General features: G+C 35.0%; 6 protein-coding genes, 2 long non-coding RNA genes and 3 pseudogenes across 8 annotated transcripts; 9 read left to right on the top strand and 2 right to left on the bottom strand.

Annotated features, from left to right (window-relative positions):
- Positions 1 to 7750: 7750 nt before the first annotated feature.
- LOC118030152 (disease resistance protein RPM1-like) lies at positions 7751 to 10971 on the bottom strand (annotated as a pseudogene).
- A 6515-nt stretch (positions 10972 to 17486) lies between these two features.
- LOC118030156 (uncharacterized protein At1g32220, chloroplastic-like) lies at positions 17487 to 21306 on the top strand (annotated as a pseudogene).
- Positions 21307 to 22459: 1153 nt separating this feature from the next.
- LOC118030146 (uncharacterized) lies at positions 22460 to 23385 on the top strand. Its single transcript, XR_012168708.1, has 3 exons — positions 22460 to 22593; positions 22781 to 22843; positions 23326 to 23385. It is a non-coding gene; the product is annotated as an uncharacterized lncRNA (long non-coding RNA).
- A 13795-nt stretch (positions 23386 to 37180) lies between these two features.
- Positions 37181 to 41115, top strand: LOC118030147 (glutamate receptor 2.8-like; annotated as a pseudogene).
- Positions 41116 to 44044: 2929 nt separating this feature from the next.
- Positions 44045 to 58382, top strand: LOC118030150 (glutamate receptor 2.1-like). Its single transcript, XM_035034150.2, has 10 exons — positions 44045 to 44240; positions 45819 to 47167; positions 47247 to 47559; positions 47657 to 48063; positions 48175 to 48624; positions 54043 to 54144; positions 54800 to 54973; positions 56271 to 57122; positions 57547 to 57567; positions 57684 to 58382. Exons 1-10 carry the CDS (start codon positions 44045 to 44047, stop codon positions 58380 to 58382), a joined length of 4563 nt encoding a protein of 1520 aa, XP_034890041.2.
- Positions 58383 to 67718: 9336 nt separating this feature from the next.
- On the top strand, positions 67719 to 74000 carry LOC118030154 (glutamate receptor 2.8-like). Its single transcript, XM_073406055.1, has 6 exons — positions 67719 to 68035; positions 70848 to 71902; positions 71966 to 72062; positions 72348 to 72638; positions 72754 to 73163; positions 73266 to 74000. Exons 1-6 carry the CDS (start codon positions 67750 to 67752, stop codon positions 73854 to 73856), a joined length of 2730 nt encoding a protein of 909 aa, XP_073262156.1. The 5' UTR covers positions 67719 to 67749; the 3' UTR covers positions 73857 to 74000.
- Positions 74001 to 78386: 4386 nt separating this feature from the next.
- LOC118030149 (uncharacterized) lies at positions 78387 to 80576 on the bottom strand. Its single transcript, XR_004684286.2, has 3 exons — positions 80155 to 80576; positions 79285 to 79407; positions 78387 to 79101 (listed from the first exon to the last, which is right to left on the bottom strand). It is a non-coding gene; the product is annotated as an uncharacterized lncRNA (long non-coding RNA).
- A 4200-nt stretch (positions 80577 to 84776) lies between these two features.
- On the top strand, positions 84777 to 90846 carry LOC118030153 (glutamate receptor 2.8). The gene is made up of 5 exons (XM_073406370.1): positions 84777 to 84978; positions 87225 to 88558; positions 88691 to 89003; positions 89131 to 90152; positions 90691 to 90846. The coding sequence occupies exons 1-5, from the start codon at positions 84777 to 84779 to the stop codon at positions 90844 to 90846; spliced, it is 3027 nt and encodes a 1008-aa protein (XP_073262471.1).
- Positions 90847 to 102980: 12134 nt separating this feature from the next.
- LOC118030155 (glutamate receptor 2.1) lies at positions 102981 to 107388 on the top strand. The gene is made up of 5 exons (XM_035034154.2): positions 102981 to 103404; positions 104177 to 105516; positions 105656 to 105968; positions 106046 to 106446; positions 106539 to 107388. Exons 1-5 carry the CDS (start codon positions 103137 to 103139, stop codon positions 107112 to 107114), a joined length of 2898 nt encoding a protein of 965 aa, XP_034890045.1. The 5' UTR covers positions 102981 to 103136; the 3' UTR covers positions 107115 to 107388.
- A 10072-nt stretch (positions 107389 to 117460) lies between these two features.
- On the top strand, positions 117461 to 123389 carry LOC118030148 (glutamate receptor 2.8). Its single transcript, XM_035034149.2, has 5 exons — positions 117461 to 117563; positions 120357 to 121702; positions 121835 to 122147; positions 122257 to 122663; positions 122766 to 123389. The coding sequence occupies exons 1-5, from the start codon at positions 117461 to 117463 to the stop codon at positions 123354 to 123356; spliced, it is 2760 nt and encodes a 919-aa protein (XP_034890040.2). The 3' UTR covers positions 123357 to 123389.
- An 8801-nt stretch (positions 123390 to 132190) lies between these two features.
- Positions 132191 to 137682, top strand: LOC118030157 (glutamate receptor 2.8). Its single transcript, XM_035034155.2, has 6 exons — positions 132191 to 132386; positions 134128 to 135467; positions 135598 to 135910; positions 135986 to 136386; positions 136487 to 137109; positions 137584 to 137682. The coding sequence occupies exons 1-6, from the start codon at positions 132191 to 132193 to the stop codon at positions 137624 to 137626; spliced, it is 2916 nt and encodes a 971-aa protein (XP_034890046.2). The 3' UTR covers positions 137627 to 137682.
- The last annotated feature ends 3311 nt before the right edge of the window (positions 137683 to 140993 follow it).

The raw sequence follows: 140993 nt of genomic DNA, 5'->3' as shown, positions 1-140993 counted from the left end.
ACACTTACACTTTCGGTGATCAGGGGGTTTAAGCAAATCCTAAACAACAGTACTGATTTCTTAATCTTCTTTATTAAATAATAGATAATTTAATAAGGTTGTGCTTCAATCCTCCACTACCTGATGCCAGAATATATATATATATATATATAACTAACCCTTCTGGCTATATATAGGTCCAGAATATATTATTATATATATATAACCCTATATATAGCCAGAAGGGTTATATAGCTTGCAATAATGCTACCATCCTCCTAAAATTTAGCCATATCAGGAGAGCAAATTTCGTGCTACCTAGATCCAATATCTTTAGCGATGCCAGCTCGGCTGCGTACGTGCCAATAATTAAGAATAAAAAATTAATTAAAAGAAAAAGAATATTTTTAATTTAAAATCTTACCATTTATATTCTTAAACTCATATATAAATATGCGATGAACTAGAGATTTTAAATTAGTGGGCTCTCTTGTCATCTGATTTCTTAAAAAAATAATTATTCAGCCGTTAAAGAATGTTTATATTCATTATAAAAAATAAAATAAAATAAAAAAAGCACTTAAACTTTCGAGGCGATGAGATGTGTGCACCTATGGGGAGACCATAATCATTTCGCAAGAGATAAAATGGAATAAGCATTGTGGGTAAAGTGGCAACCATCTACTGTGAGTTTTCTCTCTGAAAAAGATACGCCATGCTCGGAAAATATCTGCCCCATCCTAAATTCGCTCAGATAAAAGGATGCACTTTTACATTCTTTTTGAGTACTTTTAACGTGTGTGGAAGGTAAAACCCCTGGTAGGCTAGCTAGGGTTTGATTTGGCCTCGACTTTTCTATAAAGTGATGATATTGGGATAGATATATGCGATGTATAGTTGTTGATGCAATGCAACAGGCAAAATCAGCTGATCATGCGAAGAATTTGCCACAGATCTTCAGGTGATTATGGCTCGTGCAAGAACTTGTACAATCATTATTCATATCATATCACTATAAATATGTACAAATTCTCATCTTTCTATTTATATAAATCATCAACAAGGCTCGCAAATCTTATTTTCGCATTAAATTGTCAACATATCCTCTAAATCTATCAGAACGTTGATGACTAAATGGTTATAAGTTCAAATCTCACCATCTCTATTTATTTGATAAAAATTAAGCACAAGATAAAATAGACCCATGTAAATTTCAAGTCCAAAAGAGTTTGACTTGAATGGATGTGTTAGAAAATAATATAAATTATATTCTGAAACCTTACCTAACACTTGTTGCAGTGTGTTGTAGTTGCTTTTCAAATAGTTTTTTTGTGCCAAAATGCATGTCAATGATTTTTTTTTTTATTTTTTTTAAAAATTATTTTTGACATCAGCACATCAAATAATTTGAAAACACTAAAAATATATTAATTTGAAGTTAATAAAAATATAAAAAAATTTAAATTTTTTCAAAAAGCGCTTTTGAAACGCAGAAGAAACAAACATTTCTGAGTTAAGATAGTTCTTTGACGGCTAGCACTAGAAGGTACAAATCCAAATTCTTTGTCATTAAAAATAAAATAAATAAAACAAAATTAATTTTCGTGTATTCATTTTCAAGTAATGGGTTTTTGATTTCAGATTAATTAGTTAATCTTAACATCACATTTCATCTTATTGAGTCTTAAATACATGATTTATTTAAATATTCGCTAGATAAAAAATTTATGAGGTTAAAAATATATATTTATGATATATGTAAAAATAGAATAGCCTATTAATATTTATCTCATATGGGTTTCACAATTATAAAGGAATTTGCTTTATAAGCAATATGAGATTCAGAAACCATTTTACAAAAAATATCTCCTGATTTATTTTTTGTTAGTAGAATATGTCTTGTTTATATTGATGAAATGGACGGATGGCTACCCGTAACAATAAAAATATTCATGATGTTTCGTATCTTATCATTATATACTAACTTTTATTTATTCATTATCTATGTTACAGCTAGATGTTATATGAATACAAGTTGTTTAATGCTATAAATTCCTTTTTTTTTTTTTTTCATGCTGGACCACAAGAATTATTTATTTTGATTGGTATCATCTTGTCAATAATTAGTTTTGGTATTTGTCTGGATTTCATTTTCTCAATATCAATTGACAAGGTAGGAATTATTCCATCTAATTATTTCTATCGCTATCTTTTTTATAAACAATCATGTGATTTGATTTTTAAACAATCATGTGATTTGATTTTTAAACAAGAAGGATCTCTCTCACCCATCAAAGAGACGCTAGTAGAACACCACAACTAGATCAACAAGCTATGGTTTCATGCAACATGGATGAATTAAGATCTCTAACGTGGTCTCCCATGTAAAGAGATACATGGCCATGGTTTAATTAGGGATATATATCGACTGATGACATGCATCGAAAATCACACGCAGTATCTGATCATGTGGGAGGCTAGCTCGGTCCCTCCTCGGGGCATTTAGTTTTGGCGTGCTGCACACATAAAATTAAGTCCTAAAAGTTCAGTATTTTCCGAGAAGATGTAAAACAGCTTAAAAGGCTGCATAAAGTTGATAAATTTTGTGTACAAAAGTCCCTCGGTGGGTTGGACTTTGGAGGATCTCCAGCTATGGTGGAGCCATAACAATGGGAAGTGTTGAAATTCGCTTATGATCGGTAGTTTCAGTACAGACACCCATGTTTCTTCTTCGTTGTGATTGGAATCGGATTCTAACTCGGTGAAAATGAACCGAATAAATTGGATACTCTGATGAAAATGCAAACACAATGAAGTGATCTTCGAACCTGATGAAATATAGGTTTCGAGATTATAATCTTTTTTCGATTGGTATCTACAATGAAACAATACATAACATATATATATAATATATATATATATATATATATTTTCTATATTCTAAATTCAAAACATGACTAATAACACAGAAAATAAATAAAATTAAGCTACTATGAATTATATATATTTATAATTTTGAAACACTGCTCGTCTCGAGATATTAATTCAAATTTTTATCTAATTAAGATATAAATTCAACTACGCTTATTTTTTGAATTACTCATATAATTGATTTAATCAAATTCAAGTGATTTAGTTAGCGAATTCATCTCTCAGATGATTATAATGAATGTCAATTCAGGGAGGCAAGACTCACCGAATCATATTTCTTTTTCCTCTTTGATATTTTCTCTTAAGTCTGCTCATCATGGAGGACATGCTCCATCGATGAATTGGAGAAAAAAGACAGGTTTCCATACATGGACATGAGCTTTTAATGCCCGAGGGATTTCTCTCGAGAAGGAAAAAAAAATCAAGAGTGGGAATTCACCTTCACGGCATGCTTGGAATGCGGTAAATGTTATATTTTAAAATATTTTTTATTTAAAAAATATATTAAGTTAGATTTTATATTTATTTTTTAAAATTTATTTTTCACATTATTATACCAAAAGATATAAAAATATAAAATAAATAAATTAAAAAAAAACTCAAACATGATTCGACCGCACTTTTCTAATCCACCCTCGGACTTTTATAGCTGAATCACGTAGGGTTAAATCCACGTCTGGTCCCAATACTCTTTCTATTTTTCTGATTTTAGACCCTATACCTACAACCATGTAGGGTTTAATCCATGGTTTAAGCGACGTAGTAGGGCTTAACGATGGGCGGCAACCTAAACCATGCATGTAACTCAGCAATCTTTGAGGGTTAGTGGTAAATTACAGAAGAACAATTCTGATTACATTATTAATGTTTTATCTTGAAATTAAAAGGGAAAGTATATAATATATCCAAGAGGGAAAAAGAGCAAGGCAGGCAGGAAACAAATAAGGTGGGAAATTGCTGAGGTATATATCAAGCTTGTCCCCAATCACCATTACTTTATGCTCTGCTTGCCACCTTCCCTCAGGGGTCCATAGCCACTCCTCTCGCTTCTTCTACCTTGGCTCTCGGTCCTTGGCCTCTCTCTGTGTTCTGAGATTTTTTTTTAAGTTTTATTGAAGTAACAAATCATGCAAGGATCGTACAAAGAGTGATGGAGCAAGCACTTCCGACGAGTAAATGGTGGGGCATTGAAAGATCAAATGTTATCCAAATTGTACAAGTGTATAGCTCCCGCATCTCTCATGGTGCTGATTATTTATTTGATTTTGGTCTGTGGGTACCCATATTCCATCACCTTCCACCATGTTAAACGTAACAATTGCAAGGACTGAGAAAATATCTGAAAATCCAATTTAACCTGTGTTTTAAAAAAAATTAAATTTTTTTATGTTAAAAATTAATATTTTTTATATTTTGAATTATTTTGATATGTTGATTTTAAAAATAAAAAAAATATCATTTTAAATATATTTCTAAACAAAAATTATTTTAAAATTAATTATAACTACACTCTCAAACACTCAAGTGCTTGTATTATTACTAAAATTTTATAATATTTTTAAAAGATCAGTGCACAAAGAGGAGCAATGCTTGGTAGTTTTTCCAGTTTCGTGGAATGAATACTGAGATGCCTTTAAGGGCCCGGGTATCCACCATGAAAATTATTTAATCAGCCAATTTCATATAAATTAATCAAAGAAATTTGATACTATTATGTCTTTGATTTCTCAATTGTTTTATGATGAAATTTAATTAGTAGAAGAAAACATATTATTATTTTTATATAGAAAAGAGAGAACGCTATCTATCTTCGTTAAACGGTATCTCACTTTCTCCTGGCATCACTTCTACTATATTAAATCTTCTTCTTCTTTTTTTTGAAAAAAAGTGTCCAAGTATGTTTTTCGGGAGAGCCCTCAACATTTTTCAGATTTTTGAGAGGATTTTTTTTTTTTTTACATAGCTCATTCCCGTAATGTTTTATGCTCATCTTGATGCTTGATTCGTAGCTCTAATTAATTTTCATTTTTAATGTCAAATATGTACTGATGATATTCTTCTCTCCTTCCACTTGAAGCAACTTGGAGTTGAAATTGGCATGCCCCAAACTTTTATTCTTCAACTTAAATAGTGTATATATCACCTTTACTTGATCCACAAAGTACAAACGTTAGAGATCGTCAGATTCCACATACACTTTTCCTTCTCCTAATCATCATGGTTTATGTCCTAATAAGGGTTTCCTCATCATTAATGACATGTCTATATTTACCCACAAGGTTCAACATTAAGTGATTAAGATTTGTGAAGAAAACAAAAGTGATTAAGTTTTAAGAACCGATGATTTCATGTCCCATATTTGAATTACATGAGATACATAGCTTGTGAATTTCTGGTCTTTATGCACCATAAAAAAATGGAGCTTCTTCCATTTGATAGGGTAGACCGTTAATGACCACCTGATATAATATATAGCAGACGTGCCTTGGCATGGCTAGTTCTAAGCTAAGAGAGACTAGTTGTGGTGCTTCCACAAAGAGATTCACAAAAATCTTACTCTCCACAATCAATACATGCTAGCTATTCTAGAAAATTAAGGGGGATTTTTATTGAATCTTGCTTGCATCCGATGAGACTACTAATTATTAGGTCAAGATAATTCCCTCTATTTTTTTACCCTAATAATCATTTTCTAAAACACATATTGGATGTGCTAGAAGTAGTGGTAATAAAGTGACATCCTTCTTATGTCGGGCCCTCCATGATTTCAAGTTAATCATCAGTGGCTTGATCAAGTTCATAGCTCCTCTATTTGTTTATACTGCAACAATTATTTGAAGTCACTAAAACCTAAGAGAAGAGATCTTCTAATAATATCATTTTCCCATCATGACAAGAATTGTAATTGTTACTATTATATTGATATTTAGACAACATTGAATTAAGCTAGCTATTAGTAGTGGACGAGGCACTTGAATTGGGCCAAATTCACTGCATTACAGTCTCTAATCAAAAAGATTTTTGCCACCAAACTAATCTCATACTTAACGAAAAGAGGCTCCATCAAAAGACTTGCTGCTGGAATCTTCTGTCACAACACATAAAATGGAGAACAAGCACTTATTCCCCCACTTGGGGTGGATCTATGACGTATTTAGAGCTCCATTTATTTACACATTAAATTATCTTTTCTATGTTCTCTGCAGATAAGGGTACTGCCCAGATAGTGTCCCACCCATATATCCACTTGAAGATATGTCTATATACGTGCCTTCATATATAGGTGGATACGCACATACTCTTGTAGGCCAAATCTTTGATTGGCAATAAGTCCCGTCTTTTTTTATTTTCAGTATTCCCGTTGGAGTGATGAGCAATGACATTAACATGACAGTATTGTTTGATTCATGCATGTGCCTCACTATAGTTCATAACCCATATAGATGAATATTGAAGAGGAATAGTTAGGTAAATATTTTGGACTTTTATTCTCATTAATTGAAATGAACTTTAATTAGGCATTAGAGCCTTCAAACCAGAGATAACAGCTTCAGATTTGGTGGATTTTTTAGATAATTTATTCACTGATTAGTGGGTATTAAACAAACTATCCATATTTGGATGGATATGTTCATAATAAAATATTATTATGTAATATACTTGTACAAAATTCACTACCCGTGCATAGTATAGCAGCATTTTAAACTGAAGTAGTTGAGATTGATTGTGGAATCGACATGAACCTAGCTAGAATGATCATAGGGACTTATCCATACTGCGTGAGATTGTTTCCATACGTACAAATGGCTAAAGAACAATGGCATCAAATCTTTAGACATAAACGTAAGTTATTCCCGTATTCATACAACAAAAAGTGCAGCTTATAGAGTGCCCCCCCCCCCCCCCCCCCCCACACACACACACACAAACACTTATAGGTGGCTATGTTGCAAGCCTTTATACATCACGGACCCTACTGTGCTATTGCTATCCGAACAAAGCTTCTCCCCACTTCCCCATGCTAGAAGCTAGAAGCTAGAGCTAGTGGATCGAGCATTTCCACATTTTACCTTCCCCTACGTTTAAATTAAGAATATTTTTTTGTATGGGGATAAAGGGATAGAAAATCACTCTTTGATTATGTTCTATAGAACTTTTGGAAGAGGGAGAAGTTTTAAGGGGGTTAGCATTAAGAAAAAAAAAAAAAAAAACGTTAAAACTAACTTGTGAGATGGTGGGTAAAGGTTTTTCAAGGAGAAAAAAATGTTGGACTTGGGCTTGTTTTTCCTCTGTCGACATGAGTGGTTTTGTTTTTCAATTTTATCTTGAGAAAACGCTTGACAATTGATTTGTAGTAAAATTATACTCATAAACTAGGGTTTTTTTCTATCTACGAAAGAAAACTAGATGATATCTTGGAGACCAACCAATTCACAAGTAGCTGCCGAAGCATCATGGTGGTTTGGGGGTTAAAAAAGAGATGGAAACTTGGTTGGAACCTTGCCTTGTGAAAAGTACGCTAAAGGGTGGGGTTTCCTTGAATCTAAAAAAAAAAAAAAAAGAAGTTATTTGATATAGTATTCAGTGTTAAATGATTCAGCATCAAATACAGATTTTTTGATACAAACCCATTTCCCAGATCACCAAATAACATCCGAACAAGACGAAGACAAGCCCAGTTCCAGTCTTAGTCAATCTTACTATATATATATATATATATATATATAATATATATATATATTTTCCAGAGCACAAAGCATTTTAAGCCCAAACCCAGTCCCAGTCAGTCTTATTACATTCCCTATTTCCTAAGCCAAACGCAAAATTTCACATGCCTTGGTCGATATCTAATATCTTTTGATGGTCGAATTAGATCACGGGTCAATCATATTACAGATAATTTTGATATAATGATATCAAAAATAAAAAATATAAAAAACATCATAAGTGTATATTTAATACCATAGAAACTTGTACAGATGCGGGCTTGAAGCTGTCAACTTTCCCTGGATTGGTTATGTTTGACGCTGTCCAAAATATAGTGGTGACAAACGTGGGCAAGATAGCAGGTTGGAAGATTCAACAACAGAAAAACAGAGACGAAGGAGAAGAGAAGAGGAGGGAAGAGCAGCAGTTTTCTGTTTTCTGAGGCTCAGCATTACATGATGAAACGTCTGTACAGTCGTACAGACCTGAGGAACTTGGCAGAGATCATGATTTTCCGGAAACTGTAGTCCTCTCCGTAGTTTACTCTAATCACAGGTGATTGTTGTGATATGTTTAACTCTCCGGAAATCTTCACCACGGTATCTCTCTATTGTCTTGATGAACGTTGAAGGCATAGACCACAGAACCAGGTCTTCTATATTTTTCAGGTTTTCAATCCCATCCGGCACGGTTTCTAGCACCGTGCATGCTGTAATGTCTAGCCTCTCTAACCCAGGCATCGATCCTTCTGCTATTCTGATGCGCCGCAATCTGTCCAGTTCATGGAGACCTAGCTTCTTCAGCTTTGAAAATCCACTAGGATCACAACACAGTTCTTCCCCTGCATAAGCTTGACGGAGTTCAAGCACCACCAAACTAGGCAATTTCTGGAGGGCCTTGAGAGGATCACTTTTCAGATTAGAATATTGAAGCACTAGCTTGGAAATATACTGGAGTGAAGCTATCCATCCTGGTAAAGCTGGAAGACTACATTTGAGATATAGTCGTTGGAGATATTTTGGAGGAGATGAAAGAGAGTCAAATTGTAAGGATTCAGTTTTGTTTAGTGAAACGAGATACAATGCAGTAAGGTGTTTCAACCTGTCCAAAGTATAACACAGATCCATTCCCTGCTCTTCTCTTAGCTTTAAAATGCCCAGCCTTCTCAACGAAGTTAGCTTTCCTAACTCCCTGACTAATTCATAATCTTCATTCACTTCGACGCTTCCCAATTTCTGCAGCTCGTCAATCTTCCAATTTCCTGAAGGAAACTCTCATTCCATGAGTGTCTGGGAAGAACAATGATGACTGGAAACTGTGTCGATAGTTACGGAGCTGGCAAAGACATGTCAATTGTGTGATCCCAGCAGGCAAAGAAGATACAAAAGTCCTTTTCAAATCAAGTATTTCCAAGTACTTGAGCTTCCTTATGGACTCTGGAAGCTCCCTTATCATGGTCCATCTCAAACTCAAGTATCTCAAATGAATCAGTTCAATCAATTCAGGTAGGAAGCTGTAAAGGGGAGCTCCATCTAAATTCAATACTCTCAGCAGCTTGTAATTGCGAAAACCATGCTCAAAAGAATGATGTGAAGAGAAAGACAACAAAGACCACAGATAAGGAAATCTCATATCTGATTGTACTTCCCCAGAGTTTTCATGGATTGATAGACGCCGAACTTTCTCATTATTGCTGATTCTTGTTCCGTTTGCTATCATAACAAAAGATTCTTCCCTGGATTTCATTTGAATGATTTCTCGCATTAGATCATGAACACGACATGTCTTGACCCTATTAAAATAACTCATCTCCACCACCTGGATCAAATTCCTATTCACGAGTTCATTAAGGTATTCCTCTGCTACTTCCTCCATTGTAAAGCCTGGCTTCTCTTCCACAAACCTTTCAACTATCCATAACCGGATCATCTTCATTCTTTTTATCAAATAGTCCTCTGGAAATACACTTAAATACAAATAACACTGCTTGAGGTAGTAAGGAAGATCATCATAACTTAGTTGAAGTATTCTACGTAGACTCTCAAGGTCGTTGTTACTTTTCAATTCTGTAGCTAGGCAGTCATGGACTTTCTTCCATTCCAAACCTTCATTTTTCTTCTTCGACAGTAGGCCTCCTATTGCCACGATTGCAAGTGGCAGTCCCTCACACTTCTTTAAGATATTTCGAGACATCTCTTCCAGTTCTGGAGGGCAAACTGCCTTATGTTCCCCTCTAAAGGCTTTCATACAAAAGAGGGTCCAAGCTTCATTTTCTGGTAAAGCTTGGAGTTCATAAACATGACTAGTGTTCTCTATAGATTCAGCAAAGTTACTTAAACGTGTAGTGAAGATAATTCTACTACCACAGTTACAATCAGGAAATGCATACCTTATTGTTTCCCAAGCGTTTACATTCCATACATCATCCAAAACAATGACATACCTCCTTCTCCGTAGATAATTTCTTAGAAAATCAATTAATTGGAGGTCAGTCATTGATTGCAAATTATCCGGAACAGGTTCGTTTGCTGTCACCAGAAACCCCTGCAGAGCAACTCGTAGTAGCTCCGTGGCTGCAAATGATTTGGAAACTGTAACCCAAGAATGGGCATCAAAGCTTCTTCTGATGGGGTGGCTGTCATAGACTTTCTTTACGAGGGTTGTTTTTCCCAACCCACCCATTCCAACCACAGAGATACTGGAGAGCTTTTCTTCTCCTTCTACAAGCCACGAAACCAGTAGATGTTTTGGGTTCTCAATTCCCACGACATCAGCTTCATCTAAGTAAAGAGCAGCTATACGGGGAGCTTGCCAATTCTCTACGGTAGCACTGGAGGTTGATTGGCATGTCTATCCTATTCAAAGAAAATGCATTCTCTTCTCTCTGAAATGGCTCTTACCCTTGCTTTAATGCTTTGTAACTGGACTGCCAGCCGGTGCCGCGCACTTAATTTACGGATGGAACGATATGAATTGCGAAGATAATGGGTAAAACCACTCCCGGGAGATGGAGCAAACCGGAGCATGAACTCTTCAAGAATGTCCTCAGCATCATAAGCCACATCTCTCACTTGTTTGACCCAGGCTCTCAGTCCTTGATCACTCTCACTCCTTTCTTCCGCATCCTGAAGGAAAGATTTCATGCTGTACAAATCATCCTGTAGTTCAACGATGCCCCCTCTCACTCCTCCCAAGAACCGTGTTTCTTCTGCTACAAAGGAAGCCAGTTTCTCGAGCACCACCTGCACTGCGATCATAGCCATGGCTTCTTGCTCCAGAATCACCAATCCTGATCTATTTTCTCTTGCCAAAAATTTAGGGCTCCCATATGTGGCTGTTTTGTACTGTAGTTGTGGATGTGGTTTAACTACAGCCACAATTTTTAACATTTTCCTCCCACAATTTGTAGACACCGTTTGTTTATGTGTTTTAACCTGTATTTTGTCAAATTTTTTAAAAAAATTTTGTTAAAATTGAGTTCGATTTATACTTTTTGGATTGTTTTGATGTGCTAATATCAAAAATGATTTTTAAAAAATGAAAAAACATCATTGGTATATATTTTGACACGAAAAGTTATTTGAAAAGCAACCACTACCACACTGTCAAACACGCTTTTAGTAACGGATCCCATCATTAAATTTTTTAGTAGTGGATCCCATCATTAATTGTGTTATAACAACAGTGATAAGAAGCTAGCTACTTCTTGTGATAAGAAAATAAATGAATAGTGGAGTCATGCTCCACTGTTTATTCCATTTTTTTCACTGAAATGCTCCAACTGTTTTGGCCGGATTATTTCGGTTTAAAGTTAAAAATATATTAAATCAAGTTTGATTCAACAAAATAAAATAAAACAAAATTATTTTTAATTATGTTTTATTTAAAAAATTAGTGTTTAAACAATATTCAATGACTACATAAATTAGACGGAGATCACTTGATGACGCTTGCATTTACAAAATTTGATCTCAATCTCAATTTTATTCCTGATTATATTTTACCTAATGTTGTGCTCTTAAGAAATTTTTGAAAAACTGTAGTCCTTGTCGAATATATTTCATACGTGATGGAATTGTTAATAGTTTAATGGAACAAAAAAAAAATATTTATATAAAGTATTATTTATTTTATGATGTAATAGCAATAGTTAAAATCTACAATATTTAAATTAAAACCATATATATATATATATATATATAAATTATTTTATAACCTCAATTTCAAAAAGCATTTTTAACCAAACACATTAAACTACTTTATTCAACTTAAATTTTAATCACAGTTTTAACTAAATACCTATTTTTTCAAAACCAATCTCAACTAAAAGTACTTTTTATAAAATATTTATAAAGTATTATTTATTTTATGATGTAATAGCAATAGTTAAATCTACCAATATTTAAATTAAAAAACCATATATATATATATATATATATATAAATTATTTTATAACCTCAATTTCAAAAGCATTTTTAACCAAACACATTAAACTACTTTTTATTCAACTTAAATTTTAATCACAGTTTTAACTAAATACCTATTTTTCAAACCAATCTCAACTAAAAAGTACTTTTTATAAAATATTTTTTTTCAAAATTACAATCACAATAATTACCATAATTACCAAAACACACCCGAGATCGATCAAATGTTGTATTTCGTACGTGTTTCACATCGGAAGGAAAGCCACTAGGAACTCAATTTTGACAGGGAAAACCCCACCTAACAAACATCTCTAATGGGAAATGCTATATTAAAAAAGCCAAATGGAGAAAATGGCTTTTTTAAATAGTGTAAAATATAACTTTTTTGATTATATGCATTCCAATAGTAAAAAGCTATTTACAAAAGCTAATTATATTTTTAATATATTTCATGTTAAAATTAATTTTAATATAATATTATATAACTAATTTAGATATTTTATATATAATATAATATTATGATATTATTAATTATATAATTAATATGAGAAATTTATAAAAGTTAATAAAAAATTAATGAAGTAATATGAAAGTTAAAAGATATAATTTAAAATTAAATTTAAAAAATTATTTTACATGAATATTTTTAATTTTAAGTTTTATATGTTATTGTTAAAAATTTAATTTTTTAATAGTAAATTTCAAATTCAAACTTTAAAAAAAACCCGCCAACATTTTAAATTTTGATTTTCATTTAAAAAAAAAATTCAAGTTTTGAAAAAAATAACCGCCAACATTTTAAAATTTAAAATTTAAAATTTTGAAAAAATTACCGCCAACATTCTAAGATTTTACAATTTGAAAAAATAATCAATCCTATAAAATATTCTTATATACCTTAACATTTTTTCCTCGTCATTTTCTTCTCTCCAATCTTTGTTATATTTCATTAAAATTCATCATGAATCATTCTAATTTTAATTTTTATGATGCTTTTGATTTTGATGATGACACTTATGTGTTTGCTTTTCAAGTTGCTACTGCTGTGGTTGCTGAAGAAGAATTGAATAATCAAAGGCGGAGAACAGGGTATCGTGGCTCTAGTCCTGGTCACAATATTATCAATCGTAATAGAAAGAAAGGTGAGTTAAGGTTATATAATGATTATTTTGCTGAAAATCCTAATTTCACTAAAAATCAATTTCGAAGAAGATTTATGATGAGTCGTCATCTTTTTTTTTTTTCGGATCGCAAATGCAATGAAAAGCTCTTAATCCATATTTCAAAACAAAAAGATAGATGTTTCTTAGTGTTTTTTCTTGTTTATCTTGCCTTCAAAAAGATAACTGCAGCTCACAAAAAAAATACTTTCATATGGTATTCTTGCAGATCTTACTGATGAATATATTCGAATTGGAGAAACCACTATGATAGAAAGTCCTAGAGATTTCATTAAAGCAATCATATAATTTTTTGGTGATTGGTATCTAAGGGCACTAAACAAGGTCGATATTTATCGATTATTATCAATTGAAGAGTAGCGTGGATTTCCAGGGATGTTAGGGAGCATTGATTGTGTGCATTGAAAATGAGAGAAATGCCTAATTACATGGCATGTGATGTATACTTGTCATTTTCGTGAACCAACTATAATTCTAGAGGCGGTGGCTTCACAAGATCTTTGGATATGACATGCCTTTTTTAAAATGCCTACATCATTAAATGATATTAATGTTCTTGATCGGTCACCTATCTTTGCTGCACTTGCCTGAAAGGTTATACTACTCTCCTGTCAATTATACAATTAATGGACATGAATATACAATGAGATACTATTTAGCAGATGAGATTTATCCTAATTAGTCAACCTTTGTTAAGACAATCCCAAGACCACTAGAAACAAAGAGAAAATATTTTACAAGCAAGCAAGAGTCTGCAAGAAAAGATATAGAGCAGGCATTTGGGGTGCTCCAATCTCGTTTTGTAATTGTACGTAGACCTGTTCGATACTGGGATGAAAAAACGCTTGCATATATTATAAAAGCTTGCATAATATGATTATTAAGGATGAAGGAGCAATTAACATTGGATTTGACCATGAACATGAAATCAATTCCTTTATATCAATGTCACATGGTGAAATACCAAAATTACATGATTTTCTTCAAACTCATAATCAAATTAGGGATAGAGCAACTAGCTCTCAACTACAAGAAGATTTGATTGAACATTTGTGGAAACAATATGGCAACGAGTAGAATCTTTAGATTTGAACTTCTTATGTTATCATAATTTTCAAGTTTTTTATGTTTTTTTTTTTTCCATTATGGTTGTTATCTTTTAAGTTAATTAATCCTACTTATTATTGTTAAGTGTTAGAGGAACTTCAAAAAAATATTATGAATTAATATCAATTTCATAACAATATATTTAAAATAACTAAGAAATTTTCTGCATATTTAATTGAAAATACATTACATTACAATAAATTAATCAAGATTAATTAAAAATTAAAACCCCTCTTTTGCATAATTTCTAACTTTCTATTTTCAAAATACGCTGCAGAAATTGGATCAAAATTAGAAATATCCATTTTTATAATTTGTTCTTCTTTCTCAATTTTTGTCCAATTATTATTCTCTTGACTTTATTGAATTCATCATGGCTTGTTGCTCTAACATAATTTCCTATCTTGTTTTTTCTGATCCTCAATTTCAACTAGAGTATCCCTGAATTGTTGTAAGAGATTTGTTACAATTACCTCCTCAACTTTATCTTTTCCTTGTATACGTTTAAATCATTCCTTTGCAGTCTTCCGATCGATTGGTCTATCTTGATAAATCAATGGTTCACTATCTTCCCCTAAACTAACAGAATCAGGGTAGATGGAGTTGATGGAGCCGGACTTGCATTTGACATGACCTTTTGTTTCTTGTTTTTTACCTTTTGATATTGACTTGCACGCTCAAATTGCCATTTGGTTCTTTTTTCTTAAGATAACCTAACAATGTTTCTAGTTGAAAATATATTTTACCAACGCAAGAAGCATACCATTTGTCGAGCATCATTAATTTAGTAAATAAATAAATAAATAAAATAATGTTAAAATATGTGTTAAATTAATTTAACATGAAATGAATATTAAAATTATCTTTGATTCTTCGATCATTTCCACTTTGCTGATGATTTTCAATTTGAGTAACAAATCCAACAAATTTAACGACTTTTCTATTTATTTCTTGCCATCTACTTGAGATGCTTATTTGAGAATGATTATTCAAGTTTCCTCCATTCTTTACAAAGTAAGCATGTACACGAGCCCAAAACTATTTTGTTTGTTGTTCAACTCCTGTAATTGGATCCTTGCTTGTATTTAGCCATGCAAATACAAGTAAACAATCTTACTCTAGTGAGAATTTTTTATTTCTTTGTGATTTTTTTGCCGAATGGACATTTAAATTCGAGTATGTTAAGTCATCAATTAATTGATTAGAATCACTTGGTTGAGAAAGAATATTCTTCTGAACTCACTCATAAGAAAGTTGGTAAAAGAGCTTGGAAAATTTGAATCCATCTACATTAAAAAAAAACTCAAGTTAAAAAACCTTATAAGAAAGTATAAAAAAAAGCTCACATTCAATGTCTAGCAATTTTATAGTTTCCATACATGTGAATTAATAATAAGCATTGCCTCCTACTTGTTTTAACATAACAAATTTGTCTATTTTTTGAAACTAAAAAGAGAATTGATATACTGGTTTAAATTATATTTTCAACAAGACAAAATATAAATTGACCTCAAATTAAAACAAATAATCAAAAATAAAATTTAAATATGTCACTCTATAATTTTATCAATATCAATTACCATTAATTAATTACTCTCAATTTTATCAAAGATAAACAACATAAATAAAATATGTCTTCCTTAACCCATATTAAAACATAAAATAATAAAGAAATAAAAAATCATCACAAATATTAAATTAATAACAAAAGGTCTTAAAAAAGAAAATCAAGGTATATTAAAGAGAAAATAGAAAAAAGCTTTTAAACAAGTATACTTTTCAATTTCAGCTAATTAACATAATCAAATTGTTATTAATTAACCGGAAGAAATAAATGATTCTTGTTTTTCTAAATTTTGAGAGAAGGGTGGGCACAATACAAAATTTTAAAATTTACGAAGTTCTTTCCTCCTAAATTTGAAGAAAATTCCTCTTGCATTTAAAGAAAAAAAAAAAAAAAGAGATGTTGGCGAACAACTATAAAAATAGCTGTTGGCCAAAAGTTATTTATTTTTTCCATTGCTATAAGGAAATATAGATATGACTTGTCACCTAAACAAATGACTAAAATAACTATTTGTTTACTTCATGCGTTGAAGTTAGGAAATGAAAAAAAAAAAATATTTATTAATATTTTAGTTTTTTAATTTTAGTTCTTCCCATTGGAAATGATGTAAACCTTTTGAGGGACTCCTTATAAAATGATCAAAGTCTTTATCAAGAAAACACAATAGGTTTTTTTTTTTTTTTTTCACAGAATAATAACTAATATATCTTTTGAGGCAAAAAAAATAATGCACGGTAGGTAGGAACATTTTTTTACCTATTTCTTTTAAGAGAATGGTAATATAACCCCAAAAATACTATTTGAAATTCAGATATAGGAAATTAACTCTGCTGTATTAATCACTTCACACCTGTCAGTAACAAAAAGTATAGTTTTGATTTATTTTTTAAAATATTTTTTATTTAAAAATATTTAAAATAATTTTTTTTATATTTTTAAAAATCAACACATCAAAATAATATTAAAAAATATTAAAAAAAAAAATTTTCAAATTTTTTTTAAAAATATTTTTTGAAAACGCAAAAACAAATAGAGTAATTTCATTTTTTGTATCATGTGAATATTTATTGTTAAAAGTATATTTTAAATTATATTTTTTTACTTGAAAAAATATAAAAATTAGTATTTTAGATGTTTTAAATAATTTTAAATATGATAATATTAAAAATAAAAAATATTATTTTAATACTAAATGTATATTTAATACCATAGAAATATTACAGTACTAATATCATACTCTATAATACTACATTGCTAAATATTAGTACTACTATGGTTTGGAAAGATATATTTTTTTAAAAAAATTATAAATTTATAGTTTTGATTGAAATTCAAGATTTAAACTATAATTTAAATGAAAAAAAAAATAGAAAATCGAATAACTTTTAAAATTTATAATCACTGTTAAAACAGCTCCGATCACATTTTCATCACAATGCCAAATGACGCAGGCAGACATGTTGTCGTTTGTCCTTGATTTTTCAATCAAACTACCGATTCTCGTAAAAAAAAAAAAAAGGACATAAAATTGAAAAAAGGTTGACGTCAAGCCACATATGCACCAAGACCTGCCTCCATCAAGCGCCATGTGTTCTCTTTCGCCTTGGAAAGTTGGACCGTGTTCTGTTTTTGGTAGCGAAGGAAGAAGGAAGAAAACTGAAGCCGATCCTTCAAGAACCCAAAACTCTCTTATGATCAAATCACCAAAATGACTCCCCTTGCTTCACGTTTGATCCAATCAAGAACTTCCCTCTCCAAATTATAAGTACGTTTCGTTTCCTTTCTTGGGTAATTTTTTTCTTCTCCTGTTATGTCAAGAATATTATTTATATTGATAAGTACGGAAAATTTATTTTTGTGATTTATTTTCTCTCTTAGGGAAAAAATGGGTTCTTTCTTTAATATTGCGTTGACATTGATTTCTTGTAAGATTACATTGTGTTATTTACCTTGTCTCTTGAAGGGAATTTTAAGAGTTAGTGATTTCCTTAAAGACATGGCTGGTGCTTTTGATTTGAGAATTGTATGATTGTGAGTGTTTAGAAGCTTCTCTTTTTATTGGAAAAATGCCAAAAAATGAAAAAAAAAAGGGGACGTTTTGGAATTGGCAATGATTCCTTGGGGCTTTTCTTCTTTTTATTGCATGCATATATTTTGCGCAATGGAATATTTGATGGCAACATGAATGTATGATTTTGTTGTGTTACCAAATGTGAGGTGTTGCATTTTCTGATTAGTTTTTTTTTTTTGAATAAGTACAATTGCTGCCATCAAGAAATGGGAGATATCTATCAACAGATTCTAATAAGGTTGATGAAACCCTTTAAAGTTGAGGAGGCTGAGACAGTGAATGTACCTCCACCCTCGACAGAGAAGGTATGCTGGATAATGAACCATAGTTGGCGCTTTTGATATCTTCTAGTTTTTATTGTTTTTTGCATGTTTTGACCTGATATGCTAACCCAATGCAGTTTGCTTTGTATTGGGTGGAAATGGATTTTGTTGGTTTCTCATATCTGCAAAGAAGCTGTAGACCGTGGCTTAACTGTTGCTAGCCTGAGCAGGTATTGTGATCCTCTAAAGCTGTAATTTTTTTATTGATAGTTGGTTATTCTCAAGTTGATGTCTAATTGTTCATGTTCCTTTCAGGTCTGGCAGGCCATTGATACATGATTCATGGGTTAGCAATGTGATTTGGCATCAAGGTTTGCATTGTTCTATGGTGCTTTCTTTTTCTCTCCATGGCTTTTGATGTCTTGATGCCTGTAAACTTGTTTTCTGTTTCTAACAGTCTTCTTTATCTAGGAAGCCTACTCTCATCTTATTCATGGACGGAAGCTCTAAATGGGGTCACCTCTGTATTGTATGTGATCTCCTCACCTTTTCCACCAAAATAACATTTTTTTTCACGTGCGCGCGCACATGTGCTGCAACGTGGTTTTGCTACACAGGATGTGATTCTTCTTCTTCTCTTTTTAATGAGTGATTGCTCTTTTCTGCTAATTTGCATTTTGCTTTCTAGAATTTCTTGTGTAGGTGGTTTTGGCTCACAGTCTTATATGTATAAGATTAATGGAACTGCAAATATTAATGCAATTAGAGTCTGCTTCAGAAAAAGGTATACTCTAAAGGAAGCTAAGTTTTTTTTCTGCTGTTTATTTATATAGTTTGTTCTTGCGGCCTTGTGGTGATTCATAACTGATGACTTTTGCATAAGTGTTGTGGAAAAAAGCTGTTTCCAAATAGAAGCCCATAGAGGCTTAAAATCTGGTTTCACAGTTGTTGTAAGAGGGAATCCTAGTGTTCACTTGAAGTTGCTCCACCCATTGTTAGATTTTTCTCTGAGAATGGATCTTTTATGATGAATTTCTCATATTTTGGAGTTACGAATAAATTAGGTATTCTAATGGTCATATAGATTGTCAATATTGCAAAGTTGTGGTTGTGTGGATATTGAATATAGCGAAGGAGAGAATTTTAGGCAACTGTGTTTCTTTTCTCAATTTCTTATTGTTATTATTTCTTCAATCATCAAGGAAAAAGCAAATTCTAGAAGGCATTTTGATCTAGCATGGTCTTTGGTTTTTCATTTCATAGTACATCTGCAATCTAACAGCCATGCTGTGTTACACTGATAGCAAAAGAAAACTTTTTCAAGTTTTGTGAATTTTTATATCCTTTTACATGATTTTGGTCCCACCAATAAAGTAAACTGTTAGAGAGTAGCTGGTTCCATTTCTACCATTAACCTTGTTCTTTTTGGTTTCGGTGAGGGGATGTTGTTGAAACTCATAAATACCCTGGGAACTTGCGTGTGGCCTACCAGCTGAGGCTACCCCCAATTTTTATTTATTTTAGTGGATTGGATTTGATAGTTGATTGCTTATTTGCTATAGGTGTTAAAAGATTTGTTTACATCTCTTCTGCCGACTTTGGCTTGGCCAATTACTTGCTGCAAGGATATTACGAGGGAAAGGTACTATTTTCATTACTTGCTGTCGAATCATGTCACTTTAATGTGAATGTCTGGCATGGCACATCTACATCTTCTGTTTTTGGAAACAAAGACTGTTTTCTTAAAAGCTTCAAAAAAAAAAAAAAAAAAACCTAGTTTGTATTATACATAGATTCAGTTTGAAATTCTGTAACACATATTTTTGATACTAAATAGTTATATCACAAGAAGAATCAAAACTTTCAAGTGTTGTCATGATATTTACTTTTTCCCCTTTTCTTATCAGTCTTTACCTCATTAAGAATTTTACTTGTGGTTGTTTTGAAGTAGAAAAGCTGCTGAAACAGAGTTATTGACCAAAGTTTGCATACGGAGGTAAAATTTTTCCTTTTCATTCTTGTTACTTGTACTCTTTCTATTCCTGTCATAGAGCTGTCCTAAAACTTTTGGATCTGGAAGGTTGGTAAAATTTCCTTCAGGTGAAATGCTATTATGATTTATTTGATTTTCATCCTTCATATCTTGGTACTCTTTTTTGTGTGTATTTGATTTTCAAAAAATCTTTGTAGTTTATATTCTACCAGTGTTTGTATTGAATTAGTAATGTAGATATATGTCTCCCTTGTATCTGACAGCATATTAAATATTGTATGTTATGGATTATAGTAACTCCAAATCTGATGAAATGTTTCATGTTTCCTTGTTTAGGAGTGATTCTCAGGCCTGGGTTTTATTTACGGAACTCGCAATGTTGGAAGTGTTAAGTTACCTCTAGGTGTGATTGGTTCTCCATTGGAGATGGTAAATTCTGGTGCTTCCTTCTCGTATATTTATCTAGATTACTAGGTTATCCCAAACTACACTTGAATGATATTTATCCATGCTGCAGCTTTTGGCAGCTTAGGTTTGCCGAAACACAGCATACCCTGCAATTGAATTTTCAAATTCTCATTATTATTGGTCCCTCAAATCTATGCAATCTTGCAATTTGTTTCCTAGTTTTAGGTCTTTAAGCACCTATGCAGACTAGTTCTTAGAACTCTTAAAGGGAATAAAAGGAGGTCGCAACTTTGTCTTTTAGGAGCATTCTAAGATTGCAGTCACCAGAAATTAAGTTTCAAGGAGTGTTATGTGGGCCATTTTATCATTTACATGGGAGAAATGCTTGAAAATGTGATATGGAGATTTGTAAGCTACCGTATTCAATCCTGTTATTTGGAGGTTCATTGTAATTTATGGAATTGCCAATCCCGCTGCAGGTTCTTCAACATCAAAACCACTCAAAAACAGCTTCCCCTTTGTTGGCCCTTGTTCACCCCCCCCTGTCAATGTTACTGCTTTTTTCTAGTTGCTAAAGTTGCAGTAAAGGGCAGCAACCGATCCAGTTTTCCCTCGCAGGCATCGTAGACGTTTACGGAAATACAGCGGTATAGCCAGCAAGGGGCAGCATAGATTTGTTGATCTCTCTCTCCCCTCCCCGCTCGTGTTTACCCACCAAATATAGGAGCCCGTTCATGATATCATGAGAAGTTTTCATTTGTTTTCTTCTTTGTAAATTCTCAAGAAGATGTTAGCTTTTGGACTTGTAATATTTGGTGAACTGGAAAACGAAGCAAGCATTAACGATGAAATAAAATTCTGAAATCACAGGAATAATGTCATCAAATTCCCTAGTGCAAGATGAATCAGTTCTTGGATGAATCGCTTTGTATTATCACCCTTTGCTGATGCTCTCTTCTCTAAAAAGTGCTCAGGGCTGCATTCCTTTTTGAAAATTCTGCAAGTTTCTTTGATTTGCTATGTGCCTCCATTCCATTTAAATTTATCTATTAAAACTATACTGTTCGTATTAATTAATAGTTCTATTAAATTATTAATGTAGTGATTTATAAAAAAAAATAAGTAGAACTGAAAAGTCATATGGATTTTAATATTGATATGTGATGTAATTTAAAATTGATGAAGTACGAGTGAAAAAAAACAATATTGCCTTGAATATTTCCAATTCATTTTTACTTATAATTATGAAATATTTTGAAAAACTATATATGAGGGTAATGGATTGGGTGGTTACCTTGGCTTCACATTTCAAGATTTTTTTAAAATATTAAAATAATATATATTTTTTTTTTAAAAGTTAAATTGAATTTTTTAAAAGCATAGGGTAAAGTTCAGCCCGTTTTAATTATAAAATCTAGCTTGTCAACTTCCTGTGTTAGCATGTAACCGGTTGACTCCTCAGCCCCGGTACCCCGGACTCATATTTGCCACTGTAAGAAATAAATAATTCGGCTGTTAAGGGAGAAAAAAAGTCAATATTTGGATTCTTATAAGAGGCCAAAAGGCCCAAGAACAGATAAATTTGCGAAATTTTACCGGCAATATGACAGAGAGGCTCGAATTCGAGCATACAAAATCAAAGAAGCAAAAGAAATCGGGAATCAAGAGAGAAACAATGAACAACACGAGCAGCAGTAACAGTCAGCAACAGCAGCCAATCAAGTGAAGGCAAGGCACGAATGATGATTGCCGCTCTCACTGAATTTCCTCGCTTCTTTAATGGATTTTACACTCCCCACTGTGAACGCTCCGCCTCTAGAAATTCCATCTTTTTTTAGCTTAAATTTCTTTTTTTTCTTAATTATTTTTGACACTCTGATGATTTTGGTGGTTCAGTTCCTGATGAATTAGTGGAGCATTACTTGGCTAAAAGTGGTTTCAATGTCCTGATGTCAGATTGTAGTACCCCTTTTCTTTTGGTACCAAAAAAAAGCATAAAATTAAATTGGTTATTGTTGCAGCTGAAATGGGTTTGTTTTTTGAATTTGAAATAATGGGTTGTGTTTTAATTAATGTGGTTTGTTTTAGGGATTTGGAATTTTTTTTTGACGTTTATGGGGTTTTTTGTTTCCTAATTTTTTTGCAGGGTTAGATTAGTAGCTGTTGCGACACAGAAGTTTGTTGCAGATGTTGCAACTGATGCTCTTCAGTATGTATCTGTTCACTGTTTTTGGTTTTGATTTTAATGGATTTTAGCATTTTTATTGATTTTGATGTGTGTGTGTGGGTGGTGGAATGGGGGAGGGGGTTAGGGTTTTTGAAAGTGGAGAGATCATGCCTAGGGTTCGAGCTGAAGATGGTGGAAACTTTATAGAACTATTATCTTTTTTGGGGAAATGTTAAGTAAATTATCTTGTTGCATGCTGGGATTCTGGACTTGACCCAACTTGCTAGTTCGTGGTTAAATTTGTGGTTAGAAGCTCTTGTAAAATATGATCTGTGGTATAAAAAGCATGGAATGGAAATGGTTAATTTTTTTTTTTCTGAGTGCTGACAGCTGATTCAACATCTGAACTAGGAGTTAATTGAATTGTAAAGTTTCTCTGTGTTCACCAAAGGGATTGTTTAAAAGATTTCAATGTCCAAGTGATAGTGTCGTAATGTCGTTAACGTTATGCATCGGTGCTGTAGGCAATGCAAGGCACGGCCGGCACCAGTAGTTAAAGACAAAAGGGACAAAGCAGCAAAAGGTGCTAACAGTAGTCCCCATTGCAATCTTATGTTTGTTTATATAGACTGTTTTGCACTGGTCTTAACTTTTTGTGATTACAGGAAAAGCGCCTAATTTTGACAATGGAGGATCTGTCGAAGGCACTGAGTGAGGTAAGCCCAAAAAATTGTTCTTTCTCACTCTTTGTTTAGGTGGGCTTAGTTTCTATGTTATCCCTTGCCATAATCATATTGTATTTTCTAAGATCTCAGGATGCATGATTCCTGCCTGCGATTTAGAATTTCAGTTAACTTCAACCTGAAAATAGATGAGCATTGTCATTGATTGTTTGGAAAGTCATGAGAGCTGGAAGATTTGAAAATAATTTTATTGAAATGACTCAGTATGATATCAATCTCATGAGATTCTTTTACCTGCCAACAAAGGACAAGTATCTTCTTCTCTCATTGCTCATTAATGCATGCCCGCCGCTTTGAAGCAATGCTGTTTTTATTTTCCACTTCGACTTGAAGTAGAATAATGGATGCTATTCAACGTATTGATTTTCTTTAACTTTAACTTGACTTATTGGGGTGATTATTTTAGTGGGCAGATAAGAATCCCTTGATTTGCTGTATAATTTATTTCACAGAACTTGTGCATGATAGAGCATAAGAAATGAAAAATGATTTTGAAAAATGCAACATAATGTTGAATGTTAATAGGACATGCATGTAATAAACTGTGCAAGGGATAGTCATGTAATTGGCTTCATCTGCTTGAGAAAATTGGGACACTAACTACTAAGGTCTGCACTTAAAATCAGTTCCCACTTCCCATTTCAGTTTTTCTTTGTTCTTATCAAATAATGTTGATTCTTTGTTATCATTTGAATGAGCAGTATGGTGTAAACGTTGAAGCACCAGAGAGTATTTTGCCTGATAGCCATCGACTGGGATGGATCCTGCTTCAAGAGAAGAGTGATTTGGGCTAAATTTTTATAATAAGATTGTGAACTTAGTTTTGTATGTCAAGTCATATACATGTCTGTATCTTAATGATAGCATCACTGCTGGTGCTAGTTTATTATCTCTTTACCTCCGGATTTTCTGTTTCTTCGTAGCTGGTATGATGCTATTTACATCTTTGATCTTTGTCCATCTTCAAAAGTAATTTGAGGGCAAATCCAGACTTTGCCAACGTTATTCTGGAATTACAAGCTCCTTCCATAAGTTTTTATGTTTGACAGAAACCCCCTCATGTTTTCAACCCTACCGAGGTTTTTGTCAAATTTATATGGTACAGGGTTGGAAACATGAGGGGGTAGCTGTCAAGCATAAAAGCATTTGGATGATGCTTGTAATTCTGCAAATACTTTAGAGAAGCATTTGTAAATTCACCTCACCTCTATTACTAAAATTGTGGTTTTTAATCAGCTCTCTATAAGTTTTTAGCCTTAAAGTTGCTACCAAAATATGCTGTCCCAAGTCGTTTCCCATTACCCTAGCCAACTAGAAACTCTCCAAATTGAGTAGATTCTGATATTTCTATCATGGATGGTGATTAAAATCATAGTTGGACATGGCCTGACAGGCTGACTTGAGACCTATCCATTTAGGAGCTAGACTGATTCAGGTCAAACAAAAAGAAAAAAAATCAAGAAAAAACCGGTCTTTAATCTAATGACATTTTTTTTGATTTTTCTTTGAATTTCAAAAGAAAATATGTTAAACTTGGGATGTTGAAAAGAATAATGCAATGGCATTTTACAAAAAAGTTGCTATTTCCATCTCCCAAAAAATTTCCCGTAAACAGTTAAACAGTTGGGACCATAATTTTTATCTCTGGATAACTGCTCAAACCGTGGATGTAAATCAATAATTTTTTTCTTACGTTTCTTCTACTTAGCTTCTAGACTCTTATATCTTCCTTGCAATCACGGGCTCCAGCTCGTTTGATTGCCATATCTTGAGAGAAAATTCTGGCCCTTGACAAAATGAAAGAATCAAACCCTAGAGAACAACTGGCCTCCGTCAAAATGCTGGAAGGTGAACTTGAGATAGTGATGTTTCTAGAAAACAAAGGATGCTTCCTCTAGAGAGCCTTGTTAAATATATAGATTTGCTTATCCTAATCTTAGCAAGCAGCTTGTCTTGAGTAGTAGACGATAACGCATGCAAGGTTTGATGACTGTTTACCAAGAAGAGAGTTTGAAAGGAAGAGTCTGAGCCATGAACGTGTTTTTTTCTTCATTTGCGAACTCTAATGGTCTTAATCATGCAAACAAGATGAATGACTGACACAAACCTTGTCTTGAATAGTTGACAATAATACGTACAACTTTTTAAGACTGTTTACCAAGAACAAGATTGAAAAGGAAAAACTCGAAGCCATGAACGTGTCCTGAAATTTAATTTGTTGACCAATCAATGATCATTAATAAGACGGTATTAAGACTTAACTGAATATTAGCTGAAATTGAATTTGGGTTACGTAGGGTAAGATTTTTTTTTTGGTTCCAATAAGCAATCTATCTTTATGTAAAAGCTGTTCTTTTGGCTGTAATAGCAAATGTGATTGCCAATGTAGTTACAAGCTTGAGTAATTCCATGGTCATTAACTACATTTAGTTTGATTCAGTCAAGGTAAAACGATGATGAAAACGTTTGTATCTTTATAGAGCTGTGCCCTTATAAGTAAGAGTCCTTCCTTTCTAGATTAATCCACGTTGTATCTTAGTTTTCTCATGCTCCTGTTCTTTCCCTGTGTTCATCTGCTCTAGTCATTTTGCTTTTGAACTTGTCTGTTGGTTTTTCTAATGCAACATATTTTCCATTAGATCCTTTGTTAGCCTCCCTTTTTATCTAAAACATATAAGAAAAAGCTAAAATTGTCTTTTAGGCACACAACAAGATGAGAAAAAAGCTTTCAAATCCTGTTCCATCTTTCTTTTTCTTTCTTTCTTTGAAGTTTTTCTTCATAGCCATGGGGGTGGCCCAAGACACAACATCTATCCCTGTGAATGTCGGTGTGGTTCTTGACTTGGATGATGTTTTGTATGGAAATATCGGGTTGAGTTGCATCAACATGGCCCTTTCAGACTTCTATGCCAGTCACAGTGACTACAAAACCAGACTGGTCCTCACCACCATAGACTCCAAGAGAGATGTTGTTGGTGCAGCTGCAGCAGGTTCTCTCTGCCCCCTCTCAATTTCATCAGCAGCATGCTCTAATTCTGAATCACTGTTTAATATTTTAGACCTATGATTAACCTTCTTGTGCAACAATCTAGTGATGGATATTGTATATCTGCTTTACTTAAATGAGGTGATCAACCTGCAAGGCTGCAACCTCTCTTTGTCTGTTCATAGGAATCCACCTAGAAACCCAGGTCTTCACAAGCCACGGCTAGTTGCTTTTAAAAGTCACCTATGTAGGCTGTGTTCTCTCTGTGTTATGATATTGTAGACTAGATATATTCTACTTCACAATGGAGGCGTTAGAACTGGTCCACTTGGTACTTCATCACTCTGCTGCACAAAGATCATTGACTTCACAGAAGTATTAAAAGTTCAAAAGGAAAAGACATGCTACAAAATCTTTGTTTGGGAACTTGTGGTTAGTGTATATAATTCAGTACCACTATATTCTTGACATCAAAATTCTTATCTTATATAAAGCACCACATGCTTTCACTAGAATTTTCCCAGCAGTCTTTGTTGATTATGATAGCAAGATATCAATTATAATTGTTCTTTCTTATCCCCTTTTAAAACACAGCCCTGGATTTGATAAAAAATGTGGAAGTGCAAGCAATCATAGGGCCAACTTCATCAATGCAAGCCAGATTTGTTATTGAACTTGGAGAAAAAAAAAGCTCAGGTGCCCATCATATCATTTTCGGCATCATGTCCATCTCTTACTTCAATCAGGAAGTCCATATTTTTTTCGAGCTACACAAAATGACTCGACTCAAGTGAATGCCATAGCTGCATTAGTTCAAGCCTTTGGATGGAGAGCAGCAGTTCCCATCTACGTTGACAACGAGTATGGAGAGGGAATCATTCCTTATTTGACTGATGCCTTGCAAGCAGTTGATGCTCGTGTCCCTTACCAGAGTGTCATTTCTCCATCAGCCACTGACGATCAAATTGTCAAGGAGCTTTACAAGTTGATGACAATGCAAACTAGAGTTTTCATTGTGCACATGAATCAATATCTTGGCACTCGGCTTTTTGCCAAAGCGAAAGAGATTGGAATGATGAGTGAAGGATATGTTTGGATCATGACTGATGGTCTGACTGCTGATTTATTGAGTGGCACCTAATCCTTCTGTCACTGATACAATGCAAGGGGTACTGGGTATTAAACCTCATGTTCCAAGTACAAAAGAGCTCAAAGATTTTCGAGTTCGGTGGAAAAGGAAATTCCAACAAGATAATCCTGACATCATTGATGCTGAGTTGAACATATATGGACTATGGGCATATGATGCTGCAACGGCGTTGGCCTTTGCAGTTGAGAAAATGGAAAATTTTGGCTTCCAAAAGGTAAATGTTTCTAGCAATTCACCAACAGATCTTGCCACTCTTGGAGTCTCTTTAAATGGTCCAAACCTTCTTCAAGCTTTATCAAACACTAGCTTCAAAGGCCTTTCGAGAGATTACCTTTTTGTTGATGGGAAGTTACAAGCATCAGCCTTCCGGATAGTTAATGTGAATGGCAATGGAGGAAGAAAGGTTGGATTCTGGACACCAACGAAAGGACTTGTGCAAACATTGAATTCAACAACAACTAAAAGTATGAATTCGTCTTCTGTGTCTAGTATTTCAAATGTAATATGGCCTGGTGATAACATTGCTGCTCCCAAGGGTTGGGAGATTCCATCAAACGGGAAGAAGTTGAAAATTGGAGTGCCAGTGAAGGATGGCTTCAGTCAGTTTGTGTCAGTGACAAGAGATCCCAGCTCTAACACCACAACAGTCAAGGGATACAGCATAGATGTTTTTGAAGCTGTAGTGGGATCATTGCCTTACGCTCTGCCTTATGAGTACATCCCCTTTGCAAATCCTGATGGAGGAACTGCTGGAAATTATGATAGTCTGGTATATCAAGTGTACTTGCAGGTAAACGTTCTTCATCACCTTGTCTAATTACACTGCAATACATTTAACATAAAATCTGAATCTTGCTTAGGCAGAAAATGGTGAATATCTAATTTCATGGCTACTACCAACAGAATTATGATGCTGTGGTGGGAGATACAACCATCGTCTTCAACAGGTCCTTGTATGTTGATTTTACCTTGCCTTACACGGAAAGTGGTGTCTCCATGATCGTTCCTATCATAGAAAACAAGAACAAAAATGCATGGGTTTTCTTGAGGCCTTTGACATGGGACCTTTGGGTCACAAGTTTTTGTTTCTTCATTTTCATTGGATTTTGTTAGAATTATGAGATTTTGCCTTTAGAAAGATAGAATTAAGATCAGTTTTTCATATTTGAATTCTGTAACAGTTTATCTCCTTCAGGATTTGCAGCAGAAATATTCTGCTTAGTCTAGGATTTCAATTCCAATAATCTCTCAAGTTTGTTGAGAGTTCTAATGCATTTCAAGTTCTATGTAAGCCTATATATAGGCATTTGAAGTTAATGAAATTTATTGATCTTTCTACTCAACTCTGCCATCTTAAATCTGTTTCCTTTTTCTTTACGTAAACTGTATTGTTTAAGTTTAATTCATTTCCATTAGTGGTATCAGAGCAAATAGATCCTACGGGCTGTGGGGCAAACAAATTTTTCTTTCTTTTGAGTGATAACAATAAGAGAAGGTGAGGCAAACACAGAGAGGGTGAGCGAAACACTTGAGAGTTATTTTCTTTCTGTTTTTTGTCAATGTCTTCTTCAAACAATATTGTATCTGCAATTCCAATTTTTAGTGGAGAACTCTATCATATTTGGGCTGTCAAAATGAGATTTTATCTAAGATCTCATGGCTTATGGAATGTTGTGGCAACCGATTCTGATCCTCCACCATTGAATGCAAATCCTACAATTGCTCAAATGAAAGCACATGAAGAAGAAAAACTCAAGAAGGACAAAGCCATTACCTGTCTTCATTCTGGTCTTGCAGATCATATTTTCACAAAAATTATGAATCTGGAAACACCAAAACAGGTATGGGATAAGCTTCAAGTTGAATTTGAAGGCAGCAGCAAAGTCAAAGCAGTTAAACTTCTTGCATTTAAGAGGGAATTTGAGTTGATGAAGATGAAAGACAATGAATCTGTCAAAGATTATTCTGGCAGATTAATGGATGTTGTAAATCAAATGAGGCTTCTTGGAAACACATTTGAAGATCATAAGGTAGTAGAAAAACTTATGATGTCTGTTCCTCAAAAGTTTGAAGCTAAAATCTCAGCAATAGAAGAATCTTGCGATCTGCAAAGTCTGACTATTGCTGAGTTAATTAGCAAACTTCATATTCAGGAGCAAAGAGTTCATATGAGAGATGATGAGGCAGTTGAAGGGGCTTTCCAAGCAAACAACAGGGAAAGGAGTGCTGGTAATCTACCAAGAAACAAACCTGTCAAGTATGCTAAAAAGGAAATCAAGTATACCTTCAAAAAGACAGACTTTCTCACCATGTTCTTATTGCAGAAGAACTAACCATACTGAGAAAGATTGCTGGTTTAAGGGGAAAGCTTCTCTTCAATGTTTATTCTGTAATAATCTCGGTCACAGTGAGAAATATTGCAGAATCAAGAAGAAGCAACCTCAGCAACAAATACAACAACAAGCAAATGTTTCTGAAGAAAGCAAAGATGAGGAGGAGCATTTGTTTGTTGCAACACAAGCTAGCAATACCTCTGAACAGAATACATGGCTTATAGACAGTGGCTGCACAAGTCACATGTCCAAATTTCTGTCAATTTTCTCCTCTATTGACAGATCAGTTCAACCGAAGATTAAGCTGGGAAATGGAGATATTGTGCAAGCTAAGGGGAAAGGAACTATTGCAGTCAGCACAAATAGAGGTATTAAAACCATCACAAATGTTCTTTACATTCCTGAACTAGATCAGAATCTCCTTAGTGTTGCACAAATGCTTAAGAATGGTTATGAAGTCTCTTTTAAAGAGAAATTTTGTTTTATCACTGATACACATAATTCAGAGATAGCAAAAATCAAGATGGATGGTAATAGCTTCTATTTGAAGCTTGATGCTGTTAATGGACATGTGTTTAGTGCAAAGATTGATGAAAGCATTCTTTGGCACAAAAGATTCGGTCATTACAATCTTAATTCATTAAAGTTGCTGTATGATACTGGAATGGTAGAAAACATGTCTGCAATACATGTTACTGCTCATACATGTGGAAGTTGTGAACTGGGAAAGCAGCATCGACAACCATTTCCTAAAGGTATATCCAAAAGGGCAACACACATGCTGGAGCTGGTTCACTCAGACATATGTGGACCTATGAGCACAGCTTCTTTGAATAATAATGTGTATTTTATATTATTCATTGATGACTATAGCAGAATGACTTGGGTTTATTTTCTGGAAAACAAGTCACAAGCTTTATCTATGTTCAAAAACTTCAAAAGCATGGCTGAAACTCAAAGTGGTCAGAAGATCAAAGTGTTGAGAACTGATAATGGTGGAGAGTATATTTCGAAGGAGTTTAATGCCTTTTGTTCAGAAGCTGGAATTGTGCACCAGCTGACGACTCCTTACTCTCCACAGCAGAATGGAGTTTCTGAAAGGAAGAATAGAACAGTGATGGAGATGTCCAGATGTATATTGTTTGAAAAGAAGTTGCCAAGGTTTCTATGGGCTGAAGCAGTAAATACTTCAGTATACCTGCTTAATAGACTTCCAACCAAGTCTGTTCAAAACAAAACACCATTGGAGGCATGGTCTGGAGTCCGGCCTACTGCCAAACATTTAAAAGTGTTTGGATCATTGTGCTATTTTCATGTTCCATCTGCCAAAAGAGGAAAACTGGATGCTAGAGCAGAAAAAGGGATTCTTGTGGGATATGCAACAGAATCAAAAGGTTACAGAGTTTTCAATCTGAATTCAGCCAAAATTCAGGTCAGCAGAGATGTGCAATTTGATGAAAATGCCTGCTGGAATTGGGACTTAAAAGAAGTTCAACAGACTATCACAGCTGCCCTTGAATCACCAGTACAAAGTATTGATGATGAAGATCAACAAGCCATTGAAGCAACTTCAGATACAACAGTACTTAAGGTTAGACAACTGTCTGATGTGTATGAAAGATGTAACCTTGTACATGCTGAGCCTACAAATTACTCTGAAGCTGCAGGAGATCCAGCTTGGATTGAAGCAATGAAATCAGAAAATTGATTCCATTGAAAGAAATGGGACTTGGAGATTGACTGAAATTCCTGGAGATAAAAAGGCAATTGGAGTGAAGTGGGTTTTCAGAACCAAATTCAATCCAGATGGTTCAATCTTCAAACACAAGGCTAGATTGGTTGTTAAAGGTTTTGCTCAAGTTGCTGGAGTGGATTATGGAGATACTTTTGCACCAGTAGCTAGGCATGACACTATAAGACTCCTACTTGCTCTTGCGGGACAAAAAGGATGGAAAGTTTATCATTTAGATGTGAAGTCTGCTTTTCTAAATGGTATACTACTTGAGGAAATTTATGTTCAGCAACCAGAAGGCTTTGTTGTTGCTGGTGATGAACACAAAGTTTACAAACTACACAAAGCTCTTTATGGTTTGAAACAAGCACCAAGGGCTTGGTACAGCAGGATTGATACTCATTTGATTCAACTAGGATTCAAAAGAAGTGAAAATGAAGCTACCCTATATCTGAAACAAGATGAAGATGGTTTGCAGCTGGTGATATCACTCTATGTAGATGACATGCTAGTTACTGGAAGCAATGCAAAGTTGCTGGAAGAGTTCAAAACTGAAATGCAAGATGTTTTTGAAATGTCTGATCTTGGCATTATGAACTACTTTCTTGGAATGGAAATACATCAATGTAGTTCGGGTATTTTTGTTTCACAAAGGAAGTATGCTGTTGATTTACTCAAGAAGTTCAAGCTTGAGTCATGCAAAGAAGTAGCAACTCCTTTAGCACAAAATGAGAAAGTTTCAAAGAATGATGGTGAGAAACTTGAAGATCCCTCTGGATTTAGAAGCCTAGTGGGCAGTTTGCTATACTTGACAGCAACTAGACCTGACTTAATGTTTCCAGCTGGTTTGCTGTCAAGGTTTATGAACTCACCTAGCAACATTCACATGGGAATTGCTAAAAGAGTGTTGAAGTACATCAGAGGAACAACTGATCTTGGCATCTGGTATTTGAAGACAGAAGGAGTAAATCTGATTGGTTATGCAGACAGTGACTGGGCAGGGAGTGTTGATGACATGAAGAGCACCTCTGGATATGTTTTTAATATTGGTTCAGGTGCAATCTGTTGGAATGCAAAGAAGCAAGAGGTGGTGGCACAATCAACAGCTGAAGCAGAGTATATCTCCATGGCAGCTGCTGCAAATCAAGCAATTTGGTTGAACAAATTGCTTGCTGATTTGGGTCAAGAACAAAGCTCACAAACTGAGCTTCATTGTGACAATAAATCTGCCATTGCTATTGCTCTAAATCCGGTTCAACATGGCAGAACCAAGCACATCAATGTGAAGTTTCATTCTATAAGAGAAGCTGAGAAGAACAAGCTTATAAAGCTACACTACTGTCCAACAGATGTTCAACTTGCTGATATAATGACTAAAGCTCTTCCTAGATCAAGACTGGAATTTCTAAGGATGAAACTTGGTTTGTCTAAGGCAAGTCTCAAGGAGGAGTGTTAGAATTATGAGATTTTGCCTTTAGAAAGATAGAATTAAGATCAGTTTTTCATATTTGAATTCTGTAACAGTTTATCTCCTTCAGGATTTGCAGCAGAAATATTCTGCTTAGTCTAGGATTTCAATTCCAATAATCTCTCAAGTTTGTTGAGAGTTCTAATGCATTTCAAGTTCTATGTAAGCCTATATATAGGCATTTGAAGTTAATGAAATTTATTGATCTTTCTACTCAACTCTGCCATCTTAAATCTGTTTCCTTTTTCTTTACGTAAACTGTATTGTTTAAGTTTAATTCATTTCCATCAGATTTGTGGTCTGGGTTCTTGAACACAGAATAAATGAAGATTTTCGAGGCCCTCCTTCACATCACATTGGCACTAGCTTTTGGTTTTCCTTCTCAACCATGATTTTCGCTCAACGTAATTTCCTCTCCTCTTTTAAATTTATTGTCTCCTTCTCTAACATATACGTTACTGATATCTCGAAGTTATACTGCAGGGGAGAGAGTGGTTAGCAACCTGTCTAGAGTAGTGCTTATCATATGGTGTTTCGTTGTGCTGATCTTAACACAAAGTTATACTGCCAGTTTAACAAGCCTACTCACCGTCCAGCGGCTACAGCCTAAAGTTACTGATGTAAATGAGCTCATTAAGAAGGGGGAGTATGTTGGCTACCAGGAAGGTTCTTTTGTTCCGGGAATCTTGTTAGAGTTGGGTTTTGACAAGTCAAAGCTCGTGATGTATAATTCAGCTGAAGAATGTGATGAACTTTTCTCCAAAGGAAGTGGAAATGGTGGTATTGCAGCTGCTTTTGATGAAGCACCATATATGAAGCTCTTTCTGTCGAAGTATTGCTCCAAATATACCATGATTGATCCCACATTTAAAACGGCTGGTTTTGCCTTTGTAAGTTCGCTTCTCTATCTCCATTTTTCTCAGTGGCTCATGTAAGTGCATAGTTTCATATGTCCATATACTTTCAGGTCTTCCCTAAAGGTTCTCCTCTAGTACCTGATGTATCAAGGGCAATTCTAAATGTGACTGAAGAAGATAAAATGAAGCAAATCGCGGATGCATGGTTTGGAAAAGAAACCAGTTGTCCAGATTCCAGCACCTTAATTTCATCAAATAGCCTTAGCCTGAAGAGTTTCGGAGGATTATTTTTAATTGCTGGAATAGCTTCACTTTCAGCTCTCTTAATCTTCACAGTCAAGTTTGTTTACCAGGAAAGGAGAGTCTTGAGTCCTGATGATCCCAGAGATTCAATGTGGCGCAGAATACAAAATTTGTTCATAATTTTCAACGAAAGGGACCTAACAGCTCATACATTCAGAAAAAATGAAGTGAATGACAGAAGTGGTATTAATCCGCCTTATGCGGGCGAGCCAAGTCCATTAGCCAATTCAGTCCACACAGAATTTCCTGGAGATCCACCCTCTTCAGAGTGTGATTCAACTCCCAATAGGCAAGAATCTCAAGAGTTCGTAATAGATATCGATCAGTTTAACAACCCATTTGAAGAGAGACGAACAGCTTTTGACATGGCCTGTAGATTACAAAATTGATTGCTTCAAACTTGTGACACGAGTAGGTATAGTGCTTGCAGCGTTGAAAAGTAAATGTGCTTGGGGTAAATACTAGAGTGCTGATGATTTGAGTTTGAACATCGGTGCAATGCAGATGGCTTTCAGAACAAATGGATTCGATGACATAGCGAATCCCATGTAATTAGAATGATATCTAGTCTCATCTTACTCTATATTTTATATTTAGATCAAACAATCTTACCTTTGCTTGAACTAGAATAGTCTGCCATTAGCATTATATCTTGATCTTTCTTTTGCATCCATTCCTCTTGAAAGATGTTTCTCATTCCCAACTATCAACTTAAGCAGAAGGCCTCGCCATTCATGGTCGATAATTTGCAGTCTGTAACTATATGCCAAAGACAGAATCTGGCACTCTGACAAAAACTGAAACAATCGTTCTATGAGAACAGTGGATATCTATCTGATGCAGGAATCAAGCTTAGAGTGTGTTTGTGAGTGTTTTTCAAAAGTGTTTCTGAAAAATTTTGATTTTTTTTTGCTTTGAATGAATATATTTTTGATGTTCTAATATTAAAAAATGATTTAAAAAAAATTATTAATATACTTTTTAAAATAAAAAATACTTTAAAAAATAATCACAACCACATTTCTAATCACATTCTTAATCAGTCAAGCTGGCTACAGGAAATGGGAACCGGACCCTGCATTAAGGACACCCCCCCTGCTGATTATCCTCGTAGGACTATCGTCTTAGTTGTTTCAACGGTAAGGACATCGTCAATCAGGCCATAGGTCGTGCAGCGAGACCTGTTGATATTGGAGCAAAAGGTAGACACAGCAACATCAATATCAGGCAACCTTAATATAAACGCAGCGAGATATAAGGGAGGCTGATCACTGATTTTGTCATAGATTATTAAGGGCTTTTTTGTTTTATTTTTGATGGTTTGTCTATAATATTTTTGATTTTTGTATCATAATATTCAATTATAAATATTTTTAATTTAATATTAATAAATATTATATAGTAAAACAAATGTATGATATTCCTGATTATGGTGCCAATAAATAAATCAATAAACTAAATTTAAAACAAAATGTATATATATTTTTTAAAATATATTTAATGCTAAATTTATATTTCCCAATAAAAATTCACAGATAAAATAATATATAGTGAAGTACCTTATAAAAACTTTAGGACTTATAAAATAAATTCAAAAGGTCGTTAAATGTTTTAGAATTTTCTAATATGAAAAAGGAATTCAGTTGATCAAATATTAAACTAAAAAAAATATGGAGCCAGCTGGGCTCAGGCACAGCCCAACTTTGTTTTTCTTTTTTAATTTTTTTTTATCTTTAAACTGGGTTTAGCCCCGTCACCGGTCAAGCCAGCTACCCGATTGGCTGAGGCATAAAGCATGCGTGAATTTTATTTCACGCGTGCATGAGTGCGAAGGTAATTAAATTACCTTCGCACAGTGTCAATGATGGCAATTCTCGTTCTTCTGTTCCTTTGCTCCTGGGTTTCTCTTTCTCCTGTTCCCCTGTTTTTTGTTTTTGTTCCCTCCTCTCCGTTCTGTTCTTCTTCTGTGTAAGCCCCTTGTGTTTGTTCCCTGTTATTTGTTCGTTCTTCTCTCTGAGAAAAAGCCCCGGTTCCCTCTGTTTTTGTTTTCAGCCTCTCTGTTTGTTTCGTCTGTCTGTCCTCCTTCACCGTTTTTCGTGTTTTTTTGCCTCCCTGGTTAGTGGCCTTTCTCTGGGTTTTATAAGGCCAGAGAATGCCTCGAAGCTTGGTAACGGCATGCATCTTGAGAGCGAGTGATTGCAGCCGTGAGACGTGCCCCATGACTGAAACAGTTTTAGTGACTTTACTGCTGAAACGGTTTCTGAGGAAGAAGGCAATGAATATTTTTTTTCTTCCTGAAACGGCTCCGTTTTCCCAATTCAAATGGCTATTTTTGATTTGGTCATTGGAGTTTTACAATATTGAAATCAAGCCCCTGGATAAATTATAAATGGACCCCTGAAGTTTAGCTGTATTTACAAGACAATCCTTGTTTTGTCTAAATTATTCAGCTGGCTCTAAACTTTGATATTTCTTTAATTAAGCCTCTAATTTCATTAATTAAACTAATTTTAAATTTAATTAAGTCTTTAAACTTATTAATTTTTTAATTAAACTTTTGATTTGATTAATCAAACTAATTTAAAATTTAATTAAATTCTAAAAACTTTCAATTCATACTATCTTGATCAAGATTTCAATTTATTTTCATTTATTTCAATTTATTTTCATTTTTCATATATATATATTTTTTTTACTTTTTCTTCATATTTTTTTATTTCTCATTTATTATTATTATTATAAAAATAAAATAAGATAAAATAAAAAAAAATAAAATAAAAAGAGTAAAAAATTAGGTTATGATAGGGATGACGAGTGAAGGCTATGTGTGGATCGTCCCTAAGGGGTGTAGCGTGGTGGCAAAGGGCTTGAGATCTGCACAGCAGGTCTTGAGTTCGAGTCAGGACATGCACTTCTTATAAGAGCTTGGGACAGCCGGGGTTTTACTTACTTATCTGGGCCCACAAAGTGCGCTTTCCGGAGGGTGGGATTTCCTCGAATCCTAAAAAAAAAAAGCTATGTGTGGATCGCGAATGATTGGCTGACTGCATCTCTCCCAAGTTCACCAGATCCTTCTGTCATCGATGCATGCAAGGAGTGTTGGGTGTCAAACCTTATGTTCCAAAAACAAAGGAGCAAGAAAATTTTCAGTTTCGGTGGAAAAGGAACTTCCAACAAGATAATTCAGACATTGTTGATAAACATTTATCGACTACAAGCCTACGATGCTACTACAGCATTGGCCATGGCAATAGAGAAAACTAGAACTGCAAACTTAGGCTTTCAAAAGGAAAATGGTTTCTAATACTTCAGCAACTGATCTTGAAAATCTTTGGGTCTCTCAAAATGGTCCAAACCTTGTCCGAGCATAATCAAACACTAGTTTTATAGGTCTGACAGGAGATTTCCGGTTCATTAATGGGCAGCTACAATCATTGGCTTTCCAAATAGTTAATATGAATGAAAATGAATCAAGGAGGGTTGGATTTTGGACGCCGAGAAAGGGAATCACATAAACCCTTAACTCGACAACAAATACCACTAGTACATATTCTACTTCCAAGTCCAGTCTTGCGCCTGCTATATGGGCAGGGGATTTAACTTCTACTCCCAATGGCTGGGAGATTCCTACAAATTGGAAGAAGTTGCAAATTGGAGTACCTGTAAATGGTTTCGATCAATTTGTGAAGGTGATGAGAGATTTCAGTTGCAATATGACAACAGTCACGGGATACTGCGTAGATATTTTTTATGCTGCAGTTGAAGCATTGCCTTATGCCATGACTTATCAGTACATCCCCTTTGCTAAGCCTGACGGCAAGTCTGCTGGAACTTACAATGATCTTGTCTATCAAGTGTACTTTAAGGTAAAACTGATCTTCTCTCATCTTTTTTCCATACACCGTAACACTATGTTATGCCCCACCATATTAGCCTCATACCTGTACATAATGATGGCGTGGTCGGAGATACAACTATTATTGCAAACAGGTCTAAGCATGTCGATTTTACGGTTGCTTTACACGGAAAGTGGTGTCTCAGTGATCGTTCCAATCAAAGACAACAGAAACAAAAATGCTTGGGTTTTCTTGAAGTCCTTGACTTGGGACCTATGGGCGACAGCCTTTTGTTTCATTGTTTTCATTGGATTTGTGGTCTGGGTTATTGAACACAGAATAAATGGAGATTTTCGAGGCCCTCCTTCACATCAAGCAGGCACTAGCTTTTGGTTTTCTTTCTCAACCATGGTTTTTGAACATAGTAATTTCTTTCACCTTTTGATTCATAGTACTTGAAAGCTGCAAGCTCTTTAAGTCGTGTTAGTTTATGCATTTAAAAGTGTTTTTGAAAAAATTAATTTTTTTTTTATATTTTTATTAACTTTAAATTAATATGTTTTTAAATTATTTTGATATACTAATGTAAAAAATAATTTTTTTAAATATATATTTTATTATAAAAAATTATTTAAAAAACAATTACAATCACACTACCAAATAAGCTCTTAATCTCAAAGAGAGACTTGCTGCTTATGATACAGGGGAGAGAGTGGTTAGCAACTTGGCTAGACTAGTTGTAACCATATGGTGTTTTGATGTACGCATCTCACTCAAAGCTACACTGCTAGCTTAAGCGGCCTGCTTACTGTTCAGCAGCTTCATCATACAGTTACGAACGTAAACGAGCTCATTAGGAAAGGAGAGTACGTAGGTTACCAGGAGAATTCTTTTGTCTCAGGCATCCTGAAACACATAGGTTTCGATGAATCGAAGCTTTTGGTGTATAATTCTCCTGAAGAACGTGATGAGCTTTTTTCCAAAGGTAGTTGATCAATGGTGGCATTACTGAAGAACGTTTGATGAAGTTCCATAAATGAAGCTCTTTCTATCTAAGTACTGCTCCAAATATACCATGGTTGAACCAACATTTAAAACAGGAGGTTTTGGCTTCGTAAGTTCACTTCTCTACCTCTATCTTCTCTTCTCGTCTCCATCTATATTATTCATGTATGAGCTCGTATATTTTCTCATGCTGGTGTTTTATGTTCGGTGAGTTTCAGGTCTTCCCGAAAGGTTCTCCTCTTGTAGCTGATGTATTAGGATCAGTTCTAAGTGAAGGAAATCGAGGATGCTTGGTTCGGCACGCAAAGCAGTTGTCCAGACTCCAGCACCTCGGTTTCAACTAATAGCCTTAGTCTCAAGTGTTTTTGGGGATTATTTCTAATCATTGGCATAGTTTCTTTTTTATCTCTTATGATCTTCTCAGCCAACTTTGTTTATGAGCACAGAACACTACTTTTGCAGCCTTCTGATTCAGAATCTTCAACGCAGAGCAGAATTCTTGATTTGTTAAACATTTTCTTTCCAAAGGACTTAAAATCCCATACTTTCTGTAGAAGTAGAAGTGAACTTGATGCAAGCGAAGCTAAATACACCATCAAAGAAAGAAAGATCACATGGATTTTAATGAGTAAAAGGAGTGCAAATGTAAATTCTAAGTTAACAGGTTTTATTTTCTACAGAATAACAATTCTCTAGTCCCTTTTTAAAAGGTTTACAAAACCTTAAATAGGCTAAAAACCCTATTTCAACTAATAAATAAAATAAAAATATGAAATTATAAAAGAAAGACATGAAATCCAAAATTAATAAGAAAAAATCACAAAAAACAACCAAAATTAGAACCCTAAGATGATATTTTTAAAATCTAAAGATCTGATAGTCAGATCAAAAGTTATAGTCCTTTGGAGTTGTTATTTTGGTCTTGCATGACCAAACTTCCTTTTAGGTCTAGACTTGTCCTGTTGGTTGTTTATAAATACATCTGCTAGGCCATCCATGTAATCTGTTTGGGGCAAATCCTCATCTAGTTATAATAAACCTATACTTGGCTGCTTAGAATCATCCGTTATTGTAAGTTCAACTGCATCATAACTGAATCCAAATCACATAGCTATCCTAGGAGATCCTTTCCTTGGAGACTATAATGATGATCCAAATTCGAATGCACAGCCACCTGATCAAGAGGAAGTACAAAATATTGATCAGCTTATCATCCCGAATCAAGAAAGACTAGCAGCTATTGAAGTAAATCATGAAAACAATATTTGAGTTGTAGATTATCACATTGATTGTATGATACTTCTGTACTAATGTAAATAAGCTCACATTATTGGAAGAAAAATAGGTGTGGTATAAGATAAAAAAAAAACAATAATGCAAAATAAAAAACTCAAGAACAAAAAGAAAATTGAGAGGAGGGTATACTTTTATCAAGTGTTTTTCTCTAGGTTTTCTTAGCTATTCTCTATCTTTTGTACTACTTAATAATACTGAATTACAAGCCTTTTTATGATAAAGTTTTAGACAATGAAGGAATTAAAATAATACAAATTTTTTTAAATTTGAACAGGAATTATATTTCACCAATTGAACCGATTGACCGTTTCTTAACCGGTTAACTGCTTCAACTTACTCCACTTGATTGCTCAGTTTCAACTGATGAACTTGTTTTCAACTGGTCAATCGGTTCAACTAATTTCTAGAAATCAGTTTATTTTCAACACACATTTGCTTGAGAAAATGCAATAATATACTTAACATACAAATATTTAATTTGCTTATCTAACAGGGACTCCTTCCTGCAACTAAATGAGCAGTATAAGGTGAAAATAAAGCACCAAGAGAAATTTGATGATATGCTATCAACTGGGATGGATCCAGCTTCAAGGTTCAAAGACTGATATGGGTTAATTTGACCATTGTTTTGCATGTCAAGTGCTCAGTTGACAGGTGTGGAAATCAACAAAGAAAGACAATATAAAATTTTGAAATTTTATTACTTGATATATTTTTTGAATAGTTTTTTTTTTTAAAGATTTATAACTCCTTAAATAATCTAAAAAACTAACTCTAACCAATTAAAAACCTGAAAAATAAAAGAAAACAATAAAAGTTTTAAACAAAATAGGAAATTTGAAAAAGCAAATCCCAACATGATTCTTTAAGTCTAATTTAAAGGTTTTTAGATGGTGGTTATTAAGTACGTTGGATCAAAATTGATGACCTTTTCATCAAGCCAATCACTTCTCCCAACCCACGCCTTTTCTTTTCTCGAGCTCAATCCTATTGGTCCAAAAACATCCTTGCAAGGCTATTCAATTATACAAGTTATGACAACCGATAATTAAGAACCAACTGCACCATCAAGTGGATCATAACATATATATGATAGTGACAATGTACAATTACAAATTCCCAGTAGTGAGAAGTTATCCCATGGACCTGTTCATAACCAAACCAGTTACATTAGACATCCATTACAGGGTTCATTTTACAAACCATTCAGATATTTCTGTACTAGATGAACCTTGTCTTTGTGGTAATGTTTTCCAGTTGTTTTTCTCTCCTACCATCTATCAACGTAAGCAGATGGGCTAACCATTCAAAGCCGATCATTTCCAGCCTATAGCTACATGCTGAATGAGACAAAATCTGACACTCTAACCAAAATGAAAGAATCAGTACTCCCTCCCCAAGAACAGTGAAAATCTTTATGCAGGAACTCAGATTAATTAGTTAGTCAGTGCACCTGGCTGCAGAAAAAGATGAGAACTGAAACCCGGCATTAGGTAAACCAAACCCTTGTCAATTAGCTTCACATGATCACCCTTTTATTTTAGTATCTACAGTAAGGATATCCTTTAAACCTAAACTTTCACGCATCGAGACCGAATCTGAATCTTATGTTGACATTGCAAGTATTGGACCGAGAATGAGACGCAGCAACCTCAATATTGGGCGTTGACTTCGCAATTTTTTTTGGGTCTACAACAACAGGACATGCAGGATGTTTCCTGGAAAGAGAGATATGGTGTCATGCTGTCATTTGCGGACTACAATTATTAGAGACGCATAGATTTACAGCGATTATCTTTGAATTTCATTCTTCTTTGCCACGGTCTTTCGAGGTTATTCAATGGATGACCAACATACACAAACCTTGACTTGCATTGTAGGCACAGCATATGCACTCTTTCATAATAGTCAACCTTGACTAATTAAATTGACACTGCACTGCATTGCTTAACATGGGACTCAAGTTATAACCCTATAAAAATATTTCAATTAGATATTTAAATTTAATGCAGAAACCAACCGTGTATACTTCTTGGGTTATAGAGAAATACCTCTGCTTTTATTTTCAGGGTGCAACGTACGAGAACGATCTTGGTATCTTACAATTATTTTTGAAAAAATAAAATCTGAAAACTTTATTGGTTACAAAGGTGAACTACAGATCTCTCGAGGAAATAAAGACACTGCTGTCACTTAAATTGTAGCTTTATTAGCCTCAAAATTTTAGGAGTTGTTTGGTAATGTATTCATTTTTATTTTTATTTTTGATACATAAAAACTGACAAAAAGTTTTCAAAACTATATATTTTTTTTAAATTAAAACTTGTTTAACCTATGATTTACGACTTTGTTCGTGATTAGGCTAAAACCAAATTTGGAGCTCTCGTGTTGGTTAAAGATTGAATCCAGAGCGCCCTTGAGGCTTAGGTCAATACTGGATACCCCGGGGGTTGGATTGAGCCAAAACTAGGTCCAAGACGCCCCAAGGGCTGTGTAGGGTCTAGCCACAATGGTTCTTTGATGCCCTAGTGGTTGAGTTGGGATCGATCCCGAGCGCAAGTGGTCCTAGACCAAGTATCAAGTGTTGGCAGGGTCAGGCCCGAATCAGCTTCAGGGGATGCAGGTCGGGGCTGAGACTAGGTGTGAACATTATTGGCTACACTAGGATCGGTTTCAATTAAAATAAAGGCAACTAGGAATCGAGATCACATCTAAGAATAATACTAGAATGTTTGGAGTTGTGAAATTATCTTAATCCAATAATTTAAATTGATAGATGAGGTTTTAAGATATAATTTATATTATTTTTTAAAAACACACTCTCAAGTAAAAACTATTTAAATTTGAAACTTGTACAGATTTATATTATTTTTTTATAAATTTGACAAACAATTTTTTTTTATAACTGTGTTATCCAAAGGTTTAAATAGATAAATCTTTTCAAAAATAAATAAAATAAATAGAAGGAAAAGCATCAATTGGAGCTAATTGAGTCCATTATACAACTGTAAAAAGAAAATTCCATTTAGACCTAATAGATCAACCTTTTATCCATCTTTGGGACTTGGGGATCGATTCCTTCTTTTTGTCGGTTATGGTGGGGGCACTTAAAACCAGATTTCTTGCAGGCAGGCTTCCTTCGGGGTAATCTTTCGCAAACAATGAACGGAATGTAACACAAAGATGGTAAAAATCGTAATTAGAATTAAAAAGAAATAAAATAAAGAGTGTCAACTGTTGACTAAACGAGCTCATAATTTAGAAGTGATTGTTTGGATTATCACAATTTTTTTTTCCCACTACTTCAAACAATACAGCTGGCCGTTGATCTCCATGAACACTGTTCTAAATTCTTCAGTTTTTAATGTCAAAATGTCAAATGCCACGATCTTATAAATGCTTAGTTAACCCGTAAATCGAGAAATACTAACCAACATCTCAATGGAATCAAATATGAGGGGAAACCCACCATCAAATCAAGTTCTCCCATTCCTTTCTTTCCTTTCTGTCCATATTTTCTTCATAGAATTGGCAATGGCTCAAAACACAACGTTTATTCCAGTGACTGTAGGTGTGGTTCTTGACTTGGATTATTTGGAAGCAAATATTGCATTGAGTTGCATCAACATGGCCCTCTCAGACTTCTATGCCACTCATGGAGACTACAAAACCAGGATGGTTTTGACGACCAGGGACTCCAAGAAAGATGTTGTTGCTGCAGCTGCTGCAGGTTCTCTCCATTTCATCTCTGACCTTAATTTTCAAATAACTAGTATCTGTTTGCTCTATTTTCGGTCATATATTGCTTATAATTCCTTTGTACTGATTATTAAAAAAGCTTTGACAGAAAAATTCAGGCCTTAAATATGTTTCATAGTTATAAGACTCGCTTTGACAGAAAAAATCAGGCCTTAACTATGTTTCATAGTTATAAGACTCGGTTTAAGTTTTGACCCAATGCAAGGCTTGAGTAGTGGGTTGGCCGAGTCAACTCACTCAAGGTTTATTTTTTTTAAGAATGATGTTGTTTTCTTTTTATTAAAATGAAATAATATGGTTTTGGTAAAAAAAATCTAGTTTAAAATAAAATCTAGTTTATACTGAATTTTGGATCAACAAGTCACCGGGTTGAGACTCTCTAGACGGGCAATGTTTTATAACTATTATGATTTGCAGTGTTATTATATTCTGCTGGGAATGCAGTCCCTAGGGGTCATGAACGCATAATATATGATTAGTCTTGGTATTATAATGATTATGTCATCTGCCAAATATATGTATTCTCTGGGCGCATAAGAAATTGTTTTTCTATTTTTTTTTTATAATTTGGGGTGTTCGGGTCAACTTACACACACCACAATAAATTCCCAAATTCACTGAACATCTTGCAAGCCTAATAAGTAGGTAAAACACCATGAGGGTGACAAGCGTGTACACTAAAGCTTGAACCTAGGATGCAGAGGCAAGGAAATCCTTGCCAGGACCGCTAGGCTACAAGCCTTGGTGCTGTTTTTCTATTTTTTTATAACTGAAAAAGGTAGCACTTTTTAATATACATGAACTTACATGCATAAAATAGATAAAAAAAAAAAATTAGAGTTTCACTAGATGTCTGAAGTTGAAGAATTTTTTTTACTACATGTACCGAGCTGTTCAAAGCCGAGACAGATGATAAAGAGATATAAGAATTTAGAGAGAGAGCTACAATTTGCATATACAGAGTAATTAGGCCATTAGGACTCCCATCAGATTTGCCAAAAACTCCAGTACTCCTAGCCCTGAGCCAGATTGAGTTTTTGATTTGATCATCAGGTTATTTAGCTTATCTAACTTAGTTGAGTTTTTTTTTTTTTAATAATCAAGATATTATTGATGAAACTAGTTTACTACATTAAAGCAATCGTAAAACTAGAATTCAAAAAATATGTCGCCTAGTGTCACATGCAAAGAGGCAAAATATATAGTCATGATCTGCCCATCTTTACAAGTCAACCGCATAAATCTAGCTACCAGCTGGAGATAAAAAAAAGAGAGGCAGAAACAAGAGAAATTTTAATGATTGCTTGCTATGATTTACTGTTAGTAGGGTACTCAATCTGTCTACTTGTTAGTGATGAGTTACTTCTTTAGAGAACCTTGATTTCGATTTTTCTCTAGTCTTTTTCATATAAAAGATATGATTTATTGGTTGGATTACCAACATATTCTTGATATGAGTATGCATAAATCTATTCCATTAATCTCTAATCATTAAAAATAAAAATGCTAAGTCGATCCTTTTGTTCTTGATCACCTTTGTAAATCGCAGCCTTGGACTTGATAAAGAATGTGGAAGTGCAAGCAATCTTGGGGCCGACAACATCAATGCAAGCTAATTTTGTTATTGGTCTAGGAGAAAAAGCTCAAGTGCCCATCATTTCATTTTCTGCATCAAGTGATTCTCTTACTTCCACCAGGAGTCCCTATTTTTTTCGAGCTACACAAAATGACTCAAGTCAAGTCAATGGCATTGGAGCATTAGTTCAAGCCTTTGGATGGAAAGAAGCAGTACCTATCTACATGGACAACGAATATGGAGAGGGAGTTATACCTTATTTAACTGATGCTTTGCAAGCAGTTGAGGCTCATGTACCCTACCGGAGTGTCATTTCTCCATCGGCCACTGATGATCAAATTGCTGAGGAGCTTTACAAGTTGATGACAATGCAAACGAGAGTTTTCATTGTGCACATGTTTGCCTCTCTTGGCGCTCGGCTTTTTGTCAAAGCTAAAGAGATTGGGATGATGAGTAAAGGCTACGTTTGGATCATGACCGATGGACCGACTGTAGGTCTCTCAACCTCACCAGATCCTTCTGTCATTGATTCTATGCATGGGGTATTGGGTATTAAACCTTATATTCCAAAAACAACGGACCTAGGAAATTTTCGGTTACGGTGGAAAAGGAAATTCCAACAAGATAATGCAGACATGGTTGATGCTGAGTTAAACATTTATGCACTACAAGCCTACGATTCTACTGTAGCATTGGCCATGGCAATTGAGAAAGCTGGTACAACAAACTTAGGCTTTCGGGAGGCAAATATTAATAACACTTCAGTGACTGATCTAGAAAATCTGGGAATCTCTCAAAATGGTCCAAACCTCCTCCGAGCATTATCAAACACTAGTTTTAAAGGCCTAACTGGAGATTTCTTCTTCATTAATGGACAGTTACAACCATCAGCTTTTGAAATAGTTAATATGAATGGAAATGGAGAAAGGAGGATAGGATTTTGGATGCCGAGAAAGGGACTCGCAAAAACCCTTAACTTGATAGCAAATACCACTGGTACTTATTCTACTTCCAAGTCCAGTTTGGCACCTGTTATATGGGCAGGGGATTCAACTTCTATTCCCAAGGGCTGGGAGATTCCGACAAATGGGAAGAAGTTGCGGATAGGAGTACCGAGTTCAAGCAATTTCGGTCAATTTGTGAAGGATACAACAGATCTCAATTCCAATATGACAACAGTCACTGGATACTGCATAGCTATATTCGAAGCTGCAGTTGACGCATTACCTTATGCCATAACTTATGAGTACATCCCCTTTGTCAAGCCTGATGGGAAGTCTGCTGGAACTTACAATGATCTGGTCTATCAAGTGTATTTAAAGGTAAAACCCCTCTCATGTTTCTATATTATGCTTCATCACGTTAGCACCATTCCTATAGGTAACGCATTACTGTAAACAGAGCTACGACGCTGTGGTCGGAGATACAACTATCATAGCCAACAGGTCCAAGTACGTCGATTTTACATTGCCTTATACGGGAAGTGGCGTCTCCATTATCGTTCCAATCAAAGACAGCAGAAACAAAAATGCTTGGGTTTTCTTGAAGCCTTTGACTTGGGACCTTTGGGTCACAAGCTTTTGTTTCTTTGTTTTCATTGGACTTGTCGTCTGGGTTCTTGAACACGGAATAAATGAAGATTTTCAAGGGCCACTTTCGCATCAAATAGGCACTAGCTTCTGGTTTTCTTTCTCAACCATGGTTTTTGCTCACAGTAATTTCGCTTCACCTTCTGAGTTTATAGTTCTCAAAGCACTTCAATCTCAAACACTGACTTGATGTTTATGATACCTATGTTCTTTATGTTACAGGGGAGAGGGTGGTTAGCAACTTGGCTAGAATAGTTGTAACCATATGGTGTTTTGTTGTACTCATTCTTACTCAAAGCTACACTGCCAGCCTAAGTAGCTTGCTTACCGTTCAGCAGCTCCAGCCTACAGTTACTAGTGTTCATGAGCTCATTAAAAAGGGGGAGTTTGTGGGATACCAGCAGAACTCTTTTGTGTTGGGAATCCTGAAAAACTTGGGTTTTGATGACTCGAGGCTTGTGGCTTATAATACTCCAGAAGAATGCGACGAGCTTTTTTCCAGAGGTAGTGGAAATGGTGGTATTGCTGCCGCATTTGATGAAGTGCCATATATGAAATTCTTTCTATCTATGTATTGCTCGAAATATACAATAATTGAACCTACATTTAAAACAGGCGGTTTCGGGTTTGTAAGATCACTTCTCTTCCTTCCTCCTGCTCTTCTTGTTTCTGTCTGATATATCATTCGTGTATGAGCACACAAAATTTCTCATGTGGGATCATTCTTTTTTGCGTTTCAGGTCTTCCCTAAAGGTTCTCCTCTTGTAGCTGATGTATCAAGGGCAGTTCTAAATGTGACCGAAGGAGATAAGATGAAGGAAATTGAGGATGCATGGCTTGGCACACAAAGCAGTTGTCAAGAATCCAGCACCTCAGTTTCATCTAATAGCCTTAGTCTCAAGAGTTTTTGGGGATTATTTCTTATTACTGGCATTGCTTCAATTTCAGCTCTCATGATCTTCACAACCATATTTGTTTACGAGCACAGAGCAGTACTCTTGCAGCCCTCTTATTTAAGAGCAACAACATGGAGCAGAGTTCTTGTTTTGTTCAGAATCTTCATTCACATGGACTTAACATCCAGTAGAACTGAACTGAATCCGATCCACATAGCTATCCCTGGAGATCTTCCACCGGCAGACAATGATGATGATCAAGATCCAAATGCACAACAACCCGATCAAGAGGAAGTACAAAATATCAATCAGCTTGTCGTCCCAAATCAAGAATGATCTGTTTGAAGAAGGAGTGATAGAAGATAATCTTAAAAAAGCAAAACTTAAGAACAAGAAAAATATGAGAGAAAGGATGTTTTTGCATTAAGTGTTTTCTCGAAGATACATTCTTATTCTCTTTTGTATTACATCTCTTATGTTCTAATTACAAAATTATTTATAGGCATAAAATTTTAGACAATCAAGGAATTAATTTAACAAAAGAAAAACCTAAACTAATAAGGAAAAATATTCTGCCGACTTAACCGATTGACAATTTCTAAACTGATCGATCGATTTATTTAATTCAACCGGCTGACCGGTTCCTTTGTTTTTCAAAAAAATCAAAATTTAGTTTACTTTTAACATCCCTTCTTAAACTTAATTTCTTTATAACTCCCAACATATCTCTTGTCTTGGCAAAAACATCATGTTTGAGTGACTTAGTGAAAATGTTTGCGACTTGATCTTGGATCTTCACATACTTGACTTCAACTTTCTTGTTTGTTATGTAATCTCGTAGTAATGAAATCTTTTGTCAATATGCATACTTTTATCATGAAACATAGGATTCTTTACTAAAGCAATGGTTGATGAGTTGTCCACATAAATTTTCATAGGCTTCTCTCATGGCATTCACAACTTTTTCAACAATTTTCTTAGCCGTATGAAATGACAAACACATGCTGTAATAGCTATATATTCAGCTTTACAAGTTGATAATATGACTATAGGTTGCTTCTTTGAACTCTATGTAAATGTTGTGTCTCCTATGTAGAAAACAGAACCTGTAGTGCTTTTTCTATCATACATATCTCCAGTCTAATCACTATCTCTATAACCTATAAGTTCAAAATTGTTAGAATATCCATAGAACAAGCCAATAAACAGTACCTTTGATATACCGAAGGATTCACTTTAATGCTTTTGAAATGTGTTATAGTTGGTCTCTCCATAAATCTGCTCACAAATCCTACTCCAAAGAGAATATCTGGATGAGTGCAAATCAAGTATCTCAAACTCCTAACTAGACTCTTAAATGTTGTAAAGTTTATCTTCTTTTATTTATAATTCTTTGACATCTTCACTCCACACTCAACTAGAGTATTCACTTTTAGACAATTCTTCATTTTAATTTTTTTGAGAATCTCTTTTGTGAACTTCTCTTGATCACAAAAATTCCATCTTCTCCTTACTTGATCTCAATCCCTAAGTAGTATGTCATAAGACCACTATCCATCATCTCAAACTCCTTGATCATTGCTTGCTTGAAGTCTCCAAATATCTATGGATTATTTCCTATAAAGATCATGTCATCCATATACAAGCATATAATAAGAGTATCATCACTCTCTTTTATCTTTACATAGATGACATATTTATGGGGACATTTACAAATCCATTCTTTAAGAAATAACCATCAATGCATGTTACAGTAAACTCAAGCTCCACTATAGAAGGACAAGGATGGCTGCCACCAATCGTAGCCGCCAGCCGCCTTCACACTACCACCAACCATTTGTGTTCACACTTGAAATATGATTTTTCATAATTTTATTTTGTGTATAAATAAGCAACTAAGTTTTTGCTATTGAGTGTGAGAAATAAAAGAGAGAAAGAGAAGATGAGTGTTTGAGAGCTTGTAATTTATGTAAGCTTTTTGTTTATGATATAAAACATTATTGTTTTATATTTCCTGAGTGTTTTAAAACCATCACCAACGGTTTCTCCCACCAATAATTGGTATTAGAGCTTTGTTCGTAAAAAATAGAGGAGTTTTTGAGATGCATCCAAATTTTCAAAGTTGTCAAAACACATTTTGATCATTCCATAATGTAGGGTTCTTCAATACGAACACAATGGTGCAAAAATCAGCCTTATTGGAGCAAGGGGTAAACTATATGCGCTGCCTAAAGCACTACCTTTGTCAACCACCACCAGCCCATGCGCCTAGAGGAAGAAGACGATTGAGCTACATGCGCGCCATATTTGAGCCAAGGCGAGCCGAGCTTGTAACAACCATGATTTCCCACATCCTTTTTCGCGATACATTGGAAATTTTCGGGTAATTTTTTTTTTATATATATATACCAGTTCCACCAAATTTCTACCAAAATTTCGGCAGAGTCTCCCCTATAATAGGAGGTCTCAATTTATCGACAAAACCATATTACACTTCCAATTTTAATTCACATCCTGATCCAATCATCCTGGACCTCAACCCAACTCAACATCATCAACACAACACATGTTATTCAATAACGTCATATAATGTAATTCAAGTTAAAGATTCGATTTCCAACTCTAAACATGCATGGTTAAATAGGTACTTAAAGTTACAAACATTAAATTACAGTCATACATTCAAATTTACAAATTAATATTACATTTCAAGTTTTAGGATATAAGACTCTTAATTTACAAATAATTACATGGTCAAAAGCAAAAGGTAACTAAACCAATATCATTCCGGACGCGACCTTAATGGACCTGAAAATAGAAATTAACATGTACATATAAATATAAAAAGGTGGTAACAAACAATAACAATGATAGGTAATAATCTTCATAGAATTTCTTTTGAGACATAAAATTAGGCATAAACCTCTTTTACAACATGCATTTTCAATCTATTACCAATATCCATCTAATATCCTTTCCCATTTGTTGAGAATAATTTCATCTTGGAAATCTCAACACAACTAAACGATTTTCAAACACCATCTCCTTATAAATCAATTCTCTCTCTCTTGATATCATTAGCTTATCTCATTCCTTTGGAATAACTAATTAATATTTTCCCTTTTATTTTCTAGAAAGTAATCGCCAACACTAATAAATCTCATTAGTATCATTAGTCTTTTAATATTGGGATAGACTAATCACTTACATTCACGTACCGATATTAACAAAACCGATTAGTGTCATTAACTATTCTTATCTGGAGTATCAAATCTTATTCATATCTGATTCACCATCAAAGTTGCCGATGTCAAGAACCCTTGACACTATCAGCCTCTTTGCTTGGAGTAGCTAATCACACCAAAAATGGTTGCCGATACCAATGTGACCCATTGATATCATTAACTATTCTCGACCCAGAATAGTTAATAAACCTATCTTTTTCACTGAACCAGGAGTAACCATGCCGATGTTAGTAATCTTTACTAAAATCATTAGTCACCCAATTGCTCGGGATCGACTAATCAATTTAAGAAATGCCGGCACCAATGAAACCTCATTGATACCATTAGCAATCCAAACCCGAATTGCTAATCAATGTCGTCTGAAATGCCGATACCAATGAAACCTTATTGATACCATTAGTTATCCAAACCCGGATAGCTAATCAATGTCACCCTAATTGACGGTACCAATGAAACCTCATTGATACCATTAGCTATCCAAACCCGGATAGCTAATCAATGTCACCCTAAATGTCGGTACCAATGAAACCTCATTGATACCATTAGCTATCCAAACCCGGATAGCTAGTCAATGTCACTTGAAATTTCATTCGTATCGACCCCCCCCTTTTTTTTTCTTTTAACATCATATGCATTATATGTAACTGTTGCTAAGCATCATTCCCACACAAACTTAGTTATCGACACTACGTCCATAATAACATAATTAATTCGATACATAACAACACACGCAAGTCACTCCTATTCGTTCAAACATTATCCTAACCAATAGAGGTATACTGTTGCACATAAGGTACTCTTACTCTTTTCAATATCATCAAAGCAATAAAACAATAAAATCTAAAATTTACCAATAAGTTTACTCAACTTAAAAAGACAAGGTGCGATACATCTTCTTCCTTCACATAAATTATTTAAACACAACACATCATTAGTATACATATATAAATCAAGCATCAATAATTTAATCATAATATACCATTAATTTATCACCCTAAAGTCGGTACACTTCATTTTTGTTATTATACATCTAACTCGACAGTCAGTACAGTAGCGCCACTAACTCTATTCAAACCAACTAGTCCACTATAGTTTCCTCGACATAACATTCACAATTACACAAGCACAAGTATATTTATAGAAAATACCATTTATTTAACTCTAACAAGTATTGTAAAAACAAAAGTTTGAGGTGTAAGACACCTACCTAATGCTTGAACTCGCGCAAAAGTCCCATGCTACTGAATAGATTCTGCAATCTCTCATGTATCATTAAAGATACATATCAAATGTGGCTCTACCATAATTGAAAATTCCATTCTAAAATTCATTTAAATTTAGAATCGCATGACACATGCATTCGCATATTTATTTATTTATTTCCTTTCTTTTCATCACTTGTTTTTCCAGACTGAATATCTTTAAACATGACCTAACAATCTTAATTTATTTTATTTTATTTTTGTCTACTCAATCCATCATGTACAGACTTAGTAACATCACATCCTTGCATTTATTCATACCATTGAAACTAATTCATTTTCCTTATCAAACCAACTATTGGCCGAATGACCTTATTTTTTATTTATTTATTTTCATGATGAGTTTTTCAATTCTTTTTCATAAGTCCACTTTACTTCATCTTAAGTAAATTTAACAACATATTTTCATCATAATTCCATGTACGCCTTAATTTAACCTTTTCTTATACAAAATGAAATTTGTATTATCCATTTGGATAGCGTTAAAATTCCACAAAATGAAATTTTCCTCACATTAATCTATTATTTCAAACATAACACAATTCATTTGGCATTCAACAAACCACAATACCATAAAAATCCCCATAACATTAGGTCGAATAAACTCAAGTTCAAGATTTCCATTTTTGGTTGGATTCCATATTATGATGAGAATTTGGATCTTTTTAAAATTCTTCCAATTGACACTCTACCTAATTTTCTTATACAAATTATTATAGAATGTATATCATGTATATCTATACATAGGATATTAATGTAGGATTAATCCAATATTGTAATCCCTACGGTTACTACCGTATTCTGCCCTACATATATAAATAGGAAAGGTTGGCTGAGGCCAAACCTAAGTCATTCAGTTATTCTCAACTTGGTATCAGAGCCCTAAATAAACTAAAACACTTCTTCTCATCTCTGCAATGGATCCTTCTCAGCCGGCAGCCATCTTCTCCTCTGCAGCAGTACCGGTTGTGCCATCCTACACTCCTGCTGCAGGACAACTTTCTTCTTCAGCCTCAGCTCTATAGTGGCCACAACATATAGATGTTGGCCATGCTCTTCTCAATCCGGAAAATGCTCCTCTGCTGCCGTCTTTGTCTGCTGAAGCCACAGCAGCCTCTGTCATGGCAATTGTGTCCCTCCTCCACACTCATCAGGTCATCTCTTTGAAATTAACAATCACCAATTATTTGTATTGGCGAATGCAGATGAAACCATATCTCTTAGGCCAAGGAGTTTTCGGCTTTGTTGATGGTTCAAACTCCTGCCCCTCTCCACATATTCTTGCTGCCGATGGTGCCTCTCTTCAGGTATCTCAATCCTTTCTTCGTTGGAAACAACAGGATCAACTAATTCTAAATGCCTTGCTCTCTTCGCTATCCATGGAAGTTCTTCATCTTGTTGTTGATTGTCCAACCTCATGTTCTGTCTAGCTCACACTTGAGGAAGCTCTAGCTTCTACATCCAATTCTCGTATTATGTAACTACATGGCTCTCTTCAAGACCTTCGACAAGGTGATGATTCGGTAGCTCAATTTCTGCAAAAAGCTAAGACTTTATTTGATGAGCTAGTAGCTGCTGGCCGGCCTATCTCGCTAATCGATTTTAATCTATATGTGTTTCGTGGCCTTCGCGGAGAAGTTAAGGACATAGTAACAAGTCTTGTTACAAGGGCAGATCCTCTACCATATGCAGATTTGCTTAGTCATCTGCTAACTCATGAATTTATTCATAAATCCTCTTATTTGTCTATGGGATTTGCTGCCATTCAAGCACCATTGCTTCCCATGCCCAACATCCCACCTTCAGCACTACTTTCTCAACGTCAGCCTTCTGCTCAGTTTGGATGAAATAGGGGGCGTTCTTATGGCAGCTGGCGTCCTCAACAAACCTCTCACAGAGGGTTTTGAAATACTGGCTCCAGGTCTGATTTTCATAACTTCCAAAACACTTCCAATTCTGCAGCTGGCAACGAAAATAGACACAACAGTTGGCAAGGAAATTGGCAGCGCCGAGGATCCAATTCCCGCTGCCAGTTATGTCAGGCCTTCGGACACACTGCTCCTCAGTGTTCCCAACTTCATCAACGTAGCTATGGACAACAACATAGTGCCAATTTGGCATTCCATAATTCTGCAGGTACTGCTGAATGGTTTCCGGACACCGGTGCAAACCAACACGTCACACCAGACCTTGCAACCTTGACTGCTTCAGAACCATACAATGGTAATGATAATTTGCATGTTGGTGATGGTAAGGGACTTTCCATATCTAATATTGGCTATACCAAAATATATAACCCACATCGTTCGTTCACTTTATCTAATGTTCTACATGTTCCTGCAATCACGAAACCTCTGCTTTCTGTTCAGAAATTTTGTCTCGATAATAATGTTTAATTTGAATTTCACCCTTTTCTATTTTATGTCAAGGATCTCAACACCAATGAAGTATTTCTCTCAGTTCAGAGTAAAGATGGTCTCTATACTTTGTCCAAGTTCAGGTCTTCCGTCCTGTCAAATCCTCAAGCCTATTGGTCTCCCTGCACATCTGCCTCTGTTGATTTGTGGCATCGTCGCCTAGGTCATCCTACCTCCCGCATTTTTAAATTTTTAGTCTCGAAAAATAAGATCATTTGTAACAACAAAAGTCTTAATTTTCAATGTCAAAGTTGTCCCTTAGGAAAATCGTCGCGTTTGTCTTTACAACCTATTGGTCACAAAACTTCTGCTCCGTTTGAATTAATTTTTAGTGATGTGTGGGGTCTTGCTCCCTTTTTTTCTTCGGATGGTTATCGTTATTTTGTTATATTTGTTGATGCGCACACAAAATATATATGGTATTATCCACTTGTTGCAAAATCTGATGTTTATTCTGTCTTTCATCAATTTCAAACTCTTATCGAATGTCAGTTTTCTTTAAAAATAAAATCTGTTCAAACTGATGGGGCAGTGAATATCGCAAACTCTCCACTTTCTTTCAGACTATTGGTATTCATCACCGTCTGATATGTCCACATACTCATGAACAAAATGGGATGGTAGAAAGACGTCATAGGCATATTGTGGAAACCGGTCTTACTCTTCTAGGTCAATGTAAAGCTCCTTTTTCTTTTTGGAATTATGTGTTTGATACTTCGGTTTATCTCATTAATTTTATGCCTACTCTTGTTCTTGATAATCGATCCTCTTTTGATTGTTTGTTTTAACGGTCTCCTGATTATCATTTTTTACGTACTTTTGGATGTCTATGTTTTCCTTTCTTGCGTCCCTATAATAATCACAAATTGGATTTTCGGTCTTCTCCTTGTGTGTTTTTTGGCTACAGTCCCTCTCACCTTGGTTATAGATGTTTTGACATTGAATCTCATCGCATGTATATCTCCTGTCATGTCCGTTTTCATGAAAATGTTTTTCCGTTTGATAAATCTGAACAGATTGCACAGGTTTCCACTCAAACCCATACACAATCCCCTATTTCCATCCTCCCAAATCTAACCCACTCACCACTATTTACAGCTCAAAACACATCCCACCCCGCCTCTGCCTCTGCCGTGCCCTCACTACCGACTCAAACACCACAACTTCCATATTTCCCTTGCCGCTCACCTCATGCATCTTTATCTAACCATATTGTTGCAGATACAGGTTGCAGTTCAGTGTTTCCTGCTCTCCAGCACGAAGTCCTTGTGAATAGTAGGAGATCCTTTGGTTCGTCTTCAGCTTCTCTTTATTCTGCCACTAACCCAGTTTCTGCAGACTCTGCCTCTGCTGCCAGCTCTCCACTTGCGGCAGCCTCTTCTCTGGATTCCTCTCCTGGTCTGAATCTGGTGGTGGATCTCTCAGCCTATCCACTGTATCATGACACCTCTGTCATGCCTCCTTCGCCTGCGTCACAGTCAGTGCTCAGCCGACACCCTATGATCCTTCGATCACGGCAGCCCAAAAATGCAAATATGGTGTCCTCTGCTGCCGCTAATACAGCTGCCACCAGGGTATTGCTCTCTCCTTCCTCTGAACCTGTTGCCTTTTCTGATGCAGATAAATATGTGGCTTGGCATGATGCCATGTGTGATGAGATCATGACTTTACGATCCAATCACACTTGGTCTTTAGTGCCCTTTCATCCATCGATGAATGTTGTGGGCAGCCGATGGGTATATCGCATCAAACGTCATGTTGATGGCAGCATCGAACGTTATAAAGCCCGTCTAGTTGCTAAAGGCTTTACTCAACAGGAAGGCATTGATTATTCTGAAACTTTCAGCCCAGTTATTAAGCAGGCCACCGTCAGATTAGTCTTTTCCATTGCCGTTTCCCGTAATTGGAAGATTCATCAACTTGATATTCATAATGCCTTTCTCAATGGTGTTCTTACTGAAGAGGTCTACATGAAACAACCTCCAGGTTTTGTTGATCCTACTCTTCCATCTCATGTGTGCAGGTCGCACAAGTCACTATATGGTTTAAAACTGGCACCAAGGGTATGGCACACTCGTCTGAGTGATTTTTTACTCTCTATTGGTTTCCTTGCCTCCAAGGTTGACACCTCCCTGTTTATCTTATCTGATGGCACTAATATCTTCTATCTTCTCGTCTATGTTGATGATATTCTGCTTACAGGCAGCAACTCTGCCATGCTCCATCATCTAGTCTAGTTACTAAGCTCTGAATTCAAGCTTCGTGACTTAGGTGATGTTCACTACTTTCTAGGTATTGAAGTTCAGTCTACAGGTATAGGTCTGATGTTGCGCCAACAAAAATATATTCTTGACATCCTCACTTGGGCTGGTATGACTTCCTACAAACCTGTTGACACTCCAGTTTCTCCCTCTAAACTTGCTCTACAGCCGGATCATCCATTTTCTAATCCCACACGGTTTTTTCAAATTGTGGGTGCTCTTCAGTATCTTACATTCACTCGCCCAGATATATGCTTTGCTGTTAACAGAGTCTGTCAGTACATGCATGCTCCAACAGATTCCCATTGGGCTGCTGTTAAACGTATACTCCGCTATCTCAAAGGAACGAAATCTTATGGCTTTCATATCACTCGAGGTACCTCTTTTGCTCTTCATGGTTTTACAGATGTCGATTGGGCTGGGAGTATTGATGATCGCAAGTCTACGGGTGGCTATCTTGCTTTCTTTGGTCAAACACCAATTTCATGGAAATCTGGCAAGCAACGTACAGTTGCTCGCTCCTCCACTGAGGCTGAGTATAAGGCCTTAGCAGATGGTACTGCTGAGGTCATCTGGCTTCAATATTTGTTAACAGATCTTCAGGTTCCCTCCATCTCGGCTCCTACTATTTGGTGTGATAATCTTAGTGCTACTTATCTCTCGGCAAATCCTATATTTCAGGCTCGTACTAAGCATGTTGAGGTAGACTATCATTTTGTCCGTGACCGGGTAGCAAAGAAGGAAATTCAGATTCGGTTTATCCCCTCTCAGGATCAACTTGCTGATGTCTTCACCAAACCACTTTCCGCTGCGTCCTTTACTGCTTTCAAGTTCAAGCTTCGGGTCGATCCTCCACCCTCAGCTTGAGGTGGCATATTATAGAATGTATATCATGTATATCTATACATAGGATATTAATGTAGGATTAATCCAATGTTGTAATCCCTACGGTTACTACCGTCTTCTGCCCTACATATATAAATAGGAAAGGTTGGCTAAGGCCAAACCTAAGTCATTCAGTTATTCTCAACTCAAATATATGCATCCATACCTAATTTTCATAGAAAATGAATCAAAGTCTTATCTCCTTATTTCTTCTTCATTTGGCCAAATGCCTTCATTCATGGTGAGGGATGATTCCCTTTTTAATTATTCCAAATAAACCTTTACCAATTCATTTCATATCTATTCTAACCTCATTCAACTCAAATTCCATAGCAATTAAAACAATCAAGCTCATCCTCTCATTTATATGTCTAGGCCGAATCTTTGCATTAAATGGAGGATAAAGTTTTCTTCAAGTTTTCTTTCAATTACCACTAGACCCAATCCTTTTTAATGCCTAAAAACATATATCCATCAAATCAACAAACTCAATGTCCCTTCATCCAAATTTCAAAACTTCCCTAACACATTTTACAACATTATTAATCTATAACAACACTAATAACAAGAACACATTTTACCATTACATCTTACATAAACCCTACACCCACACAATTCTAATTTCATCAAAACATGTAATTAAATCAAGCTTCCTAAATGTTTTACTAAGACTAGCAATAGATTCAAATAGCAACAACTCATCCACCTTTGATTATTTACTTGAACCCAACGGTCATAATATGTATCATTGTGTTTTGTACAATATATCTCAAAATCAGAATAATCCAACGGTTGGATCTCCATAGATCGGAATAAAACCGAACTAACCTGAAAATGGACGAGTTACTGTTCAACATGAACAAAACCTTTCCGGAGAGTGCGTTTCCGATCTCCACCATCCAGAATGCAGGCCACATCTAGGCACACCACATATCCCAAAATAGGCACGATCCAACGGTGGAAGAGAGAGAAATCGGCTGGCGACCAAAACTGCCCTGCAAGTATATTTCCTTTTGTTTTCCAGGACACTTCTGATGATGTTTGTGTTCAATGGATTATGTTCCTTCAAATCCCTCCGGTCAGTTAATAGAGGAGTGTGAGAAGAACAATATATCCAAATATCAACATGATCCAACGGTGGATTCCAGAGATATGGCCACTAAAGCATTATTGGTTCATCCAAATCCTGCACCTCTCTGTAACCGAATTCTCTATTGTCTCTCACCCCTTTTCGTTTTTCTTTTCTTATTTATTTATTTATTTATTTAATTTGGTAGCCTTTTGATGTTTTTAAAGGCACCATTTTTTCCTAATTACATTTATGTCCCTCATTTATGTATTTATATATTTTTTTTTTGTTTTTTTTTTCATGCAAACTATCCGGTTTGTTTCTGCTTAAATCGTTAGTCTTTACCAAACTCCCATTGAGATGATATCTTTCACCAATGTAGGAAAACATATTAATAGACTTCATGCAAAATTCCATCCCAATCCGACGATTGGATTGAGAGCTCTGCTTTCTAATGTAAAATTGGTCAGTTTATGACTTTTCATCAACTATCCAAAATTTCTTGTTCAATCTTCACATAAAATAATATCAATTATTCTTCTAAACCTTTAAGGTCATTTTATTATTTTGGAATATATTCATTTTTTCATTTCTCTCATTATTTTATTCATCAAAACACGTTACCAGTTTCTCTGTCTTTATGAATTCTAAAACAAAATTCATTTTATGAAGGTTATCCCCTCCATTATATATCACTTTTAGTCTTACGTTTACATGGCAAGTTATACATCCGCATATTTAAATCATAAAATTTCTAGGGTTTCATAGAGCCGAACCATCTAAGTTGAAGCCATAGCTGAGCCTCCAAGCTATTTAGCCAAGTCGTGATCTGCGTCGAGCTGAGCCATCAAGCCGCCACTGAAGAATATTCTTGATTCAACCCTAGTGAACCAACCGACATCTAAAATCTATTTTTTACTAGTTCAACCCTACATTCAATACTATTTTGACCATTTTAGATTTGTTAGTGGTGTCTATTTTTCAAAATTCAACTCCCAGAAGGTGATATAGTCATTCAAAGAATAAAATAACTATAAAAAATGCACAAAGACTCATCTCAAATCTGACCAAAGACAATTATGATAATTGGTGTATCATATTGAAGGCATTTATTGGCTCACAAGAGTTTGTAGACATTATGGAATATGGTTATGATGAAACAGATTCTAAAGAAGCAGAAGATTCTTTAAAAGAGGCGCAAAAGCAAGTCCTCAAAGCCAATAGAAAGAAAGACAACAAAGCCAAAACCACCATCTATCAAGGTCTTAATGAAGCCACATATGAGACCATCAATTTCGCAGAAATGTCAAAAGAAATATGGGAGGCTCTCCAATAAAAATACAAAGGTGCTGACAGAACAAAAAAAATTCATTTCCAATCATTACGAGGTGAATTTGAATCACTGCAAATGAAGTCCTTGTAAACTATTTTTTATTATCACACAAGAATTATGGTGATAATCAATCATATGAGAAGAAATAGAGAAGCCTTCACAAATGCTTGGATTACTGAGAAAATTTTGAGATCTATAAATCCAAGATTTGATTATGTTATCGCTATTAAAGAATCCAAAGAAGTTGATAAGTTGACGGTGGATGAGCTTATAGGTTCTTTACAAGCTCATTAACAAAAGATTGTGAAAGGAAATGTAGATAAGGAAATAAAGCATGCCATGCAATCAAAATTGTCCCTCAAAGAAGACATATATGAGCAAGGGGGACCTTAACAAGTGGATATACCACTTGAAAAAGAAATCAATAGGGACGAAGAGCATTTTAGTGATTTTAAGGAAAAGGATCTTGGAATACAAGATCTAGAGGAAAAGGTGGTAGAAACACCATTAGAGAAGGATGAGCACAACAAGCATTTACTCCTAGAGGAAGAGAATGTGGTTACAATAATCATGAGAAAAGGAATTTCCAGTGTTATAACTGCAATTAGTTTGGGCACTATAGCACTGAATGTCGAGGGAAAGCTCCATTAGAGATATATGAACAAGCTAACTATCCAAAGAAAGATACCATCATAAGAGGATCAGTTGCATTATTTGTCCAATAAGGATTAGGTGAGTATTTAAATATACCTCCATTAATTCTCAATATTCTGGTATAAATATTGAACCTACAAGTAGGTTGGTATTTAAATATGAGAAGTTAAACAGAAAATTCTCAGAATTATTCTGGATATTCACCAATTTTAATTGGGAGTATTTTTTATCGCACATTCGAGTTGTGGAAAATTCTTTTGCCTTCTAAGATAGGTGAACCCTATTAGGGTACATACATGGATCCTTTTTAGAAGAATTCATTTGGGTACACAAGCCAATAATAAATTTGAAATGTCAGATTTATTTACACGACTAAATCTTCATCCTAAGTCATAGATAAACCACCAGTTAGGAATCCATCAAACCTTAAAACCATATTCAGACCACACAATGCAGCTTACCTCAAGTAGGGTGCACTAGGAGTACTAATACCTTTTCTAGCCACAACTAGTCCCTTACCTTTAGAATTTCTGATAAGATCAGTATACTCAGGTTTCCTAGCGACCCTAAACCACACAACTAGGTGGCGACTCCTTTGACCCCCTAACTCCGTGCGTCCATGTGCGACAAAGTCCAAGATAGTTAATGAATTAATTTAACAAAAGGAAAACCTAAATTGATAAGGAAAAGTTTTCTACCAACTCAACCAGTCACTGTTTCTAAACTGATCAACCGATTCATTTAATTTAGTCAGTTGAGCGATTCCTTTGTTTTTTGTTTAAAAAAAAAACAAAAATCTAGTTTACTTTCAATAAGAACAACAACCGCGACTTGTAGATCAACACATTGGTTGTATGAAATTTATAATACCATTTATTTATAACATTGTAGACAAGCTAGTATTTGCTTGAGAGAACACAAATACTAACCTTAACATACATATTTTTCTTATCTAATGGTGATTCCTTTATGTAATTTAATGAGACAAATGCAGGATTGACTTTCATGGATATTGCCCTCATGCTAAAGATCAATGAGCTAGAAGATATTTGCCTTGGACAATAAGTGGATGACTTGTGGAGCATTAAGACGCGACTGCAATGAAGGAGCAGAGGGCATGCACAAGTTCCGGGAATAGGTTGACTCTTGTCAAGGTGGTGAGCTCGGTGAAGGCATTGTAATACTCAGAGTATGAAGACAGATATGGATCAAACTTTAATGGGCTGCCCCCATGGTTAAAGGTGGATAGCTACCCGGACTCTTGAGACTAAGAGTGGGAGACTCATGGAGAAGTAAGGCGTGGTTCCTAAGGAGGAACAGAGGGCAGACGCAACTCCTGGATGAGTAGACTCTTGGAAGAGTGGTGAGCTTGTGATCACATTGAAATACTCAATGACTGTCGCACTTGGAAATATCCGTTTGAGGGGGTGTTGTAAGCCTTGGTTTGAGGCTTGATAAATCATTCTAGATCAAGCATGGTTGATACGCTCGAAGGGGAATGTTGTGTCCTAGAGAAAAGCGTTAACACTCTTCAGATGAGATGTGACAAACCATCTGGTTGAAGTGATCCTTTGGAGTGAGCAAAGGGGTGCTTGGGTAACTCTGGTGATTGAAAGGTTTGGCGAGTACTTGTAAACTTGGCCAAAAACGCTCTCGGAATGGTAAGCTTTGAAGAGCTGCAGGATACATGCATGTGCTGAAAAAGCAAGAAGACAATTGCCCATATAAATGGCAAAGGGGGTGATTGTTAGGATTGTTGCCATTAATGTGCAGCAATCATCAATGGACGACACCGTCCATTGACAAATGCAGCAGCTGGAGCTGAAGCTGCACCAACCATGTGCAAACCACCATTGTCAAAGAAAGAAGGCTACAAATAGTGGGAAATAAATAGGCCAGTCTTTGAGAGTAAAAAAGGGCTGCTGGTGTAGCCACCATTGTTGACAAAAGAGCAAGAGAAGCTGTCATGGATGCCTATATATAGAGGCATACGTTAGAGAGCAAAATGAGAAGGAAAGTAGAGCCAAAGATGTGAGAAATGTAGGAGAGAGTGGGCTGCCAAGGCAGCCAGCAGTAGCTGCCATTGCAGCACTAAGAGGAGAGAAATAGAGTGAGGTTGAGAGTTGCCAAAGAGGGGATGATTCCTCCTCCTCTATTGTTGTAAATCTTGTTCTCTCCCTATATAATCAAATGGCTTCTCCCGTGGATGCAGGCGGTTTGCCGAACCACGTTAAATATTATGTCAGTATGCTTACCCTCCTATGAGCAATTATCAGTACATCACCAGTCGGGATTCCCCTACATTTGGCTCACACGTAATAAAGTTAATTTTAACGTCAAAACAATGGATTGGGATGCGGTCTTTGGCTTGATTCTACATTGTCTGTCTTGTTGGATAAAGGTTAACAAGTCTGATTTGAAGTGACCTCATTTGAAGTGCTAAAGCATTCATCTCTGGACAAACACAGACAAGAAGCGTGCAAAGAATGAAGCTTAGATTTGATGTTACAGATATACTATAACTGGACTTGTTTTCAATTTTTTCTTTTATTAGTTTTCTTTAAATTCATTGTGTTTCTATTTGAATGGCTATTATCATTTTTTTCCTGAACTACAGGAATCACAAGGCTATAGAGATTTCATTGATTTAGGTTTTTTAACAAAAAAAAATTTAGACATTAATCCCTAAAAATAAAAAATTTCATCAATTTTGGCTTTTAAAACAAGAGATTTCATTGATTTTGACCTTTTAATAAAAAAATTGACATTAATCCTTAAAAATATAAGATTTCATCGATTTTGGTCTCGGTCTTGAGATATACTCCTACAACCACTGCTACTGCAAACTAGTTCAAGTCAACGAAGTTAAAGAATAGAAAACAACAAGTACTTGAAGTTGATTCTGTAACAAATGAAACAAAAATGGTTGTTACTATTTGTTAAAGAATCATCTCAACATAATCGTTTAAGCTATTAGGTAAGGTCCTAGAATATGATTTATATTATTCTCTAATACACCCCCTTAAGTGAAAGCCCTTTGGGCTTGAAACTCGCACAGACCCACATTACCATGTGCTTAATTTTTATCAAATAAATGGGGATTGTAAGATTCGAACTCGTGACAGCTTGGTCATCAAGGTTCTGATACCATGTCAAAGAATCATCTCAACCCAATAGCTTAAGCTATTAGGTAAGGTTCCAGAATATGATTTATATTATTCTCTAACACTGTTAATATTATCTTCAACTATCTTGCTTCTTCCTGTAGATATATGTGCCTTCCCATTTCCATCTTGTGACAATTGTCATTTCCAGCACATATAGCTCCACAGTAGCCATTCAACATAGGATGCTTTGTCGAAAGGATGCTCTACATTATCTTAACTAGTAAGAGAAATAGACGACTAAAGTATACAAATCTTGTCTTGAATCGAAGAAAATCAAGCGAGCACTGTTTGATGATTGTTTGCCAAGAAAAAAATCAAAAAGATCCAAAAAAAAAATATGATGATGTAAGGGAGAAAATGTATATTAGATGACACATTAGTGGTTTTTAAGCATAAATAATAGGATCGATTAAGACTTCATGGGATGATAATTAATTTATTGAATTAGCATTTTTCCCAGAAAAGTAGCTGCAATAAGGAATCAAATACCTTTTTTTCTTTGTTTTGCTGTTGTAATTATTATTAGGGTTCTCTCTGTTAACTCTCCCTCTCAATCTAGTTTTAAATAAATTATTCACAGTGGGATTTATGTATTAATAAAAAAAAATAACTCTTTATCAAAGAACTTTCTCAGCACAAAGCTTAAGCTGTTAGGTGATGTCTCAAGATATGATTTATATTGTTCTATAATACACCCCCTCAAGTGAAAGCCCTTGAGGCTTGAAACTTGCATAGGCTTACATTACCTTATGCTTGATTTTTTAGCAAATAAATTGGGATGATGTAATTCGGACTCGTGACGCTTGGTCATCAAAGCTCTGATACCATGTCAAAGAACCATCTCAACTCAAAGCTTAAGTTGTTAGGTGAGGTCTCAAGATATGATTTATATTATTCTCTAATACTCCTTACAATTTTATTTAGATTTGAATTTAAAATAATAATCCTAAAAACAAAACTATTTATCATTTAAGCCAACACTATTTATCATAAATCAAGGACTAAAATTAAATTTTTTATCCTCAACCTCCAGTGCATTATGTCCATATTTTCTATCAAAGTTGAAACAAATTTCTTAACCCATAACACATCATCAAAATCATAACAAAACATTAATATCTTCTTTAATCCTTCTATAAACAAACCATAATAAAAAATAGTATGAAAAGGAAATACTTGCTTCTTTAACCTTGAACTAAATTAAAGCTTAAAAATGAAATCTCTTTGTGTAAATGGGTTTAGGTCACGAAAAGGAGGAAGAAATAAGGAAGAGAGCTAAATGATAATATTTTAAAACTTCATCTAATAACTTAAGTTGAGTTAAGATGAAAATACAAATTATCCAACTTTTTTTTTTAATTGTTCTCTTACACACTTGAACCCCAAGTCTCTTGTCATAGAAATGAGAAATGGATGTCAATTAAACTACAAACTACAAGTGAGCTAGTAGCTCAATTGGTAAAGAGTCAACTAGGGGGAGAAGACCCCTAGTTCGAATCCCATCACTTGAATTTCCCAACCCACATGTAAGTGTGTAATTGACTAGGGACCTCGAGTTGGCGGGCTCTTGCTAGTGGTTTGGCTCTTGAAAATAGCCATCATGAATACCAGCTTATGAGTCACGTCTCTCTCTCTCTCTCTCTCTCTCTCTCTCTCTATATATATATAATATATATATATATATATATATATATATATATATATATATAAACTTAATGTGAGCTTATATGAAGTATTTAATTTCTTAAGCTAGTGTAGAAGATGGATGATTGAGATTTAGATAGCAAACAAGAAGTAAGTAGGTGACAGTATAAGCCCAATTTGTTTTGCATTTCAAAAGCGTTTTTTTTTTTTAATTTTTTATTTACTTTTTTCTTTACTTTAAATTAATTTTTTTCGGTGTTTCCAGACCGTTTTGATATGCTGATGTCAAAAATATTTTTTTTTTTTAAATATTATTATTTTTAATGTATTTATAAGAAAAAACATTTTAAAAAATAATCTCTATCATACTGAAAACACCTCAAACTTGAAATGAGATGGCGTTGTGTGTTTAAAACAAATTTGTGACATGACAAAGGATGCTTCGTCGAAAGGATGCTATTCATTATCTTAGTAAGTGAAATAGACGACTTCCATATACAAATCTTGTCTTGAGTTAAAGAAAATCAAGCGTGCACTGTTTGATGCTTGTTTACAAGAAAACATTCGAAAAGATCCAAAACAATAGGATGATGTAAGGGAGAAAATGCATGCTAGACAACACATTAGTGTTTTTTAAGCATAAAATAATATAATAGGATTGAGACTTAATGGGATGATAATTAATTTATTGAATTAGATTTTCCCAGAAAGGCAATTGTTTGGCTGCAATAACGAGTCGGATACCTTTCTTTCTTTGTTTTGTTGTTATAAGTATGATTAGGGCACTCTCTAGCAGCTCTCCCTCTCAATCAAGTTTTAAATAAATTATTCACACTCGGATTGAAGTATTCATAATTTATTTTATTTTTGCAATTTTTTCTAAATTTAAATTTAAAAAAATAATCCTGAAAACAAAAATATTTATCATTTAAGCCAACACTTCTCTAACAAGTATGAAGCAACCATACCTTACATTGTTTATATTTATCATTTAAGCCGACACTTCAAACAGTCTAACAAGTATGAAGCTACCATATATTATATTAATATTTTTTTTTAGTGTTTAAAGATCATTTTAATACATTGATATCAAAAATAATTTTTAAAAAATATAAAAAAATAATTTTGATATATTTATAAATAAAAAACACTTTAAAAAACAACCACAACCATATACTCCTTTCAAATTAAAATTAGTTAAAATTAGTCAAGGTAGCCGACGGTGAAATCAGAGACAAGGAACATATTTGATCAAACCATGAAATTTCCTTGCAACAACTCAGGAAACCTCTCCTGTTTTTCAACGCTTAAATTAATAGTCGGGCCCTCTCCGCCCACTGTTCTGAGATCATCTTCTAGGCTTCAAGGATCCACATGTTTGAAGTACCCTAAAGGGCGCCCCAGCCTTATATAAATAAGAGAGAGTTCTTTCAAGCTTAAACCATCAAACTGGAATCAGCTCAACCACAAGTAGACAACAATATGATCAGGAAAAAGTACCGTTCAATGCCTGCTCTCTCTTTCCTGTCCCTTCTTTTTTTGAAGATTTTCTTCTTTGAAATGGGAATGGCCAAGAATTCGACATCTATAATCCCAGTGAATGTAGGTGTGGTTCTTGACTTTGACAATGACTTGGATGGCAAGATTGGGTTGAGTTGCATCAATATGTCTCTCTCAGACTTCTATGACACTCATGGTGATTACAAAACCAGGCTGGTCCTCATCACCAGGGACTCCAAGAACGATGTTGCTGGTGCAGCTGCTGCAGGTTCACTCTCTCTCCCTCCTCTTTCTTGATTCCGTAGTCAGCTTGCTTCGGTTATAAATCATTGCTCAAACTATGTTTCATGTATGCACTAAGGTTAAAACCCTCCTCCCGTTAAATTTTATACGGATGATTCATGAGAAACTTCTATATCACAATCTCTCATTAAATCTAAAATGATATCGTGAACCTTAATCGAGCTGTTTTAATAATACATCTCGATTATTATATATATATATATATATATATATATATATATATATAAATGATATCGTGGAGAGCAAATCCATCACCTACTTAGCCAACACCTAAAGATTTAATGCTTGTTATCTAATTAAACCTATTAGTTCACTATATATGATTATGGACCAAGCTAATAAAATTATTATATATCATTATATTTGACCACATCATTTTATTAATTGATGTATTGTTAATTATGTCATTTCATAATTATTATTATATTATTAAATGTGAAAAACATTATAAAAAAACTAAAAGAGAGATTTTACTGTACTTTTTTTCACAAAATATTATTTACTATAATAGTGTTTTTTTATTTTTTTTAATCTAATCTATGTTTTTTTTCAATTTCAATTCCATCCTTTAACATTATGTTTATTGGGGATTGAATTTTATAATTTCTTTTAATTTACTTTTTATAAGGTTATCATAATATCATAATTTAAATCTTGGATTTGACAAATTATCTCAGTTAACTAAAGTTTTTTTCTCCTTTTTTTAATTGGTTTTTTTCTCTCTCTCTAAATTTCATTATTTAACATTGGATTGATTAAAAATTAAGTTTCTTGGTTTACTTTCTATAAGGCTATTCATGTCTCATGACTCGAGTCATAGGTTTGGTGGGTTAACCCAGTCTGATTCAAGTTGTTTTTTGTTTTATTTTTAATCAATTTTTTAGTTTCAATTCCATCATTTAATATTAGAGTTATTGGGGATTGAACTTCATATTTGTTTTTCAATTTTTTTATGAGGTTATCCTAGTTTCATGACCTGGACTACGAGTTTAACAAGTTAACTGACTTGAGTTTTTTTCTCCTTTTCCTAATTAACTTTTTTTTCTTTTAATTTCATCCTTTAACATTGGGTTGATTGAGAATAAGTTTTATGGTTTATTTTGGTTTGCTTTCTATAAGATTATTCCTATCTCATGTTTCATGTCATGAGTTTGATGCGTTATCTTGGACTGACTCGAGTTGTTTATTTGTATTGTTTTTTTAATGGATTTTTTAATTTCAATTTCGTCCTTCCATATTAGGTTTATTGAAGATTGAGCTTCATAATTTTTTTAATTTAATTTTTATGAGGTTATCCCAGTCTTATGATCTGGGCTGCGAGTTTGATGAGCTAACTTGATTGACTTGATTTTTTTCCCCTTTTTCTAATTGAATTTTTTTCCTCAACATTGGGTTGATTGTGAGTTATGTTTCAACATTTGTTCCGGTTTGCTTTTTATGAGGTTATTTTCATCTCATGAGTCGGATAATGAATTTGACTGGTTAACCTAGGTTGACTCGAGTATTTTTTGTGCCTTTTTTTAATCCAAATATTTTTCAATTTTATATTTCAATACTTGGTTGATTGGGGATTGAGCTTCATAATTTATTTTAATTTTTTTTTCTATTGGGTTATCTAGGTCTCATGACTAAGATCGTGAGTTTAGTAGTTTATCTGGGTTTACTTAGGTTATTTTTTTTAATTGATTTTTTTTAATTTCATCCTTCAATATTAGGATTATAAAAAATAAAAATATAAAAAAAACAAATACATGTTTAGAAGGATAGAGACGGACACACAAATAAATTTTTTTTCTATAATAATTAGTGCAGCTGGGATTGAGATCAGTGGACATGATACAGGATTGGATTAGTGACGCAGGATACAACAAGAAACAAGGTTTATTATTGCTTAAAACCCTTAAAATAACACACAACAAAACTGTAAGGAAGAAACTCTTAAATTTTTAATATTTATCTCAAATATATTGATGTAGGTGGAAGCTAACAAGACAATAATAACACAAAAAACATGAAAGTTTTAATGAGTAAAAATAGTTGAAGATGTGAGCCTTTCATTCACAGTTGTATTCCTGAAAAATAAATATATGATGACGCTCTTTTAAATAGATCAGAAAAATTAACTTATCTCTATTAGAAAACAACTTAAAGTCTAAAGGCATAAAAATAATTAAAAGAAAATAAATAAATAATCCAAAAAATCATAGGAACAATTATAAAACTAGTCTAAATAGCAATTTCTAAACCTAATTATGGGAGATCAAATGGTCTGAAAAACAAAAAACAAAATAGTTTCATGTAGAAAAACTGCTTATTACCTGGAGAAATTTGGGCTTGATCTAGCTGCCAGATCTCTCATTATCATAGTTTTAAGCCACTAACCTGGTCTGACACGACTAAATTTTATTTTGAATCTAGATCTATTCTATTAGTCTATAAAAGCATCTATTGAACCATCTATATAGTCTGTTTGGTTAGATCTTTACTTGGCTGCATCAGATATCCCAGATCACATCAATGAAAGGAGATGAGGTGTGCTGATTTTTAGATTGCTGTGTCTTATCTTTGTTTAGGACGGGCAGGAGAACCTCAAATGCATAGTATAATCCATTCCTTGATTTCTCTGCATAACCACTATATTAATGATATATCAGAAGTCTAATTTAATATAAAGTGCAAAAAAGTCATAATTAAGTCTCTCTGATTGATCTTTACTGATTATTGAAAATAATTGATCTATACGAGTAATTGTTTTCTTAATCCTTTTACAAGTACAGCCCTGGACCTGATAAAAAATGTTGAAGTGCAAGCAATCATAGGCCCAACAACATCAATGCAAGCCAATTTTGTTATTGAACTTGGAGAAAAAGCTCAGGTGCCCATTATATCATTTTCTGCATCAAGTCCTTCTCTCACTTCCATCAGGAGTCCCTTCTTCTTCCGAGCTACCCAAAATGACTCAACTCAGGTGAATGCTATAAGTGCATTAGTTCAAGATTTTGGATGGAGAGAAGCAGTACCCATCTACATTGACAATGAGTATGGACAGGGAGTGATACCTTATTTAACTGATGCTCTGCAAGCAGTTGATGCTCGTGTACCGTACCGGAGTGTCATTTCTCCATCAGCCACTGATGATCAAATTGTTTCAGAGCTTTACAAGTTGATGACAATGCAAACTAGAGTTTTCATTGTGCACATGTTTCCATCTCTTGGCGCTCGGGTTTTTGCCAAAGCAAAAGAGATTGGCATGGTGAGTGAAGGCTATGTTTGGATCATGACTGACGGTCTAACAGCTGAATTTTTTAGTTCACCAAATGCTTCTGTCACTAATACAATGCAAGGTGCATTGGGTTTGACACCTTATGTGCCAAGAACAAAAGATCTCGAAACTTTTCGAATTCGGTGGAAAAGAAAATTCCAACAAGATAATCCAGATATTGTTGATGCTGAGTTGAATATTTTTGGCTTACGGGCATATGATGCAGCAACAGCTTTGGCCTTGGCAGTTGAGAAAGCTGGAACTGCAAATTTAGGCTTCCAAAAGGCAAACGTTTCTAGCAATTCATCCACAGATCTTGCAACTCTTGGGGTGTCTTTAAATGGTCCAAACCTCGTTCAAGCTTTATCAAACATTACTTTCAAAGGTCTTACAGGAGAATATCTTTTCGATAATGGACAGTTACAGTCATCAGCTTTCCAGATAATAAATGTGAATGGCAATGGGGGAAGAGAGATAGGATTCTGGACATCAACCAAAGGGATTGTCAAAACATTGAACTCAACAAATAGTATGACTGCGTACTCAGGTTCTAACTCCGATCTTTCAACTGTCATATGGCCGGGTGATACAACTTCTGTTCCCAAGGGCTGGGAGATTCCAACGAATGGGAAGAAGTTGAGAATAGGAGTGCCTGTGAAGGATGGTTTCAATGAGTTTGTGAGAGTGACAAGAGATCCTAGTTCTAACAACACAACCTTTACCGGATACTGCATAGATGTTTTTGATGCTGTTGTCAACGCATTGCCTTATGCTTTGCCTTACGAGTACATCCCCTTTGCCAAGCCTGACGGCGAGCCAGCTGGAACTTACAATGATCTCATATATCAAGTGTACTTGAAGGTAAAACTTTCACCAACCTTTTCCTGTACTTGATCACATTCAGTTTTATATCTGAAACAAGATTTGAGACAGATTCATGCATGCAAATCTAATTTTTATTGATATCTTGTTTCTTTTGCTTGCTATCAACAGAATTTTGATGCTGTAGTTGGAGATACAACTATTGTTTTCAACAGATCCCAGTATGTTGATTTTACTTTGCCTTACACTGAAAGTGGTGTCTCCATGATCGTCCCTATTGTGGACAACAATAGCAAAAATGCATGGGTTTTCTTGAGGCCTCTGACATGGGATCTCTGGGTGACAAGTTTTTGTTTCTTTATTTTCATTGGATTTGTGATCTGGGTTCTTGAACACAGAATCAATGAAGATTTTAGAGGGCCTGCTTCGCATCAAGCGGGCACGAGCATCTGGTTTTCTTTCTCAACCATGGTTTTTGCACAAAGTAATTTTCCTTTCCCTTTCCCTTTTGAATTTTTCTTCTTTCGTTTAACATATTTGTTTTAGTGTCTCAAACACCAAATTGACTTCATCTTTATTATTTTCAACTATGATTGCAGGGGAGACAGTTGTTAGCAACTTCTCTAGAGCAGTGGTAATCATATGGTGTTTTGTTGTGCTGATTCTCACACAAAGCTACACTGCCAGTCTAACTAGTTTACTTACAGTCCAGCAGCTGCGGCCTACAGTTACTGATGTAAACGAGCTCATTAAGAAGGGGGAGTATGTAGGCTACCGGGGGGGTTCCTTTGTTCAGGGAATCCTATTAGATCAGTTGCTTTTCGACAAGTCCAAGCTCATTGTGTATAATACCACAGAACAATGGGATGACCTTTTATCAAAAGGAAGTGGAAATGGTGGTATTGCTGCTGCTTTTGATGAAGTACCATTTACGAGGCTCTTTCTGTCGAAGTATTGCTCTAAATATGCGGTGATTGATCCTACATTTAAAACAGGCGGTTTCGGATTTGTAAGTACATTCACCCCTCTCCATTTCTCTCTATGTAATGTAAGTGCAAAGTTTGTCAACCCTGATAAAGACTGGCTTGCTGCTTTGTGTTGCGATTTTCAGGCCTTCCCTAAAGGTTCTCCTCTGGTACCAGATGTATCAAGGGCAGTTCTAAACATGACAGAGGGAGATAAAATGAGGGAAATCGAGAATGCTTGGTTTGGAAAACAAAGCAATTGTCCAGATTCCAGCAACTCGGTTACATCTAACAGCCTTAGTCTCAAGAGTTTCTGGGGCTTATTTTTAATTGCTGGAGTAGCATCCCTCTTAGCTCTCATTATATTCATGGTCATGTTTGTCTACAAGGAAAGGAAAGTGTTGAGGCCTCTAAATTCCACAATTTCCATAAGGAGAAAAGTCAGCAATTTCTTCAGGATCTTTATTCAGAGGGACTTAAAGTCCCATACTTTCAGAAAAAGTGGGCTGGATGACCGCAATGGCACTAGTCTGCCTACTATGGGTGCGCCGAGGCCATCGGCCTCTTCAGTTCAAACTAGTTATTTCCCTGGAGATGGAGATCAGTCTTCTACAGAGTTTGTTGATTCCAGTCCAGATAGTCAAACATCTCAAGAGGTAGTAATAAATATTGATCAACTTACAAACCCAAATCAAGAAAGACTAGCAGCTTTTGAAGTGGAACATGATCACAATTGACTTTCATATGATACCATTGACAGTTTGACAGTGGGAAACTTATAGACCTGTAGATGCAGTTGTAGCATTGTAATATAATTGTCCAAAGGAACATGCAGGAGGCAATACTATAGAATACATATTACTCTGTTTGATTTCCTCGTTTGTGACACTGGAACTTCAAATTCTACTATTGAATTACTATATATAACATATTTATAGCTAGGTAGGATCAAACTGAGTTTCAGAATTCGTAAATTATTATCACAAATTATAGATTTTCTTCAGCAATTTCCCAAGATACTGTGGAAATGCAAGCAGTTGCATACCTTGTTTGCGGCCAAATAAATTCTACAGACTTTCCAGAGAAATTATGTTGTGAAAACGAAAACAAAAGCATTAACCAAAACTAAGTTACCATGTTTTAAAGAAACCCCCCTCATATTTCCAACCATCTTCATGTTTTTGTCTGGATTTTTATTAAATTGTTTGGAACAAATTAGAGGATGAAGAAAAGGTACCCTTCAAAGCATGTCGTTCTGGTAATCTTGTTCCTTTCTTTAAGGATATTGTTCATAGAAATGGGGTTGGGCCAAAACTCAACAGCATATGTTGGAGTGAACATTGGTGTGGTTCTAGACTTGGAATGTTTTGATGTCAATATTGCTTTGAGTTGCATTATAATGTCCCTCTCAGACTTCTATATGCCACTCATGGTGACTACAAAACCAGGCTGATCCCCACCACTAGGGACTCCAAGACAGATGTTGTCGGAGCAGCTGCCGCAGGTCCTTCTCTACCTCTCCATTTTTTCTGGTGTCCCTTTTCTTATACCTTTAGCTGTTAGTCATTGTCTTGATGGCATGTACTTGTCTTACCAACCTGATCTTTTTTTGCTGACTCCCAAATCAAGAATTGAAGGTTTGTATAAACTGAAGTGCTATATCAGATGTCAAACAATTATTTCAATCTAAAAGCTTAAACTGTTATGTAAAGTTTCAGGATATGATTTATATTATTTTCTAACACATCCCCTCAAGTAAAAGTCATTTAGGATTGAAACTTACACATGTCCATATTACCTTGTGTTTAATTTTTTTTTATCAAATAAATAGGGATGGTGAGATTCGAACTCGTGACCGCTTGGTTATCAAGGCTCTGATACCATGTCAAAGAACCATTTCAACCTAAAAGTTTAAGCTGTTAGGTGAGATCCCAAGATATGATTTATATTATTTTTTAATATCAAATCAGCCCAGGAATTTCCAGCGAGACCATGAGAGAGAACGGGGAGAAATCAGTTTTTGGTGGCTGTCAGAGGGATGGTCTGAGGTAACCGTTAGCATGCCATTGGGGTTTCGATGATGGGTCTGTGGATAAGCCAAAAAGAGATGCATAACAGTGGTCATATATTCGGAGGCGACTTCCCTCACTCAGCTGCCAGTGGTTCTTCTTTAATTTAATTAAATACAAATATAATTTCAACAATATTTTTAATTAAATAGATTTCCTAGTATCGAGGATAGTGGCACAACTGGGTTTTCACGGTTCTGCTACTAGTAATGGTGTTTGGATTTTGGGAAGCGATCGGATGGTTTGCGGGCTATCTGTCGGTTTGAAAGGAGGAAGAAGGGGACAGGGCATCAAATATATGTAATTCTAAATTTTAAGGTTGTCTTGCTTCTTAGGTGAAGGGTAAAAGGAATCTGTTGTTTTAATATTTTTATTTTGATGGGACAGTGCAGGTTGATAGCAATTAATATTTTATAAAACATTTTGTAATTTTAGATAATGCTTGAAATTACATTAATTATTGTTTTTTTAAAATATTTTTTTTATTAAAAAATATATTAAATAATATTTTTAAAATTTATTTTTTAAATCAAAACATTCAAATAATTTAAAAATAAAGTTATATGTGAAAACAAACATTAAAGATGTGGTTTAGGAATAGTCTTTTGTCAATGGTCCATGTACTTTTTGGCTTGGAAGTAGCTGTGGTGGTTTTTTTTTTAAGACACAATATTTTTTAACACAAAACACACCTCAAAAAACTAAAAAAACTTGCTTTTTATTAAAAAAAAAAAAAAGTTATTTCCCATCCAAACACATTTTTTAAGTTTTAATTCTTAGCTGGCTCTAGCTTGTGAGTACATGAACAAACAATAAAAATATTTTTTTAAAAAAATAACTATCACACAAACATAAATACTTTTTAATTTCATTTATTATTATAAAAAAACAATAAAATATTTCCTTCTCAACCATTGGTTTTGCACAACGTAATCTTCCTTCCCCTTATGAATCTCTTCTCCTGTTATGAAGCAGTACTCCAATATATATGTGTCTCATATGGTAGAAGCAAAAAAAATTTACCCATCAAATTTTAACATGTGTTATTTTTATTTTATTTTTTTATCTGAAATAAATAACTTAAAAAATAAATGAGTTTTGATATATTTCTTAGTCAATGAAAGATTGACACTAAAATTAGATATTCAAGATATATCTTGTCATAAATACAAGATCATATCAATAAAAAACAATCAATAAAATCATGTCATTTGATATTGAAAAAAAGACCTGAGAGCTCATATAAACCTCTATAAATAGAAGGTATCAACCAAGAAAGAGAAGTAAGGAATTTTTGGAGATACAAATTTTTTTAAAAACAAGCTTTTTAAACAAGATATCTCTTTCTTCAAGTATAGAAGTTCTCTCGAAAGTTTTTAAGCCTCTTTCATCTACGCTTGATAACTACAAAAAACAAATTTTTGTTGAATCAAGTCTAAATGCTCTATAGGAATTCTTTAACAACACTTTGAAGACAAATCAAAAGTACCCATTCAAAGCATTAAATCTCACTTCACAATACACACCAAAATTCGAGTTCTTGCAAAGCACAAATTTTGGTTTAATTTCACAAATAAATCAAGTCACCATATACTAAATCCAAGAGAAAAATCAAATGATTGTCTTATTTTTTTGAAAGAATATTTTAGATAGATATCGTACACGGTCATATATTTAATAAAATCATATATTTAATTTCAGGCTCTCTAAATTGTGTCTACACATGTCTCATACATCAAATTAACCAGTGTATGTTTATATTTACAGAAGAAAGTGTGGTTAGCAACTTGTCTAGAGTAGTGGTAATCATATGGTGTTTCGTTGTGCTGATCCTCACACAGAGTTGCACTGTCAGCTTAACAAGCCTGCTTACAGTCCAGAAGCTGCAGCCTAAAATCACAGATGTAAATGAGCTCATTAGAAGGGGGGAGTATGTGGGCTATCAGAGAAGTTCTTTTCTTCTGGAAATGTTGTTATAGAGGCTTGGGATTCGAAGAGTCCAAGCTCATGGGGCATAAATCTTACGAAGAATACGACAACCTTTACTCCAGAGGAAGTGGAAATGGTGGTATTGCTGCTGCTTTCGGCGAATTGCGATATGCGAAAGTGTTTTTGTCAGAGTATTGCACTAAATACACCGCAGTTGCTCCTACATTTCAAACAGGCGGTTCTGGTTTTGTAAGTTCACTTTCCTATTTCTCTGTTTTGCTAATGCTCATTTAAGTGCATACATAGTTCATACTGCTAGAAAATTCATATAAACCATTCTTGGGCCTCAGCGTTGAGATGATTCTTCGTTTTGTGACTTTCAGGTCTTCCCTAAAGGTTCTCTTCTTTCAAAGGGACGCAATCTACAGAATTTCTAGACAAAACGAACGGAATGACCAAAGTGGAATTAATCTGCCTGAATTTGTCACGCCAAGCCCACCGGTGGATTCAGCTACACAGAACTTCCTGGAGATCCATCCTTAATTGAGGATGACTCGAGTCCAACTACAGAAATATTAGTCAAGCTTAGGCATGATTCACATCTATTTTCTGAAATGCAGAACCAAACCCGACTTCTAAATAATAAGCTAACAGCGTAAAAAACTAATTTTTATTTTATTGAAAAAAAAAGGGAAAAAAACTAACACCAATACCTTCCTGTATCATATTTTTATTTAAAAAAAACAAAAAACAAAATAAAAAATAAGAAGGATACCAAACAGCCCCTTACATTATTATAGAATCTAGAGAATTGGGCTGAGGAGGCTGGGACTCGGTGCTTTTTATTTTTCAAATCTTCAAATATTCTTCTTATCAATCAACTTATTTTGTATTAAAATGCATTTACTCAAAAGGTCTATGAATAAAGAGGTCAAGAAAAAGATGACCCATTAATTATATGTAAGAAGACACTTACATTAATGTAATGTTGATGTAAGAGACTCCCACCTCACTTGGATGTGAAAAAGAAAGATTTTCGAACCCTAAAAAAAAAATTTCAAGGTACAAAGTTATAAAACTTTTTGAACGACCAATTGTAAGGAATTCACGATTTTCATTCTCTTATGACATATTCTCAGCATTTATTATACATGAGCTAATAATAAATATTTTTATTTTTAGAATTTAATGTTCATTTACTACAACTTCTTCCTATGAAATTACAGACTTAATTATTGAAGGTTCCAAACTCCCACTAACATGGTCTATTTTGCAGGAATCAAGGCCTCTGTCCCAATCTTCTGGGCCATCAGTTATGAAGAATAGAAAATTAACATGAATATGTGATCCACGTTCAAACACTCAAACGTTTAAAAACTCAGGTTACTTAGCATACTAGATTCTAGAGCATCATCACCAACCATTCAATTTTCGCATTATAAGAATTTTTTTTACAGCTTCCTAAATTCACATTCAAAGTGTTAACATGCGAGCACAATGTTCTAAGAAATTTCAGATATTAAATAAGTCATCCGCAATTATATGTATTTACAATTTGATAATATCTTGGAAAATTCAAACCCAAGAAGATAAGGGGCCGGGGAGCGGAGCCCCTTACCAACGACACCTTAAAAATTAGAATCTGATGCTAATGTAAACGCATGTACTTTGATTTAGTCAAGGTAAACGCAATGAAATAAGACAACAAATATCTTTGATTAGTATTAATCCCACTCCATAGAATCATACGCGATAAATCCATATATCCAAGTGCATCTGCTTTGCCTGTCTAATACGTGTGGACTGGAGGTGAGTGCACGTTTCTATAAACGCCACCAGTGATAATGTTGACCCAGATTTACTACATGACTGGTCTGTTAAAAGAAAGTCTCACGTCTGGCCTCCCGGTGGAGAAAAAAATTATATCTAATTTGCACTTGTTACGTGTTTCCCTTCAACTTTGGCCCTTGTATTAGACAGAGATCTGAAACATCAAAATTCTTCTTTCATCAAATTTTAAAAAAGGTTGCACAAATGTTGCAATTTATCAAAGGAAAAATTGCTAATTCAATCAGTTTTGTTTACAGGCATGGATGAATTTGCATAGCTTATCTAACAAAAATATGAACCATGAAACTCAAAGAAAAGTCTCGAGTTCATGGATTACCGAACGTTTCCTGGGACAGTTCCAGCAGAGAAGACAACTCCAGATCTGCTGAGGACAGCCTCCTTCCAACACGCACAGAAAACCCTGGCAAACAACTATGACCATTCTAGAGATCGACCGGACCTGAAACACGGTGATCTTTGTTAGTGTCAGCTACAAAGGGAGAAAAAAGGGAGAAAAAAGTTGTCGAAATCCAAAAAGCACCAGGCATGTTGGGAATCGAAAATGATGTGCAGGGGATTGATCACGGATTTGTGCTTGTTCGAATGAGATCTCTGAAGTAATGGAATGCAAAGAATCAAGTGAAAAACAAAAACTTCCAAATTGTAAGTTTGAAAAATGAGCATAAATTCAGAAAACAAAATCAGCATGCTAAGCAATCCAAGTTCCAAGTGTTTCGCAAACAAAAGAAATCCATCTTTTGAACAAACACATGCAAAAGGAGTAATCTAGTAATATTCCTTCATTAGAGCTTTCCACTACTTGCATTTTCAAAGCATTCCCGTAAGGCTTGACCCAAAAACCTGGAAGCAGCTTGCTTGTGCAGTCGAGTATCTCTGTTATAGGGCCCAGGCTCAAATTTCCAGTTGCGATATTGAAACAAAAATTATAATTAAAGGAAAGAACATTCAACCAGATAAATCTTAAAATTTAAGACTACCATTAATTAAGAATCATTTTTATTGTATTTTGAACTAACAATGCACTAAGCAAGCAAGTAAAATCCTCACGGTTCAAAAATCAGCCTAGACAGATAAAAGGGAATTGGGGAGGGGGATCTTTCTCCGAAATACAGAGCCAGTCAATCCCTAAATGAGACCAACAAAATCAAACCCTAAATGAAACCAGAATCAAGAGAAAGAATGGCACCGTTGACATGCTTTGATGATATCTAAGCAATGAACAAACACACAATCTTTTCTGTCTCCCTCCATTCCTTTTTTCGTAATGTAATTGTAATTTTGTCATGTAATTGTAATTTTATAGTGCCGAGGATAGTGGAACGACTGTGTTTTCACGGTTCTGCTGCTAGTGATGGTGCGGAGATATCTGGTGTTGGGATTTTGGGAAGAGATCGGATGGTTTGTGGGCTGTCCGTCGGTTTGAAAGGAGGAAGAAGGGGGCAGGGCATCTATGGGTTATCAGCTGGAGTTTGGCGTTGGCTTGATGGCGTGGAGGAAGAGTGTGGCACAGCTGGTGCGTCTGGCGCAACTGGTTCTCTTCTGGTGGAGGGAGAAGTGGGAAGGGGTAGACATGTAATTTTAATTTTTGAGGTTGTCTTATTGGTTAGGTGAGGAGTCTGTTTTCATTTATTTTTTTGAGTTGATAGCTATTAATATTTATTAAAACATTTTGTAATTTTAGATAATGTTTGGAATTACAATAACTTGAAATGGTTTTTATTTAAGAATATATTAAATATATTTTTTTATTTTTTAAAATTTATTTATTATATTAATACATTAAAATAATTTAAAAACAAAGTTAAAAAAAATGAGTTGCAGTAACATTCCCATTCATTGAAAAAAAAGATATGGTCTAGAAATAGTTTTTTGTCGCTGGCTTAGTTTGGGAGTGCTGAAATGATAGATTTGTTAAAATTTATTTTTTAAAATATTTTTTTATTATTTTAATATTAAAATTTAATTTTAAAAAATAAATATATATATATTTTTAATACATTTCTAAAAAAAAATTTCAAAAACAAATAACTTAATACTTTTTTAATCATAAATAAATAACACAAATTCTATTATTATTATATTAAAAAAAAAAAAACAAGTTTGCTAAACTCTGGGAGATTCGTTTTTATCAATATATGAAATAGTCTCGCCTCAGGTCCAAGTCTTGAACCAATTTATTAAAATGGTTGGCTTTGACTCTTCCAAATCATGAATATCCTAGCAATAACGGTGAGGAAACCACACTTTTAAAGGTCCACAGCTTTATAAATAAGGGATCTTTCCTTCCAAGCTTAAACAAAAATTATTAGCTAAGCTAGAGTCAGCACGACCATAGGTGGACAATAAGACGAAGAAAAACCATTGAAAGGCTGTTCTCTCCTTCCTTTTTAATATCCAAATCTTGGGTTCATAACCGGCAACGCAAGAGTGATATCATCAAAACGACACACCTATGATAAGCTTTAAAACATACATATCATAAAACAAATTATATAAAATACACAACATTTTATAAGCTTTTAAAATATATCTTTATCATATAAAAACAAAACAAGGGTTCATAATACTTGTTACATTATATAACACTCGAACTTTAGATAAAATAGTATAATAGCGAAGCACTCTAAGACAAATTAAAAGTAAACATCGCGGAAACAAGCAAGACATGCCAAACAAAAGTGAAGAAGGAGGAACAAACAACAAGATCAACCTACTAATATAAACTAAGAAAATGAAAATAATATAAAATGAGAGGTGAGTTCAACCAACTCAGTGAGGAAATAACATTTAATATACATCTTAAATATTAATAATTTATAAGACATACATATCTTAATATAAATATACATACTAAGCATATTAACATATGGTAGTGAAATACATGTTATAGATCAGATGACACCCAAAGATGATCTGATGACACCAAAGGTGACCATTTTGGGATAATTGGGCGCGCACATGCTGGTGTCTCTCTCACCAGCTAGGAATACAGATACGATGTGCATAAAAACTAACTACACTCCGTTAATATGGAGTTACTGACATGTTCAATATCCAGACATAACAGATATTCATATAATTATCAAAGCAACTGAATGTCATATCAAATATAATTAAAGCAAATACATATTCAAGAAACTAATGAGTACTTGGAAAATAAATCAACATATATATATATATATATAGATATTCAAGAATATCATCCATACTCATCATATAATCAACATACATAGTTTATGTATATTACATATAAATTAAAGATTATCCTACTCACTCGAAAAAAATATAAAAGTAAAAAAAATATTAGATGAACAACCCGAAAATTCTATGGAGATCGTTAGAAGAACCTACAATAAAAATACATAATAAACTAAAAAAACAACACAAATAAAAGATTCTAATGCATGCATATAAGAAAATCAAGTTTAGTCTACTAAGTTTAAGGATTAAAATGACAAATTTCCAAAAAAACAAGAACCAAAAACATGATTTTACCAAGATTGGAGGACCAAACTATAAATACATAATCATACTGAAATTTCATCCATAATCCATCCTCAACTTGGTCTAGAATCTCAATTTACGTTCTAGGGACCAAATTGTAAACTTTTCAAATTTTAGGGACTAAACTGTAAATTTTCCAAAATTGATGGACTAAATAGTAAATTACACATATCAATTATCAAAATGAGATTCATCACCCTTAACCTAATAATAATAATACCTAGAATTCCAAAATACATTTCAAGGGTCAAATTATAATTTTTCAAAATTTAGGGAATAAAAGAAATTTTCATAAATCAAGGACCAAAATTAAATTTTTTATCCTCAACTTCCAGAGCATTATGTCCATATTTTCTACCAAAGTTGAAACAAATTTCTTAACCCATAACATATTATCAAAATCATAACAAAACCCTAATATCTTCTTTAATCCTTCTATAAACAAACCATAATCATGAGTTAGCAAGGATGGGAGTAGGGGTGCTAAACCCCCAGAATTTAGTTGCTGCTTATGGGTTAGCAAGGATGCAAGAGGAAAATATGACAATCATGAGGAAATCATGGAGACCTAGTGCTATAAGGTTTCAAGGCTGAAACCTAACACCAACTCAGCCTAGGGCTGAAAACAAACCAGTTCTGGTACATAGACTCACTCCAGCACAGATGAAGGAAAAAAGAGACAAGGGGCTTTGCTTTAAATGTGACAATAAGTGCAAAAAAGAAACGCAGTTCAAAGAAGGGGAATGGGTTTACCTCCGACTCCAGCCATACTGACAGTCCAACATTGCAAGAAATAAAAATGGGAAGTTAACATATAAATACTTCGGGTCGTTCAAAATCTTAAAAAAGGTGAGAGAAATGGCTTACTAGCTAGATCTTCCCAAGGAAGCCCGAATCCATAGCACGTTCCTCATCTCACTATTGAAGAAATGGGTTGGAAAAGGAACCGTTCTTGAACTGAAGCTACCCATTCCCGAAACCAAGCTGAAATCACAGTCAGAACCAGCATAAATACTTGACCGAAGAAGTCAAGTCTCAAGGAGGAAGACGAGGAAAGAAGTGCTGTTAAGATGGGAAGGACAGCCCAAAGAAGACGCCGTTTAGGTCAAAGAAGACGCTGTTTGGGTCGAAGAAGAATGGTTAAAAGGTTATTACCCTCACCTTGAGGGCAAGGTTTTTTAGGGGGGAGAAAGTTGTAACAGACCGTCAGCGCATAAAGGAGCAAGCTCTTAATAGAAGCCAGGGAAGAAATGAGGAAGGCGTGTTGGAGAAGACTTACCTACAGCAATGAGATAAGGTGAGCACGTGTATGGTCAAGATTGGACAAGAATCACTTATATGGAGGGCTGAGATCATGAAGCTCCTGCAGCTGACAGCTGGCAAGGGAGTAAGTTGAAAGGCAGAACGGCACCATTGAGAGAGGAAAAAGAGTCCAAATACAAAGAAGATGAATAAAAATAGTTGGCAAGCCTATCTGTTACTCTTAATTCTCAACTAACCGAGAATTACAATAGAAAGGAGAGGAGGGGTTGTAGAGAGGCATAAAATTGCTTTGAAGCAAATCTCATTCACCTAGGAGGCCCGGGCTACCTCGAAGATGCCCAGAAACTTAGTTAGGGTTTATCAAAATTACATTGTTCTTTCAATTTAAGTTCTTTGAAAAAATATATTTTAAAAAATAATTGCTACTATACTAAGACACCTCAAACTTGATATGAGATGGCGTTGTGTGTTGAAAATAAATTCGTGACATGACCAAGGATGCTTCGTCGAAAGGATGCTATTCATTATCTTAGTAAGTGAAATAGACGACTTAAATATACAAATCTTGATTTAATTAGCCAAAACTTCAAAAAGTCTAACCGTACGTACATTGATTTAGTTAGTCAAGGTAACCGGTAGTGAAATCAGAGACAAGGAAGATATTTGATCAGTAACATCAGACAAGCCAGGGGGGAAAATCATACAATTAACAAGAAAAATAAGCAAAAAACTATGCAAACGAGTAAAAAAAATCAAAGCATGAAATTTCCTTGCAACAAAACTCAGTAAACCTCTCCTGTTTTTCAAAGCTTAAATTAATGGTTGGGCCCTCTCCAACCACTGTTCTGAGATCTTCATCTAGGCTTTAAGGATCCACATGTTTGAAGTACCCTACAGGCCACAGCCTTGTACAAGTAAGAGAGAGTTCTTTCAAGCTTAAACCAACAAACTGGAAATCAGCTCAACCACAAGCAGACAACAATGCCTGCTCTCTCTTTCTTTTCCCTTCTTTTTTTGAAGATTTTCTTCTTTGAAATGGGAATGGCCAAGAACTCAACATCTATAATCCCAGTGAAAGTAGGTGTGGTTCTTGACTTTGACAATGACTTGGATGGCAAGATTGGGTTGAGTTGCATCAATATGTCTCTCTCAGACTTCTATGATACTCATGGTGATTACAAAACCAGGCTGGTCCTCATCACCAGGGACTCCAAGAACGATGTTGCTGCTGCAGCTGCTGCAGGTTCCCTCTCTCTCCCTCCTCTTTCTTGATTCTGTAGTCAGCTTGCTTTGGTTATAAAGCATTGCTCAAACTATGTTTTATGTATGCAGTAAGGTTAAAACCCTCCTCCCGTTAAATTTTATACGGATGATTCATGAGAAACTTCTATATATATCACAATCTCTCATTAAATCTAAGATGATATCGTGAACCTTAATCGAGCTGTTTTAATAATACATCTCGATTATTAAATATATATATATATATATATATATATATATATATATATATAAATGATATCGTGGAGAGCAAATCCATCACCTCCTCAGCCAACACCTAAAGATTTAATGCTTGTTATCTAATTAAGCCTTAGTTCACTATATATGATTATGGACCAGGCTAATAAAATTATTATATATCATTAATTATATTTGTCCATATCATTTTATTAATTGATGTATTGTTATTTATTTCATTTCATAATTATTATTATATTATTAAATATGAAAAACATTAAAATAAAACTAAAAGAGAAAGAGATTTTACTGTACTTTTTCTCGCAAAATATTATTTACTACAATAGTGTTTTTTTTTTTGTTTTTTTTAATCTAATCTATTTTTTTTTTCAATTTCAATTCCATCATTCAACATTATTTTTATTGGAGATTAAACTTTATAATTTATTTTAATTTACTTTTTATAAGGTTATTTTAATCTCATAATTTGAACCTTGGATTTGACAAGTTATTTCAGTTAACTCAAGTTTTTTTCTCCTTTTTCTAATTGGTTTCTCTCTCTCTCTCTCTCTCTCTCTCTCTATATATATATATATATATATATATATATATATATATATATATTTCATCATTTAATATTGGGTTGATTGAAAATTAAGTTTCATGGTTTACTTTCTATAAGGTTATTTCAGTCTTATGGCTCGAGTCATTGATTTGGTGGGTTAACCTAGTCTGATTCGAGTCGTTTTTTGTGTTTTTTTTTAATCAATTTTTTAGTTTCAATTTAATTATTTAATATTAGGGTTATTGGGGATTGAACTTTATACTTTTTTTCAATTTATTTTTTATGAGATTATCCTAGTTTCATGATCTGACCCACATGTTTAATAAGTTAACATGTTTAGAAGAATAGAGACGGACACACAAATAAATATGTTTCTATAATAATTTTTATAATTTTAGAGTAAATTTTAGAGTTTTCAAAACATGAAGGACATGAAAACATATTTTGTGTCCCCTATGTCTTTGTTTTTTCTTTCTTAAAACAGTAACTAAAAGCTACCTAGCTATTGAATACTCCGTGTCAAAGAAGTCACTTGTTTAGCTTTTGCTTGGATAATAATTTAGGATTTACTAATTCATCTAATAAATTATTTTGCTAATTGTTGTCAGCAGCAAAACTGTAAGGAAGAAACTCTTAAATTTTTAATATTTATCTCAAATATATTGATGTATGTGGAAGCTAACAAGACAATAATAACACAAAAAATATAAAAGTTTTAACGAGTAAAAATAGTTGAAGATGTGAACCTTTTGTATTGCTGAAAAATAAATATATGGTGACCCTCTTTTAAATAGATCAGAAAATTAATTTATCTTTATTAGAAAACAACTTAAAGTCTAAAGGCATAAAAAGAATTAAAACAAAATAAATAAATAATCCAAAAGCTCATAGGAAAAAGAACAAAAATAGTCTAAATAGCAATTTCTAAGCCTAATTATGGGAGATCAAATGGTCTGAAAAAAAAAATAGTTTCAAGTGGAAAAACTGCTTATTACCCGGAGAAATTTGGGCTTGATCTAACTGCAAGATCTCTCATTATCATAGTTGTAAGCTACTAACCTGGTCTGACATGACTAAACTTTATTTTGAATCTAAATCTATTCTAATATATAGTCTATAAAAGCATCTATTAGACCATCTATATTGGTCTGCTTGGGTTAGATCTTTATTTGGAACCTTCAATTTTAAATTTCTATACAAGCTCGGCTGCATCAGATATCCCAGATCGCATCAGTTAATTAAGGTGTCTTATCTTTGTTTAGGACGGGCAGGAGAACCTCAAATGCAAAGTATAATCCATTCCTTGATTTCTCTGCATAACCACTATATTAATGATATATCAGAAGTCTAATTTAATATAAAGTGCAATAAAGTCATAATTAAGTCTCTCTGATTGATCTTTACTGATTATTGAAAATAATTGATCTATACGAGTAATTGTTTTCTTAATCCCTTTACAAGTACAGCCCTGGACCTGATAAAAAATGTTGAAGTGCAAGCAATCATAGGCCCAACAACATCAAGGCAAGCCAATTTTGTGATTGAACTTGGAGAAAAAGCTCAGGTGCCCATTATATCATTTTCTGCATCAAGTCCTTCTCTCACTTCCATCAGGAGTCCCTTCTTCTTCCGAGCTACCCAAAATGACTCAACTCAGGTGAATGCTATAAGTGCATTAGTTCAAGCCTTTGGATGGAGAGAAGCAGTACCCATCTACATTGACAATGAGTATGGACAGGGAGTGATACCTTATTTAACTGATGCTCTGCAAGCAGTTGATGCTCGTGTACCGTACCGGAGTGTCATTTCTCCATCAGCCACTGATGATCAAATTGTTTCAGAGCTTTACAAGTTGATGACAATGCAAACTAGAGTTTTCATTGTGCACATGTTTCCATCTCTTGGCGCTCGGGTTTTTGCCAAAGCAAAAGAGATTGGCATGGTGAGTGAAGGCTATGTTTGGATCATGACTGATGGTCTAACAGCTGAATTTTTTAGTTCACCAAATGCTTCTGTCACTAATACAATGCAAGGTGCATTGGGTGTGACACCTTATGTGCCAAGAACAAAAGATCTCCCAACTTTTCGAGTTCGGTGGAAAAGAAAATTCCAACAAGATAATCCAGATATTGTTGATGCTGAGTTGAATATTTTTGGCTTACGAGCATATGATGCAGCAACAGCTTTGGCCTTGGCAGTTGAGAAAGCTGGAACTGCAAATTTAGGCTTCCAAAAGGCAAACGTTTCTAGCAATTCATCCACAGATCTTGCAACTCTTGGGGTGTCTTTAAATGGTCCAAACCTCGTTCACGCTTTATCAAACATTACTTTCAAAGGTCTTACAGGAGAATATCTTTTCGATAATGGACAGTTACAGTCATCAGCTTTCCAGATAATAAATGTGAATGGCAATGGGGGAAGAGAGATAGGATTCTGGACATCAACCAAAGGGATTGTCAAAACATTGAACTCAACAAATAATATGACTGCCTACTCCGATCTTTCAACTGTCATATGGCCGGGTGATACAACTTCTGTTCCCAAGGGCTGGGAGATTCCAACGAATGGGAAGAAGTTGAGAATAGGAGTGCCTGTGAAGGATGGTTTCAGTGAGTTTGTGAAAGTAACAAGAGATACTAGTTCTAACACCACAACCGTCGCTGGATACAGTGTAGATGTTTTTAATGCTGTTGTCAAATCATTGCCTTATGCTTTGGCTTACGAGTACATCCCCTTTGCCAAGCCTGACGGCGAGCCAGCTGGAACTTACAATGATCTCATATATCAAGTGTACTTGAAGGTAAAACTTTCACCAACCTTTTCCTGTACTTGATCACATTCAGTTTTATATCTGAAACAAGATTTGGGTCAGATTCATGCTTGCAAATCTAATTTTTATTGATATCTTGTTTCTTTTGCTCGCTATCAACAGAATTTTGATGCTGTAGTTGGAGATACAACTATTATTTTCAACAGATCCCAGTATGTTGATTTTACTTTGCCTTACACTGAAAGTGGTGTCTCCATGATCGTCCCTATTGTGGACAACAATAGCAAAAATGCATGGGTTTTCTTGAAGCCTCTGACATGGGATCTCTGGGTGACAAGTTTTTGTTTCTTTATTTTCATTGGATTTGTGATCTGGGTTCTTGAACACAGAATCAATGAAGATTTTAGAGGGCCTGCGTCGCATCAAGCTGGCACTAGCTTCTGGTTTTCTTTCTCAACCATGGTTTTTGCACAAAGTAATTTTCCTTTCCCTTTCCCTTTCCCTTTGCCTTTTGAATTTTTCTTCTTTCGTTTAACATATTTGTTTTAGTGTCTCAAACACCAAATTGACTTCATCTTTATTATTTTCAACTATGATTGCAGGGGAGACAGTTGTTAGCAACTTGTCTAGAGCAGTGGTAATCATATGGTGTTTTGTTGTGCTGATTCTCACACAAAGCTACACTGCCAGTCTAACTAGTTTACTTACAGTCCAGCAGCTGCGGCCTACAGTTACTGATGTAAACGAGCTCATTAAGAAGGGGGAGTATGTAGGCTACCGGGAGGGTTCCTTTGTTCAGGGAATCCTATTAGATCAGTTGCATTTCGACAAGTCGAAGCTCATTGTGTATAATACCACAGAACAATGGGATGACCTTTTATCAAAAGGAAGTGGAAATGGTGGTATTGCTGCTGCTTTTGATGAAGTACCATATACGAGGCTCTTTCTGTCGAAGTATTGCTCTAAATATGCCGTGATTGATCCTACATTTAAAACAGACGGTTTCGGATTTGTAAGTACATTCACCCCTCTCCATTTCTCTGTATGTATTGTAAGTGCAAAGTTTGTCAACCCTGATAAAGACTGGCTTGCTGCTTTGTGTTGTGATTTTCAGGCCTTCCCTAAAGGTTCTCCTCTGGTACCAGATGTATCAAGGGCAGTTCTAAACATGACAGAGGGAGATAAAATGAAGGAAATCGAGAATGCTTGGTTTGGAAAACAAAGCAATTGTCCAGATTCCAGCAACTCGGTTACATCTAACAGCCTTAGTCTCAAGAGTTTCTGGGGCTTATTTTTAATTGCTGGAGTAGCATCCCTCTTAGCTCTCATTATATTCATGGTCATGTTTGTCTACAAGGAAAGGAAAATGTTGAGGCCTTTAAATTCCAGAATTTCCATAGGGAGTAAAGTCCGCAATTTCTTCAGGATCTTTATTCAGAGGGACTTAAAATCCCATACTTTCAGAAAAAGTGGGCTGAATGACCGCAATGGCTCTAGTCTGCCTAGTATGGATGCGCCGAGCCCATCGGCCTCTTCAGTTCAAACTAGTTATTTCCCCGGAGATGGAGATCAGTCTTCTACAGAGTTTGTTGATTCCAGTCCAGATAGTCAAACATCTCAAGAGGTAGTAATAAATATTGATCAACTTACAAACCCAAATCAAGAAAGACTAGCAGCTTTTGAAGTAGAACATGATCACAATTGACTTCCAGATGATACCATTGACAGTTTGACAGTGGGAAACTTATAGACCTGTTGATGTAGTTGTAACATTGTAATATAATTGTAGTGTTGTGATAAACTCAACCACCCACCAACAATAAGCCATCGACTACTACCTGCAATAACCTAATATCCACCCACCACTACCTGCTACTTCCGTTTATGTATAAATAAGCCGTTAAACTTATGTTATTAGTGTGGGAAAGAAAAGAGAGAAAGAGAGGGTGTGCATTAAGAGTTTGTATTTTGTAAGCTTTTGTTTTTTTTTTTTTGGTAATAAAATTGTGTGTTTTATCCCTTCTGTGTGTTTCAAAGCCACCACTAGTGGTTTCTCCCACCAACAATTGATATCAAAGCCCCGTTCGTCAGAAAACAGAAGTGTTTTGGGATATACCTGAATTTTCAAAGTTTGTCAAAAACAAATGTTGATCATTCCACAGTGTAGAGCTCCTCCATACGAACTCATTGGTGCAAAGAACAGCCTAATCGGAGCCTGCGGTGAGCAACACACGCCGCATGAAGATCCAGTGACTGTAGCCCACGCGCAGCCACTCGCACCAGAGGTAGATGACGAGTGTCGTCCACACGTGCCATAAATGAGCCGAGCCGAGCCGAGCCGTTTAAGCTGAGTTCTAGCCGAGCCGCAAAGCTGAGCTGTCCTCCACGCCGAGCTGAGTTGCTTTCCAGCCGCAACCGAGCCGATCGAATATTCCCCAGAATATTCCAGGTTTAACCCCAGCAAACCGCCCGTCGTACAAAATTAGTTTTTTGACCAGTTCACCCCATTTTTGACCTGATTTCAACAAAGTCAGACCGGTTCCCTACTATGTGGATCATTCCAGATCGATCTACAGTGTCCGTTTTTCCAAATTCGACTCCCAGAAGGTGATATAGTCATTCAAAGAGCAAAATGACTACAAAAAGTACACAAACACTCCTCCCGAAGCTGACCAAAGACAACTATGATAGTTGGTGCATCAGATTAAAGGCATTCCTTGGTTCACAAGAGTGTTTAGATATTGTACAAAATGGTTATGACGAACCAGAGTCCAAAGAAGAAGAAGATGCTCTACAAGAGGCACAGAAGCAAGCCCTGAAAGTCAACAGAAAGAAAGACAACAAAGCAAAGACCATCATCTATCAAGGTCTTGATGAAGACACATTCGAGATCATTGCTTCCGCTGAAACATCAAAAGACATATGGGAGGCTCTCCAACAAAAATACAAAAGTGCTGATAGAATCAAAAAGATTCGTCTTCAATCTTTGCGAGGTGAATTTGAATTATTGCAGATGAAGTCCTCGGAGTCTATTTCTGATTATCACACAAGAATTATGGTGATAGTCAATCAGATGAGAAGAAATGGAGAAGCCATCACAGATTCTCGAATTACTGAGAAAATTTTGAGATCCCTAGATCCAAAATTTAATTTTGTTGTTGTCGTCATTGAAGAGTCCAAAGAAGTGGACATGTTGACAGTAGATGAGCTTATGAGTTCTTTGCAAGCTCATGAGCAAAAGATTGTAAAGAGAAATGGAGATAAGGCCATTGAGCATGCCTTACAAGCAAAGCTGTCTCTCAAAGACAGATATAAGCAAGGGGAGACTTCAACAAGTGGATATACCACTCAAGCAAGAAGTCAACAATCTAGAGGAGGATTTCAGCGATTCCAAGGAAAAGGATCTTGGAATACAAGCTTTAGAGGAAGAGGTGGTAGAAACACCACCAGAGGAGGTCGAGGACAACAAGCATTCACTCCTAGAGGAAGAGGAGGCGATTACAATAACCGTGATAAGAGGAATATCAAATGTTATAGTTGCAATCAATTTGGGCACTATAACACTGAATGCCGAAGGAAAGCTCCGTTGGAGATATGTGAGCAAGCCAACTATGCAGAGAAGGATGACAGAGAAGCAGCTGCATTACTTGTCCAACAAGGTCTTAGCGAAAGACAAGAGAATATATGGTATCTAGATACTAGAGCCAGCAATCACATGTGCGGCCACCGAGATTTATTTAGTGATCTAGATGAGACCATTCAAGGTCTGGTTAGTTTTGGAGATACCTCAAAAGTTTCATTCAAAGGTAAAGGCAACATCCCAATCAAGTTGAAGAATGGAGATCATAGCTACATCAACGATGTTTATTATGTCCCAGCCATAAAGCAGAACTTGATCAGCATAGGTCAACTTATGGAGAGAGGTTATAATCTTTCTACGAAGAATTGTCATCTGACAATTAGAGACTACAATGGGAGATTAATTGCCTATGTGAAAATGTTCAAGAATAGGATGTTTCCTTTGAACATCCAGTATGATGCAGCAAGGTGTTTGAGTGCCATAACCAACAGTGAAGAATGGCTTTGGCACCTGAGGCTTGGACATCTGAATTTCACGAGTCTGAAGATGCTAGCAAGCAAGAAGATGGTCAAAGGTATGCCTCACATTGATCATCCAGATGAAGTCTATGAGAGTTGTGTCCTCAGCAAACATCACAGATCCAGTTTTGCCAAAAAAGTCAACTGGAAAGCAAAGAGGCCACTGGAGTTAGTGCACACAGATGTGTGTGGCCCGATAAAGCCTATGTCAACTAGACAAAATAGGTACTTCCTCACTTTTATTGATGATTTTAGCAGAAAGACATGGATATACTTTCTGAAGAGGAAGTCAGAAGTATTCAATTGTTTTAAAGATTTTAAAGCAATTGTGGAGAAACAAAATGGCTACATGATCAGAACCGTAAGATCTGATCAAGGTGGAGAATATACAGCAAATGACTTTGAAGCCTTTTGTACACAACAAGGCATCAGACATTAGACAACACCAGCTTATACACCACAGCTGAATGGTGTAGCTGAGAGGAACAATCGAACGATTCTTGACATGGCCAGAAGTCTGCTCAAAGTAAAGAAGTTGCCCAAGCAATACTAGGCTAAAGCTGTATCATATACAATATATCTATTGAATCGCTGCCCAACTAGAAGTTTGCAAGGTGTCATTCCGGAAGAAGCATGGAGTGGTCACAAACCAAGTGTTACTCATCTACGAGTCTTTGGTTGTGTGGCATATGCAAAGATCCCAAATGCAAGAAGGACAAAGCTCGATGATAAAAGCGAGAAATGCATCTTTGTCGGATATGGTGAAAGAAGGATGGGATACAAGCTGTATAATCCCATCACAAAGAAGGTAATTATGAGTAGAGATGTTATATTTGAAGAAGATAAATCTTGGCAATGGAATGATGACCAAGAAGCAGTAAAATGGATCAGCACTGATTTGATCCTTGAAGTTGAAGAAGTACCAACAGTACTTGTAGAAGAACCGATTGTGCCAACAGCTGAATCACAAAGTCCGGTACACAGATTCCCTGTATTTAACAGGAGAAACACATCATCAACATCAACAGGAGAATCATCATCAACACCATCATCAGCATCCTCATCAGAAGGACCAAGAAGGATGAGAAATCTAGAAGAGTTGTACGATACCACTCAAGTCATGAAATATATAACTTTATTTTGTTTCTTTGTAGATAGTGACCCACTAAGCTTCAATGAAGCTATCACAGAAGAGAAATGGATTAAAGCAATGGATGAGGAAATACATGCCATTGAGAAGAATGATACCTGGAAGCTGACTTATCTACCATAAAACAAGAAAGCAATAGGTGTCAAATGGGTCTACAAGACGAAGAAGAATGCAAAAGAAGAAGTGCAAAGATACAGAGCTAGATTAGTGGCTAAAGGCTACAAACAGAGAGAAGGCATTGACTATGGAGAAGTATTTGCTCCAGTAGCCCAGCTAGAGACAATCAGACTGATGATCTCACTAGCTGCACAACATAGATGGAAGATCTATCAAATCGATGTGAAGTCAACATTTCTGAATGGCTTCCTAGAAGAAGAGATCTATGTTGAACAACCACTTGGATACATTGAAGCTGAAAATGAAGGCAAAGTATACAAGTTGAAGAAAGCTCTCTATGGTTTGAAGCAAGCTCTGCGTGCTTGGAATACTAGAATTGATAAGTATTTTCAAGATAATGGATTTGAAAAATGTCCATATGAACACGCAATATATGTGAAGAAAGAAGCAGATGGTAGCATATTATTTGCGTGCCTATATGTTGATGACTTGATATTTACCAGCAACAACCCTACCATGTTTGAAGACTTCAAACAAAGCATGGTACAAGAGTTTGAGATGACAGACATTGGTCTAATGTCACATTTTCTTGGCTCGAAAGTAACGTAGAAAGAAGAAGGGAGTTTTGTATCCCAAAGCGGTTATACCAAAGATATTCTTGAAAGGTTTAAGATGGAAAGCTGCAATCCGGTATCAACTCCAGTTGAGAATGGAGTAGAATTGAGGAAGAGTAAGGTTGGAAATGTTGATCCAACTTACTTCAAAAGCTTAGTAGGAAGCTTAAGGTACTTGACATGTACCAGACCGGATATACTCTACGGAGTCGGACTCATCAGCAGATACATGGAGACACCAGACCAGTCTCACTTGAATGCAGCCAAGAGAATTCTTTGCTACATCAAAGGCACAATGAATGAATGTATGCTTTATACCTCAAGTAAAGATTTCAATCTTGTAGGCTACTCGGATAGTGATTGGGTTAAAGATTTGGATGAAAGGAAAAGCACAACAGGGTTTGTCTTTTTCATGGGAGACACATCTTTCACATGGTCATCCAAGAAGCAATTGATTGTAACGTTATCAAGCTGTGAAGCTGAGTATGTTACTGCCAACTCAAATGTATGCCATTCAATAGAATAAGGAATATGCTGAAGTTTCTGGGATTTCCTCAAGAAAATCCTATAGAGATTTATATTGACAATCGATCAACGATTGCATTGGCAAAGAACCTGGTGTATCATGAAAGAAGTAAACACATTGATACGCGTCATCATTTTATCCGAGAACATGTGAAGAATAAAGAAGTCGAACTAATATCCTGCAAAACAAATGACCAAGTTGCAAATATCTTCACAAAGACATTGAAGGGAGAAATATTCATCAAATTGAAGTTCATGCTTGGCATGACATCCCTCGATTGAGTTTAAAAGGGGAATTTGTTGTGATAAACTCAACCACCCACCAACAATAAGCCACCTACTACTACCTGCAACAACCTAATATCCACCCACCACTACCTGCTACCTCCGTTTATGTATAAATGAGCTGTTAAGCTTATGTTATTAGTGTGGGAAAGAAAAGAGAGAAAGAGAGGGTGTGTATTAAGAGTTTGTATTTTGTAAGCTTTTGTTTTTTTTGTAATAAAACTGTGTGTTTTATTCCCTCTATGTGTTTCAAAGCCACCACAAGTGGTTTCTCCCACCAACATGTAGGCCATCAGAGGCCTGACAATTCATGGGAAAGTCCAAAGGAACATGCAGGAGGCAATGCTATAGAATACATATTACTCTGTTTGATTTCGTCGTTTGTGACACTCGAACTTCAAATTCTAAATATTGAATTACTATATATAACATATTTATAGCTAGGTAGGATCAAACTGAGTTTCAGAATTATTACATTATTATCACAAATTATAGATTTTCTTCAGCAATTTCCCAAGATACTTTGGAAATGCAAGCAATTGCATACCTTGTTTGCGGCCAAATAAATTCTACAGACTTTCTAGAGAAATTATATTGTGGAAACGAAAACAAAAGCATTATCCAAAATTAAGTTACCATGTTTTAAAGAAACCCCCCTCATATTTCCAACCATCTTCATGTTTTTGTCAGGATTTTTATTAAATTGTTTGGAAACAAATTAGAGGATGAAGAAAAGGTACCCTTCAAAGCATGTTCTGATGCAAATATTTTTAATTTAATAGATTCATAGCATCGAGGATAGTGGCACAATTGGGTTTTCACGGTTCTGCTGCTAGTAATGGTGTTTGGATTTTGGGAAGCGATCGGATAGTTTGCGGGCTGTCTGTCAGTTTGAAAGGAGGAAGGAGGGGACAGGGCATCTAATATATGTAATTCTAAATTTTTAAGGTTGTCTTATTTGTTAGGTGAAGGGTAATTTCATGGGACAGTGCAAGTTGATAGCAATTAATATTTTATAAAACATTTTGTAATTTTAGATAATGCTTGAAATTACATTAATTATTGTTTTCTAAAATATTTTTTATTTAAAAATATATTAAATAATATTTTTCAAATTTATTTTTTAAATCAATACATTCAAATAATTTAAAAATAAAATTATCTGTGAAAACAAACATTAAAGATGTGGTCTAGGAATAATCTTTTCTCAATGGTCCATGTACTTTTTAGCTTGGAGGTACAACATTTTTTAACACAAAACAAACCTCAAAAAATAAAAAACATGATTTTTATTTTTTAAAAATATAACCTATCTTCCATCCAAACACACTTTTAAGTCTTAATTCTTAGCTGGCTCTAGTTTGGGAGTGCCGAAACAAACAAAAGGACTGATTTTTCCTGCTAGGACCATCGATGATGCTGAGCTATGCATACCTACATACGGGGACCATTGAGAACTGGGGAGGTGTTATGGGCTTATCGTGCTACATTCCGAACACCAACTGAAGCTACTCCATATTCCTTAGTATACGGGGTAGAAGCTGTTCTTCCACTAGAATATCAAATTCCATCTTTAAGAATTGCAATCCAAAAAGGACTTTCCAATGAAGACAATGTTTGCCTACGCCTTGAAGAGCTTAAAGCTTTAGATGAAAAACATCTTGAGACACAACAATGACTAGAATGTTATCAAGCACGACTCTGTAGAGCTTTTAACTAGAAGGTGCGACCACGCTCATTTCAAGAAGGGGATTTTGTCTTGGCAGTACGACACCCAATAATCATGTCAAAACGCATGGGCAGCAAGTTCCTCTTCAAATGGGATGGCCCTTATGTGGTTCAAGAAGTCTACACCAATAAAGCTTACAAAATTATTGATGAGAATGGATTGAGGATTGGGCCTATCAATAGCAAATTCTTGAAAAGATACTATGCTTGAAATCTGATGTAGCTCCTGGCACGATAATCATGTCATCTTGATTATCTTGCATTGATGACAAGGATGTTGAATCTCTTGCAGCAACTTCAACCGTAAACACGCCTGATGGACAAGGAAATCATAATTCTAGACCACTGGTTGGAAGATCACGTATACTCATGCATCATGAAGCCTTAGAAACTTTGGAAGTTCTTCCACGGTTGGTTTATTATACACACAGTTGAAATCCAAGTTGAGATTGCAATGTTGACAATGGTAAAAAAGGAATAATCATGTGAATCTGCCTCCAGCAGACGTTGCTTCCAATTTCATAGACGTTCGAATCAAGATAATTTGATCATAATAAAGGTTGTTTTATGAGCTTTGGTTAAAAGTTTACAGATTACTTCACCTGCATAAACTCAGAATTGTGTCCTGCATATATACAAAAACAAAAAGAAGGAAACCTGCAATTGTAAACAAATACTGGAGAGCTATGCATACCTGCTAGGACCGTCGGTGATGCTGAGCTGCTAGGTGGATGCTATACTGTTAATGAAGGAACAGAAGGACTGCTAAGTTGGTGACAAAAAAAAAAAAAAAGACAATGTAGTGGCCTTTTATATATAGCCACACTTTAGACCATTGCCTGATTACAAAAGAAGAAGAAGAAGAAAAAAACTCGTATTCTGTGATAGAAAGGTCGGCTGTGCAAGTTGCTTTTCCTCTTCCGAAATAAGAGCAACAATTCCTGTTCAGTTCTGCAATTTTTTCCTATTCAAGTCATAGCGAAAAAAGCGATAATTCCTGTTCGGTTCTGCACTCTTCATTTACCCTCTCTCGGCAGTTCATTCAGGAAACAAAGGATGCGACATGCTACCCAGGACAAAGTTTTCCTATACTGTTGAAATGGCAAACTATCTTTCCTAACTTGAAAAGCATTTGATTATGCTCTGTTTGTTTCAAGGAAAACGAATTCCTGGAATTCGTTTTCCTTACTTTCCCATGTTTGGTAACAAACTGAAACAGTAAGTCAACGGAAACTTAATTCCAGTCAACATACAATCACTGCTTTGAGAAAGGAAAGTGTTTTCCTTCGGTTAAAGAAAGGAAAACACTTTCCTTTGGCGTGCAAGTGAATTATAATTCACTTAGCAGCGAATTATAATTCACTTCTACAGTTTCACTGCTACTGTAGCAGCGAATTATAATTCACTGCTACTGTAGCAGTGAATTAAAATGCAAAGATGACGAATTATAATTCACCGCTACAGTTCACAGTTACTGTAGCAGCGAATTATAATTCATTGCTACTGTAGCAGTGAATTAAAATGCAAAGGTTATTTTATTTAAGTCCCAGGTTTTTGATTAATTAAGTCCTTAATTCTTTAATTAAACTCTTGATTTCATTAATTAAAATAATCTAAAATTTAATTAAATCAATTTCCAATTAAACCCTTGATTTAATTAATTAACCTAGTCAAGAGTTTAATTAAATCTTTAAACTTCCAATCATGTTGCCCTTAACCCAAATTTTAATTCATCCTTCATTTATTTTATTTTTATTTTTTATTATTTTTTTAAATAATAAAAATAAAAAAGGTCAAAATTGGGTTATGACAATTGTAAGTGATTAAATATTTTATATTAAATATTTTATATATATTAGATAAACTTGAAAAAAAATTTAATTCATTATTAAATTATTTTCCAGTTCATTTTCCATAACACAACCAAACACTGGAAAGTGTTTTCCAGTTCATTTTCCATAACACTACCAAACATCGGAAAATACTTTCCCGGAATTCACTTTCCAGGAATTCACTTTCCCTGGAATTCACTTTCCAAAAGGAAACCACTTTCCTGCAAACAAACGGAGCCTTAGTCTTTGCTCAATCGGTTAAGAATACAAGGAATTATAAAGGAAAGAACATTTAAACGGGAATGAAGCAAATAATTCATCAAACAAGGGAGAGCACGCATATCAAGAAAAGAAAGAGAATATGAATCAAAATCTTTAATATGTGATAATTCATTGACTGCTACTCAGAATCACAAACGGATTGCGTCATTGGATTCAAAACAACGAAATCTTTAAAACAAGATGTTACAGTGACCATTTCCAGTGAAAAAAAAAAAACAAAAAATTTTTGCAGCCTGGTCAAAGTGTTGGTTGCTATTCGGGTATAAAGATAAAAATTTTTTGGTCCTGCATATGCAGTAGTTTCAAATGAGGTATTGGACCTGAATATTTTATCATTTGATTTGATAAATCTCAATCAAGATTGATCCATAAATTTTTAATTTTGACTATTATATTTTATTTTCATAATAAAATTTACCTGCTTGTTGTGAAAATCTAATATGGTCAAATCAAATTTTAGTCGAAAATATAAAACCCTCTCAACCATATTTTTCAAGACATCCCCACTTGTTTCAAAAGGAAGTGAACTTGTCTCAAGGAGGCATCTGTAAAAAACACAAATTTTCTACCAATAAAATTTCACAATGTGTTATTTTATTCTTTAAAAGAAAGGATAAAATAAAATTGAAATAAATGACATGGAAAATAAATAAGCCTTCATATATTTCTTGGCCAATGAAAATTTGACACTTGGGATGAGATATTCAAAATATCTTGTCATAAATGCAAGATCCTGTCAATAAAGACCAACCAATAAAATTATATCATGTAGCATTGGAAAAGGACCTGAGAGCCCAGATCTCTATAAATAGAGGGCCTCAACCTAAAGTCAGGAGATTTGAGTCTGGGAGATACAAATTTTCTTCAAGACAAGCTCTTCAAGCAAGGAAGCTCTATCTTTCTCTCTCTCAAAGAGTTCTCAAGCCTCCTTCATCTACGCTTGAAGTCTAAAAAGAACGAAGTTCTGTTGGATCAAGCCAAAACACCCCATAAGAGTTCTTCAACAACACTTTGAAGACAAATTAAGGTACTCTTCAAAGCATCAAATTACAACATCTCGCTTTGCAATACACGCTCAAATTCGCATTCTTGCAAAGCACAAATCTTGGCTTGATTACTCAAATAAATCAAGTCACCATACATCAAATCCAAAGGAAGAATTAGATGATTGCCATATTTTTTTTGAAAGAATATATTACATAGAGATTGTACCCATTCATATATTTAATAAAATCATATATTTGTACACGTATGCTTCTTTAAAATAAAAGGATACCAAATAGCCCCTTACATTATTATAGAATCCAGAGAATTGGGTTGAGGAGGCTGGGATTTGGTGCTTTTAATTTTTCAAATCTTCAAATATTCCACTTATCAATCAATTTATTTTGTATTAAAATGCATTTACTCGAAAGGTACATGAATAGAGAGGTCAAGAAAAAATGACCCGTTTTTAACAAAGGTCAAAGCTCGTGGAAAAAAGGGTTAGCAATTAGATGTTAGACCTAGCTCTTTTAAGCCCCACAATGTACCAGGTCTAAATAATTCCAGACCCATTAAGGGGTGCTTGGGCCAGCATCTGAAAATTAGTTGGGTTTAGGCGCTACGTGTGGACCAGAGGTGAGTGCACGTTTCTATAAACGCCACCAGTAATAATGTTGACCCATATTTACAACATGACTGGTCTGTTAAAAGAAAGTCTCACGTTTGGCCTCCCGGTGGAGAAAATAATTATGTCTAATTTGCACTTACTTGTTAAGTGTTTCCCTTCAAAGAATCAAAATAAATACCAATATCTTCTAAAAGACAATCTTGCTTTCTTAACATTTTTCCTTCAAATTTTCAACGTCTAATATTGATTACTAGATCCGTTGGCCGCGGGCTCAGATACGTTTTGTGCATTGAATCGGCCTTAAACGTTGGCCCTTGTATTAGACAGAGATCTGAAACATCAAAATTCTTTTTTCAACAAATTTTAAAAAAGGTTGTACAAATGTTGCAATTTATCAAAGGAAAAATTGCTAATTCAATCAGTTTTGTTTACAGCCATGGATGAATTTGCATAGCTTATCTAACAAAAATATGAACCATGAAACTCAAAGAAAAGTCTCGAGTTCATGGATTACCGAACGTTTCCTGGGACAGTTCCAGCAGAGAAGACAACTCCAGATCTGCTGAGGACAGCCTCCTTCGAACACGCTCAGAAAACCCTGGCAAACAACTATGACCATTCTAGAGATCGACCGGACCTGACACGGTGATCTTTGTTAGTGTCAGCTACAACGTGAGAAAAAAGGGAAAAAAAAGTTGTCGAAATCCAAAAAGCAGCAAGCATGTTGGGAATCGGGAATGACGTGCATGGGATTGATCACGGATTTGTGCTTGTTCGAATGAGATCTCTGAAGTAATGGAATGCAAAGAATCAAGTGAAAAACAAAAACTTCCAAATTGTAAGTTTGGAAAATGAGCATAAATTTAGAAAATTAAATCAGCATGCTAAGCAATCCAAGTTCCAAGTGTTTCGCAAACAAAAGAAATCCATTTTGGGGGCTGCAAAAAAGCAATCCAAGAGAAGCTCTGACCTCTCTCTAGAAAGCTAATAAAGAAAAAAATAAAGAGAGACAGAACACCTTCTCCCATTTTGGGGGCTGCAAAATAATATTTTCAAACACCGACTTTGGCCTAGGTTTTATAGTGTCGTGGATAGTGGAACGACTGGGTTTTCACGCTACTGCTGCTAGTAATGGTGGGGGGATATCTGGTGTTTGGATTTTGGGAAGAGATCGGATGGTTTGTGGGCTGTCCGTCGGTTTGAAAGGAGGAAGAAGGGGGCAGGGCATCTATGGGATATCTGGGGGGTCTGGCGCAACTGGTTCTCTTCTGGTGGAGGGAGAAGTGGGAAGGGGTAGATATGTAATTTTAATTTTTGAGGTTGTCTTATGGGTTAGGTGAAGAGTCTGTTTTCATTTATTTTTTTGATGGGACAGTGGTTGATAGCTATTAATATTTATTAAAACATTTTGTAATTTTAGATAATATTTGGAATTACATTAACTATTGTTTATTAAAATGTTTTTTTATTTAAGAATAAGATATAGTGTGAAAACAAACATTTCTATTCATTGAAAAAAGGATGTGGTCTAGAAATAGTCTTTATCACCGGCTCAATTTAATGTTGAAATGACAAATTTGTTAAAATTTATTTTTTAAAATATTTTTTATATAGTTTTAATTTTAAAAAATTAATTTTTTTTATTTTAATACATTTCTAAAAAATTATTTTCAAAATAAAATAACTTAATACTTTTTTAATCATAAATAAATAACACGAATTCTATTATTATTATAAAAAAAACAAGTCTACTAAACTCTAGGAGATTCCTTTTTATCAATATAGAATATTGTCTCGCCTGGGTCCAAGTCTTGTAGTGAACAATTTATTAAAATGGTTTGCTTTGACTCTTCCAAATCATGAATATCCCAGCAGTGAGGAAACAACACTTTTCAAGATCCATAGCTTTTATAAATATTGATTAGGTATAGAAGAAAATTGATAAAACCAAAAGTCTCAAGGATTGATAGTGAAGGTTCATATTAGGAGAGCTAAATTGAGGTTTTCCCGTTCTTTTGCTTGTTGAAGTCAGTGCTAAAACTCTGGGAAATACCTTTTTATCAATATAATATTGTCTCGCCTGATCAGGTCCAAGTCTTATGTAGCGAACCAATTTATTAATATGGTTTACTTGACTCTTCCAAATCAAGAATTTCCTAGCAATAACATGGAGTAAATTGCTCTTTTCTTTGTTAAAACCAGTACAGTTTGGCCCTCCCCGCGTATTGCTCTAAAACTCTTCTTGGCTGCACATATCTACCCTTTTCAAGATCCACAGCTTTATACATGAGGGATCTTTCCTTCAAAGCTTAAACAAAAAATATTAGCTAAGCTAGAGTCAGCACGACCATAGGTGGACACTAAGATGAAGAAAAACCATTCAAAGGCTGTTCTCTCCTTCTTTTTTTGTGTAAAGATTCTGTTCACAGGAATGGGAATGGCTGAAAACACATCTATCCCAGTGAATGTTGGTGTGGTTCTTGATCTGGACAGTGATTTGGATGGCAGAATTGCGTTGAGTTGCATCGAAATGGCCCTCTCTGACTTTTATGCCACTCATGGTGACTACAAAACCAGACTTGTCCTCAACACCAGGGACTCCATGAAAGATGTTGTTGGTGCAGCTGCAGCAGGTCTCCTCTCTCACTCTCACCTTTTAAAACTTGATGTTATCATCAGTATGCTCCAATCATGAATCACTATACTAGTTATTACGTAGCAAATAATCAAGATCTTTTCAGCAAATTGTATGGGAAGTCAGAGAAAGACTTCTAGTCCACAATTCCAAGTACTCTAGAATTGTTCTAGGAAAGGCAAAATTTTCAGCAAATTGTATGGTGTGCTATAGTAAACTTTGTCTAGATTGTTACATTTAGGTCGGTTAAGAAGGCTATAAATAGCCACGCAACCATCATTTATAAACCAAGCCAAAACAACTATGCTAATCTTAAAATCTAAGTCTTAAAACTCTCCTCTGCTGCCTAGTATGTTGTAATTTCTATTGACAAAGTTTGCTTTGGTTGTCCAAACCACTACAACTAAACATCTTAACTATCAAACTATTTTCATTTTAATACTAAATCATTAAAACCTTTAAACTATATACCTCCTAAACTACCACCATCTTCTAACAATTTTCGGTTGTCATGTGTTTTCTTGATTTGTGGTGAGGGGGGCAGAGGAAAAGATAAGAGCTTACAAATCCAAAGACATAACTGTAAAACGACTAGACTCAAACCACCATTTTTTGTAATTGAAACTGAGTTCTTAAGAAAGTTTGATAATTGCACGGTCTTTCTCTGCTGCAAAACTGCCATTTTGTCATTGGTTTTTCCCATTAATCTCCATTGATTGTGAAAGATTATTGCATGTTCTTAATTTTTCTTATGCTCTATCAAAACACAGCCCTGGACTTGATAAAAAATGTGGAAGTCCAAGCAATCATAGGGCCAACAACATCAATGCAAGCCAACTTTGTTATTGACCTTGGAGAAAAAGCTCGTGTGCCCATACTGTCATTTTCGGCAACAAGTCCTTCTCTTACTTCCATTAAGAGTACCTATTTTTTTCGAGCTACACTTAATGACTCAACTCAAGTGAATGCCATAAGTGCATTGGTTCAAATCTTCAAATGGAGAGAAGCAGTACCCATCTACGTGGACAACGTATATGGAGAGGGAATCATACCTTATTTAATTGATGCTTTGCAAGCAGTGGATGCTCGTGTTCCCTACCGGAGTGTCATTTCTCCATCAGCCACTGATGAACAAATTGTTGAGGAGCTTTATAAGTTGATGGGAATGCATACTAGAGTTTTCATTGTGCACATGTATGGCTCTCTTGGCACGCGGCTTTTCGCCAAGGCAAAAGAGATTGGTATGATGAGTGAAGGCTGTGTTTGGATCATGACTGATGGTCTGACAGCTGATTTGTTGAGTTCACCAAATCCTTCTGTTACTCGGACAATGCAAGGGGTACTGGGTGTTAAACCTTATGTTCCGAGTACAAAAGAGCTCCAAGATTTTCGAGTTCGGTGGAAAAGGAAATTCCAACAAGATAATCCATATATTATTGATGCTGAGTTGAACATTTACGGACTACGGGGCTATGATGCTGCGACGGCTTTGGCCTTGGCAGTTGAGAAGGCTGGAACTACAAATTTTGGCTTCCGAAAGGCAAGTGTTTCTAGCAGTTCATCAACGGACCTTGCAACTCTTGGTGTCTCTTTCAATGGTCCAACCCTTCTTCAAGCTTTATCAAACACTAGTTTCAAAGGCCTAACAGGAGATTACCATTTCGTTGATGGGCAGTTGCAATCTCCAGCTTTCCGTATAGCTAATGTGAATGGAAATGGAGGAAGAGAGATTGGATTCTGGACACCAAAAGAAGGACTTGTGAAACAATTCGTTGCTAGTAATGGTACGAATTCGAATTCTGTGTCCGGTATTTCAACTGTAATTTTCCCAGGGGACACAACTGCTGTTCCCAAGGGATGGGGGCTTCCCACAAAAGAAAAGAAGTTGAGAATAGGAGTACCGGTGAAGTCTAGCTTAAGACAGTTTGTGGACGTCACAAGATATCCTAGTTCTAACACCACAATAGTCACTGGATTCTGCATAGATGTTTTTGATACTGTCGTCAAAACATTGCCTTATGATTTGCCTTATGAGTATGTCCCCTTTGCCAAGCCTGACGGCAAGTCTGCTGGAACTTACGATGATCTGGTCTATCAAGTGTACTTAAAGGTAAAACTTAATTTTATCTTTTTCTGTACTTATTCTATGTTTTTTATTTTGGAATATTATCATACATATTGATGCCAGTCTTTTTTCTTTTCTTTTTTTGAGATATTCTTTCTTATGTATTTTATTTTACAACCAACAGAATTTTGATGCTGTGGTTGGAGACATTACCATTCTCTACAGCAGATCCTTGTTCATCGACTATACCTTGCCTTTCATGGAAAGCGGTGTCTCCGTTATTGTTCCTCTAGAAGGCCACAATATCGAAAATGCTTGGTTCTTCTTGAAACCCTTGACATGGGACCTTTGGGTGAGCAGCCTTTTATTCTTTGTATTCATTGGATTTGTTGTCTGGGTTCTTGAGCACAGAATAAATGGAGATTTTCGAGGACCTGCTTCACATCAAGCTGGCACTATCTTATGGTTTTCCTTCTCAACAATGGTGTTCGCACAACGTAATTTCTCTTCTCCTGTTGAAACACTTAAATATATATATAAACACCGAATTGACTTTAATTTTAACAATTTACAGGGGAGAGAGTGGTTAGCAACTTGTCAAGAGTAGTGGTAATCATATGGTGTTTTGTTGTGCTGATCCTCACACAGAGTTATACCGCCAGTTTATCTAGCCTACTTACAGTCCAGCAGCTAAAAGTTACTGATGTAAATGAGCTCATTAAGAAGGGGGAGTATGTTGGCTACCACAAGGATTCTTTTATTCTACGAATCTTGTTAGGCTTGGGGTTCGACAAGTCCAAGCTCATTGCGTATAGTTCTCCAGAAGAATGCCTCGAACTCTTCTCCAAAGGAAGTGGAAATGGTGGTATTGCTGCTGCTTTTAATGAAGTGCCATATATAAAAGTATTTCTGTCAAAATATTGCTCCAAATATTCCATGATTGATGCTACTTTGAATACCGGCGGTTTTGGCTTTGTAAGCTCACCTTCCCATCTTTCTATTTCCATTTCCCTCTATAGCTTATTAGTCTATAGTTTTTTACAACCATTTTTTGTTGTGAATTTCAGGTCTTCCCTAAAGGTTCTCCTCTAGTACCTGACATATCAAGGGCAATTTTGAATATGATTGAGGGAGATAAGATGAAGGAAATCCAGGATAAATGGTTTGGCAATCAAACTAGTTGTCCAGATTCCGGCACCTCCGTTTCATCTAATACCCTTAGTATCAAGAGTTTCTGGGGATTATTTTTAATTGCTGGAATAGCTGCACTTTCAGCTCTCATTATCTTCATAGTGATGTTTGTTCATCAGGAGGGGAGAGTAGCCTTGAGACCCTCTGACTCCACAACTTCAATATGGAGTAAAATTCGACATTTGTTTAGCATTTTCAATCAAAGGGACTTCACATCTCATATCGAAGTGAATGGGATTCACCTTCCAAGTATGGGCATGGCAAGTCAATCGGGCAATTCAGCTCACACTGAAATTCATGGATATCCGTCCTCTGCAGGGTGTGATACCAGTCGAAATAGCCAATCACCTCAAGTTAAGGACAATCAGAAGTCTAATGTTAATCATGAGACCCCTCCTCGTACTGATCAAAGGTCTAATGCTATTATTCATCAGAGGACTAATTCCTACTAGTACTCCTGCTCCTTGAGATAACAACGGTCCGGCACAGCTACACTCTCGGTTTTTCTCGTTCTTATATGATTTACTGTCCTATATAAGCCTACAAGAGACCAGAAGGGGCTGCTCACTTGTACGAATTTGGAGAATTCCTTATATATGTACATATGTTGTTTCCCCCTCCAAGATTTTGATGAATTCCAATGTAAATGTGTTATGGTGGCTGCCATGAATAATTGACATTTGTGATGCACCTTCAAGAAAAGAAAATATTTATATTATGAAAAGTTGCCCGGTGATCAAAGCACTTAAATGCTGTTTGATTAATAGGAATGAAAGGTAGGAATTGAGATAGAAATGAAAAAAATAATTAGGATAACATTTTTTTTAATTCCAATACCTTGTTTGAAATATTAATAAGAAATCAAAATAAAATTTAAAATTTTTAATATCTCATTTTTCAAATAAAAATGAATAGTGATTAAAAACATAAGTTTCATAAATTAGGAGGGTAAAAAAAAAAAGAGTCTTGGTAAATTGTGGGTAACTTGCTCTCAAAGATCATCTCTGTGGGCTGCACTCTTTGGTTTGTGTTTCCTATTGTAGACAGTGGGCCTTAGAATTACCCCCTCTGTATTTCATATAGAAATCGTTGGACTTCAGAAAGAGCAGGAAAAACTTCTGTTGAAAAATTAGCTTAAGAAAGTAGTAAAAATAAATTATTTATAGATTAATCAGGATGGATGCAAAAAGTTTTGTCAAAAACTCTTTTTTTCCACGAAACAGAAAATACAATATAAACTAGAGTTGTAAAATTATAATTAAAATTTTTTAGTTAATTATATATTGATAATTTCAGCCAAGTAATAAATTAATAACAATATAACACAATTAAAACAAAAATAAAATAAATAATAAAAAAATTCAAACACTTTAAAATATATAAAAAGCTAAAAATAGCAGGGTAAATGGTTGATTAGTTTTTGAAAAAACCCAAAACTGGTCGACCAATTATTCATACAAAACCAAGCAAACCACTCATCTTATACTTTCAATAAACTCATAAACTTGGTATGATTTTACTGATTTTATAAATTGTGCACAAGTTAAGTTTGATTTTACTGATTTTTAAGTTTTTGATTCGATTATAAACATTAGATATGACTTGTAAAATGTTATGATTTTACAAGTCAATTCTTGATAATTTTATAATTTTACAAGTCAATTCATGATTTTGACAATAATGAATACAAATTTATAGGTTAGTGGATGAAATGTTCACAATCAGCTAAAGCTTTCTTCATTCGTGATCACTTGTTTAGGACTCTTACAGCCAACATCTCTCTGCGTCATGCTCGAATCATGGTAAGTTTGGCATTTCCTTGTCATGTCTTGTGTTGATTTGTGATGGGGCAGAGGAAAGAGAAAAGATCTGAAATCCAAAGACATGACATGACTGTAGAATTACAGGACTCGGACCCTGCCTAATTGAAAATTCATTTTGAAGATTATCCTATAAGAAAGTGTAATCCATTAATTGCATGTTCTTTCTCTATTGTCATTTGTTTTCCCATTAATCTTCACTGATTATGCCAATGAATGGAAGTCCTTAATTTTTCTTATGCTCTCTCAAAACACAGCCCTGGACTTGATAAAAAAAATGTGGAAGTGCAACCAATCTTATAACCAACAACATAAACGCTAGCCAATTTTGTTACTCACCTTGGAGAAAAAGTTCAGGTGCCCATCATATCATTTTCTGCTTCAAGTCCTCTTACTTCAATCAGGAGTTCATATTTTTTTCGCGCAAAACAAAATGACTCAACTCAAGTGAATGTCATATTTGTTTGTTATTTCAAGCCTTTGGATGGAGAGAAGCAGTACCCATCTACATTGACAACGGATATGGAGAGGGAATCATACCTTATTTGACTGATGCTTTGCAGGCAGTAGGGGCTAGCTCGTATCGCCTACCGGAGTGTCATTTCTCCATCAGCCACAAATGATCAAATTGTTGAGGAGCTATACAAGCTAATTAATGACTATGCCAACTAGTTCATTGTCCACATGTATCCTTCTCTTGGCACTCGGCTGTTTGCCAACGCGAAAGAGATTGGAATGGTGAGTGAAGGCTATGTTTGAATCATGGCTGATGGTATGACTGCTGATTGATGGACTTCACCCACACTAATACAACGCAAGGGGTATTGGGTGTTAATAAACCTAATGTACCAAGAACAAAAGAGCTCGAAAATTTTCGAGCTCGAGGAAATGGAAATTCCAACAAGATAATCCAGATAATGTTGATGCTGACATGAACATTTATGGACTACGGGCCTATGATGCTGCCACGGCATTTGCCTTGGCAATTGAGGAAGCTGGAACTACAAATTTTGGCTTCCAGAAAGCAAATGTTTCTAGCAATATATTCATCAACCGATCTTGAAACTCTTGAGGTCTCTTTAAATGGTCCAAACCTTCATATAGCGTTATCAAACACTAGTTTCAAAGGTCTTGCAGGATATTTGATAGGCAGTTGCAACCATTGGCTTTCCAGATAGTTAACGTGAATGGAAATGGATTTCGAGAGATTGGATTTAGGACACCTAGAGGGCTTGTCAACACATTGGACTTAACAACCAACGAAAGCACGTACAGAACTTCTAATTACAATCCTTTAACTATTATATGGCCTGGAGATAAAATTTATATTCCTATGTGTGTGGATAGGGGTGCCAGTGAAGGGTGGATTCCAATAAATGGAAGGCGGTTGAGGATAGGGGTGCCAGTGAAGGGTGCATTCCAATAAATGGAAGGCGGTTGAGGATAAGGGTGCCAGTGAAGGGTGGATTCAACCAGCTTCTGACAGTGACAAGAGATCCCAAATATAACACAACAAAATTTTCGGAAATTGCATAGTTGTTTTAATTTGAAGCTGTAGTGGAAACTTACCTTATGAGTACATTCCCTTTGCCAATCCTAATGGTTAATGTCAAAGAAACAATTCAGCCTAATAACTTTAGCTGATAGGTAAGATTCAAAGATATTATTTATATTATTTTCTAACATATCTCATTAAATAAAAAAAAATTAAGCTTAAAACTTGTATAAACTCACACTACTTTGTACTATTAATTATATTTTATTAGAAAAAAGAATTACTATTAATTATATTTTAATTAGAAGAGAGAATGAGGGTGGTGACTCACACAACAGCAACAACAACATAAATTTTAATTGTGGTAATAGTTCATATCATGGGAAATGTAAAGATATCAACGGCTCTACATCTACCAAGTGTCAGAAGATTAGATATTGATATTGTTAGAATGCTATTAGTATTGTTTGTTAGTTAAACAAGTTTGTTAGCATTAATTCAGTGCAAAAGAAAGAACAAATACCGTGTATTATCTTTCTAATACAACATATATAAACTGAGGATTAGTGATGTGAACATTAAGAAAAAGCAAATAATAAAACAGTGCTAGAATTCGTCTTCTGCTTCTCTATGTAACAGATTCATTCTTTGTTCTTCTTCCTTTCTACTCTCTGCTCTTTCTTCATTTCTGTTTTGTTTATGCATAAATATTACTGTCTATCATGGTATCAGAGCAATAGAATTCTTGATCTTGTGGCCGTTAGCTTCTGAATTCTGGCTTTATTCTCATTCTCTTCATGAAATTCCTGTGTATTTGTTGATGTGCCTATCATCTATTTGATATATTGCCTAACTAATTCTCTTCTTCAATACTTCAATTTTCCATTACTTCACTGATCGTTACAATCTTCAATTCTCTACTTTCACTTCCTGCATTCTAAAATTGTGACTAGTTCTCAAATTCAGATTGTCCAATCTCCTATCACTTCTTTGCTTCCTACAATCTCAACTGCTATAATAGTGAAGCTTAATGATACAAATTATCTCATATGGCAATTTCAAATGAAAATTCTTCTTGAGAGTCATGGAATTTTAGGATTTGTTAATGGTTCCAGAAAATATCCAAGTTGATTTGATGCAAATTCTGATCTTGAGGGTGTTGAATCAGATGATCATCAGATTTGGAAAATACATGACAGAGCATTGATGCAGCTATTTATTGCCACTCTTTCTTCTACTACCATTTCCTATGTCATTGGATGCATTAGTTCTCATGATATATGGATTCAATTGTAGGATAGATTTTCTACAGTGACCAAGCCAAGAATCTTTCAGATGAAGAGTGAACTTCAAACTATCAAGAAAGGTTCAGAACATATGTCTCAGTATCTGCAGAGAATCAAAGATACACGTGATCATCTCTCTGCTGCAGGTGTTTATTTTAAAGATGATGATATTGTGATCTTGGATCTCAATGGCCTTTCTTCTTACTATTACATGTTTCGATGTATGGTTTGAGGCAGAGACAATGTGTTATCTCTTAAAGATTTTCGATCTCAATTGCTTCCTGAAGAAGCTACTATTGAGCAAACTCATTCATCATCTCCATTTGTCTCTGCAATGCTGGTTCAGAGTCAGGTGTCTCAAGGCAAGGCTCTTGTTCTTGATGAAGGTAATTCTAACTCTCTTTCTTCTAACTCCAAGTCAGCCCCATCTTCTTAATTTTCCTCTAGCTTTCATAAAGGTTTTAATGGCTATCAGAGTGGTTTCAATGGTCATAACATTGGAGGTTATTTTAGCCACCGTGGCTCTTAGTTTAAAGGTCGTGGCAAAGGTCGCAGTAATTTCCAATATGGCCTACGACCTTATCATGTTCAGCCAAGCTCTAGTCCTGGTATTCTTGGTCCTGGAATTGATATTCCTATTTGTCAAATATGTGGTAAGAGAGGTTATGTAGCTGCTGATTGTTATCAACGCCACAATTAATCTTCAGCCCCTCCCTTTTCTATTCAATGTCAAATTTGCTAGAAATATGGGCATTCTGCTATTCAATGTTATCATAGAGGCAACTTCTCCTATCAAGGCAGACCTCCTTCCATCAATCTTAGTGCTATGGCTGCCACCTTTCCTCCACCTCATGAACAAGTTTGGGTGGCTGATACCGGAGCCGCAGCTCATATGACCTCTGATTTGTCTTAACTTTGCTTGGCTACTCCTTACTCTAGTTCTAATGCTATTATCACTGTAGGAGGTTCAGGTTTGAGCATTTCTAGTATTGGCTCTTTTGTTTTGAATATTCCACAGTGCTCCTTACAATTACACCAAGTGTTGCATGTGCCTAAGTTATCTCAACATTTGCTATTAATTTATAGGCTTTGTAAAGATGACCATTGCCGATTTATTTGTGATGACTTTGGTTTTTGGATTCAGGACAAGATCACGGGGAATGTCCTTCTCAAGGGACTGTGTAGTGATGGTTTATATCCTATCCTTTTCTTTGCTTCTTCTAGTTCCCAAACACCTTTTCAAATTGCATATGCTTCCCACCGTAATCAGTATTGCTATCTTGGTCAACATGTTAAAACCAGTCTCTGGCACAAGTGGTTTGGTCATCCCTCTAATACAATCATGTCCATTCTTCTCACTCAGTCTCAGATTCTTTTTACTTCAGATCCTACCAAGTCTATTTGTATCACTTGTTTAGAGGGCAAAATTACTAAACTTCCTTTTCCATATCCAGCAGTTAAATTTATCCACCCTTTAGAGATCATACATAGTGATGTTTGGGGTCCTACTCCCACAATGTTTGTTGAGGGCTTTCAATATTATGTTAGTTTTGTTGATGAATGTACACGGTACACTTGGATTTTTCCAATGATCAATAAAAAAGAGGTTTATTCTATTTTTGTCCATTTCCATACATTTTTAGTTACTCAATTTCCTAATACACTTAGGGTCTTTCAAAGTGATGGAGGTGGTGAGTATATTAGTACCAACTTCAAAAATTATCTTTTTACCAAGAGAATTGTTCATCAAATGTCATGTCCCTATACCCCTGAACAAAATGATCTTACTGAGAGAAAGCATAGACATATTGTGGAAACAACCATCACTTTATTACAAACTGCCAATCTCCCTCATAAATTCTGGTTTTATGCTTGTGCTCCTTCCATCTATTTGATTAATAGATTTCCTTGTCAAATTCTCTAGCTAAAATCTCCTTTTTATTCTTGTTGTATGGTTCTTCCCCTGTCATCCATCACTTACGAATCTTTGGTTGTGCTTGTTTCCCTTTACTTCAACCTTACAATGCTCATAAACTTCAGCCCAAAACTTCCACTTGCATTTTTTTAGGGTATGCCGGCCAGTATAAGGGGTATATTTGTTTTTCTCTTCACACCAATCACTTCCTTATATCTCGACATGTCCTCTTTGATGAATCGATGTTTCCTTACACTTCTATGCATATGCTTGCAGTCTCTACTTCTCTGCATGTGTCTACTCTCTCTACTTCTTCCCCATATATCTCTCTTCATAACATTGTTTTACCCCTTGTTTCTTCCTCTCCTTTATTTCCTTCTCATGATTCTGCATTGTTGCCTTCCCTGACACCTGGTCTATCTTCTTAGCCTTCATCTGTTTTGCACTCCCTTACACATTCTCCTCTCCCCGTGGATCTTGATTTCCATCCTAAGCACCTGTGTGTGGTTTTGCCTCTCTCCACTATAAATCTTCATCCTATGACTACCAAGTCTAAGAGTGGCATTTCCAAGAAACATGCATATTCTACCTCTATTCAGTCTCTTGATCTCTCTCAGGTTGAACTCGTTCCTTCAAGATTGCTTCTACAATTGTTGAATGGCATTCAGCCATGCAGGAGGAAATTATGGCCCTTCATGCCCAGGGCATTTGGGACCTCGTTTCTTTACCACCTGCCAGGAATCTTGTTGGTTGTAAGTGGGTCTACCAGCTGAAGAAGCATGATGATGGTTCTATAGCTCGCCATAAGGCTTGATTGGTGGCTAAAGGGTTTAGTCAAGAGGAGGGTATTAACTATGGTGAAACCTTCAGTCCTGTGGTGAAATCTACTATTGTTCGTTTAGTTCTTGCCCTTGCAACTCACTTTAATTGGTCTATGCGGTAGCTTGATGTTAAGAATGCGTTTTTGCATGGCATTCTTCATGAGGAGGTTTATATGACTCAACCTTAGGGCTTTGTTAGCAAGGCTCATCCCTCTGATTTTGTCTACCAGCTAAGGAAGTGTTTGTATGGTCTTAAACAGGCTCCTCGTGCCTGGAACGAGTGGTTCACCAGTTTTTTGCCCAACTTAGGGTTTCACGCCTCTCTTGTTGATTCCTCTTTGTTTGGTCAGCACTCTACTCATGGCACTATGATCTTGCTCTTTTATGTTGATGATATCATTTTTATTGGCAGCCATTCTTCTCTTTTTCCATCGGTTATTGCTGCTCTGTCTCAGGAATTTGATCTCAAGGATTTTGGTCAATTGCATCATTTTTTGGGGCTGCAGATTTCCTATCTGCCTTCTGGTTTACTTGTGTCTCAAACTAGCTATATCACTGAATTACTTGACAGGGTTGATTTGCAGAATTCAAAATCTTTTGCTACTCCTTGTCTTCCTCATCATCACCTGCTCAAGGATGATGGCCAGCCCTATTCTAATCCTCAGCAATACAGGAGCATTGTGGGAGCCTTGCAATATCTCACTTTTATAAGGCCTGATATTTCCTTTTCAGTGAATCAAGCTTGCCAGTTCATGCATAATCCCATGGTCTCTCTTATTGTAGCAGTCAAACGAATTTTGCGATATCTCAAAGGTACCCTACATCTTGGCCTTCATTTTCAGCCCGATCTTCTTCATTTACAAGCCTACAATGATACCGACTGGGTTGGAGACCCTAATGACTACCGGTCTGCCTCTGGTTCTCTTGTTTATTTTGGTTCTAGTCCTATTTCTTGGGCTTCTAAGAAACAACATGTTGTTTCTCGTTCTTCTATGGAGGCTGAATATCGCGCTCTCACTATCACTGCTGCAGAGCTTGCTTGGATTCGTCAACTGCTTTGTGACATTCATATTCCTTTACTTGTTCCACCTTTAATTCATTGTGATAATATCTCTGTTATCTCCCTTGCTTCCAATCCAGTGTTCCATTCTAGGATGAAACATCTCCAGATCAATTATCATTTTGTTAGGGAACGGGTCATCTTGAGTGATTTACTGGTCCAACATGTCTCCTCTACTGATCAGTATGCTGATATCCTCTCCAAAGGTCTTTCCATTTCTTTGTTTCAGCATCATTGTTCCAATCTCATGCTTGGCTCCTCCAAGCCTGCGATTGAGGGGGCATGTAAAGATATCAACGGCTCTACGTCTACCAAGTGTCAAAATATTAGAGATTGGTATTGTTAGAATACTATTAGTATTGTTTGTTAGTTAAGAGAGTTTGTCAGCATTATTTCAGTGCAAAAGAAAGAACAAATACCGTGTATTATCTTTCTAATACAACATATATAAACTGAGGATTAGTGATGTGAACATTAAGAAAAAGCAAATAATAAAACAGTGCTAGAATTCGTCTTCTGCTTCTCTGTGTAACAGATTCATTCTCTGTTCTTTTTCCTTTCTACTCTTTGCTTTTTCTTCATTTCTATTTCGTTTCTATATAAATATTATTGTCTATCAGGAACAGTGGTCTTAACAACAATTGGCAGCAAGGCAATCGTTCCTCTTCCTCAAATCAGTGGTCTAATACACGGTCTGTTAGGTTCCTACTTTGTTATACACCTTATCACTCAATTCAACGGTGTTCTCAACTTCATAGTCACTGGTTACAAGCTAAGCCTGTCAAAGAACCATCTCAACCTAATAGCTTAAGCTGTTAGGTGAGGTTCTAGGATATGATTTATATTATTCTCTAACACACCCCCTCAAGTAAAAGCCCTTTGGGCTTGAAACTTGCACAGGCCCATATTATCTTGTGCTTAATTTTATCAAATAAATAGGGATGGTGAGATTCGAACTCGAGACCACCTAGTCATCAAGGCTCTGATACCATGTCAAAGAACCATCTCAACCCAATAACTTAAGCTGTTAGGTAAGGTTCCAGGATATGATTTATATTATTTTCTAACAAAGCCAACCTAGCTCTTAGCTATTAATTAGATTGTACAGATAATTTTGAGGGCGAAAGTGTTATCACTATATGCAGTGCACGGATTATAGATGGTGTAGCCTAGCTTGATCCTGATTTTTCAGGACTGAAAGTCAAGCAATTAGTGAGGGATTCTGATAGTTTATTGCAAGCTTCTTCTTCTTCTTTTTCAAGGATTAGGGCTTACACATGGACAAGTATAAATATAGTTGTTTTGGCGCTTGTATTTGTAGTAGACTTGGATGAATAGAAATGAAGTATTTTAGGAGTTTCCCCATAGTTATGGTCATTGAAGGTTTTAACTTACAACAAACCTGGAGAAAGTCAACTTGTCATGCATTACTTCCAAGCAATCAAAAGGATATAAAACAGAAGTCGAAGATATTCTTATAAAAGAGTACACCTGTTAGGTCAGTTTTCAGATTTCATCATCCCTGCAACCATCAGCATATGTATTAAAGTTGATACGACCCACCTCAATTCTTAACTAGGCTAGATAAGTTAGAATATTCATGTTGAACTTGAGAAAACGATGCGTCTTTAAAAAAGACTTGGTGACGTGACAAAGGATGCTTCCTATAATGGAAGCGATAGTTTTTTCTGATTAAAAAAATGCTGTTTCTGTTTTGGCTGCATTAGAAAGCTAGAGGCCATTGTAACTACAAGCTTGAATATTCTATAATCATAGCAGATATGTATTTGATTTTGAAAAGGTAAACGGTGATGAAGTCAGACCAAGGGATACCTTAGAGTATAAGGACAACTCTTCAATATGAAATAAGTTATTATAGCTAGACGCCCAATTAAGTGCCTGTATTTTACATATTAATACTTGAAATGTGATTCAGTGACTAACAAGAGAATTGTAATACCAATGCAAATCTTCTCAAAATCTTTGCAATTTCCTAGAAGTTACATCATTAGGAAGCAAAAAATAAAAAATAAAAAATAAATCCTCCAATAGGATATTCTTTCCTTCTTTCTTTTGACCTTAATTATAGACTCATATTCATTGCACAACTTGATTGATGTTAATTTTGCTATATAGTTTTGGAAATTAATTGTTTAATATATATATATTAAGAGATGCTGCCATTCAAGCTTCAACCAAACAAACTAGAATCGTACAACACAACAAGATGAAGAAACTCCCTTCGAAGCCTTCTCTCTCTTTGGTCTTTTTCTTTCTTTCTTTAAAGATTTGGTTCATAGAAGTGCTGGTAGCCCAGAATACAGCAACAATTCCAGTGAATGTAGGTGTGGTTCTTGACTTGGAATTTTCGGGTGGTAATATTGGTTTGACATGCATCAACATGGCCCTTTCAGACTTCTATGCCACTCATAGTGACTACAAAACTAGATTGGTCCTCACCACCAGGAACTCCGGGAACGATGTTGTTGGTGCAGCTGTAGCAGGTTCTCTCTGATCCCAGCTTTCTCTCATACTGTTGATTTGATCTAAAATTGAACATTTACTCTCTTGTTTTAAACTGATGATTAACATACTTATGCATACAATTCAATAGTAAAAATTTATACACTCCGTGATGTGATCAGGAGCCCTGCAACTTCCTTTAGCTTTGATCTAATTAGCATTACTACTGAATTATAGCAGTGGGGAAAAAATAATAAAATAAAGGATTTCTCATGAATACTTACCACATTATAGTATTATAAGGAGAGTCAAAAGTCATCCAAAAATTGTGGACTTGTGGCTAGCTTCCTTCTAAAAGTCATATGTGAGCTGTACTCTACGGGACATGGTTTGTTAATTTTTTTTCACCTAGTGGGATGGTTACATGTGCAAAAACGGTCAGATGTGAATTCTAAATTTATATTTTTATTCTCTGAAAAATAATTATATTCTCATGACCCAAATTCTAAGTCTATAGCCGTCAATGTACGTAGGAGCAGTGCCATAGAGCTAGACACATCACATGAGCTTAGCTTTTGAACATATATATCATAAAACAAATATATATAAAATTCACACAATATTTCGTAATCTTTCAAATATTCTTCAAAACTAATAAAACAGTTTATAATTCAAAATACTTATTACATTAAATAAAATCCAATCTTTGAAGAAAAATCTAAACTTGAATGAAAACAATGTAATAGTTGAGCATCTAAGACATCGAAACTTAAAAAATAAAACAAGCCTCGCAGAAGCAAGCAAGGCACACTAACAAACAAAGTAGCAAGAACTCTCAATTAAAAGTAACCTAAGAATCTAAAATAATATTAAAATGAAAGGGAGAATTCAACCAATTCATTGAGAGATTTTATATATATATATATATATATATATATATATATATATATATATATATATATATATATATAGACGAGGTTTTTGCGGCCCTGATCACTATGGGAGAATCATTCGCCACATATTGGTGCCTCTCTCACTAGCTAGGTATACAAAATATTATATACACATAGATTAACTACACTCCATTAGCATAAAGTTATTGACAAGTATACTGATATCAAGAAATAATAAATACTCAAATAATTATCAAAGTAAATAAATATCATATCGAATATAATTTAATTATACATAATACGAGTGATAATTCAAGAATAGATGAGTACTCAAATAATAAAGTAATATATAAATATTCAAGAATTAATCAATTGCACTCATTGTATAATCAACATACATATATTATTTATATTACATGTATATTAGATATTATCTCACTCACTTGAAAAAAAAAAGAAGCAAAAGACCAATGGATGTAGCCAAAAACTATGTACTAATGATTGTTACGAGGAACGTCAACAGAACCTATAACAAATATAGAAAATGCTCAGAAACAACTCAGAGAAAAATAACATAAAAGATTAAAACTCTAATCTTAGACACTAAAATGTAACTCTAGAGCCATACTGATTCACACAATTGATCTTGAACATAACCCAAACTTATTGAACCTAATAGACTTGATTAACCCCTATTAATTGGTTAATCGGGTGACCAAAAAGACCAACCGATCGGTTGCCACCACAAGCAACTGATTGCCAGGTTCCTACCAATCGAACAGTTAGTTGATTGGGATTTCTAGAATCACGATCTAATAATCCTCAATTCTATAGATCCCCATAAACAATTAAGACCCATAATTCCAGTCATCTAATCAGTTTGTTTTAAGCCAACTAACACCCTAAAACTTTAATTAAATCCTTTAAATTGTTCAATCATCAAATTATAATAAAAACTCTAAACTTTTCTTTAATCCTTATACCAATAATTTCCTAATAAAAAACAATAAGGAGATACTTACTTATTTCTTCCACCCTTCTTGAAACCAAAACTTAAGTTCATAACTTATTTCCTTGGTGTTTTCTAAGAGAAAATTCACTATAAAGGAGAAGATGAAAAACAAATTCTATGGTAACTTTCTCTTTAAATACCTATGTTAGTTTGAGTTTTGTTTGGGTTGAACTTTGGACTTAGGTCTAATAGGCTAAGAATATGGGTCTTGCATATATGGTGAGCCTCCTCAAGATATTTTCAAAACCTTTAAATAGGCAAGAAAACCTATAACTACTTTAAAATAACTTAAATTTCGAAGGCATAAAAGAAAATTAAAACAATATAAAAAATCCAAAAAAATCATATGAAAAGTAATAAAATTGGTCCAAATAGCAATTTAGAGGGCTAATTTTGGGATATCCAATGATTTTATAAGTGAAAAAATAGTTTTACATAGAAAAACTGCTTATAGACTCTCTTAAAAAATTTAAACTCGATCCTACAGTCAGGTTTTCTATTAGTGTAATTTTAAATAACTACTCTAGTTTGACATAATTATATCTTCTTTTAAACCTAAATCTAATTTACTAGTCTGTATACAAAAGCATCTGTTAAACCATAAACATAGGTTTGATCCCTACATGAATGCTCGTAACCTCCACTTTTTACAAGCTTGACTTCGTCAAATATACCACGACACATCAATGAAAGAAGATGAGAGGTGTACTGATTTTTAGGTTGCTGTTTCTTCTCGTTGTTTAGGAGGGTCAGGAGAACCCCAAATGCCAAGTACAACCTTTTACAATTATATTCATGATTTATCAGAAGTCTAATTTAATATAAAGTACAATATAATCATAATTAAGTCTCTATGATTAATCTTTACTGATTATTGAAAATAATTGATCTATACGATAATTGTTTTCTTAATCCTTTTACAAGCACAGCCCTGGACCTGATAAAAAATTTTGAAGTGCAAGCAATCATAGGCCCAACAACATCAACGCAAGCAAATTTTGTCATTGAACTTGGAGAAAAAGCTCAGGTGCCCATTATATCATTTTCTGCATCAAGTCCTTCTCTCACTTCCATCAGGAGTCCCTTCTTCTTCCGAGCTACCCAAAATGACTCAACTCAGGTGAATGCCATAAGTGCATTAGTTCAAGCCTTTGGATGGAGAGAAGCTGTACCCATCTACATTGACAATGAGTATGGAGAGGGCGTGATACCTTATTTAACTGATGCTCTGCAAGCAGTTGATGCTCGTGTACCGTACCGGAGTGTCATTTCTCCATCAGCCACTGATGATCAAATTGTTTCAGAGCTTTACAAGTTGATGACAATGCAAACTAGAGTTTTCATTGTGCACATGTTTCCATCTCTTGGCGCTCGGGTTTTTGCCAAAGCAAAAGAGATTGGCATGGTGAGTGAAGGCTATGTTTGGATCATGACTGATGGTCTAACAGCTGAATTTTTTAGTTCACCAAATGCTTCTGTCACTAATACAATGCAAGGTGCATTGGGTGTGACACCTTATGTGCCAAGAACAAAAGATCTCGAAACTTTTCGAATTCGGTGGAAAAGAAAATTCCAACAAGATAATCCAGATATTATTGATGCCGAGTTGAATATTTTTGGCTTATGGGCATATGATGCTGCAACAGCTTTGGCCTTGGCTGTTGAGAAAGCTGGAACTGCAAATTTAGGCTTCCAAAAGGCAAACGTTTCTAGCAATTCATCCACAGATCTTGCAACTCTTGGGGTGTCTTTAAATGGTCCAAACCTCGTTCAAGCTTTATCAAACATTACTTTCAAAGGTCTTACAGGAGATTACCTTTTCGATAATGGGCAGTTACAGTCATCAGCTTTCCAGATAATAAATGTGAACGGCAATGGGGGAAGAGAGATAGGATTCTGGACATCAACCAAAGGGATTGTCAAAACATTGAACTCAACAAATAATATGACTGCGTACGCAGGTTCTAACTCCGATCTTTCAACTGTCATATGGCCGGGTGATACAACTTCTGTTCCCAAGGGCTGGGAGATTCCAACGAATGGGAAGAAGTTGAGAATAGGAGTGCCTTTGAAGGATGGTTTCAGTGAGTTTGTGAAAGTAACAAGAGATCCTAGTTCTAACACCACAACCGTCACTGGATACAGCATAGATGTTTTTGATTCTGTTGTCAAAGCATTGCCTTATGCTTTGCCTTACGAGTACATCCCCTTTGCGAAGCCTGACGGCGAGACAGCTGGAACTTACAATGATCTGATATATCAAGTGTACTTGAAGGTAAAACTTTCACCAACCTTTTCCTGTCCTAGATCACATTCAGTTTTATATCTGAAACAAGATTTGAGACAGATTCATGCATGCAAATCTATTTTTTATTGATATCTTGTTTCTTTTGCTTGGTATCAACAGAATTTTGATGCTGTAGTTGGAGATACAACTATTGTTTTCAACAGATCCCAGTATGTTGATTTTACTTTGCCTTACACTGAAAGTGGTGTCTCCATGATCGTCCCTCTTGTGGACAACAACAGCAAAAATGCATGGGTTTTCTTGAGGCCTCTGACATGGGATCTCTGGGTGACAAGTTTTTGTTTCTTTATTTTCATTGGATTTGTGATCTGGGTTCTTGAACACAGAATCAATGAAGATTTTAGAGGGCCTGCTTCGCATCAAGCTGGCACTAGCTTCTGGTTTTCTTTCTCAACCATGGTTTTTGCACAAAGTAATTTCCCTTTCCCTTTTGAATTTTTCTTCTTTCGTTTAACATATTTGTTTTAGTGTCTCAAACACCAAATTGACTTCATCTTTATTTTTTTCAACAATGATTGCAGGGGAGACAGTTGTTAGCAACTTGTCTAGAGCAGTGGTAATCATATGGTGTTTTGTTGTGCTGATTCTCACACAAAGCTACACTGCCAGTCTAACTAGTTTACTTACAGTCCAGCAGCTGCGGCCTACAGTTACTGATGTACACGAGCTCATTAAGAAGGGGAAGTATGTAGGCTACCAGCAGGGTTCCTTTGTTCAGGGAATCCTATTAGACTTGGGTTTCGACGAGTCCAAGCTCATTGTGTATAATTCCACAGAACAATGGGATGACCTTTTATCAAAAGGAAGTGGAAATGGTGGTATTGCTGCTGCTTTTGATGAAGTACCATATACGAGGCTCTTTCTGTCGAAGTATTGCTCTAAATATGCCATGATTGATCCTACATTTAAAACAGACGGTTTCGCATTTGTAAGTATATTCACCCCTCTCCATTTCTCCCTATGTAATGTAAGTGCAAAGTTTGTCGACCCTGATAAAGACTGGCTTGCTGCTTTGTGTTGTGATTTTCAGGCCTTCCCTAAAGGTTCTCCTCTGGTACCAGATGTATCAAGGGCAGTTCTAAACATGACAGAAGGAGATCAAATGAAGAAAATTGAGAATGCTTGGTTTGGAAAACAAAGCAATTGCCCAGATTCCAGCACCTCGGTTACATCTAACAGCCTTAGTCTCAAGAGTTTCTGGGGCTTATTTTTAATTGCTGGAGTAGCATCCCTCTTAGCTCTCATTATATTCATCGTCATGTTTGTCTACAAGGAAAGGAAAATGTTGAGGCCTTTAAATTCCAGAATTTCCATAAGGAGTACAGTCCGTAATTTCTTCAGGATCTTTATTCAGAGGGACTTAAAATCCCATACTTTCAGAAAAAGTGGGCTGAATGACCGCAAAGGCACTAGTCTGCCTAGTATGGGTGCGCCGAGCCCATCGGCCTCTTCAGTTCAAACTAGTTATTTCCCGGGAGATGGAGATCAGTCTTCTACAGAGTTTGTTGATTCCAGACCAGATAGTCAAACATCTCAAGAGGTAGTAATAAATATTGATCAACTTACAAACCCAAATCAAGAAAGACTAGCAGCTTTTGAAGTAGAACATGATCACAATTGACTTCCAGATGATACCATTGACAGTTTGACAGTGGGAAACTTGTAGACCTCTAGATGCAGTTGTAGCATTGTAATATAATTGTAGGCCATCGGAGGCCTGGCAATTCATGGGAAAGTCCAAAGGAACATGCAGGAGGCAATGCTATAGAATACATATTACTCTGTTTGATTTCCTCGTTTATGACACTCGAACTTCAACTTGTAAATATTGAATTACTATATATAACATATTTATAGCTCGGTAGGATTAAACTGAGTTTCAGAATTAGTAAATTATTATCACAAATTATAGATTTCTTCAGCAATTTCCCAAGATATTGTGGGAATGCAAGCAGTGGCATACCTTGTTTGCAGCCGCATTATAAATTCTACAGACTTTCCATAGAAATTACGTTGTGAAAACGAAAACAAAAGCATTATCCAAAATTAAGTTACCATGTTTTAAAGAAACCCCCCTCATATTTCCAACAATCTTCAAGTTTTTGTCAGGATTTTTATCAAATTGTTTGGAAACAAATTAGAGGATGAAGAAAAGGTACCCTTCAAAGCATGTTCATAGAAATGAGGTTGGCCCAAAACTCAACAGCATATGTTGGAGTGAACGTTGGTGTGGTTCTAGACTTGGAATGTTTTGATGTCAATATTGCTTTGAGTTGCATTATAATGTCCCTCTCAGACTTCTATATGCCACTCATGGTTACTACAAAACCAGGCTGATCCCCACCACTAGGGACTCCAAGAGTTTTCATCGTGCATATGTATCGTTCTCTTGGCACTCGTGCATATTTGAGTTTTCGTCGTGCATATGTACCCCAAAGCAAAAGAGATTGGGATGATGAATGAAGGCTTTGTTTGGATCATGACTGATTGTTTGACAGATGATTTGTTGAGTACACCCGATCCTTCTGTCACTGATGCAATGCAAGGGGTATTGGGTGTTCAGCCTGCTGTTCCAAATACAAGAGAGCTCAAATATTTTCGAGTTTCGTGGAAGCGGAAATTCGAAGACAACCTGATGTTTTTGATGCGGAGTTTAACATTTTTGGATTATGGGCCTATGGTGCTGCAACGGCGTTGGCCTTGGCGGTAGAGAAAGCTGGAACTGCAAATTTAGGGTTTAAAAAGGCAAATGTTTCTAGCTAGTCATCAACAGATCTTGCAACTCTTGGGGTGTCTTTAAATGGTCTAAACCTTCTTCAAGCTTTATCGAACACTAGTTTCAAAGTCCTTACAGGAGATTACTTCTTTGTTGATAGGAGTTGGGTGGTTCCGCACCATGACAATAGGACCACCACACACCACACATTTGAATAAAGAGGCTGAGGTGTGCTAGCTACCTCATATAAATTGGAAATTTCACTATTGTGGCAGAATGGCCTTGCAAGAGAAAAGGAGAGCACATACGGGAGAAAGAAACCAAAAGAGACAACTTGAGCGGCCTGTCTTTATTATCTTATTTCTATTTCGTTCATCATTGGACAGGGCCGATATTTTAACTTCTAGACACATTGTTTTTTATTCTAGATGTTGGATTAAAGATTGGTAGTGTCTAAATTTGTTATTTTTGCAAAAAATAAGGTTGTTATTGTTGTGAGATTTTCTCAAACCTTTCTATTTTTAATCTTATTGTATTCCAAGAATAAATTGATCTTCATGATATATATATATATATATATATATATATATATATATATATATATATATATATATATATATATTGTAGCCCTTATTTATAGCTAAGGAAGAACACTTGTGAACCTATTATTTGTTAATAGTGGAAGTTTTTAGGTAAACTACAGTCCTGTGGGTTTTTTTTTAATCTGGATTTCTGAGTAAAAAAATCTCGGTGTTGAATTGTGTGCTTGATTGCATAATTTTGTTGATTGATTGATCCTAATTTTGATTGCACAGAGAGGGAAAAGAATTGGGACTTGTTGATTGTGTATTTAGTTATATTGGTGTTCGGTTTTCCCTATAGAGTGTATCAGAGCAATGGTTGTATAGATTGAATTTGTGTAGATTAAATTTCTTGTACAATTAAAATGGAAAAGAAAGATTTGGGCATGATAAAGTTCACTTCCTCTAATTATATTTTATGAAAAACAATGATGGAAGATCGCTTATATTGCAATAATTTGGCTTTGCCTTTTGAGTGCAAAAAATAAAGCCTATGATATGGATGAGGAAAAATGGAATGGGCTTGACAGAAAGGTGACTACTAATGTTAGAAAATAGATATCTTCTAAGTCCATTAATCATATCTCTTAAGAACATGACTGCTATACAATTTGGAAGATATTGGAAGAAATCTTTGTTAAGAATAGTGCACAACACAAGGTTTTTGTAATTAGAGACCTTGTGAATTTGAAGTATAAAGATGGTGAAGATGTTTTAGTGCACATAAATGAATTTCAAGGGTTCCTGAATCAATTGTTATTGATGAATCTTGAGTTAGCTGATGAGATGCAGCCACTAATCTTATTGAGTTCATTGTTGGATAGTTAGGAGACTTTGATGGTGTCACTTAGCAATTCTACTTTGAATGAAAAAATCACTTTAAAGAAAGTGAAGGATAATAATCTCAATTAAAAAAAAGGGAGGAAATGGACAAGCACTTCTGAATCTCATGCACTTGTTACAAAAAAGACAAATAGAAGCCTACAAGAAGATTTCAGCCAAGAAAAGAAATTAAGTGTCATTATTGTGATAAGCATAGGCTTCATCTTTTTCTCTTTTCTTCTTTCTTCTTCTCTTACACATATGTCTCTCTCTTTCTCTTCTCTTTTCTCTCTCCTTCAAACTTGAGATCAAGCATTCTCTTTTCTTCTCATCCTAAGATATGTTGTCTTTCTTCATTTTTGTTCTCATTTTTCCTTTTTTGGGTTTATTAACGATGTTTCTTTTCTTTTCTTTCTTCTTTTTTAATTAAGAACTGAACTCAAGCATGTCATTAATATAAGTATTTTTTCATTCCTTTTCTCTTTTTTTTGTGTTTTTTTTTCATTATTTTTGTTCAATTTTGTGTTCTTAATAATTTTATGAATTAATAAATATGGTGAAATTTTAGTTGTTATTGAAATAATTTTTGCATAATTTTTTTGAATTTTAGTTATCATTTGCTTCAAATTTTTTGTTCAATTTCAATTAAATGTGTGGGATTAATTTTAATTATTATTTTGCATTTATTCCATTTAGAATAAATTTTTGAAAATTAAGGATTAAAAATATTATCACTTAGAAATAATTGTGTTGAGTTTTAGTTGTTATTGTAATAAGTTTTGCATTATTTTATAGAATTTTAGTTGTTGTTTTTTTCAATTTTATTGTTCAATTTCAATTAAATTTGTAGGATTAATTTTAATTATTATTTTGGATTTTTTTTAAATTTATAATAAGTTTTTTAAAATTTATGTTTAAAAATATTATCGTGTAGAAATGAAAATTTTCTATGAAATTGAATTATGCTAAATTGTTAGCAGAAATTGAATAAAATCAACTGGATTGTGGCATATATATTGTGTATTTGTAGGTTTAAAAATTTTGGGCAATCTCTTGTATAGAGGAGGTGTTGCCAATTTTTTAAAAAAATAGGAATTATTTAATTTTTTATTTGTTAATTTATGTAGATGCCTGGGAGAAAGTCTATTGCACGTCGCGAGGACAAGATCACTGCTAGTTTTTTTAGGAGCAATGCTGATGACCATGAGTCATTAGGTGTCGACCAAGAACAAACACCTAAGGCACAAACATTTAATTATGACGCTAGCTTGTTGAGTGTGATGCCACAACGTCGAGGGGGGGTCCCTTCACAATGGGATCCATTTATCTACAAATACAAGGCCTAATGGAAAGATAACATTTCAATGTAAGTTTGTTTTGCTTTCACAATGACATGTTTAATGATATTTGAAAAAATAATATCATTTAACGAATGCAATTTCAGGTTTATAAACATTGAAGCTGTTAAAACAATAACACCAGCCTTTTAAATCATCGAGGAAAATTCCATTGTTTCAATGAGGTTGAGTTTTCAAATATCCGAAATGGCAACTACAGGTTGATGCATGGTTTTCAAGGTTCAAGGTTAGTATTAACTTAAATATTTTTTTATGTTAATTTGGACCATTTATTGAAATTACTGAAAATTTTCTTTTATAAATTTTTACTTCAAAGAAAAATTTGAATGGGTGAGAGTTGGTGATAATGTTGTGATGAGGGTTTGGAGGAATCAGATTGCAATTAGGTCAGATCATATTTAGGATAATTTTTTAATTCCAAATATTAAGATTTTATTTTTCATTTACTAACAGATAATTAATTTGTACCATATAGGGTTGCATGATTTTTGATATGTGTAAAAAAAAAGCCAAAAAATATTCGAAAGAAAGAGAATTTCCATAATGGAATGATGTGGTCGTTATGAAAGATTTCAGGTTGTCGTGTGTCTCAAAGGTTGTATAGACGGAATACATTCAGCACATGATATCCGTGTGTTTCACTCGACAATCATAGTCCAATAAGGATAAGTAGAATCGGTGTGTTCACTGTTTCGTTACAACGCACACTAGCAACTCCATTCCATTCTTTTCGCATATGAAGCAAATGGTAGAATTTTTTTATTACATCCATTTTTTATTATTAGGTGTTTTTTATAAATATATTTAACTAAGAACATTTTTATTGCAGGCAACGGTTCGTGGATGCAAGCCAAGCTTGATGGAGCTTTTTGTTAAAACGCATGTGCAGAGTAATGATCACCAAAAAATGGTGCAGTGGTTTATTAATAGCCAAACTCAGCACTTTGTGGTATGTTGGTTTTCAATCATTTATTTCTTAAGTTATTATTTCCTTAAATTTGATGAATTCATTTTTTCTTTCCAGTATATATATAACAGTTAGCTAAAGGAGAGATACAAAGATGATCCTTCGACTCATTTCGATATCGATTCAAATTTGTGGTTGGAGGCAGGATTGTCTGATGGGCCCGATAAAAATCGAGTGTATGGACTCTCTAACACTACGGCCAAGAACTTGCAATCAACCTTTAGTGCTTCGACAATTGGATGCTTGTAATCGACTCCAAGCGTTCAAACTTTGGAGTTCACGGTGATGTTAGACCAACAGGTACAAGATCAGACGATCCATCTTAATGATAAATATGAACGACTCACTACTGGCTATAAAGTACTCCGTCGACTGGTAATGTAGATGAGGTCACAGATTGGTGGTTTATGAGCACCCTCTAATTGGCCCCCCAATCCCGGTGACTACCAGCCTCCTCCCCCAGCACCGCCTCTATTTTAGATTTATTGTATTTGAATGAACAAATGTTTAAATTTGTAATAAATATTTTATTTTTATACTAATTTATTTTAAAATTATAAAATAAATTTATTTTAATTATTTTTCTACTTATGTTCAAAATATTTTAAAATATATATATTTTTAAAAATATTATTGACGGACTTACTAATGGAACTACAGTTGATATATTTTAGAGAGTTGGAAAAGAATAACTGCAAATGCCACTATTACTGATGGGGTTATTGACAGAACTATTTTTTCAGTATATTCCAAAGAGTTGGGAAAAAAATTATTACAAATACCATTGCTATTGTTAACACACCTATGAAATTACAGATGGTATTCTCTTAGTGATATATTATATTTATCAATGGATTCACCAAGAATCCGTAAATTACTGACAAGAGTTTTTCTAAAGAACTATTTTCGTCCTTGATTCGATAAGTAGCATACGTACCAACGGACTGCTAGTGTAAATACCAACAAAATTTTTCATCTGCAAAATTGTTAAATCTGGTATATATCGAGTTGTCCTTGTACATATCGTGTCTCGCTAAGGCATGATTCACACCCATTTTCTGAAGTGTGGAACCAAACCCGACTTCTAAATAATATGCTAATAGTGTGAAAAACCGTAGTTATTAAACTCGGCCCGGCCCGGTGGGTCGACCCGCGAACTGGTCGACCTGGTGGTTAGACTCGTTCGAGTAAAATAAAAAACCGGTGGGAGCAAAAAACCGGTCGACCCACTGTGACCCGGGCAAACCCGGGTGAGACCCGGCTTATATATATAATAATTTTATTTAACATTGCACCTAACATCAAAAGGAAAGTTAAAGTTTTTGACATAATTTCTTTCTTTGAACAACCAAAAGATGTATTAGCTACTTCCTCTTTGAAGTTTGAACAGCCAAAAGATCTATTAGCTAAATTGGAGAAATCGGTGTCCAGCTGGTGCTACTTCTCTAGGTGCTTTATCTCTCCTATGTTGATATTTATGTCCAAGCTATTTGTACATGGTTAGTAAGAACCAGAAGCATAAGTGATTGAGTATATGTTCTATTTTCTTCGTCTTTTAGAGAGACGCATTGCGGATTTTTTGGGCTAAGCCTTAAAGTTTCCAAGCTAGGGAATTGTAGGGGAGTTGGCATTCTTCAATTTTTTTAGAGGGGGTGAAACGATGTCATATCTTATAGTTAGTATTAATTTGTCGCTGATATTTGTGTGCCCTCGAGCTCCTGTCGCTGTATAGAGTGCCGGAGTAGCCCCTCCGCTTGAAGGCATCTCATAAGCAGCGTGAATGGTGAATTAGCCCAGACCTATTTAAGAATCATACACAAGGAAAATGCAGGTGTGGCAGTCCTAGTTTAGCAGCTTTAGAAAAAAAAAAGAACTCATGGAAGTGGTGATTCATATTTGAGTTTCATGTTAAATGAATTATTCTGTCCCTTACCACAAGATTTGTAACTACATTTCAAGACCTATACCCTGAATGAATATGAATGTGAATTCAATCAAAGTACTTTCCGGGGGAGTAAAAGAATGCTTGATATAGGTGCTTGACTCGGGTTGACCCGAGTCAACCCATCAAACCCATGATCCAATTATTTTATTGGGTCAATTATCAGGTTGTGTTTTATAACAATATGAAAAACTACTTTTTTATTTTATTGGAAAAAAAAAACTATCAATTTCTGTATCTTATTTTCAATTTTTAAGAAGCAAAAAAAAAAATTAAAAATTAAAAGATGCCAAACAGCCCCTTACATTATTATAGAATCTAGGGAATTGGGTTGACAAGGCTGGGATTTGGTCCTTTTTATTTTTCAAATCTTCGAATATCCAACCATCCAATTTTCGCATCGTAAACGACAATGTTTTTCAATCAGGTCGTATTTATAAGATTTTTTATCTTTTTACAGCTTCCTAAATTCACATTCAAAGTGATGACATGCGAGCACAATGTTCTAAGAACTTTCAGATATTAAATAAGTCATCCGCAATTATATGTATTTACAATTTGATAATGTCTTAAAAAAATTCAAACCCAAGAAGATCGATGAAGGGGGAGCGTAACCCCTTACCAACGACGCCTTAAAAAATAGAATATGATGCTAATGCAACAACCATTGACCACATGTAGTTTGATTTAGTCAATGTAAACGCAATGAAATAAGACAAGTAGTATCTTTGATTAGTATATATGAATCCCACTCCAGCAAACCCGAGGCAACTACTCCATAGAATCATACGCGATATAGCCATACATCCAAGTGCATCGATCTGTTTTACATGTCTTCTTGACGTTAGATGTCAATATGAGAAATTTCCAAGTAAATGCAAATGGGTCGGAATCCTCCTCTTCCAAAAAAAAAATTTTAACTAATAAATTAAATATATTTAATGATGCTGGTTTGAATCAGCTAGATGATTGACCCTCATGAGGAGGTATTGTACGTTCCAACTTCGGGTTCACAGTATCTTGACAAGTTTTGTCTTGAAAAATCGTTTCAAACTAACACATTCGGGTCCTCTCCGCGTACAGTTTCAAACTCTCTTGTGCTAAACCCGTGAGTATGAATCCCACTCCAGCAAGCCCGAGGCAACTACTCCATAGAATCATACGCGATCTATCCATACATCCAAGTGCATTTGCTTTGCCTGTCTTGTTGAAATTAGATGTCAATATGAGAAATTTCCAAGTAAATGCAAATGGGTCGGAATCCTCCTCTTCCAAATTTTTATTTTCACATTTGATGATGTGGGTATGAATCAGCTGGTCCCAAAAAATTCTATCTCAAATTTTGGACCACTCATATTCATAATTACTTGAACTCTTACCAAGCATCATTGACATTTTATCTCCATCACTTTTTACACCTTGATACTTAACCATTAAATCTTTGCTTTCTTAACATTTTTACTTCAAATTCTTGACTCTATTACTAAACACAATCCAAGTATCATTATAAGTGGATGAATGGATGGGTGACAATCTCTAATATTGATTACGTATAGGAGAAAATTGATAAAACCAAAAGTCTTAAGGATATGCATTGATAGTGAAGGTTCATACTAGGAGAGCTAAATTGAGGTTTTCCCATTCTTTTGCTTGTTGAAGTCAGTGCTAAAACTCTGGGAAATACCTTTTTATCAATATAATATTGTCTCGCCTGATCAGGTCCAAGTCTTATGTAGCGAACCAATTTATTAATATGGTTTACTTGACTATTCCAAATCATGAATTTCCTTGCAATACAACAGGGAGTAAATTGCTCTTTTCTTTGTTACAGTACAGTTTGGCCCTCCCCGAGTATTGCTCCAAAACTCTTCCAGGCTGCACATATCTACACTTTTCAAGGTCCACAGCTTTATAAATAAGGGATATTTCCTTCCAAGCTTAAACAAAAAATATTAGCTAAGCTAGAGTCGGCACGACCATAGGTGGACAATAAGATGAAGAAAAAACATTCAAAGGCTGTTCTCTCCTTCTTCTTCTTTTGTGTAAAGATTTTGTTCACAGAATTGGGAATGGCTGAAAACACATCTATCCCAGTGAATATTGGTGTGGTTCTTGACCTGGACAGTGATTTGGATGGCAAAATTGCGTTGAGTTGCATCGAAATGGCCCTCTCTGACTTTTATGCCACTCATGGTGACTACAAAACCAGACTAGTCCTCAACACCAGGGACTCCATGAAAGATGTTGTTGGTGCAGCTGCAGCAGGTTCCCTCTCTCACTCTCACCCTTTTTTTTGAAAGAAGCTGATATTATTAAGAAAGGCATAATTGTGTAATGCAATCATTACACATTGAAAAAGTTTGCTGAATTAGCTAGCAAACCTACATAACATAAACCCTAGATCAAAAAATCGATCCACCATTTGTTCCCTGTATAGGAGCCAAAACAATACCCCAAACACCATAATCTGAATTGGTTTAAACAAAGTACCAATAAGTTATCTATGAGGGTCATAACCAAGCCACAAACTCAGATATTTTGTGCACTCCTTGCTTAGCGAGATGATCTGCCATGTGATTGCTTTCCCGGTAAGAATGAGTGTAGGTGATTGAATCAAAACATGAAGCTAGTCTCTGAGCTGAAGAGAAAAGATTATGATGAATCCAATGCCTATTATAAAAATTATTCTAATAAATTTAATTTTTATTGTTGAAAAATATAAAAAGAGTCTGATAAACTTATCATATTTGATTACGTAGCAAATAATCAAGATCTTTTCTATTTGAATTATAAAATTTGAATATTGTTCATATGAACCAATACCTTGCTATCAAAGTCACCCAAAAAAGCATCTTCTAAATTTCTAGGGTATTTTTTATGGTGTGTCCGGAAGAGAACAAATAGAGGTATTGGGAAAGAGGGTTTTTTGGTTTTAATTTTAATTTTTTTAACATGCACGAAAATTATTAGTGACGTCCATGATCTCAAATGTCTTGGCATTGTGGTTAAAATTTGAGAAAACAAAGGGAATAAATGAAATTACTGAAAGTCTGAAACTCTCAATACACGAACCTCATGGCTAGGAAGCTCATCATCAAAATGAAAACAAAACTCCGAGAGAGAGAAAAAACTACACCACCGACAACGCACCCAAAATATTCTTCTTCAACGGTTGTTGTAGGCCTTGACAAAATTACTTCCTGGTATATGTATGACAACCATGAGGTCGGTTGCTTCTTTCTTTGACTAAAATGGAAATTCTACTTCTCCTAGCACAACCACCCTAGGGTTACAAATATAAGACTTAAATATACGCTTGTTTAACGAAATCACACCACTTAGAGTTTGATTGACCACAATCTTTACTGTGTCTGTTGTGTTGTATTGTAAAATTAAATACATCAAACTATTTACTGATGACGTAATGTGTTGTGTTATCAGTAAGATTATTTATATTAAATTATCATTAAGGATATAAATTAAATTATACTATGTGGAACTTGCCAGTATATATTTAAAAAGTTTTTTTTCATATAAAATTTTCTAAATATCTAAGATTGGGAAGGCTTTCAAATATGGCTAGAAGTTAGTATGCATGAATTTGTTATATTTTCCTAGTTAAATTGTGAATTTTTAATTTAATTTAGAACTCTTTTATTATTTTTTCAGTTTTGTTTAAGAGGTTTTCATTAGTATATAAGTAGCCTAGGAGATTAATTTGTAATATTTAGTTTTGATTGGAAAAAAAAAATTAATAATAAAAATTTGAATTGGGTTCTTGTGGTAAAGACTATTCAATATAATTTTGAGTTGCCAGTGCTTGTTAGCTTCAAAATTAAAATAGCTTGTGTAGATGATTATAAGGATGCTACAAAAGAAAAGTAATTGAAATTGAACTTTTATGAAAGTTTGATAATTTGTCATTGGTTTTTCCCATTGATCTCAATTGATTGTGAAAGATTATATTGCATGTTCTTAATTTTCCTTATGCTCTATAAAAACACAGCCCTGGACTTGATAAAAAATGTGGAAGTCCAAGCAATCTTAGGGCCAACAACATCAATGCAAGCCAGCTTTGTTATTGACCTTGGAGAAAAAGCTCGGGTGCCCATACTGTCATTTTCGGCAACAAGTCCTTCTCTTACTTCCATTAGGAGTGCCTATTTTTATCGAGCTACACTTAATGACTCAACTCAAGTTAATGCCATAAGTGCTTTAGTTCAAGCCTTCGGATGGAGAGAAGCAATACCCATCTACATCGACAACGAATATGGAGAGGGAATCATACCTTATTTAACTGATGCTTTGCAAGCAGTGGATGCTCGTGTTCCCTACCGGAGTGTCATTTCTCCATCAGCCACTGATGAACAAATTGTTGAGGAGCTTCATAAGTTGAGGAGAATGCAAACTAAAGTTTTCATTGTGCACATGAATCGCTCTCTTGGCACTCGGTTTTTCGCCAAGGCAAAAGAGAATAGTATGATGAGTGAAGGCTATGTTTGGATCATGACTGATGGTCTGACAGTTAATTTGTTGAGTTCACCAAATCCTTCTGTTACTAAGACAATACAAGGAGTACTGGGTGTTAAGCCTTATGTTCCAAGTACAAAGGAGATCCAAGATTTTCGAGTTCGGTGGAAAAGGAAATTCCAACAAGATAATCCATATATTATCGATGCTGAGTTGAACATTTACGGACTACGGGGCTATGATGGTGCCACGGCTTTGGCCATGGCAGTTGAGAAAGCTGGAACTAAAAATTTTGGCTTTCGAAAGGAAAATGTTTCTAGCAGGTCATCAACGGATCTTGCAACTCTTGGCGTCTCTTTAAATGGTCCAAACCTTCTTCAAGCTTTATCAAACACTAGTTTCAAAGGCCTTACAGGAGATTACCATTTTGTTGATGGGCAGTTGCAACCTCCAGCTTTCCAGATAGTTAATGTGAATGGAAATGGAGGAAGAGAGATTGGATTTTGGACACCAACCAAAGGACTTGTGAAACAATTGGTTCCTAGTAATGGTACGAATTGGAATTCTGTGTCCGGTATTTCAACTTTAATTTTCCCAGGGGACACCACTGTTGTTCCCAAGGGACGGGGGATTCCCACAAAAGAAATTAAGTTGAGAATAGGAGTGCCGGTGAAGTCCAGCTTCAGACAGTTTGTGGACGTCATAAAATATCCTGGTTCTAACACCACAAAAATCACCGGATTCTGCATAGATGTTTTTGATACTGTTGTCAAAAAATTGCCTTATGATTTGCCTTATGAGTATGTCCCCTTTGCCAAGCCTGACGGCGAGCCTGCTGGAACTTACAATGATCTGGTCTATCAAGTGTACTTAAAGGTAGAACTTAATTTTATCCTTTCCTGCACTTCTTCTATGCTTTTGATATTGCATTGAATACCATACACATTGACGCAAGTCTATTTCTCGGAGATATTCTTTCTTATGCATTTTTGTTTACAACCAACAGAATTTTGATGCTGTGGTTGGAGATATTACCATTGTCTACAGCAGATCCTTGTACGTCGACTATACTTTGCCTTTCATAGAAAGCGGTGTCTCCGTTTTTGTTCCTATAGAAGGTCACTCTACCGAAAATGCTTGGTTCTTCTTGAAACCTTTGACATGGGACCTTTGGGTGAGCAGTCTTATATTCTTTGTTTTCATTGGATTTGTTGTCTGGGTTCTTGAGCACAGAATAAATGGAGATTTTCGAGGACCTGCTTCTCATCAAGCTGGCACAATCTTCTGGTTTTCCTTCTCAACAATGGTGTTCGCACAACGTAATTTCTCTTCTCCTGTTGAAACACTTAAATATATATAAACACCGGATTGACTTTATTTTTTTCAATTTACAGGGGAGAGAGTGGTTAGCAACTTGTCTAGAGTAGTGGTAATCATATGGTGTTTTGTTGTGCTGATCCTCACACAGAGTTATACCGCCAGTTTATCTAGCCTACTTACAGTCCAGCAGCTAAAAGTTACTGATGTAAATGAGCTCGTTAACAAGGGGGAGTACGTGGGCTACCAGAAGGGTTCTTTTGTTCTAGGAATCTTGTTAGGCTTGGGGTTCGACAAGTCCAAGATCTTGGCGTATGATTCTCCAGAAGAATGCCACGAACTCTTCTCCAAAGGAAGTGGAAATGGTGGTATTGCTGCTGCATTCGATGAAATTCCATATATTAGGCTCTTAATGCCAGAATATCGCTCCAAATATACAGTGATTGATCTTTCATTTAAAATGGGAGGTTTTGGCTTTGTAAGTTCACTTTCCTATCTTTTTATTTCCATTTCTCTCTATAGCTCATTAGTGTATAGTTTTATACTACCATTATTTATTTATTTTTTGTGAATTTCAGGTCTTCCCTAAAGGTTCTTCTCATGTACCTGACATATCAAGGGCGATTTTGAATATGGTCGAGGGAGATAAAATGAAGGACATCCAGGATAAATGGTTTGGCGATCAAACTAGTTATCCAGATTCCGGCACCTCGGTTTCGTCTAATACCCTTGGTATCAAGACTTTCTGGGGATTATTTTTAATTGCTGGAATAGCTGCACTTTCAGCTCTCATTATCTTCATAGTGATGTTTGTTCATCAGGAGGGGAGAGTAGCCTTGAGACCCTCTGACTCCACAACTTCAGTATGGAGTAAAATTCGACATTTGTTTAGCATTTTCAATCAAAGGGACTTCACATCCCATATCGAAGTGAACGACAGGAATGGGATTCATTTTCCAAGTGTGGGCACGGCAAGTCCGTCGGGCTTTTCAGCTCACACTGAATTTCATGGATATCCATCCTCTGCAGGTTGTGATTCCAGTCCAAATAGCCAAGCATCTCATGAAGTAGTGATAATAAGTGCTGATAAGCTCTCCAACCCAAATCAAGAGAGGCCCGTTGAGGGAAATCAGAAGTCTAATGTTAATCATCAGACGCGGACCCGTACTGATCAGAGGTCTAACGCTATTATTCATCGGAGGTATAAATCCTATTAGTACTCCTACTCCTTGAGACCACAAAAAGGGTCCAGCACAGCTACACTCTCGGTTCTTCTCATTCTTATATGACTTTCTGTCCTATAATATTGATGAAAACTCAAGAAAAGAAGAGAAACATTGATAGGCAAAACTCAGAAAGAGAAGAGAAAGATTGATAGGTTTAGAAATTCCTGAAAGGTTTTTGATGATTTCTTATTGCTTGAATAAATATTCATTATATCCTAGTCTAATAATGACTCTACTTGTTGGGAAATAGGCATTAATAATCATAATAGTTATTTAAGATAGCTGTAACAAATTGGAAATCAGAACTTAAGTCAGAACTACTCAACTCGGAGAACTAAGAATGACTGCCTGAGTGGCTGACTTTAGGGGTGTTTCTTCAGCATAAAATGCCTCTTATTCCTGTATTTCTCTTACCCTATTTCTTTTAGAATTGTTCCTCTTTCTTTCAGTCGAATTTCCGCTGGAGTTTCTCCCCTGGTTGCTGACTTATAGGAGCTGGAAAGCCCAATCCCGCCGGGACTCCACCAACTTTACCTGCACTTTCTGCCCTGTTTCCGGCAGCCCCTTCTGCCCTGTTTCTGGTGCTTTTTCCTTGGCCTTCCAGAGGCATTTTTTTGAAGCTACCTTGATCTTCGTCACATGCATTGTACTCTTGCTACTAATATATGTTGTTCGTTTTTAACCTTCTATTTTGATCACATTTAAAAAAATTACAAAAATTCTATAAAAAAAAATGTAATTCAGCTAATTTTCAACCATTTTTCTTATTATTTTCATGTCAAGGGATTAAAAAAATATTAAAAAATAAAGGAAAAGGAAAAAAAATAGTAAGTGAAATGAAAATTAAATAAGGAAAGAGGGATTAAAATAAACATAAAGTCTCCTCTCCAAGCAACAAATAAATTTGAGGGTTCACGAGAAATATAGCTCAATTGATTAGATTATAGAATTGTTTTTTAAAGGTTATAGTATATTATAAATCTTAAAACCACTAAAAATTTACATAGTCATTAATTTTAAAATTTTAAAAAATTAATTAACATTCATATAAACTGACTGAATGCCTACAATTAACCACAAAATTAAACAAGGAGATAACATTTAAAAATAAATAGAGAGAGAGGGGTTTATGGAAGGTGAGTGGAGAAAAGGTGATAAGAAGACTAAAAAAAAAAGGACAGTGTTGGATGAACAGTGTGAAAGGGGAGTAAAATTTTGAGGAGAAAAAGGAAAAAGGTGTGCAGAGAAATTCAAAAGTCCACAGTCGTTATAACAACCACCTCAAGAAAAAACAGCAGGGAGAAAAAGAGGAAGATGGGAGAGAAAAAGAAGACCAAATCTTCGAGTGACTGATATCCCTCGATAAGTGGTGGTGAGACTCACCGCCGACATAGGAAGAAACAAAGGAGGAGCAGGACATTCACCCTTTGTCGGCACTTGTAACCACGTGCCATAGTCCCATCAATGTTTGCAGGACGTGAACCCTACACTCCTACACTGCCATCCTTGATTCAATTTGCTTCTGGTCAACTGCAGCCACTTCAAAGGTCCATTTAAAACCTATTTAATATTATGATAAAATATCTGTTGTTTTTTAATAATTTTTAATGCATAGTTAATTTGTTATGAATGATTGTTTATAAATATTAAATAATGTATATCATATTAAATAGAATTTAATTTAACATAATACGAGTAGAATTTTAAAAACTTGAAAATAAAGCAACATATATATTTATTTATATTACATGCATATTAAATATTATCTCACTTATCTGGAAAATAAAAGCAAAAGACAAATAAATATAGAATCAAAGACTACTAAAGATTATTAGGGGAAATGTCAGTAGAACTTATAACAAATACAAAAAACACACAAAATCAACTCAAAGAAAAGTATCATAAAAAACTGAAAACTCTAAATTTAAAGACTAAAATGTAAAAATAAAACTTAATTATTTCATCCGATTTATCCTGAACATAACTCAAACTAATCAAATATAATAAATTTTGATAAAACTTTACTATTGTGTCAACCAGTCAACTAAAATGACTAACCAACAATCAGCATCTTAAATCACATAATCAACTAATTTAGAACAACCAGTCAACCACCAACAACTAATCAATCAGTCAATTGGTTTAACTAACCAATCAATCAGGATTTTTAGAATCTTTATATGTCAGTCTCCAAAAATGTAACTTGTTCTTCTAAAACCTATAATTAGGTTGATATTTGTACGCTATGAAGATAAAAGGGTTCGACGAGTTTGTTTTCAAATAGATTTTCATAAAGCTGTTGATTCCATTTCTTATGAATATTTGGATCGCATAATAGAAATGGATCTATGAATGCATATTGACTTCTCGTTTGTCAGTGTTGATTAATGGCTTTCCATCTTCTAGTTTGACTCCTCGTGGAAAGTTTACGATCTTACCTTGAGACTAGACAGTATATAGCAATGAATATACTTCCACAAATATTTCCACATGTTGTATAGTGACTGTTCTTTCTTCTTTTTCTTTTTATTAATATAAATGTTCAGATTAGCTTGCACGTATCTCGACTAATTTTATGGATCCTGAAATTATTGACTATATAAGCTTTATTGGCATTGAGATTTGTAAGACTTGAACTGATGATCTCTAAAGAGCAAATCTAGAACCTAACTAGTTGAGTTATATCCTTCAAGATAGATTATATAATAAATATTCTTGTTTGGATACGTGGTTGTTTTCATCTTTCAAGAGATTTGAAGGCTGTTAGTACAGATGACTGCCTTTCCACATATCCTAAACCATGGCAAGTTTTCCTGTAATTTACAAGCCATGGTAATTAACATCAAGGATTTTATCGGTGTGAATTCATGGATAACCTATTCTATATAGTATGTGTCTGCAAATAAAAATACTTCTCGCGCGGATCTGATTACAGTGAGACAAACCCCCCAACTATATTTGCCTGTTGCTATCCTTGCAGCATGATGAGTAGTGGTACAAAGAAGCTCGAAAGCTAAATGTGGAAATCTAAGAATTTTGAGTAATTAATTTTTAAGAGCTTAAGAGACAAACGCAAGAACACTTGAATTCCATGGTTTCAACGCTTTCATGTTCATAAGGGCTTTGAGAAAGACCATTGTTTGAATGTTCTATTCAATGCTTGGCACAAGCTGTGGCAGGCTGTGTATTTTTAAGAAAATTACTTTTTTTTAATTTAAAATTTTTTTTATATATTTTAAAATTGTTTTAATGTGCTAATTTTAAAAGTATTTTTTTTATTTTTAAAAATATTATTTTAATTATATTATCTAAAAAAAAAATTTAAAAGATAACCTGTCAATCACTAAAAATTAAAAAAAAAAAAATGTTGATATATATAAACCTTGAAAGATTTGAACTCATGACTATTAAAAAGCAAAACTCAAAACTGATCTGAGCTATTCTTAGGTTTATATTATTTTAGAACTCTTGCTTGCTAGTAGTTGATCTACTTTTTTACCTTTTTTGGACTTCAATTTTATTTTATATTTTATTATTGTTTATTTTGTTGATATATACATACTTTCTAATTGAGTCACCAACAAACTATAACCAAACTATCGTATCATTAATTTCTAGTGCTATTAAACCTTAGTCGGATGGATAAACTAACATGATTGTGGATTCAAAACATGACCCCAGTCGAGTTTTATGTTGAGGTCCGTTTGTTTGCTGAAAAGGTAATTTCTTTTTGAAAGTGAATTACAGGGAAAGTGAATTTTGAGAAGTATTTTTCGATGTTGGATAGTGGTAATGGAAAATAAGTTGCGGAAAATATTTTTCAAGTGTTTGGTCATGTCATGAAAATGAGCTGGAAAAT

This window comes from Populus alba, chromosome 18 (genome assembly GCF_005239225.2).
Source record: "Populus alba chromosome 18, ASM523922v2, whole genome shotgun sequence".
NCBI classification, from domain to species: domain Eukaryota; kingdom Viridiplantae; phylum Streptophyta; class Magnoliopsida; order Malpighiales; family Salicaceae; genus Populus; species Populus alba.
The sequence above is the reverse complement of the archived record's forward strand: the minus strand, read 5'-3'. Positions and strand labels throughout refer to the sequence as shown.

Coding starts and splice junctions, on each gene's coding strand:
- LOC118030157 (XM_035034155.2), top strand. CDS start 132,191: ATGGCTGAAAACACATCTATCCCAGTGAATATTGGTGTGGTTCTTGAC. Junction 132,387..134,127: donor TGTTGGTGCAGCTGCAGCAG/GTTCCCTCTCTC, acceptor ATAAAAACACAG/CCCTGGACTTGATAAAAAAT. Junction 135,911..135,985: donor AACAATGGTGTTCGCACAAC/GTAATTTCTCTT, acceptor TTCAATTTACAG/GGGAGAGAGTGGTTAGCAAC.
- LOC118030148 (XM_035034149.2), top strand. CDS start 117,461: ATGGCCCTTTCAGACTTCTATGCCACTCATAGTGACTACAAAACTAGA. Junction 122,148..122,256: donor AACCATGGTTTTTGCACAAA/GTAATTTCCCTT, acceptor CAATGATTGCAG/GGGAGACAGTTGTTAGCAAC. Junction 122,664..122,765: donor AAACAGACGGTTTCGCATTT/GTAAGTATATTC, acceptor TGTGATTTTCAG/GCCTTCCCTAAAGGTTCTCC.
- LOC118030154 (XM_073406055.1), top strand. CDS start 67,750: ATGATCAGGAAAAAGTACCGTTCAATGCCTGCTCTCTCTTTCCTGTCC. Junction 71,903..71,965: donor CTAACTCCGATCTTTCAACT/GTCATATGGCCG, acceptor ACGAATGGGAAG/AAGTTGAGAATAGGAGTGCC. Junction 72,063..72,347: donor CACAACCTTTACCGGATACT/GCATAGATGTTT, acceptor CTGTAGTTGGAG/ATACAACTATTGTTTTCAAC.
- LOC118030150 (XM_035034150.2), top strand. CDS start 44,045: ATGGCTCAAAACACAACGTTTATTCCAGTGACTGTAGGTGTGGTTCTT. Junction 54,145..54,799: donor CCGATGGTGCCTCTCTTCAG/GTATCTCAATCC, acceptor CCAATTCTGCAG/CTGGCAACGAAAATAGACAC. Junction 54,974..56,270: donor GGCATTCCATAATTCTGCAG/GTACTGCTGAAT, acceptor AAATCTGAACAG/ATTGCACAGGTTTCCACTCA.
- LOC118030153 (XM_073406370.1), top strand. CDS start 84,777: ATGGCCAAGAACTCAACATCTATAATCCCAGTGAAAGTAGGTGTGGTT. Junction 84,979..87,224: donor TGCTGCTGCAGCTGCTGCAG/GTTCCCTCTCTC, acceptor TTACAAGTACAG/CCCTGGACCTGATAAAAAAT. Junction 89,004..89,130: donor AACCATGGTTTTTGCACAAA/GTAATTTTCCTT, acceptor CTATGATTGCAG/GGGAGACAGTTGTTAGCAAC.
- LOC118030155 (XM_035034154.2), top strand. CDS start 103,137: ATGAAGAAAAACCATTCAAAGGCTGTTCTCTCCTTCTTTTTTTGTGTA. Junction 105,969..106,045: donor AACAATGGTGTTCGCACAAC/GTAATTTCTCTT, acceptor AACAATTTACAG/GGGAGAGAGTGGTTAGCAAC. Junction 106,447..106,538: donor ATACCGGCGGTTTTGGCTTT/GTAAGCTCACCT, acceptor TGTGAATTTCAG/GTCTTCCCTAAAGGTTCTCC.